Source organism: Amphiprion ocellaris, chromosome 22 (assembly GCF_022539595.1).
Source record: "Amphiprion ocellaris isolate individual 3 ecotype Okinawa chromosome 22, ASM2253959v1, whole genome shotgun sequence".
Taxonomy (NCBI): Eukaryota; Metazoa; Chordata; class Actinopteri; family Pomacentridae; genus Amphiprion; species Amphiprion ocellaris.
The window spans coordinates 17,929,943-18,036,680 of NC_072787.1; the positions used below are offsets into that span (position 1 = coordinate 17,929,943).

The 106,738-nt window shown below is 39.6% G+C and overlaps 4 protein-coding genes across 5 annotated transcripts; 2 read left to right on the forward strand and 2 right to left on the reverse strand.

The window, feature by feature from the left end:
* Positions 1-41,424: 41,424 nt before the first annotated feature.
* rnf32 (ring finger protein 32) lies at positions 41,425-66,866 on the forward strand. Of its 2 annotated transcripts, XM_023287545.3 has the most exons (8): positions 41,425-41,560; positions 42,180-42,414; positions 42,493-42,635; positions 43,988-44,145; positions 44,707-44,815; positions 48,863-49,030; positions 49,948-50,191; positions 66,624-66,866. In XM_023287545.3, the coding sequence occupies exons 1-7, from the start codon at positions 41,546-41,548 to the stop codon at positions 50,185-50,187; spliced, it is 1,068 nt and encodes a 355-aa protein (XP_023143313.2). In that variant the 5' UTR covers positions 41,425-41,545; the 3' UTR covers positions 50,188-50,191; positions 66,624-66,866. The 2 variants fall into 2 exon arrangements, with proteins under 2 accessions (XP_023143313.2, XP_054863085.1); XM_055007110.1 differs by lacking the exon at positions 66,624-66,866 and having other exon boundaries at positions 49,948-50,815.
* On the reverse strand, positions 51,030-89,522 carry lmbr1 (limb development membrane protein 1). Its single transcript, XM_023287542.3, has 17 exons — positions 89,307-89,522; positions 83,788-83,860; positions 82,395-82,434; positions 81,425-81,564; positions 79,890-79,993; positions 71,244-71,370; positions 70,788-70,856; positions 70,604-70,668; positions 70,210-70,282; positions 65,896-65,985; positions 64,739-64,815; positions 64,169-64,246; positions 58,663-58,736; positions 58,314-58,404; positions 57,596-57,662; positions 54,262-54,423; positions 51,030-53,718 (listed from the first exon to the last, which is right to left on the reverse strand). Exons 1-17 carry the CDS (start codon positions 89,367-89,369, stop codon positions 53,633-53,635), a joined length of 1,479 nt encoding a protein of 492 aa, XP_023143310.1. The 5' UTR covers positions 89,370-89,522; the 3' UTR covers positions 51,030-53,632.
* A 68-nt stretch (positions 89,523-89,590) lies between these two features.
* nom1 (nucleolar protein with MIF4G domain 1) lies at positions 89,591-98,210 on the forward strand. Its single transcript, XM_023287564.3, has 11 exons — positions 89,591-90,771; positions 90,856-90,968; positions 91,944-92,139; positions 93,369-93,692; positions 93,841-93,951; positions 94,263-94,433; positions 94,991-95,112; positions 95,268-95,400; positions 95,978-96,109; positions 96,229-96,338; positions 97,551-98,210. The coding sequence occupies exons 1-11, from the start codon at positions 89,821-89,823 to the stop codon at positions 97,726-97,728; spliced, it is 2,541 nt and encodes an 846-aa protein (XP_023143332.2). The 5' UTR covers positions 89,591-89,820; the 3' UTR covers positions 97,729-98,210.
* Positions 98,211-100,006: 1,796 nt separating this feature from the next.
* Positions 100,007-102,962, reverse strand: mnx1 (motor neuron and pancreas homeobox 1). Its single transcript, XM_023287572.3, has 3 exons — positions 102,356-102,962; positions 101,439-101,599; positions 100,007-100,856 (listed from the first exon to the last, which is right to left on the reverse strand). The coding sequence occupies exons 1-3, from the start codon at positions 102,849-102,851 to the stop codon at positions 100,569-100,571; spliced, it is 945 nt and encodes a 314-aa protein (XP_023143340.1). The 5' UTR covers positions 102,852-102,962; the 3' UTR covers positions 100,007-100,568.
* Positions 102,963-106,738: the final 3,776 nt, after the last annotated feature.

The window sequence follows — 106,738 nt, forward strand, 5'->3', positions numbered from 1 at the left end:
TGCGTAGTTCCCTGAAAACTGACAGGACAGTGTGCAAAAACTCACCCACTCGCTACATTGTCAAGTAAGCTGCCAACCAGACTGAGGCTCAGCACTCAAAAATGTGTTGAATTTACTACCCTGATAACTTTTTTTTTTTTTTTTTTAAAAAGTCACAGACGCAGAGAGAAGCATTATTGTCCAAACAGACAGGCAGGAAGACTCGGAGAGGTGTGAAAATATTTTAATCAAAGCTCAGTGATTGTTTGTTTATAGTCATAATCTTTACGTGGTTCTGCAGATGTATTGTTAGGTGTGTCTGCTGGTCTTGTCCCTGTCGGTGTGTCTGTCTGGCTGCATGTCTGGGTCAGGGTTGAAACAATGTGCAAGCAGCAATACTGCAGATGGACTGATCGGCGGCGTCTCATAGCCTCATAGTCACTAGCAGTTTCAAGTTGACGTCCTTTCATGGGGAACAAGAAGCACCATGACTTCCCCCTGAAGTTTATTCGCATTAAGACACAGCAGTTTTACTCAAAAATCTAAAGGTGGATTGGTACAAACACAGCAATTTCCTGTCTTATCTGTTTGTACTCTGACCCTTAAGCTTTGGCTGTAAAAACCATAAAACATAAATGTTGTTTTGCTCCGTCGGATAGAGAATCTGAAAGGAATGATAAAGAATAGTCACAGTCGCACAACAAATGACAAGCTTTGCATATATAATTTACTGTCTGGGCATTGCTTTTAACAGAAACAAACTTTTTTGGAGATTGAATAACTAAAAGCTCCTTTATATAATTGGTTATTCAAAAGTTACATAAATGCGCAGGGTCATCAAAGTAATGAAAGTCAGAAAGTAACAAAATTAAAACATGAATAATAGCAAAACTGGAGTTCCACAGCTTTTCACATGACAGCGCTGAATAATAATGATGAGAAGATCACCTCTGTTCTGATCCCGAAGCTACGTTAAGAGCCTTATTTTGCATTGAAAAGACATTTGAGGCACTAATATCAAAGTAGCAAGTGAATAAAAGTGGAGGTAATGGAGGTGGATCGATCTGCAGAGAAGTTTGCATAAAATCATCTTCTGATAGTCCTGCCATTGTTGAAAAGGTGATTGTTAACAGACTTTTACTGAGGTAACTGCCGCGACGCTTAAAGCACTTAAAGAGCAGTGAGTGCATCAAAGAAAAAATGAAAGAGTGAAAAAGGAGAAAATGAACAACTTTAATGTGGGTATGATCAGTGTGCAGCCGCCGTTCTCGTCGTATTAAGAGCGAGGAAGCTGGCAGGGCTGGAATATGGACTTCTCCCCTGCTGCTCGCCATAATTTCCTGCCATCAGAGCACCTTAGCTCACTTCTGCGCCTATAAATCACCACATCAGAGGAAGAAAAAAGTAGGAGTGAAGCAGAAGAGACACTAAAAAGAGAAGGTGTAGGAGAGAAAAGAAGGTTAGGACAATAGGAAGACTTTTACACTTTTATCCTATAGGGTAATTTAATCTTGGTGGACATAAATAATAATTTTTCTACAGGTGATTCACAGTTTCTCAGAATGAAGTCTTGTATTCTTCATGAATGTGGAAGAACAGTGTGTGAGTAGAATCAACAGATGATTTGGGGGCCAATAGGGGGCACTGGGGGCCTAATCCACAAGTTTGGGAGCAGTCAAATGCCTTTCCTTTTCCTTCCCCACTGACACACTGCACCTACTTTAAACCGAGACAGACACAAACTTCATGACTCTTATCTCATTTGCGGAGATTAATCTGGGTTAAAGCGGCCTCGTGCAATCAATCTTGTGTGCTCGGCGAGACCGCGGACACGGCTGCTGTCTGAACCCGTCATCAACGAGTCAGTGATGCCTAATCAGGGCTTGATTGGCACCCCGGGTCGAAACGGCCTGTAAATCAATCAGAAGTGAAGTGCAGTTTCAAGGGCTCAGTCAGCTCCCTGCCAGTACAGATGCCTCTGTCAGGATTCACATGCATTTCACACTGCTCATTTTTCCACATATGCAACATTTTTTTTAAAGAATAACTCCCTATTGTCAGACTGCATTCGCCCTATTCAACAACTTTGAGAAGCGCTCCCACTAATTATAACTCTTTCTGCTCCTGTGATTTATTTGCTGTAGTCAATTATGATAAAGCACATTGTTATCACCAATTATCCTGCATGGAGAGACTGACCTGCTCTCCTTTTTCTACCTCCTGAGCCACGGTTACCAATGGAAACAGTGCAAGGCTAACATTTACCCTCACTCTTTTGTGTGATGTATTGCAGTAAAAAAAAAAAAAAAAAAGATGAACAAAGCGCAGTGGCATACTGTGTGTGTGAGAAACAGGGAGACGAGGCTCTGCAGAGACTGAACTTTCCCAACTAATGTACCTTGTGAGTCTGGCGGTGACAAAGATAAATTAGCCAAAGAAAGAGCGGGGGACGCTTCAACAGCAACCGACCCTCCGACACCAATTAGCAGATTGATTATGCGCCTGAGAGAAGCGGACGCTTGTCAATCAGCGCCACACAAGGGGAGCGACAGGAAGGAGCTGGTGTGGATGTACCTGGAATGTTAAAGGAACAAGAGGCTGCTCCAGGGGATCCATACAGAGGCACTGATCCATAGGACTGTGTAGCGCTCAACATTGACACACTGAAACAGCAAAGGTGCAAATACCACTATGCCACATGGAAGCCCGAATACCTTCACAGGCGGCAAATACCTGTATGACTGCAGGCACACAGGCCTGTTGTGATGGCTGGTCACGCACCCAGCTTCCTGTACTGTAAGATCTGAGTGGATTACAGCAAAGTGCGCTTTTTGTCTGTGCATGTGCGTCTGCATGCATAGGTTTTTTTGGGTTTTTGCACACGTGTGTCCTCTTGTTTCTGTTCATGCACACACGCAGGCGTGCACATCCCCATGTTATCCATCAACTCCCGAGGGGCTGGGCAGTGCTGTCCTCTGGATGGTGACAGTCCTGTTCGCCTTCATTTAGCAAGGACACACCAGCAAGGACATAAGGTAAATAAACGCCAGCCGCTAAATTTAGTGCTGCCTGACAGATACAAAGGCCCAAAGAAGAGGAGCGAGTTCATCTTTATAACTCAGATGCTGCTGTTTGAGGAGGCTCAAACTGGGTTATCTGCATGTTGTCAATAGCAGAAACAACCGCAGCAGCTCAGTTTGATGCGTAACTTCACATATGCAAAACCACACACAGGCAAGTCAACAGTTAAAGTCCAGACAGCTCAATGGGGCAGTTAAACTTGGAGAAGATAAGAGCACAATTAGATTTGGCTGAAGGAGGAGAGACCATTAGGTCCTGATTCTCTGCCTCCCCCTCAGAATATATGGTCCACAGTCACTCTTAAAAGGATGAGATGATGACATCACCTCCATATTCAGAATACCTACTGAATGAAAGAATGAAAAAAAGAGAGGAAACAGAAACCAATTTGTTAGATTAAACATTTCTCATGCAGCGGCATGATTTAGAAGGTCTGCTGACCGCAGTCACACAAGGTTTTACCTCCCCTAAGACACAGCATTCTGTCAATCTGGCCCAGCCAGAATTTCTAATTATAGGCTACAGACGCAAGAAGGTCAAAAGCTTATTAAAAGTCAAGATTAAAATTCCCAATGCATATTATAAGCTACCTCCTCCCCTGACTAGCAATTATTTGCTAACTCATGCCAGTACAGTGAGAAATATTTCTCAGGAGGAGCAGGTTACGTGTGAGGTGACTGTGGGTGTCTGTGGGGGGATAATGGTGTTATAAATAATGTGCTGCAACTTATTTTACTTTGCTGACATCCGCATGCTGCTGTCTACTTTATGGTCATAAGTAATAATTCAGATCTCCTTAAAAGCCTCAAATTACTGAACAGCCAAAAGAGATTTGTGTTGTTTTGCAGTTTATCTTTTGATAGTTTGTTTTAATCTGTCCATGGATGAACTTTTCCTCATCGATCACCGCATCCTGATGTGGTGTTTCAATACTTAGCTCACTGAGTTGTTGTTTAAATGCTGTGTACAGATGGTGTTTGTGTATTAGCAGGTCATGAGTTTAAGATGGTTTGTTTAAAACCTTTATAATTGTCTACCTGCTTGGAGTTATTTTCAGTAATTTTGCCATGTTCAGTTCAATTAAAGGTGTCCTATTGATGTTTATTACTTGTATATGGATGATGTAATGTTTAAATTCAGCATTTCTCACCAAAAAACACTGTGTGTAACCTGAACCTTAGCAAATGCACATTTTAAAGATAGAATTTTCCCCTCTCTGGTCATTGACTAAACCACAAAAAGCTCATATCTCTGTATAAAAGTTACATATTTAGATTTTTTTTAAATGAAAATAATCTCATCCTGCTTTAAAATGGTTTAGATGTAAACCTACTCCTTAAGGATTTGTAGATCTATGAAGTTCCTGCCTCTGTCTTTACCCATGCTTTCCTACTTGCTGCAGCTCGAGCACACCAGCTCACCTGCATCTCTGCTCAAACACTTTTAAACTACTCTACACAACTGCAGATTCAAACATTATGCCGGTTTCAGCTATACATGTTTGAAAGGGAAGCCATTCCTGAATTGAGAATAATGATATGGAAAGCCCCTCCCTGTAAACTGACAAGATTGGTTACTTAGATTTGTTACGTACGAAACTCTGGATATCTGAATCTATGTTTCTGAGACGGTTGTAAGTAAACTGCAGTTTCTTAGTGGAAAAAGCATGCATTGCCTGCTTATTTCCCTCCTGATTTATTTTCCAGCATATATTATATATCAATTAATATAAACAAAATAAGGACTACTCTGCAGTACTAGTTAAAAAAAACAACAACTTTGAACTAGTTGGTCTAATGTCATGTAAAATACCCTTTAAAATGAAAATCAAGCATTTAATATTGTTAACATGTACATATGGTGTTTTATATGCTTTAGACACATTATGGGCAAAATAAGTAGTCTATTAGGTATTTTTACAGTGTTTGAGCAGACTTGTAGGTGATCTGGTGTGCTCGAGCTGCAGCAAGTGGTGGAGAAAGAGGCTAAATGGATCTGCACCTTCTAAACAGTTCTAATGGTGTAGAGTTGCATTTAGGACATTTTAAATGTTCTAATTAAATAAAGGAATTATTTTCATTGGAAAAAAAATCTGAATATGGCATTTTAATGTACAGAGATGGGATTTTAGGGGTTCAATTGATGACCAGAGATGGAGTTTAAGACTGATCGCTTTAAATATGAAAATAAGATTCAAGTTGTAGCATCCATCTTCTTGCAACACATTTTCAAGCTTACTAGGATCGATATTTTAATAAGACTGACTTTTAGTATGTGTAAACTTTAAAAAAATCATACAGAACCCAGAAAGGTGTATTTTTATTTTCAAAAGTGAAAAGTGGAAGCATATAAAACCAATTTCTATGAGTTCAAATGAAGATATATTTGGCTCCATTCTGTGTTTATACAGTCTTAGATTGTCTGAAAGTCTAGAACTGGAGTAGCATGTTTTTGTGCCAAGGAAACAGCCTCACAGTGTCAAGGTGGGTCATGACAATAAACATCTTTTTCTGCTTCTTTCTCGGAGAGACTTCTTCACTCCCCCCTCTTTAAAGAACCTCCCAAAAGATGTGCAGACAGACACTTCAGTGGAGCAGCTAAGCTGTTGCTAGCAGACATGCTCTGTTATGAACCAAGGCCATTTCAGTCAACAGGATCGATCTAAGTCAGGGGAAAAAAAAAAAAGCCTCTACTTGTTTTTTCTCTCTTCTCTGGATTGCTTCCAGCGGCGTCTAATCACCTTGCTGCTCTGCTATACATCTGAGTTCACCTTCCATTACGGCATTATAGCGCCTGAATCATAATTGAAAAATTGATTACGGAATAATGACATGACACTTGTTTAATCAACTCGCTCCGAAGGCGAGCAAATAAACGTGCGCATGCACACACACTGTCTGGTGTGTGGATAATGAAAGCTGCAAGGTGAAAAGCACTTTATCAAATGAATGGCTGAAACAGTGCCGACCATAGTTATTATCAGTCCAGGCTGGAGGCTGAGACTCCTGTGAAGACGGGGATGCAGCTGAGAGTAATCTCTAACTGGATTTAATTGCTAGGTAGAGAGCGGCTATAGGGCGGGTGGGGGGGGGATCGGGGGGGATTGCCATATTTATGAAAGTAAACACGATACCTCGCTTCCATGCTGCCTCCTCACATGTGGTTTCCCAATCTCAGGTCATCTTCTCTGCATCTGCGCCTCATGAAGGCAACTGCTGGGGAATAAAGTATTAATTATGGCTGTGTGGTTTAATGGTGTCTGGGGGTATCGGCATGGCACCACATTTTAAGTTTTGCCCTTCATAATTCCTGTATGTTTGAGCTCAGACACAGGACCGGGCACGTTTATGGTCTGCGCTGATGCATTCAGGGTCGAACGCAAACCATACATCTGTATTCATGTATTCACAATAAAACAATGACCCTCTCTGTGGCACCAAAAGGGGATAACATCAGTTATTTGACATCCACACGGTGATCAATTTACTCTGCCACACAGACATATTATTTGCTGACCCCCCCTTCCTTCTTCTCTCTGATCTTTTGGTTTTGGTGGCTCGTACAGCACAGCACACACACACCATCTCTGAATCCCGTATTGGTTGTGTTATCTACATTGTGATAATAGGGTCACTTGATATTTTGTGGTTGTCCACATTGCATCATTCATGGCACCTGCACATCTCTGGGAAAAACCGCCATGGTTTTTGTACATTTCCATTATGGTAATTTCAAGTGTCATCTTTTTTTTTTTTTTTGTTTCAAATTTCCGGCAACAGCTTTGTCATCTGCAGACTTAACCATACATTGGATCACCTTGTTTTTAGTTTTCATTTTAATCTGCCTTTGATGTGTTCTTCCATGCAGCAGAGGTAGCTTAATGCACAGGTATCACTAAGAATTACAGGCGGGTTCCTGCAAACTGTCAGCAACACTTTCTTGTGGCTTACTAAGTAGAGTTGGCTGTTGTCGAAGATGAAGGGCCACTGTGAAGTTTTTACATAAATGATCATGGATGATTTTTTTTATGTTCTCTGCTCCAACCTTTGAACACAGGATGTGTTTCCAATGCAAGTAATTAACTCAGGGCATGGCCATTTTCATCCACAGTCTGTCAAACGCTCCAACAGAAAGTTACCAAACCATGAAAATGAAAAATCAATACTTTGCAATCTTACATTCCCGGCTGCATTATTCTAAAAGTGTGCGTGATTCAGTTGCAGTGATTACTTAAATTGTGTTATGAGGTCATCAAAGCAAACTTAATTCGAGCCAAGTTCTGAGAGTGTTTCTGCTCAACTCATATTTCAGAAATGCCTCGGTTGAACCCGTTGCTCCGTGTTTCCAAAGAGGATATTCAAGATTATAAATTGCAGAAATTATAAATGACAAAGCAGTTTTTGCAGGGAAGCCAGTCCGAGACTGAGACCGTGTGTGTGTTTTTGTTTGTGTGTGTGTGTGTATTTTTTCTGCTGAGAGTCCACTTATTGTTGTCTTGTTGTCTGTAAAGCACTTTAGAAAAAAGCAATTTAGAATTAAGTCAGCATTCTTTCTCCTGTCCTCCTCTTACACAGCTCCAATGGAAAAGATGTGATTTTTCATTATTTTGAAATTGTTAAATTGTCTTTCAGTTCAGAGCCAGAAGAGAGAGAACTGAGCTCCTTAAACCACAGGTACTTCTATTACAGCTGCAGGTATGTTCAGAGATAAGAAATGTGCTATTCTACAACAGCAAAATACATTCAGTCACTCAAAACAAAACACACAATCACACTAATTAAAACAGTCACTGATATGATGAGAAATATACAACAGGAGACTCTTGATGTCTCTCCGATGGATACGCTTTTCTAACTTCACACTCAGCCTAGTGCTAAGATGCTCCGTATATGAAACTAGTATTCCCCAGTTTAGAGATGCAGAATGTTCCTGTGATCTGGTGTCACGGACTTTAGTTCAGAATTCAAGTAAGGTTTTTAAATATTGCAGCAGTTTAGATAGCAAACATTTGAACATAAATATGCAGATTTGATGTTTTTTTAGATGCCGCTTAGGAGTATGGGTAGCTGTCTGCAGTAATGAATCAAATTGCACTATATCCATATCTCTATCTAGAGCATGAATATAATTGGGAACAACTGACCATATATAAGACTGACAAACCATGCATAACTTTGAGTCTTGAGAGAATTTAAAGGGGAGGGTTACATGAAAAATCCATCCCCTATACAGCTGTCAGAAATGGTGAAGTTAGCTACGGAGACCAAAACTGAACATGATTTTTGCTCACTACAATAATAATAATAGCAATAACAGCAAGTTTTTCAGGTGAATAGAAGCAGATTTTCAGAATATCCTTTTGGTGTGTGGCTCTACAGGATCTGTTGCTGCTGTCACACGACTTGGTGGTTCTCCAACCATGGACTCCTATTTCTATAATGCTAAACAGTGCAAAAAAAAAATTTAGTGAGAATGTCTGACTCAACCCAGACATTAGGTTATTTTACTTCTTCTTGTCAACAGCGCAAAAATTGCTGTTAAATTTTTAGGGTGAATGTCTGTCAAGGTGTATTAAGACACAATGCAAAGTTAATTTTAGACGTGGTGCAATCACATGTGATTAAGAGTGAATGTAGACACGCTCACCTGAACTAGGGTGAACTAAGGTGAGGACACATGAAAGTGTTTCATCTACTTGGATGAGAAGGAAAAAGGAGAGGTGAGGACAATGACAGGGAGATCTGAAAGATTTAAGAGTACTCAAATGCTTGCCTACCACAATGGCACACTCCACACACACACAAGTTGCCAATTTTCAACTGTATTCATATATAATAGGATTTTTTGGATTTCTGATACCCCCCATCTGACTGATTCTTGGTCCCTCCATGCTGCGTTATTCAGAAAAAGCCTGGAATTGTCCACTGCATCCGTCCAGTTCAGATTGACTCTATCATAGAGGCAGGAAAACCTAATTTAAAATCCCATTCTGATATTTCTAACAAGGCAAATAACTGAAAATCCAGCCTCTCTCTCGACGTCTCTCTGAACAGCATGCCATGCGGTTCACTCCATATGTCTAGATAAGGATGCTATTTACTGTTCTCAGCTGCCTTTGACAAACACTATTTCCCATAAGCCCCAGACAGTTGCAGGTCAAACTCCACAGTTGCAGAGAAGAGGCAAGTTAGTGAGCAACGTCTGCATTGACATTTCTGTAATGTACAAGAAATTACAGATTAAAAAAGCTGGAAAAATTAATTTTGACAGGATTTGGTGGATTTTATCAACATGGAAGCCAAGTATGAAAACTACAAACAGTTTAGTGATCAAAATTTTAAGGAAAATTTTGCATTTTTACACCTTTAAAGCAAACCCTATGAAATCCTCTCCTAGGCATCCTGCGTTTCACTTCAGGAATTACTGCTGCAGCGTACAAGCAGCAGACTGATTGAATCTGTGGCTGCGTCGCTGCTTCAGCACCAGTGATGCCTCCAGTGTCGGTGAAGCCCGAGCAGCTCTGTCTCAGTGCCAGCCGGCGGTATCAGTGATGTAATGCTCATCCAGAGACAAATACAGACATATGATATTACATCATCGCTACTAAACCTGGCTAGGGAGCACACACACACGTGTATACTGTACACAACCGCACACCCACAAACACATTTAGGATAATTAAGCTTTTGCTGCTCAGCCTCCATTGTTGACATTCAGCAGCCTTTCAGAACTTTTGAATGTGGTGCTAATTTGGCAACGACGGTGCCTTTTATCATTTAGCAGATGCTTTTCAATCATGGGTAATGCTGTGGGGGAAAATGAGTATCTCAGGATAGTCTAGAGGAGTTTGGTAAGTTGGTGGATTTTGGGGGGAAATGAGGAAGCTTTCAATGTGTCTACACTCAGGGTGGGAATGACAAGACCAGGGTGCAGGAAGAAGCAATTACATCCCCTGAAGAGTTGTTTGACAGTTTTATAGTGCAACATCTATTTTCTCTATCCTCCATTTCGACATCTGTCTGGGGAAAAGAGTGCCATTAGTTTCTCTAAAAACACATCTCAATAATTAATGTTATGCTTGTGGAAAATCACTGAATGCGGTGGATAGAAATGTAGGGCCATTGTTTTCACGGTGACCTGGAGAAAATAGCAGCCTCCAGTTTCATAACATGTTTAAGGGTAATAAACGCTCTCGACGTGTGCCTGTAAATCATTTTAAATGGTTTCAGGGCTCAATTGTCAAAGTGTCTTTACAATAAGATATCTTAAAGTTTATAAAGTCCATAAAAACCTGACAATAATAGTAAGATTTCTCAAACTGCTTGATCATGGAGAATGAGATTTTACAGCTGGAGAAACGGGCAATCTGACCAACATATGACTGCAAAATCAGCTTTGTTTGCCCTATTTTATCATCACCTCATGATAAAATAAGAATTTGAGCTTCTCCTTACATGCAGGTCTAAGTTACCTTGGTGCTTATCTGTTCTGGTTAAGAGAAGGAGGAAATGAGGCACCTCGGCATGGCCATATGTTGTTTAGTTATAGTGATAAGTGATAAGGATGAATATCCAGATACTGGAGTCCCAGGACAGCAAATATTTACCTCTCCCTGCTAACATGCCTGCCAAAGTGCAATTACACTCTATAACGTCCAAGAAATTGCTTCTAAGGATATCTAATTACACTCCAAAGAAGATGGGATTAAAATCAAGACCAATTTTCTTACTTCATTTAAAAAATAAATAAATAGAAAACTGTGCATATGCTAAACACAATACTTGTAATTTAAAGAGATCTTTATATTTTTATATTTTATATCTTAGGAGTTTAGTAATATCTTCATATTTTCCTTACTGTTCAGCTTTTCTAAAATCCTGGAGGACTAAATGTTGCACCAGTGGTAATTTGTGGTCATTAAAATGAGATATTAAGTCAATTTAAACCTGCAATAAACTAATACAATTCTAACAGTAGACACAAGCAGTAAATTAAGTCATGATATCATCTGTCCCATTGAGCAGACAACATTTCCTTGCACGGTTTGAAATGCCTCGGGTCACACTCTCTCGGCCAAGTAGTTTCCTCTCCACTTGCCTACATAAATCACAATATATTGCATGAAGTGTCTTCAGTGTTAGCTGAGATGTCATTAATTAGCACATCAGGATTTGGGATCAGTGAAACATTCTTGTTAGATTTGTTAGAGCCTGCAATGTAAAGGGTTTTTTTGTTTGTTTTTTTATTCAAGCTCACTTAAAACCTGGAAGACAGAACGTGTCCATCAGGTTGAGGAAGAGGAGGAGCTTTGGAAGTTTGTTTCTGAGAGTCTTATTATGATTAAGGTCTGATTATATCTAATGCATTTATTAAAACTGCTTTCTTAGCAACTGTGTGGTTGAGTTAGACGCAGTTACTAAGATCTTGTGGCCACTTGAACACATTATATTTTTCTGCTGATGTGGACAGGTATAGACAGTTAGTTTGTGCTAAAACACCAGAAAACCACACGCATTTATTTGATGCTTGTTATATGACCAAGGAAAGCGAATTGTGTTCCCAAATGCAAAATATCCTGTTGCGCTCAGAGTCAATTACTTTTGCTGTCTGTTTTGCTGTTAAAAAGCAAATACGGGGGAAAAAATCCCTTCTTAAACATACTCATACTCACGGCTAGAGTTTAATTCCTCTGTTTACAGAAAAGTAGATTCCGCAGCTTTAGGGGTTTTGTGTTTTCCATTTCCTTAGTATCCTCTTGTTTAAAAAGTTAAATACATGAATTAGTGAATGCGTCTGTTTGGAGTGATGAAAACTCTTTGTCTTACAAAAATCGTTTCTGAAATCCTTTTACTGTATCTGTGTCTGGTTACTGCACCTACACGTGTATTCAATACAATAATGTTTTTATCAGTTCTTTAAAGTTACTTTAGTGTCACATAGACTTATCTACAAGTCACTATGTCAGCGCTGTAGAATGGTCTGACTGCACCACATCATCCATCTGCTACAGTGGAAAAAACACTTGGATTTGTTTGTATTTCTTTAAAATGATCACAATCACGTTGGCTGGTGCTCAGCCCAGGATGCAGTGATGGTGCCCCGGCAAAATACTGTTGAAAGGGAATCACTTTAATGCTGTATTGCATGATGTTATCTTTGCCAAAATTTTATATTTTCGCCAGTTAGGTTGTCGTTTCAAGGTTGTTGTTGCTGTTTCTCTTTGAAAATGGTGCCGCTCAGATTGAGTGAGTCAGACTACCGCTGCTGAGCAGCTGGTTTGGTGTAATTAATATTTACTGCAGCTGAAGTTTCTACAATCTTTTATTGTAATGCACTGAATAGCCATATTTTTAGATACACTAAGATGGGATCCACAGTGGTTTCATTTCTTTTCATCCTGGATTCAAGAAGTTGTTTATGTTGCCTGTTCCTCGATTATTCCACCTAATCCTTTGAGACACGGATACTGTGCAAGGCTGTAGAATAACAGTAAGGTTAGTGTTCTGTTTGTTGCTTTATCCATCTTAGGATAACTTTTGCTTAAACGAACATATGACGCTTTGTGTTGTTGTGATCAGGCATTTAAAGGACCCTCAGATTTGTGATGTATCTTAAATAAACCACCAGTGGCTGCTTTCACTGTTAAAACTCACTGTTTCCAAGTCAGGTTGTCAGTCTGTGAAATGTTTCTTAACTTGGGTTCGACGTGGCTTTCTTCACATCACCGCTCTTCTGAGCTGCTATTGTCTTCAGAGTTGTCATAAGTGAGCGTAATCCAGAGATCTGCCTCTAACTTGATGTTTATTGAACCAGAATTGGCCACGTTAAGTCACTGTGCTCACAAATCCCTCTGGCTGCTGAAGCTGACGCGCCTGCCTGCTATTAGCAATCATATCATGTTCAAAGTTGCCTAAATCACACGTTTTGCCCATTCGAACATTTAGTATAATATAAACTAAATGCTGACTCACTGTCTGCAGGATCAAGCTGTGAGCGTAAACAGGAAGACGTTCCTAGTATAGTGGCCACACTGTATATATGAAGGGAACTTTTTTTGACCCAACCAGTTCTTTCCAGTAGAGCAAATTTCATAACTACATTGTTATGACGCATACGATTCCTTATATAACATAGGCGTTAATGCGTTACAGCTTTTGTAAGCAGTGAGAGTTCTCGTTTTCTCTCACAATTACGTGCGAGTGTCATCACTATTTAGCTGAATACCCTGTAATATTAGTCCTTCTCACCGTGAATTAGGGACTACGAAAATTACAGGCTGGAGGTCTGGCTCACACTTTTATGAACTTTAAGTGCTGATATTGATGGTAGGGTAATGGTAGTCCTCGGCCCTGAGTGTAAATAGTATCTAAGGCGATTACTCTTTTATCACGTGTGGAAAAAGGTGGAGGGGGAGAGATAACATGTGAGACATAATGCACAGGGCCGCAGCCTGAGAAAACCAACACGGGTTTGGCTGTATTGTGATGCTTGCGTATTGTTTTAGTTGTTGGAGTTGGTCTATGATTGAAAAAAATATGTTAAACAAATGTGCAGATACAGGGGAATGCATGTGATTGGAATTTTAGACATGGAGTAATATTTTTTTTCTCTCTACAAGTATAATTCTGAAAATGTTTATCAGAAACACCCTCATATTATAATATGATTATCAAATACCTGCAGGTGAGCATTTACCTGCAAAATGAGTACTGCTACATTTGATATATGTTGCTGATTATCTTGAGTAAAATATAAAATACAGACTTTTACATGTGATAGAGTAGTTGTACAGTATTGTTGTATTGTTCCCTTCATAAGGTCTGAGTACTTCTTACCCTACAGCCCATATTTTAGATGATTGTAATGCTACATATTGCCATTATGTCTAAAGGAAAAAAGCTGAACACTATTAGATAGGCTTTTTTTTCTTTCTTGATATTATCAAAAAGGTGATACTTTATGTTTATTATTGAGGTCATTGTGGGTGATGGTGGTGTTCTGCACTGTATTATATACAAATTGGCTCTTAATTTTTTATATTTTGTCAGGTCAAAATATTAAGATACAGCAGAGATGTTGCATTAGGTAAATATAAAATAATAAATAAAGTGGTGAGTGAGTGTATATTTAAAGATATATTGCATTGTATTATGTTTTTAATGGTGGTAGGTTTCTAGCTTCGAGTTTGATGTGTGATTGTGTGATTTTTAAAATTTACTAACGTCAAGCCACACCTCCTATATGTATTTGCACATTTTTAAACAAAAGTAGCTTTCCATTTGAGATAAATCAAGATTACAAATTTACCAGGCTTATTTCAGTGTTTAAGTTCCTCTCTGATTGTTAATTAAAACCCTAAAACCTCATCTCTGTGTATCAAAGTTCCCAAGTTTTCCCAATAAAAGTAACCCCTTTAAACCTTAAAATGGCATAAATTAAATTACCTCATTCCTTCCTTGAGAATGCAAATATGCAAAGCACTTACCTGTCTCTCCACGCATCCACTTGAGCAGCTCTAGCACATCAGCTCACCCATGTCTTTGCTCAAACACTGTAAAACTACTCTACAACACACGGCAATAAGATTTAGTATTGGAATAATTGGCCCATAATGGTTTGAAACAAAAGGAGATTCCTATAATGTGAAACTTCAAGTTTTTTTTAAGGTCAAGACCTTACAGTCTTATAGAGAAGCAAAATGAGTCCCTATGAACAAGCATTTGACGACAGTGAAGACCAAGAACTTCCTTTTAACAGTAAGAAAGGCCCAGAAGAACCAGGTTCAGGAGGGGCAGCCCTGTGCTCTCACCTGTTGGGATGAAGGGAGGCACAGCAAGAGAAAACATGAGAAACAGGAAAAGCTCACAATAGATACTGTAGCTCTTATGTGTGCAGATCTAGAGCCTAAGATACCTGCAGAAAGGTACCGGTAGAGTAAGGCCAAAGGACGAAACTTTTGAATGGTTGTGTATATATAGATGGTGAGAATATGTAGATTATATATCTTTATAGTTACATTTTTTGACACAAGTTATTTTTTGCACACTATATATTTCTTTACATTACAGATTTTTTGCATATATTTTATTTGGCATATTTGTTTACATTATATTTTACAAATATTTTATAAGTTAATTCTAAGTTTTTGGTGAAATGTAGTACTTTGGTGAATTTTGTTCTAAACATGTTCGATGTTGGTTCTCAGCTGTGATTGCAGCTGCTGTAACAAAGCCATTTCCTGCAAAGGATTAATGAGTGCTGCAGTGTAATTTATCTAACGGTATTCTGCAAAACCCTTAATCCTTTCAGGTAATATTCTTACAAGTGCAAAACAAATTGTGGAAAATTCAACAAAGTCATTACAAGCAGAGTATCCCCACTGAATGCTGTCGGGCTGAATGTGTGATCTCAGTGTCTGGCAGTGGTCCACGATCGGTTCAGCATCGCTCCACAGCGTCACACAGGAGCAGAACGCCATCTTAAAGTTGCTCTCCTTTGCTACATCTCCAATCAATCTGCCTGGCAGCTCCTCTGTTCACAGTTAAGCAGCTGTTAAATTGTTTTGGTTAATTTATATCTGGAGGCTCTCGTTACGCAGAGCTCCCTAAAAAGCTCTCTTGACACCCATGTCGAAGGGTTAAGATTTTTGATTTCCATCAGTGAGTTGTGCTCCCTCCCTCCCTCCTGCTTCACCCACGCTCTTGCATTTGGCCTCCTCACTCTGCTCGACGTATAGCTGATATCTTTCAATCAAGAGCTCTGCTGTCCTTGCAATCACAGTGTCATTGTTCGTCTCATGTTGTGGAAAGCTCTTTTGACAGAGCGCTGTGATGAATCACCTGGCTAAGGCTTTTGGAAAAGAAGCCTTCAGATCCCATCGCCCTCTTTTTCATAGAGTTGGGAGAGAAAAAAAACAACATTCAATTCATTTCTCCTGCTCTTTCATGTCTCCTGCTGCTTTTTTCGTTTCGTACACAGTGTTTTAAAAGTTATTCACTGCAAACCCTCCTCTTTTCTTCTCGCTGGGCTTCGCAAAGCAAATATCTGGCGGGTTTAGTTCATAAAGGAAGCGCTTTTACTTGCTTAAGGTGCTGACGGCAAGGCACACTCTGTTATGTTGGAGGCTTAGAAAAACAAAACTTTGCAGGGTAAGTCTCAGCCGCCAAATTAAGTGGCAGAGGCTTCTAATTCTTCTGTGCTCACCCGGTGGAAAAACGAATCCCCTCACTCTTTTGTCCAGTAAGCTGTATAAATGTAGAGAAAAGTCTTTTTCAAGTTTGAAATGAATTTCTGCAGGTTTTTTTTCCTCTTCCTCTTATATCAACTCCTAAAAGTGAAAAGAGGGACAAATATAAACTTGCAGGAGGAGCATGTGAGCACATGATCGGGTCCAGGGCGAGTGTTTTTCAAAAGGCTGAACACATCATAGAAGAAACCGACTGTGGGAGAAGTGCAAATGACACTCCCTCAAACCAAGTAAAGAAAAAAAAAGTGATTGAGAGCACCTGTGATTTCACTACATGGGTCTTCTTTTCAAAGGCTGCAACAGGCTGATTATAAACACTGCTACACATGTGCAGCATATATGAGTATTTAAATCGTGACAAGATTAGCCGGAGCATCTGGGTAGCTGCTCTATCGCAGAGGGGTTGGGTAGAGGTGAAAGATGCCTTGCACGGCTGCCAAAGGGAATTTATAGACATCCAGACGCATTATTGTACCTGCCAGCTGTGCAGCCGTCACTCCGCCTAGTCCTCCAAATCCAGACACCCCTGAGTGATGGGATACAAACTCTTGGAGCGGCCTCCAAAAAAGTTGAACCTTAACCAAACACTGCAAACTTCAGTGACACACGGATCAAACCATATTAATACTGATATATTTATACATCAAGAAATTCCTGACCACACCAAATGCTGCAGTGATCTGCCAAACACCTCGGGGCGCAACTTTTTATACACTACCGAGCAATTAAAACACCTTATCGCAGCAGCGTACAATGCAGGGTAATTATAATCTGGTCTTGATTAATGTTCGGGAAAGAATGTAAATATGGTGCTTAAAAGTGTTGCATACATAACACAAAAACTGCTTATTAAACAAATGTCAATTTGTGAGACTTCAAAAGGTCGGATGTTTTTGTGGAACAGCATTTAAAAAGTGTTTTGAGGCAGCCTTTTTGCTGTTTTCTCGCAACCTGATATGTCCTGAATACAGGGCGTGTTTCGACATTTCAGCGTGGCGCACTGTTATTTTGTCACAATTATTTTTTAGAGCTTCTTTCATGGCTGCACTGAATGAAGCAGATCTGTACAATTAAGGCGCAGAAGCTTCAGCAATGTGAAGTTCGGAGACCTGGACAAACCCTCTGCTGTCTGCAGCGGGAGGCCCGACACCTGGGCAAACACTGCAGCCCAATGATCTGTCATCAGCTATGGAAACCAGCACCAACCTGGTCGCTTTTGTCAGCGCACAAAAGAAAATGCCTCAAATTAATTTAGCACTCGGCATTCATCTTCTGTTGAGGCTTAAGACCTCATCTAAGCTTGCGAAACAGCAAGTAGCTCATGGGGCTTCATGTAAGAATTTTGGCTCATAGGTGAAGCCAAACGCTGTTAAGACGTGACATGTTGACTGTCTAGTGAAGTATGTGCATCCTGTTAATTCAGACAGTTGGTAATACCAGGGATCTACAAAGCCCTCAGATGTACTTCTGTGCACCCTTCTTCTCTGATCTCTTTTACTCAGCCTTTCCTCCACAATGCCAGACCTCTTGAGGACATACAAGATAATTGTCCTCAGCCTGCACTCTCCCACAGACGACTTCAAACACAGAATTCCCAATTCAACATCATGGTGAGCGTCGCAGCGACGACTTCTCAAGGAGCTCAATGATGACATGTTGAGGTTTGTGGTGGCTGTTCTGGTGACACACTGCTCAGGCCTGAAGTAAGTGTTCACACGGCTGGGAATCCAAATGATCAATGATCAATCTCCTTTTCAAGTGTCAGTGGACAATTTGACAGACACAAGATGCTGCATATTTATGATGGATGAGTGAAAAGAGGCGTAATAGAGGGAGGAAACACTGGATAAAGGATTTTAAGTGGGAGCAAAGGCATCATTTTGTGATGAGAAGATGTGCAGATATAAGGACTTTAAAGAAAAAATTTGTTTTACAATGTCCAACATATAGGACCAATCTTCATGAGTGCATAATAACAGCAGGGAAATAGGCATAACCTAAACTACTTACCATGAAACTCAAACCAAGGTACCTCAATATGCATTACATCTACAGTGACGACATCATCAGTCAGACATTACAGATATCACATCAAGCAACAGTCCATTGTTGTCATTGATACGGTATCCCATATTACTGCTAGAAAATACGAGAAAACAGAAACAGCTGGTGGAAAAATGTTAACACTGACTAGAAAATAAATCAGTCTTATCTGTAGATGTTAGGTTACACTGTAAAAAATGTATTTGAGCTGTAACTGAAGTAAAGTACTGAGACGGCAGTTTATTCTTGAGGATTTTATCAATTTTAAATGACACTTTCTCCATTTAAATGGCTATTCTAATTCCATCAAAGGTGAGAAAATGAACTTTACTGTTCCTTTAACAATGTGTGTCTGACATCATGATCCACACGTTTCTTTACACTTTTTTTTTGCTGCGTCTCAAGCGCTGCTTTTACTTCAAGTAGGATTACAGAGAACAGAAAAGGAAAGAACGTCAAGTTTAATGATAGTCATGTTTTACATTTTTGTTTTTGGGTGAAGCAAATACCTCAGTTGAAAATTTAAGTTGCAGTAATGCTAACAGTTTGTTTGAGAGGAATCAAATGATACATATATATGTGTGTGTGTGTGTGTGTGTGTGTGTGTGTATATAACTTAATATATGTTATTATATTATAACTTGTTAACCCAATTTGTATAAACTTAATTCAATTGTCTGGTTTGAGTGTAAATTGCCTTGTAGCTTCATTCTTTCGTACATTTTCAAGAGACTATAGAGAAACAGAGTTGACGAGTTATTGGATTTATTGAGTTTAATCAGTTTAAGCATAAGATTTAAGGTGACATCCTTACCTTTTAAATTTTTTTGGCCTCTAACTGTAGTTGGGAGTGCTCTAGGGACATGCTGGTCTGTATTTGCATTGCAGTGCACGTTTTCATTTTGTGCAATTAAACCTAAATAAATTCTCAAAAGTAGTCTCACTTACAAAGCAATCACCTTAAAGAGACTGACTTTCTGTGAGACTTACAAATTGTGCAGGTACTGCAAAAAAAATCCTTGGACAAATTAGAGTGAAATACATTCTGTGGAAAAGAGCTAGTTTCCAATGAAGAAACTGTCTCTTGAGAAAATGTTTCCTGGATTATCCAGACTAATAGGGACACTTGCTGGCAAGAGATGCTGCTCAAGAATTTTTAAATTTAATTTTCACTGCATTCATCTTCATTGTTATGTCGGGTTCCTTAAAACCTGTGTAAAAAAAAAACAAAACTAAAACTATCTGCATGGCTACAACCAACCTGGAGTAAGTGAAAAAATACATCTATCCAAACACTGTCACATCCTGTGTGGTTGATTTAAGCTGCATTCTCTATTAAACCTGCAGCCATGAACACATACATTTATTGCAGGTATGAGTGCTATAGATTGCCACAAAGCATAGCACAAAAGGAGTAACCTGAGTGCCATTTCCATGGTAACACCGTGTGGCTTGGCTGCAATCAGCGCCGCGTAGCTACGGCTGTCACACAAAGCCATTCAGACAGTCAAATGACGAGAGACCTTGAGAGTAAAGACGGACAGAGAGCCAGTGTGACAGGGCCTTTTCTTCTTAGTGCTGCATTATAAGGCACACTGCTCAGACTTGATCGCACACCAGAGGAACTCCTCCTAAGCTCTTTAAACTAGCCAGTAATCCACCAATATGTGCAATGTGACATGAATCTTTTGGCTGGAAAGGAGGGCATGCTACTGCATCGCATTCAGGTCACCTAATTCCTTGTCAGTGTTATCCATCCCACATCCATGTTATTATTCTTAACAATACTTGCTTTCAGATCAAGCACTTAAAAGGGAGTTAGTGTATCATCTGGATTTACCTGAATGGCAGGAAGAATTTGGCACAACACATCAACACACAATGCCAGATACGACTTAAAAAAATATTTCCCCCGTGACATATTTGTTTTAATTTTGCATTTGTTGCATCATATATTCCTGCTGTTGAACCTAAAGATTACATGCTTTGACAGAAAGCCTGTTGAGAAGAATTAGATTCCTAATTTGTAGCTAAATGCCCCTAATTTAGAGAGTAAGTATGACTTCTTAATAGTGACCGGGCAATATGTTAACACTGTCTAAATGAGTTACGTAAGAATATCTCCATTTTCCTGAGACACCAATTCACATGTGTTCTCACTTACTGAATTTAAGGAACTTTAATTTAGGATTATATTTGGGATTAGGTGTAAGTAGTAACTAAAATAATTTAGCTGTAGCTTGATGGCGGCTTAACACTTGGGTTAAATGGGGAAAGAACATTGAAATTTGTGTTTAAATCCTCCAAAGTGTTCACGTCACACTTGTGTGGTCTTTTCACTTTAACTGAAACATGCAGTAGAGATTGGGGGATGCTGATTCTCAGTGGGATCTGCAATACTAGAACTATCAAAAACCATTTGAATAATGCATTTTACTTTACTTCAACCTCCTGTTTAGCATTCATGAACATTTAAAATAGTTTATAATACATTGTAATGCAATTCAACACAGTTTTAGTTCCTTCTGTGATCATTATTAATTGGATTCTGGTATATTAACAGACAATAAATGACACTATAGTAAATAACATAATGTCATTTGTATATGTTAATAAATGCTGCACATTATCAAACACATAAATGTCTTTGTATCTGCTTATCTGCTCACATGGGACATTATACTATGTTATTATAAACCATTTTTTGCTGTTTGTATATTGCTGATGAATGCAAGTTTCAAACAAGGTGCAGCTCTATATTTTTAATGTAAACTGCAGTAAATGGGTTTAAACAACACAATAAATAAGACTGGCAAAGGCATGTCGTGTTTGCACAAGTTTGTTAAGGACAAATCTAAAAAGAATACAGCTTCAGCTTCTATAGTGGCACCTTTCTGCTATAATTGTATATTTGGAAGTATGTACCTTTCACCATTCTGTGTCAGCATGACTGCCCTCGTGTAGGTATGTTTCTTTTGTGCAGAGCTTAATAAATTGATAAAAAGGTTTAAAACTATTAACGTGATTGATAAGACACAAATTGAGTTATTTATGATTTAGTCCCCGGTTAACAAATCCTTCACAGGTTTCCTTCAATGTCGCCAGAAGATGAACAATATACTTTGTCAGCAAATCCAGTCTCACGGCTGGCTTCCCTGCAGGTTTCCTTTCAGCGACAGGTTAGCCACAAGGGCAGATTAAGCCTTCTCCCCTCCCCAATCATCCAGTAATACCAGCAGGCTGTATAGAGCCCATGTTGGGTTTTGCCTGTTGAATGGTGGCTTATGGCAGCTAAAGACCTCTAGAGGGGGAATCCTGAGGGGATTACTCTCACGTTCTCCATGAAGTGGGAAATCAAAACAGTCTTGAGCGTCTGGGGATGATCTCAAACATCCAGCATTCCCCCACATGCAAACCCGTGACACACACACACACACACACACACACACACACACACACACACACACACACACACACACACACACACACATCGTCACTCATTTGCCAACATGCGCAATTACACAGCCTCACACACACACATAAACTTCAGGGATATTGAACACTCCCATCCCTTTTACCCATTGACACCCAGGGTTTTTGATACCCAAGTATAGACATCTAACAAGGGCCAACTCCACTCTGAGAGGATTAGTGTAAGTCGGACTGATAATGAAATCATGGACTGAGTAGCTCTTGGGAGGATTTTATACAAAAGGGACCCGAATTACTTTGTCTTTTCTTTTTTCACATCCTTTCTTCTCTATGGTGAGAACATTAAGAACAGTATGAATTCTGCGACGCATGTCACCCTGTGGCCCCCTGTCCCTCTGTGCAGGGAACCCCAACATTTCCACCGTCCATAAAGGAACTGCTTAGCCCACTCTCATCAGCAGCGGAACACATCGTCATGGCATTAATCTGCTGTAAGGCCTGCATCTTCTTTCACCGCAAGAATTCGAGCGGGATTACACAGACTATCAGCATTCTCCTGCATAAATAGATTATTGCACCGACGAGGTACAAGAACTCGGCTGTGCCATGGTGAATTGTCAAGTGTCATCACGAATTTCTAAATTATCATAGAAATGCAATGAATCATTTCTTCATTTCCTCTTCAGTTCTACTTGTAGTTGCATGTTAATGTTTATGTTGCGTATTATATAATAGGTGACATTTCAAAATAACCAAGAACACATTTGTTGGACAAGTTGCCTTAGAATGGTGTATTAAATTATGTCAGATTACGGAATCTCATTTTACTTTGTCATGTCATCACCCAGTCCTGTTATGTATTGTTATTTCACTGCACCATCTTTTGCAGTGTCAAATCACATAACATTTACGTAATGTTATTGTAAATAAACATTCGAATATACAAATGAATGTAATGCAGATTATGTCATGAAATATCATGACATTATTTATCCCTGCAGTGATCTGTCAAGTCATACATCATAATGTCACGTCACAGGATGTTAAGCGTAATATCTTTTGTCATAGAACCTCATGGAGTGTTATATTACAACATGTCATGATATAGAGTGCCGTGTCACGTAATGTCCCATCACATTTTCTCATATCATGACACATTATACCATTTATGTCAGACTGATCATATGTTATATTGCATATTGTCAAGTATGTTCACATTACATAATGTCACAGGACTTCATGACATGATGTCATGCTATGTCATGTCATATTATTGTAGGTTATTGTATGTATATTCCATTACGTCTTGCCATGTACTGCTTCATTCTGTGATTTGGGAAACACAGCATTAGATGGAACATTTTTACACAGACGCTCCATCAGAAGCCAAACACCATTCAAGGACCTGTCCACCCACATCATCACATCATTAAAAGAGGATTTTCAATCTTAGGAAGTTATCTTTTAGCATTTACAATTGGAGTGAGTCATGCACAAACGCCCTTTTAACTCGCTTTGAAGCAACACAACCATAAACAGCTGTTACGTGTGAAAAGAGGGCTTTATTTCTGTTTGGCAAACATTTGTAAATGACTTGTCCTTCTTTAGCGTTGGTCAGAATATAACAATTTCCTCGCAGACACTGTTCCGGTGAAACTGACCTGTAGCTTATGCACTAAAAGCTTGAGGAGAAATGTAGGTCAAAAGCTAATTATGTGGTCTGGCAAGTGGGGCTTATATCAAGAAATTTCTCAAGGACTACCAGAGATCTGCCTGCACATGCTCATTCAAAACACGCACCATGTGATCCATTAGGCTATTATTTGTTTGGGGATGGGATACAGTCACACCTTCACCTCGTGAACTTACTGGTCTTCAAAAACCAAAGTCCAAATGTCAGTGCGAGCTGTCATGATGCTTTTGTTGACTTAAATCAAAGGGAGAATACAACAAGGGCAATCGTATTTGTCAGACCCATCCCGCGTGGAGGGTCCCACAGAAGAGCAGTAATTTAGGGATCAGGCAGGGAGAGCCACCTGTTGAGAGACACAGGGTAAAAAGAATCCACAGGCCTTCCCAGCATGCCTCTCTCCATAGCCAGGAAGTACAGTTTCAGGGCTTAATGTTGCATTCCACAAGTTGCCTCGACTGTGATCTCACAGGAATGCTGCTCTCAAAGTGTGTGAGATTAATATTTAACACAACGTCGGTTGAAAAACGGAGTCGGCGGTTTGAATGGTTGTGTTTTCATAAGAGCTCTGCTGCCACCGTTATCAGCTTGTCGTTCATAACAAAGTATTTATGGGCTGTCTCAAGAGAGTGATGCACAGGTGGGTGTATTGTTGTTGTCTCCGTATGCATGACTACCTTTAACTGCATGGGCTTTATTTCACACAACTAATACTTTAAAATAACCAGTGTTGCTTAAATTAGAAACCAAGATTACTTGAAATTTGACAAAGAAAATAAGAAAAACCACATGCAGTCAGTTGTAGCCATGGAATTAGAAAGCTACCGATTCAAAACAGCGTCTTTACATTTTATGCAAATGAGAAAAATCCACAAATCTGTCTGATTTTAAATAGTTTATCAGCCGAGCTAACCGAGCAATTTCTATTACATTTCTTCCAATATAACACGTTGCAGAGACTGTTAACAACATCCATTACTATGTACTATTTACTCAAATCAGGAGCAACCTGGGCCCTTGTCAGATCCACATATTGCTATAGCAACAACAGCCCAGCCATTGAGATATGAACAATGTGGCAGGGCGAATGGAGCAGGCTGAGACACAGGAGAGATGGGAAACTTCAGCTGTAATGAAGATGTATTAGATGTCGCCTCCATTTCTGTTGTAGATGTTTCAAACTGTGATTCTGTTTGGCTTTGTCAATATGGTATGTGCCTCAAATCCAAAAGGATTTATGTGATTTGTGACCAGACATGTTGTCATTAAATCGCAAACTAATAAATATTATTATAGAGATTTATTTACTTCAGTTTAGATGCAACAGAGTAAGGCAACACTGTAATTTCATTTTCTCTAGGAGCCACACTAATGCTGTCACTATAGAGACATTTGTAAATATATAAAAACAGGCTATTGGAGAATTATTTCATGCATTTCTGAATCTGTATTTTAATGTGTTTATTATTAGCATTACATCCTCTGCTTGATTGCTGTTTAATATTAATGAGTAACAAAACCCTGCGCGCTAAAATCAGATCCTGCTGTTAATAGTTTGGTTCATTAAAATAAAATTGTTAAGCTACGTAAATATAATCAATGAAGACAGAAAGATAATTTTCAAAACCGTAAAGAATACCAAAAAAACATTTTGTAGGTAAAGAATGTGGAGAGTCTCAAGAAACTGAAAAAAAACTGTTGGTCAAACGTAACTCCCTCAGAGCGATCATTGCACTGATTGGGTGACAAAGATGAAAAAGGCCTTTCAATAACTCGGACTAATGTTGTGCCTTTGCTCAGACCGGCTGTTGCCCTGGGTGCGTGTGAAATGCTTGGCGTGGACAAAGTAAACCATGGCCGGTGCCCATGCTCCATTGTCCTCAAAGCCTCCTAAAGAGGTCTCTTCACAGGTCCAGCAAACACACTCTCCAGACTCTTGGCATATCTCTGAAGATCCTCCTTTTGTGCGAGGAAACACATTACTCTCTCAAGGAGAGGAACAGGGGAAACAAGGCAGCGCTAGTGAAAAGGCTTAAGTATCTCACCCCCCACCCCTGTCAGACCGCCTCTCTTCCTTGCCAGATGATAATTGGGACTGAAACACTTTTTTTGGTCGAAGCCTAATTCAGTGAGTAAATTGCAACATGGGAAAAACATGAATGGGGCCCAAGCTGTGTGGTGACTCAGCCACAGAGACGCTAAGAGTCGCTCTTTGTGGTCGTCTACAAAAGGGAAATGTTCTGTTAATCAGCATTGTTATATAAGTAAGTGTGCTTTCCTTCAAAACTATGCGACTGAATGCTTCCCCTGAGGCTCCCAATGAAAAATATTGATACCGAATGAGCATAAAATGTATGAACGCGATGCTCAGCAAGTAAATTCAAGTCAACCCATAGAAGTAACATCATTCACGTCATTCTGGTTTATCTTTTAGTTTCTCAACAAAATCCTGTCTGGTTCTTTCCTTCAATTTTTTTCGATTTAAAAGAAAGGAAACAGAAAGTGCAAAGTGTAACCGGATCAATTGGTCATTTCTCACAGCAGTTTAAGTCCTTGCAGTTGGCATGGAAAACAAACCACAATGCTGACCTGACCAGCTTATACTGATTTGTTTCCCTCCACTTGTATGAAAAAAAGAGGCAAAGCAGATTAAAATTGAACAAGGAATGCAAAAAATGCCTCTCTCCACGGATCAGCAACAGTCCAAACTATGCTACACGAATGTTTACTTCACAACACTGGCATACAGAGAAGGTAAACAGATGCACTTCAAAAAAAGGGGGACAGTTAATTTACAAAACACATAAACAAAAAGGTCATATTAAGAAGGATTCCAAGTGTCAGAGCTGGTAGCAGAGTTGATTTTAGCAAAACCATTTCTAAGATGGCAAGCTGGAGGTGTACAAATCATAGGAAAAACTAACAGTTTCTAACCAAAATCAAACCACAAAAAGACAAAACCGGATGTAAAACCCAGAAACCATCAACTCATGTGACGTATGATCAGTCATTATTTTCATTTTTTCCCTAAACTTCATTGAAAACAGATACAGTCAACCCAAAATGTCTGTTAGCTTCATTGAATATCAGTGCAGATATTGGAGTTTTTTGATGTATGAAAGTCAAACTATGATTCTCCTGTTGAGAAAATGATTTCCTCCCCGGCATGTTGGTTCACGAATTCAAGAGTTTTATGGAAACAAGGTTGGCACTGAGTGATTTTTGTGGTTTCATAAGTTAGAAGTAAACATCAGTCAACCTTTATGGAAAGTTTTGGTGTATGTCTCCTCCGTTCTCCATCACTCAAAGGATAGAATCTCTAAAAATGACAATATTACATTAACCTTTAACCCATAAGACATGAAAAAATGGGGGCTGCTTTGTGTAAATGACCAGAAAAATGCACTAATAAAAAGCAAAAAAACCCCTAAAACATTAAATGAACCGTACTATGCAGGATTTGCTCATTTATGGCCATGGGACTGCAAAACAAATGCTGAGCACAACTGTGTAAACAGCAGATCTGCAGTCATCTATGTGTACACACTCATGGAAATGGAAACTGTTTGATATAATTTGTTTTAAAAGTTAGGTATAGAATAGTTAGTGAAAAATATAGTGTGCACGTGTATGTGTGTGCAAGGTGCCACTTTAACATGAGGCCAAAATAATACTACGCAGAGGAAATTATGAATGAGTCTGGCTCCCTACACTCTACAGTAGCAACCAACCTCCTTTAAAACTTTGGGCAGGTTCTGCTTATACCGGGAAATAGGTTGAAAATAAGAACAAGAATATACAAAAGTATAGCTTCAGGCAATCTGAAGTAATAATTTTCCAAATTGCTAGTCTCTTCTTTCTTCTGTCTCACCATGCAAGTTCAAATCTCTTGCTCAGACAGACGACTCTCTCATTACCGCTCTCTCCATACATAAGATATGAACCTGTAAACAGTAGCTGTACAGCAGCGAGCTGAATTCGCATCAAAAACTCAGCTTCACCATGTAATAATATTACAAAAGCAGCTAGTTTGCAGCATAAAGCAAAGCTACGTTGCTTGTTTCGACATTCTGTTGTAAGATGGGGTGGTATCTGTGAAATAACATTCAAAGCAGCAACTCAGCTAAAACTGAAATGTGCTTTTTCATATTGGAGTCCTACCTGAAGCACATAACCATACATTAGGTTGCATCACTTTCTGTTTATGTTTGTAACTTTTATGTAACCGAGTACATTAGCAGAACACGCTGTTCTCGCTACTCCGGGATCCTGGGAATGTGCTTCCTTCTGCATTCTGTATATTCACCACCCGCAATGGGTAGCAAACCGACGGACATAAAGGATGATAATCTCCTTGGAATTCCGCTGCATTTTCTTATAGAGATGAGGGGAGTGCTGGACAGTGGGGTTGAAAGGTCAACGGGACCAGTTTGCTGAGGCCCATCTGTCGGCCCCTGCTCTGTTTACGCACCATCTCAGGAGTGAAAGGCAGGCGTCTCAAGAGCTATCCGGTTCTCATAACACCACAGCGCTTCATACTGGTGGAGGAGACACAGAGAGGAGCTTGTGGTGGTCTGCGCCCAACGACCGGCAGTGTTCCCCCTCCTATTCATCGTCTGCTCGTCCGATGAGACCTGCAGACAAAACCTAATAAGCGACAGAAAAGGCTTTTTACTCAAGAGGGCCTTGTGCTTTTAGCTTTGATGCCGACATTTTTTAGCAGATGAAGGCTTGAAACACATGAAAGCACCAAAGTTGTTCTCTGTAAAAGGTTATTTTGAGAAATTTCCTGTCACAGCAGGCGCATTTATAGACTTTAAGGAACAGATTTGACACAGTTATGTATAGAAACAACATGACGGAGATAAAAATAAAGATAAATCAGCAGACGGTAATCATAAACACAAATGCCAAGAAACGAGGCCTGTGTGCTGGCCTGCACACTTTCTGTTCCAACAGTGTGACATATAAATACAGTATCACCATCACAACTGTATTGACACTGGTTTTCCATTAGCTTCATATCAGCAGGTTTATCAGTGTGCTTCTGTTTTCTTTGCTCCATATCAAAGTAAATCCACTTGACCCAGAAAGAAACGATTTCATGCTTTTAAAATGACACATTTCCATCTGGGGGCCTGCCAAGTGTAAAATACTCTAAGTAAATGTTTCATACCTGCCATTTTCAGTCGTTTCATTCACAAAATCTATGATTATACATTTTAATAACACCATGCCACTCGGTGAGAGAAAGGATGGCTGACTGAATATCAAATGGTGATATATACAAAATGAGATGGTTATCCCAGTCATTTGAAACTATGATACTGTATTTAGAGTGCATTTTGCCTTAACTTGTAAAAATTACAGCTCTGGCTATGTATTTAAGAGGAGCTGACTACAGTCGGAAGGCAATATATGAAGCCCATGACCACATTAAACAGCACTTTAATATTTGACTTCAAAGTGTCAGAGTGAGAACACCAGGAGCAAGCAGCGACAGCAAAAACAGTAATTTCACACATCATTATAAATATTAGTTAAAATTCAAATCTACTTTTAGGTGGGATTTTTTTATGTTTACCCCATGTAATGAGAGCTTTGGATGATGAACGGTATCATGTGAGTGTCTCATTGTTAGCTAACATTCATTCTCTGTATTGAATGGGCAGAATATAGGTCACATTCATCTGCCAGACAATACAGGAAGGTTAAACATTGCAATTTCCACTTTCTTGTAAGCTTAGCTTAGTATAAATGTAGGAAACAGTAGGAAATAACTACTCTGGCCCTACCAAAGGCAAACAAAAATATCCACTTAACAACTCAAAGTTGTCTAATTAAAGTTTTATATCTTGTTTGTTTAATTGGTTGCAATTTTAAAAGGAGGTCATGTGCAGCTGCCAAATCAGTGCTTCCTGCCAAGAATAAAAAAAAAAACAACTTGTCATTTTTATACCTTGGTTTTCTTTGCAAATAAAGCTAAAACTAACCAGATATATTATGTTTAATAGTAAGCTGCATGTACTCGTAGGCAGATTTTGTTACGTTTCTATAGAGCCAAACTGTCTATTTCCAGTCTTTCTGCTAAGCTAAGCTAGTATATTGCTTGGTGTAGCTTCATGTTTACCAGACACTTGTGTGGTATCAAACTTCTCAGCTAAATCTCAGCAAAAACACGAATGAGCATATATCTCAAAATTTGCCATATTTCTTGCCTTATTTCGGAATTGGTGTTTTGTTATTTGTCTCATCTACAGATTTTTGCCAATTTCTCACAGATCAGATTGTGGTTTGTAAAAACTGGATCGGCATTTTGCATTGGGTGAACCCAGTGTTCACAATTTCAATATTTTGCCACACCACAAGGTTACAATATTACTTTTTAATTTGAAGGAGGATCTAATTACAAAACAGCCCTGTGAGCAATGTTCATTACATTAATCGCTGAAGATTAAGTCGGCTTAGTTAAAAGATTCTGAGGTAACATCAGTCAAACACTTAAGTGGCCTGAACCCTTCGAAAAGGAAACAATGAAGCTAAATCTTAAGAGATAACTTTGCTTTGTGTTAGAGTTGTGTAAACTGGGGAATTCCTATTGTTGGCAGATGTACCAGCAGGCCTTTAGGCATCTACTGTGCAAGTCTTGGCTTCATGAGACACAGCCTGAGGAGTTCACACAAAGTATTCCAACCCTTGATACAAAAATAAGAAGTTATCACACGAGTGAGAGCAGAAACAGAAATTGCTCATGAACTTCACGTTAAAAAAAAAAGCCCAATTATGTCACCTTAATATTATGCCATTCGGTAAGTAGGTAGTACGAAATAATAATGGAGATTGTGACAAATAGGAACATCAAAGTTCTTGTGAAACATTTAGACTTGCTTTGTGTAGACAGACAGGAGCGTGCCCGAACAGGCCTTCATGAACGTTTAATAAATCTAACACTGAAGGAGGAAAACCCTTAACAGATTGATTAACTGCTGACAGCTTTATGACAAAATTACTATTGTTGCACTCGGAGCACTCATCATTAGTTAAATCAATGGTAAGGCATGATCATTTATACTATACCGCACTCCTAGCGACTCTGTCAGCCCTTTCATTTGGTCCAAGTCTATCAGCAGGTCCCGGCAATACGACACACAGCCTCTGCTAATAGACAGTAGTTATGACAGTCGCTGTCACGTGACACCTAAAGGTGTTTAGTATGTACTTTATACTCTGAAAAGTTTAACGAAACTTGTAAAGGGCTTATACTGTGTATTTTTTAAAGCTGCAAATTGCTTACTGTAGATAAATAAAGTGGGTTTTATGGCTTATTGTGTTGTTTGGATAAAATATTTAACTAGTTTTAATACATACACTGCTTATTTGCTTAGATTTCAGCGCACTCTTGTACAATATCACATAATTATGTTTTAGCTTCCTGGTATTAAGCGTGCTGTGAAACCATTCTGTAACACAGTGAAACTTAAATTACAGTGATATACAGTATTAACCTTTCATTCAGTCTGGTTGCTGATACAGAAGTAGTGCAGTTGGACTTTATTTGCCTTTATTAAATTGTCAATTTAGTAATAGGATCCATAAAATACATTTTAAATCTAGTCAGTTTAAAAATTTTTTTGTCTTGTCATTTTGACATGTCTTTGGCCAGGGTTGGGAAAGTTGCTGTGAAAATATAATTACTCCTGTTGGAAAAATAATTCAAAGTAAACAGCACAATTAATCAGTTAGAATACTTACTACGTTACTTCAAGAGCTAGCTTAGCTATAGAAGCTGCTCGCAAATGTGGCTCGTAAGCTGCTAAAAGCTTCACTATGTTCACTTGTTAACTATGTTCTTTGGTGTTGGGCATATCCACAGAGACCATTATGTGCAACCGGAACAGCTTCAATGCACCTTGCTTGATTCTCTGAGAGATGTTCCCCCCATTTGGTGTTTTGATGATGATGGAGAGTGCTGACTGGTCCAAAATTTCCTGTTGGTGTTCAGTTGGGGTGGGATATGTTGACTTTGAAGGCCTTTAGCAGCTGGTTCCCAAGCATTCGGTGACCTCCTGTGCCCTGTATGGATGGCTTTGTCATACTGGAAGATACCTATCAGGATCGAACGGTTTCATTACAGGTTAAAGGTGGTCACTTAGCAAAAACTTTGTACTGACTGGCAGCAATCCTTCCATCTAACAGGATGCCTGCAGCGGTCAAGACTTAAGCTTTTTCCTTAAATGTGTCACTTGTCTTTAGTTGACAGCTGCCTGCAGTAGTTAGAAATGAGGTCGCAGAACATTACAACTAAAATAAAAAACATGATGCATATAAAGCCAAAACATTGAGCCGGAAGATGCTAAAATGATGTAAGTAATCAATACACATCACTACACAAAGTCATTTGATACATTGTTAATATAAACGTAGTGGTAATTACAGCTTTGAAATGTTGCAAAAATGTTTTCATAAATGGTCCGTGATTCTACTTTAAATATTTTTGTTTTTCTAAATGATCAAGATACCATATGATACTGTTTGCAGGTGAAATTTCACAGTGTATTTGGATGTTTGAAGACCTTAGCACAAGTCAGCCTTAAGAATGTGGATATCTACAGTCTTAGAAGCAGAGAAAAGCAAAATGGGCAATGGAAAAACACCCCAAACAATACCAACTTGTCTGAGTGAAATGATTAGGCTAAATCACATTTGTTTGGCTAAAGCAGCTTAAAGCGAGAAGCATGCCTCGCCAACAGCGTAATAACATGGTGACTGGAGAGGGGCTTTAGAAATACCACATCTGACAAAATAACAAACAGTTGGGTCCAGTGGCCTCATTCTGTCTGTGTTCAGGTTACTGATCATTTAAATCAATGTGAAGTTTTATGTTTAATTATTCAGCAGGAGCCACCATGTCCTGTCAGTGTTGATAATGTTATTGAAATCCAGCTATTTAATTGTTGTTTCTGTTCAAGATGTCTGCATGTACACACCTTTGAGCAGATTTTCCACCAGTGTGATGAAGCTGCAGGGTCCAGATGACTCAATCTAAAGCTAAATCAAGGTGATTTATGTTTAGTTTTGTCTTCTCTAATGAGTTTACTAAATGTTTGGCAGGAAAAAATTGTGCCACACTGCTATAGCTCCAACCTGCACTTGATGGAAGACTTTTTCCTGGTGTTTCCTGATCCGAGTAGCCTCCTCACTGTTGAATCTCACTCGACACGTATCCCTTTCAAGACGGGGCAATCTAATACGCCCTCAGCCTTCTTCCTTCAGTGACAGCAGCAGCGTCGGAGCTCCAGCAGTTAGTAACTCCATCTCGTTCACATCATCTTTCACAAAAGGTGTGTCTGTTTACAAAACCCCGGCAAATGTGACACTTACCACGTCGGCGGGTACAAAGCTCCAGTCGAGTGATCTGGGCCTGGCAATGAAAGATGAAAGCTCAGACTTGGTGCTCTTGAAGCACGTGTCTGGATGCGATGCTCTCATCGGCCTTCAGACAGACAGGTGGAGGGAAAAAGACAACCAGGAGAGGAGGACAGGGGAGGACGGGGGGTTAAGTCTTGGCCAAGGCTGGGTGAACTTCATTGCTGTTTGATACACTTTGATATGTGCACTCCACCTGAGCCCAGACTGTGAGCGTAAGGGGCGATGAGCAGGGACTTGTCAGACGCTTTATGGGATGCGCCGTTTGTTTATTAATCACTAGGTTCTGTGATGTGTCTCTCATCACCCCAACAGGTATAATTAAGCTTTAAAGGGCATGGGAGGCTTGATGTGTCTGCAATTCATTTTGTTTTATCTCCTTGTTCCTTTTGAAGTCGCTGCTGCATGGGATAAGATGTGAGTGTACACTGCAGGGTGTGTGTGTACAGTAGGTGAGTAAATCTCTACATGGCCAAAGAGCTTCTCGTTGAAGAATTTGTCTGTGGTTCCCATGTTGCACGTCTGCTTACACGCTAGCTTGTTTAGCCTGACACGTCTTGTTTAGCCTCGGTGGATCCAGTCATTCGAAGCACTGACAGTTCAAAGGTTGTCAGTTTGTGATGGCCAGGTATTGTGCTGCTTGTATGACATCTTGGGTTCCCAGCAAGGCAGCTGCAGCGGCCTGTTTTTCAGCACAAGTATGTGACAAATGTTGGGGGGAAAATAAACAAAAAGCCATCTCGCCGTGATTGACGCAGCGCCATTGACCGCATCGAAAGGTTAAGCGAATTGGAATATACATCAGAGAAATGTTTGAATTTCATGAGCTCTTCTCCACTTCATCTCTCCTAAAATTGATTTGTGGTGTCAAATGAGATATTTTGAGTGGGACATCATGGAGGAATGTAAACAAGTCAGCACTGCGCCTTACTAGCCTTGATCTTCCGGCTCTCTTTCAGCAAGATAGATTCTTACTTTCAGAGATAAAACCTAACAGTGGGAGCAAACTGCTGAACCCTCGGTGGCTCTTCCCCTTTTATTCCAAGCAAATATCTGAAATAGCTAGTTTGAGGCACAGCAGGCAATGAAAACACCTTTGCTACCTGTAAGTAGGCCACACTGTTGTCCGTATTGTCTGATGTGCTTCTTCTTGATTCTCTGTCAGAAGCAGGCAGAGGTGAGAAAAGATGAGAAGCTCACCTGTTTACTTTGGCAGTGAAGACTGAGCAGGCAAACAGCCAGTAGCTTGTCACTTCTGCCAGCGGATCCTGCAGTTGTGTCGCCTCACATGTGAGCGAATCGATGCAATCCATGCAGAAAACCTACCTGGCACTGCACTTAACATGACGAGCGCAGGGTCAGGGGAATGTTTCAGGATCCGTCCCGCCTGGAGGAGCTTTACGTAAATTACCGGCAGCGCTGCTTTGACATCAATCACATTCATGTGGAATAACTGATTGTGTCACTGAGAGAAGACTTTATTTGATGAATATCTCAAGGATTCTGTGTTGTTTTCCTTGTTTGTATTTGTTCCAGCTCACACCAGTTTAGAAGCTGTCTCTCAAAGTCTTCTGCACACACCTGAACGCACCACGGGAAATGCAATTAAGTAGTGACAGTCAAACATCACAGCAGCTACTTGAAGATTTACAAGTTACAAATTCATTCTACGCCCCAGGAAAAAGTTGTCTTCTTATTGGAAGGAAATTAGAAAAATAAGCAAATGCATGATTAGTTATTTTAGATATATGTTGTTACTGCTGGGTTGCATTAAAACAGAGATTCATAGATAAACAGTCAACACAGACAGACAGATAGTGGAAACATCTGTGGCTGCACCCACCTTTGGCACACTGAGCAGCATGTAAATAAGTGTTGCTACTTTACCTTTCATCACGCAGTAAAATTACAACATGAAACCAGGACACTGCACTTGTTTGGCAGAGTCTCAACTCACTTTGAAGTACGCGAGCGGTGGTAAATATGAACAGCAAAGCAACATGTGTCATTTTGACTGCAGAGGCCTGATGTTTTTTTAATGATCGGCTTTTGATTGCTTTTGACAATCAGATTGTTTGAGGTTGTTTTACTGGAGCAAATGACAGCTTAATACCGAATACCATGCCGGGAATGAGACATAACCCAAACCAAATGACATGCTGCATGCTGGTTGCTTTCTTTTTATATGGGCGTGTGCGTTTGGAAGGCAGAGAGTTAACAGGAAATGTGGGGAGAGAAAAATGTGAGGTGACAGTAAACAAAGGTACGTGGAGCTGGATTTTATGCAGTGTCATATGAGCACCCAGAACCTTCAACATGCCCCAGTGATCATCAGCACATTAAGACCCTGATGCACGTAGATCTCAATTGGTTCATTTTCCTTTAGTGTGATAAACTGGAGGTAAATGTTAACATACTGCAGAGATTAACTGAAAAAATGTTGCATTATCATCATTCATTTCTGGCTTTGGTCTTGAACACATCACACTGCTAGACCAATCAGGGTTCAGCATTGTGTTGGAGCTGTTTCTTCTAGGTTCATGCTATATTCCAGCCTTATGTACGATAAACTACAGTAATTTAACCCACTGGTTATATAGACCCTAAATGCAACACCTTGTTCATCTCAGTATGTCAGATATGCATGGAAGTGTATGTGTCTACATGTAAGAATATGTGCTGATACATGTATGGACATGAATGTTATGTATATGAATATTTTTATGATATACAGTACACCGCAAGACTGTAACTTGTTTGCTGCCAGAGATTTTCCCACACCGTTTATAGCATAGCATCTATCCATTTACATCTCCGGGTTTGCTAAACCAGTATCTACAATGTTGCAAATCAATAAGCAGCACTGCTTTATGGGCTTTTATATGACAATTTTATCATCTAAGGAGGATTTTTTTTTTTTTATGTGATGACAAACTTTTGGTAGATTTAATTAACTGGATTCATCAACTTTAATCTATAAAAAAACTACATATACTATGAGTGTACACTCAGTGTGTATGTGTATGTTTGTTCATGTGAGACATGTACATGTGTGGGCTGTGACAACATATTTACCCATGTGGAAATGAAGGTTATCGACAGTATATAGCTATTCATAGAACACTGGTTTCGCAGTCTCACATCCAAGATATCAATGTACTCTACTATGTTATGCAAGCTGTGTCGAGTGAAAGAAGAAAATTAAACTTGACATGCTGGTATTCTGAAACAACCATGGATCTTTTACCACATTGTCTACAGCATGTGTATATTCCCCTTGTGAGCAGTGCTTCATTTCATTTGTGTATTGTGAAATAATAGGGACTGTTGCACCAAAAACCAAGAAGAATTTAGTAATGCATATTGATATCTTTCATTTTTCTGTTTTCCATGTGAGTGAAGTAAATACTCAGAACCCTGCTACCATAAAATCCTTGGTTTTCAGGATATAAAGTGTCATTTGGGAAACAAGAGCCTATGTAAAAACAAGCCAAAAAAAATGATATGATAAATAATACAGAGTCTTTAGAAATTGTCACTGAATGGTTTGTTTTAGCTGTTTTGTTGCAGTTTTTTTTAAAAGAAGACTTAAATTGTATATGTTGACAGGCTAAATATGGCTCTTCCCACTGTGTTCCTTCCCCTCATCACCTAAATATGGATTCATCTGTGGCAGTGCATGCAGGGCAGGGGGAGGAGACTGCAGGGTCCTGTGCAGACGGGGAAAGTCCCCAATTATGTGGTAAATCTAGAGAGTGGTTGTGATATTTATTCTTATTGCCCAAAGAACTTGGCATTTATGAGACTTACCACAAGCACATTCCCCACAGCACAGGCAAACTTCAGGCTCTTTGCACCGGCTCAATCAGATGAAATAGCTGCTGCTGGTGATTTATAGTTGAGTTTGGAAGAAAGTCTCTAGTGGCCCTGCTTATTTAATTCAGGTGCTCCTTCAAAAAAAAAAAAAAGAAAGAAAGAAGTTAATTATGTTTATGGTAGCTCATTTTTGAAAAGGTTGTTGAATATGTCAAATTTTCCACAGCTGTGAAAAACACTGCAGTGTGTTTCCAAGTGGAGGAGGATACGTTTGATGTGTTGATGTTAGGAAGATAATCAAAACAAATTTATCTAGGGATCTAGATATTACAGAAGATAGATTTTATGTCAAGTTTCCAGTCAAGAGTGTTTCCTTTTAAAATCAGAAATCTTGAATACGCTCTGCCTCCAGCACTCCACAAAGGTCAATTGACTGCACTCTGTGCTTAAAAGGTGTGATTTGGCTCGACTGGACGTGCATTGTATGTAATCAGCATGGAGTCGAAATGTAAGGGCAAAAAAAGAGAATGCACACAAGTTGCAATGCCTCTCACACGCAGCAGGGGTGACTGGATTTTCAGTGCCTTCACAGGGCACAATTTATGGCCATTATGGTGGTCTATTTCTAGCTATAGTGATGGATTCTGCTCAATTATTGTCCATTATGGAGAAAGATGGCTGCACAAGCAGGCCAGAAATCACTGGTTCCTGCTGCAGTTACATTGAAATCATCTCTGTATGTTCAGCTCAGCCAAAAGTAACCTAAACTGGAATTCAGTTGTTTTGTGATTAATTAATGTAGTCATTTCTAACCATTTTTGCCTGTGATGCCTGAATAAACAGCCATACTTGTGGCCCTTTACAACAGATTTCCTTCTTTCCGTTTTTTTTACATTTTAATATTTTCAGAGGCCAAAAAGATACAGGATTCCACTTTTGAAAAACAACACAGATTACAAGAAATAAATATATGAATAATTAGAGGATCATTGTCATTTTCTTCACAAGTAAGCAAGTATAAAACGTTCCCACAATGTTACATGATAACAAAGGACTGCTTTTAGGAACATTTCCAATACGAAAAATATCTGGGGACTAAAATATAACTTAACGCTGAAAACATTATTATAACTTTGTCAGAATGTTTGTAGAACCACATTTTTTTTAGCTGAAATGCGACAGGATTTTCCTAAATGTACTTAAATACTAAGCTTCACTGACTCTACACTCTAATACAAGAACAATGTTGTTTCTCAGCTTCTGTTTTCTGCCTGCATCTTCAACTGATGAAGATACTCACTGATTTTTCATCATATTATTTTATGCGTCACCATGAAGTGCATATCCTGAAAAACCTACTGTTTAGTTTTCAACTAACTCATGGTACTAATGTTAGCTCGATCAGCTAGGTACAGCTGATCAGATTCTCCAGCAGCAGATGTCATTGCAGCCTTTAAAATCAATGGTTGCCAACTTGGAATGGGAAGTTTGCTCTGGTCTACAACTATCTGCAACAATGGATCCATCCATCCATTAGATATATCTGCTTTATCCTGCACAAGGTCAGACTCACAGTCAGACCTAAGGCCAGTTTAGAATCACCTGCATGTCTATGTACTATAGTAGAGTGCTGGATGGCCTGGAAAAAGCCCACATAGTGACAGAAAGAACATGCAACAACCCAGAACTTCTTGTTGTGAGGCTGCAGTGCAAACCACTGCAGCACCATGCAACCAGTTACCATGACTCTATTAATTTAAACATTTAATGATTCTTTTTATTGTAATCCTGCCAATATTATCACTGTGAACCGATAGTTGTCCAACAATCTTCCTGCACTCTGGTCCTGACCCATACAGTAAACTTTATTCAATAAGTAAACCCTCTTTAGCCATCATCCTGCTTTCAATATATTTATGTCTAAATAATGGAGAAGAATCGGGAAATAGAGGGCGAGTTCCTATTATTCCTGGCATCGGGGCGCTGCAGTGGCTGTCGTCTTGCCAGAGCTCAGGCTGGCAGTCAGCACAAACTGGAGGTAATTGAGAGAAGTCCCAGCCAGTTGCACAGGGGGGCCTCCACAGGCCTCTGAATGCCACCACAGCCCCCAGCGGACATTAATCAAAATCCCCGATCAATAACTTCTCAAGTGCTAATAAGCACTGGCACATTTCGTGATATGTGAGCCCCTTCATCATTTCAACTACCCAGAGATTTATAGGAAATCCATTGTTAGGTCCAAAGTATGAGGTAATGTAGCACTTAGTAAATGAAGTAAAACCAAAAGCCTAGGGTGATTTGTATTTCATTTACAAAGGACATGTCTAATCATTAGGAGCTCCATCTCTCTGAAAAGCAACCAAACGGCTGTAATGATGGCTGTGTTCTTTTATAGCTTACTTACTCAGCAATGACGCAGGAGATAACAGCAAATAGTAAAGCCTCGCTGTCCTCCACTCCTGACTGGTTCACTCCCAGAGAGCCATGGGGGAGTCCTATGCACCGCAGAGTGATTAAAGTCATGTTAGGGAAGCATTATGGGTCAAGTCATAAAATAATTTGATTTCTGTCCTCCTCCACTGTCTCCTATCAAAGTGATTGGTCTCCTGGTCATCTCACTGGCTGACATAATTGTTAATTAACCATTATGGGCTGCCCTCTCTCATCTATATCTCACAGCAATTACTCATTTGCCAACAATGCAGTATATCAGACTGCATGATGTATGGATGCAGACTGGTTTTATGAGTACAAAACTGACTCAATATTGTGAAAATGTTGTGCGTTTACTCACATGTAAAGAGGCTTATTTAGTCAAGTGTCAATTAGCATCATGTCAACTTCATGTGATTTTCTTTACAGGTGCTTTAGTTTGAAATCTTGCCAGCTGTACTTCACTGAGCACCAAGACATATGCATGAGCACTGAAGAGCTGACAGACTGTTTTTCTTTTCAACCTGTTGTCAGTGCAAATTTGCAAAGTAGTTCCCCGCACTGCTTTTTTTTTTTTTAGGTTTTTTTTTTCAACCTTTCGCTTAAGTCATCAACTCTTTGCACGTCAAGGTGAGTTGTCTTTTCAAAAATACCACAGATCAGGTAAAGAGGTCCAGGGGGAAGAAAGTTAAATAAAAAGCTCTTTAAAATGGTATTCATAAAGAAAAAGACAAACAGTGTCCCTGTTGAAAATAAAAGCGCGCACTAAAATCCATTCTGATGACAGTTGGAAGAATGCAGGCTTTATGGGGGACTTGAGCCCCATCTTTGCCGTATCTTTTAAGCATGATTATTTACTTAAAACAACAAACCAAAGCTCCAAGTCTGGCATTGTGGACGGCAGGCCTTTGATTGAGCTCTGAGCTTGAATTCTTAACTAATAAATTGTTCCATGCCTTTGTCTGAGGCATTAACAGCAGTGGTCTACGTTTTTCTTGCCCTAATCTCAAGAATGTGGCAGCCTCTTGAGAAGCTCAGGGGTTTCCTCCTCTCCCAGAGCCAGGTCTTCACTTTGTTTTCTTAGAGGACTCCCTGGATTGACGGGCCTCACCGTTAGCCCTCTCCTCGGCCATCTGTTTTCACCGATTCTGACTGAGCACATCAAAGTCAATCAAGGCTGCAAAGCATTTTAAAAGTCGTACACCCCCGCCCTGCATGTGAGAAATAAAGCAAACTTTTCATCAGGCTCACAAAAAGAGACGGTTTGTACTGCGTGTTTGTGTGTATGGTTTTCCATGTAAGGGTGACCTGGGAGGGATCCCTGAGCTCACAGCACAGGTATGAGCAGCTTAGCTTTGTTCAGCGCCTGCTCTGACGACAGCTCGGTGACTCACCTAGACGCTAACCTCCTTTGGTCAGGTTCCAACTAATCACCAACAACTCCCTGACAATAAAATAATCATTAGTGAGAATGACACACGTAGTTTTCAAAGAGCAGAATTGTGTTTGCGTGGTGATAGAAGGGGATCGACGTAGAAAACTTTGTGAAGTAGTGGTAGACAAAGTGATCAGATCTTTTTCTGAAATAAACAAAACAGATTTTTACAGTTGTGCAGACCTATTTCACTAAAATCCATGCATTTCATGTAAAGTAAATCAGTAAAACATAATTAGAAATAAATGTGCTTGTTATTCAAGAATATTATTTGATTATTTTTATTGCAGCATAAATCTGTAAGCGGTATCTTAAGTTGGCAAAACATTTTTTACATTTTATTTTGTTGGGCAGTTTAATCTGCAAGAATCCATAATGCCTTGCCTGGAAAGTATATCTGACTGGTCAGTGCACAGTGGTGGAATAAAAAAGGGAATATTTTTCTCACAAATATAGTGAGGCAGAGGTAAATACAAAAATTAAAGTAAAGACCCCAAAGTTCTCCATATTTTATGTGATTTTATGATTTATAGGAAAGTTAGATGGGGAAAGGGAGCAATGATGATTTTATTTTGGTTAATAAATGAGTAGATTTCTTTTCTCTGTGACTTCACAAACTTGTTAACTCAATATTATTTAAGTTTTTAAATTCTACATAAAAATCATTAAAAGTAATGCAGCACGAGTAAAAGGACTTAGAGTCCACATAGTAGTTTAACATAGAGAAAATATATGATATTACATAAGTCACAGTTTCTGCGGGCATTTAAAGTAGTACTTAATTGTGTAATTATTACATAAAGACATCAAATATATCACAGTTGAATTTTTTGGTGTTTTTCAGCGGAGGAGAGACTAATTTCTCAGCTCAGCCAATCAGAGGCAGTGATGAAGCGCCGTGGCGCTGACGTGTGAAGGAGGCGGGGACTGGTAACCTGGTAACCGCTCTAACAGTGCTGATAGGATGGCGATGCGGAAGGTTTGGATTTCAGCTCTCTTTCTGCCCAGTTTGTCAGTTTCTTCGTACAAAACTATGTACTGTTTTGAAAAAAAAACGGACAGATAAGTTGTCCTCTCGTCTGTGTATTTAGTTTTTAGAGTTTATTTGACTTAATTAACTGTAGAGTTGACGCTAGTATTGTTAGAAAGTAAAGTTCGTCTGTGTTACACCTGCTAACTCGGCTTAATTAATTAGTACCTGTGTCATTTCTGCTCCACGCCGCTCTACTAACGGTAAAATAATGACCAACAAACAATTCATTTTAGTGTAAAATAAGGCTAGAATTGACTTATCTTATGGAAGCCAGCAAACAGACGAGGCTTTTTGTGACGGTTTTATAAGTTTCTTAACACTAATGGCTACATTAGTGAATTATCTTTAGCATTAAAACATTTCTCAGTCGACCATAGATAAAGTTAAGTTATGCCTGCGTTTGACTATTGTTTGAGGCAGACAGTATGGTTCAGAAGGCATTTATTTCTGTGTATTGCTTTTTAATCATTCCAACTGAGATAAACGAGTCTACATTTGCTGCTTTGCCCAAGTTATAACTTCAGCCTCATTTAATATAACTACAGCAGTGAATGTATTTTTACAGAAAGTGAAGTCTAAAGAGAGCAACAAATTGGTGATCGCATCAGTTGCCTTTCAAGACCACATAACACGGAGCCTGCTGCATCCAGATTTGTCGCTTTCTGACCCTTTCCCGAGACATATCAGAAAAACATCCAGAGATGCCCACGCAAGAGAAAGAGTGAAGGGTCCGCAAAGACGAGATGGACAAGGAGAGAGAGAATATGTGCTTGATCCTGATCCACCTTCTTTAATGTTAGGTATAGAGCCAACACTCAGGGTTTTGCTTTCATATGTGGTTTATAGATGTAGAATCAGTATTTTTCTGTTTTTTTAAGCTCAGAGGTTGGGTTTGGTGGCCTCCCCTGGAGAGAGACTGACAGAGGATGAATGGGCTCAGGTCAAGGCGAGGTCTGTTCAGCAGGAGGAATCAGCTCAGCCCTGTGCAATATGCAGGGAGGAGTTTCGCCTTCAGCCTCAGGTATTCCCCAACACAGTTGCTACTGTTAAATCTCTGTGAGAGAGTTCTTTTTTTCCTTCTTTTTTAAAGCATGTTTTTAGTGTTCTGTGTCTGTCCTCAAAGAAACCTGTGTTTCCGAATACACACATGGGCACAGACACACACACACAAAGCATCCCCGCCCCCCTCTTTCCCTGCAGTTCCTGTATGTTCTAATCTGTGTAGACAACTGTACAAATTTACCCATACTGCCTTGGAACTCAACTGTGACGTGATGATGTAGCAATCAGTGTGTTACTGTGAGGGTCATTCAGTCTTTTACACCTTTCCGATCCCCTTTTAAGATGCCAATCTCCTCAAGAATGCGGGACTAGAATAGGCGGCCTCACAAAGCACAGTTGCCATAGATGCACGTGTAAATATTAGTTTGACTCAGGCGAGAGAAAAAAAAGTTAATTAGAGCCTGCTAACAAGGGAAAGTGACAAGAGGGAATCTTTGTTGATTTGGCATTTTCCTGCAAGCCTTCATATTGTAACAATGCAATTGTGCCACAATCTTGTGTTGCTTTGAAGCATTAATATGACAGTTAAAATGCTTACAGCAGCAGTTGTTCTGAATCAGTTGTGTAGACTGTATTATTGCTTCTCTATCTAGCTCATATTATTTTAATTCTAACCAGAGGTTGTTTGTAATAGGCTACGATTGAAATAGAAAAATCTCCTCTGCTTTCTTTCGTTTTTTTATTTCACTTCTGAATTGAACATCTGACTATAAACTGTAGCTTGTAGCCTTAAAGCACAGAGAGATGGGAAATTTCTCTTCAGTTGAATGGCTTGTGGAGTTCCTGGAAATTGTACACTGCAGGGGGCCCTTTCACTGGTGATGGAGTGTGTTGGTCAGGCCAAAAACAATGGGAAATCAATATGCCTCCCCCTTGCCCTCTAGAGGTCTGAGTAAACTGGTTTGTGTGCCAAGCCCCATAGCTTCAGTTGTCTCCTTTCAGACGATAAAAGAGTCCCTCTCACAGGTAGAAGGAGGCTATAGTCCGGGTCCCAGTTGGCCCACTGGGGGTCATGCTGACTCCCTCTATCCTCTTGGCAAATAACACTGAAAGGCACATACAGACATTCACATATGTGCATGGATACACACAGATTTAGCTGAAGCCTCACATACTATATGTACACATGCTGTGTACTGTATTTAAGCTTTCCTAACCACAAAACAATGCTAAAACCAATACATGTTTAGCATCCTCATGGCAGTAGACATGGCAACCCACGCATTCAAAGTTTGGAATCTAAACTGGAAGATTTGTTTAGATGCTGCTGCTTCTTAATTTATTGCATATGTCCTCACTGTCCTTTTTCAGGTGTTGCTGTCTTGCTCTCACGTTTTCCACAGAGCATGTCTGCAGGCTTTTGAGAGGTTTTCTGGGAGGAAGTGCTGCCCGATGTGCAGAAGAGATCAATATGAAACACGGGTGATCCACGATGCAGCTCACCTTTTCAGACATCAGTGCGCCACCAGGTACAGACACGAAACCAGAAATTATATGTATGTATATGTTATATGTATATGTATGTATATATATATATATATATATATATATATATATATATATATATATATATATATATATATATATATATATATATATATATATATATAATGCATTATATCAGCAACATTTCAGCACATAGAAGACCATCAAATTACATAATCGCTGAAACAAATATGGGTTAAATGTACTGTAAAAATGGATGATAGAAGAAGGGGAATATCTTTTTATTTATTTTGCATATTTTATTACAAGCTATCCATTATAAATTAGAGGCATGATCAAATTGTACATACTATAGTTTATAGTAATCCTCATGTCCTGTCCTACATAGGACAATTAGATAATCTCATTTGTACTACTAAGAAGCTAATGGCTTCACAGACATTGCAAGTAGTTTGCACAAATCTTGCAAATTATGCAATTTATACAGCTTTTAGTAACGCTGTTAAACACACATCTCTCAGTAGATTATCTGATTGTTTTGTCGTTCTTTTTTTAATATATTTTTTTTGTCTTCATGTGTGTAGGATTCAAGCATACTGGCGAGGCTATATCGCTCGGAAATGGTACAGACATATTAATAGAACCACCTGCCCAAAAGACAAAAACCTGAGACGCAAGTTCTTTGAAGCAAGGGTGAGTTTTGAAGTCTGTAATGATCACATCAGAAGTCTTTGGGTCACACCAAACGTATATAAGATCACATTACAACGCATCTGTATTTCTAAAATTCCCTTATTGTTCCTTACATTTTATCTCTACATTCTTTGACTTTTTAGTTGGTCAAAAAACGGCTGTGACGAACATCACATCTTGAAGGTTAAATTGTGGGTCTCAGGGACTCACTGACCTCAGTGCTAAAATACACACCAACACACACACAGCTTCACCTGCTATCACCCTCTCAAGCACCTTTGATGTCTTGTGAATAATACACTGTTTGTCCACTAATGTGGAGAGAGTTTTGTGCTTTAGTCAAACAGTCTGGACATTCCAGTGTCAACACGACAGCACCATGTCTCCCGTGCATGTTTGAGTCTGGTTATCCTTCATCCATCTATATTTGTCTGGTGTGTGTATATAGTTGTGTTACTGATTGGAGTAGAAGAGGGTGAAGAAGTTAACTGGGGTGTAAAGATGCTTGTCGCTCATTGTCATTTTAGCATTTTGTTCTCTCTTAAAGCTATAAATCATGCAACGAATGGACCTGTTGGGGAAAATATTCAGAAATGTCTGACCACTGGTTGTTTGACTCTGAGGCTGTGTTGCCTTCTTGGTGGTTCTCAGGAAAAGGGAACATTGCCACCTAGTGAACCTCCCCCATCTGAGGCCTTGAATGACCAAAGAGAACACTGGTCACCATTTCTGTTTGCCAAACATCATTTTTTTAAAGGTGCAGAGTAATTTGTTATGCAGAATCCCTCGTGATCTTCTAACAGACATAGCTACAACACACGTGTCCGGTGTCTTGTGAACAACAGGCGCTGCTTATTTCTGTGAGGACTCTGGTAATCATACAAAGTGCTCCTGTGCTTCAAAGAGGCTGATTAAGCAAAAGTGACAAATGCATGAGGGCCACACTTGCAATGTGTTGCGAGGGTCAGAGTGTCCTACCCATCCCCCTGTCAGTCTCCATCATCTCGCCTATAAACTGTGCCTTAATATGTCATGTAAACAAAGACACCACATTTACTGAACCAATTAACTCTGTTGTAACACATTAGCCTGTGTCCGGGTTCGCATTCTCAGGATGGAGTCATAGACAGTGTCAGCCGCTTTACATTGAAGTTGTGTGATTCAGTGATGGTGGGTGGTCATGAGATTGTCTCATATCTTTTGTCACACTGAGGATGATCTTCAAGAGCTGCACAACACAGCGTTGACAGGTCTGATTGACTTGATTTTCAAGGGGAAGACTTATTTGCTTAGCTGACTGTAATGCAAACAGGCGTGTTGGTGCTGAGCTGGGGCCTGTATGAGATGGAGAAACCTATTCTTTCAGTTTTTCCTCATGATAGCAGAGGGCAATAAAGCATCTTTGTACCATGAAGCCACAGGTGTTACCTGGAAAGAAAACACCACAATGTCAGGTCAGTTTCTGAACTCTTATCAGCTTATCCTGATGCCCAGCTTTCAATTTTTGCTTTGCTTCGGAGGTCCGACCCTGAGTCAACACATTAAGGGAGACAGTACCGACATCTAGATGGATTACCGTGAGATAACGCCTCTGCATCCACCTCCACTTCCCCCTTAGTGTCCTCTCTCTTCTGCATCTACTGTGGAGGGAGGCAAAGTTCACCAGAGCTTGTACTGTTTGCCTTGATTGTCGAAAAGTCAGCCACGCACATAAAACCCTCCATCCAAATGGTTAACAGTTGTTTAATTAGTGATAAAAGCCTAGCTGTAAAGCAATTCTGATGGTGCTGTGACAGGCTCAGGGATAGGGTTTATTGTTGTGTGTGTGTTTCATAGACAGAAAAAACAAGTACATGTGTGCAAACAGGTGCTGAGGCTAATGCTACAATGACTAACATATTGATATAAATACTAATAATTAATAGTGCAGCTCAGCTTGAATCAGCAGTTGATTGACAGTCTAACTGACTTACGTGATAGACTCAATGTTTTTAGATTTTGGAGTATTGATCAAGCAAAACAAGAGATTTTAAAGTAGGCTTGAGGAAACTGATGGATGACTGTCACCATTTTTGACAGTTAATAGACCAAATGGTTAAATTAACTGATAAAATAATCAGCAGATTAATCAATCGTTTGCAGCTCCATCTGAATATATTTATTTTTAGCTATTGAATTTATCTATTGAAATTGTTTAACAAAACATTCTTGCCACAAGGCTTCAGAACTTTCAGCCACATCACATGGTCCTACACACATTTTTTAATGAGATTGTTTGTTATAATTTGCAAGGATGTCGTTGCTTTTGTTACAGACTCAAATCTGTGTTGATTGGTCAGTGGCATTGTGTCTTTGAAATATACAGCATATACAGCCGTCTTGTTGTTTTTGATTTTAATTGTTGCCTAGCAACAGCTGCTGTAAATGGGTGAAGACGGAGGAGATCTGGATGTAGAGACAGAAGAAAGACGTCACTTAAAATGGTCAAATTGAGAATGCAGTAGTTGACTGGGTGCTCCATAACATGAAGATGCTTTATTTAAAATTCACATCTCAGAATCTGAGCTATAGAAAGACTGAGGCCAAGAGTCCAAGTCCCTAAATAGCATCACTCCTCTGCAAAATCTGCACATACATCAAAAATAAAGGCTTAAAATATCTAGAGTATTATATTTTATTTATTCAATTAAGTGTCCAAATGCTGTTTATAATATTTTATTATTCAATTAACTGTTCAAATAGTGTTTGAAAGCCATCTTCTCACAACCAGGGATTCTCATGTGGAAATACTGAATCATTTTTTGTATTTTTCTGAAAGTACTTGAAGTTCCTCTTTGGTCATTGACGAAACCCCTCATCTCTGTGTATCACATTTACATATTGTGAAGCTTTTGCCCCGTGCCCTCAAATGTGTTAGATGTAGCTACACACAACTGCTGCCTGACGTCCTTGCCCCTCTCCACCCACCTCTACCCAGTCGCTGCAGCTTGAGCACACCCGCTCACCTATGAATTTAAGACTTTAAGTGATTTAACCATACTTGTTAGAACTGGAAACCAATTCTGAAGAGGAATCACGACACAGAAAGCCCCACCCTTCAAGTAGACAGGATTGTATCAGAGATCAAGGCATGCAAATCTAAGTACACATGGCTTTTACTTTGAAACTATAGGTCGCTCAATATTTCACTGAAGGTCCCTTAAGTTTATCAAGTAAGAAACCCAAAAAGTCTGATTCTGTTTTTTTGTACTGTTATTGGTACACTGCATTTTGATGGAGGAATTGCTCAGCCATGGCATTAACCCCATATTTCACACATTATGTCTTCCAGCATTTAAAAATACCAAACAGACTTGCTGAGAAGGTAAAAAAAAATCTCGATTTTCATCGGAAGGTGTCTTGAAACCAAACACATTGGGTCTATAACACTGGACTCAGTCTATAAAATGCACACAAGAGACATTTTTTAGCTCTCACTGGGTTGCTAAAATGCCCATATTCCCAGAGGAAATGACTTCAATGGTAGCTATACTGGTAAGATAGAAATACCATAATGAGATGTAAGTTATGTCTTGGTGAGAAACACCTGGCCACTGTCCAAGTATATCTCTACCGGCTAGTTTGGATAAGAAATATGGCTGTAAATCATATATAAAGTAAGCACATGTCATTTTAGGGGAGAGGAATTAGTAATTCAATGACACTTCATCTTGAACAGTTAGAAGGTAATTGACTTTGCTGACTATCTATCCAAACAGTGTGTGCAAGACAGAAGCAGTGTGTATGAAGCAGAAAAAGTGTCATTGATGTATGTGTTTCCATGTTTTCCAGCACTATCTTCCTTTTTTTACTGGTTTCCATTAATTCTCCATGTTAGTGGGAGACGTGATTGTATTGATCTGGCTGTTTAACAACTGCACCCTGTCAGCCTGCCTCAGCCATTACAATACACACACACAATTAGCCTTCGCCGAAAACACGACTCTATTGTGTATCTGAATGAAACATTCACATCCTTTGTGCCACTAAAATGGTTTTTCTAATTAGTTGCAGGAGTTGAATGACAGCTTTGTCCGATACTGTCACACCGACACGGAGGCTTTTCTGAGTGATATCGACCGCTCACTGTCATCAAGCAGACGAGTGTTCCAGCAGCTGGAGAGAAAGAGCATCTCCGAACCTCAGGAGAACGACTGGGACCGAATAAAGAGCCAGGTCAGGAAGAAGACACACTCTGTTGAACCAGAAGCCACTTGTATCATTAAACAAGGCCCCATAAAAATATCTAATCCTAGTCTGATTCTTCTTCCAGCCTTGCCTTTCCTCTGACATGTTAATGCTTGCATGGGGATCGCAGCATCACAGCTGCTATATAGAAAGTACATATCTCTGCAGAGGTGATCATTCTCTTTGCCAAATGAATGCGGCTAATAATCCTGTGTGTTTACAAAAAACACGAGCAAGACTGATAATGCACGGCAGGCTTTTCATCGCCTGGACTGCTGCGGAGGAACTGAAAAGACATTAAGATTTGCTGTTCCATAAGGCTTCATTGTTGGCTTTCATTGCAGTCAGTACCATTTTCCATAGAGGGGGTGGGGTGTGTGCAAAGAAGATGTCTTTTTTTTTTTCCCTTCTTTATCTGGTGTGAAAAGGTTGAGCACAAGGCAGGAGTGGCTCAGCCTTGACATGAAGCATCAAACAGTGAATGTGCTTTCAACGCATACCTTGCACCTTTTTCACGGGTGCAAACTTTATAAAGCGGAGTGCAGCTCGTTATGAAACATTTAACAGCGGGGCACGTTGGCCCCTAAATACAGGAAGCTGTCTCTGGTTAATCATTGGTGGAGCTGTGCATGTGTTGCTTTGTTTTTATAAGGATCACTGATAAGCATGCTGTCACTTCGTGTCTGATCAAACCTGTCAGGTAGTGCTAACAGATTTGTTTCTGAGTTCTTTATAATGAAGCTGCCCTCACTTGAGCGTTGGGAAGTCACTATTATTCATCATCAGGACAGTCAGATTCATGCAGAAATTTCCTCTCCTAATGCACATGTCTATTCACGTTCCGCAACTGACGCATTTAACAGAAGCTCAGAATACTCTAGCTAATATAGTTTTGCTTCCAACAGATTATCCAGAGAGGCGTCTGGGACTGCCCCATCTGCCTGACTGCACTGTGCAACCCCAGCATCCCAACGCAACCTGATGAATCCAACCCTCAACAACGCAGGCGCACCGTGCTGCTGTCCTGTTCCCACCTTTTCCACCAGCTCTGTTTGGAGGCCTTTGAGACCTTCGCTGCCTTCACTGAGGATAGGAGACCTACATGTCCGTTGTGCAGATCAGCCTACCATAAAAAACTAATCTAACCAGGTAACTATCCTGTAAGCCTAAATACTCTTTACTGCATCATCGTTTAGTGGCAGAAATCGCCGACACAGTTACGCATGTTGCAAACTGTCCTTCAGTGTCTAGCAGAGTTACATGACAAGCTCAGCATCTCATGTCTAAGGCAATTAGCTAAACTCAGGTTAAAAATGAGCAGGAGGAGAAAACGGCTAGTGTCTCTCTACAAGTTAAATAAGACATGAATCAAACCACAACCTGTAACATGAACCTACCACCTCTCAGGGTTACTGAACACATCGCACCCCTCATGTTTAATCTGCACATAAACAAGAAATGTAAAAATGACAGTTACATTGTGCATTATTTGCCAAACAGCAGCCAGGCAGACTGTAACAGGCAACCGAACGTTGTTTGACAAGACATAATTACACCCCATTAAACCACAAGCTGTCATCTTTACATTGTTTATTTGTGGATTAAACAAGTGAGATGTTGTGTGTTAGTGAGCTTTAGGGGTGCTGATAAGTTGTTTGTTTGTTACCTTTGGACAGAACCAGGCTAGTTAATTCCCCTGTTTATAGTCTGTATGCTAAGCAAAGCTAATCACATCTAGATCCAAATGTTAAGGCATAAACATAAGCTCTTCTAGTCTCCTTTTAAAGACTGGTTCTTGCATTTTTACCTGTATTTGATGGCGGTAGAATACACATTTGATCAGAAATATGCAAAGAAAGTGTGGGATTGAACTACTATAACCCCAACCTTTTGCAAGAAAGTGAATTTCCTAAAATTCAACGGTATTATGCTAGTCATTTGTCAGTTACCATGGTTGTCCCGAATGCCACAATGATAAATCAAGACATTGAAGCATTTTCTTTTATTTGCAAACACACGAACATCAAAAATAACGGAACATACATTTAGCAAACTGAGAAATCGTAAAAAATACATTCACAAAACATGTACCAAAAATTACATGCAGATCGACTGACATACGGACAGAAATAAAAGCTGCTTTACTTACAGTACAGGTCAACTCTCAGCTTTTCAACCCCCCCACACAATGCAGAGATGTACTGTAAAGGCAACCAGAAAAAGCCTACTTGAATAGAAAATGGCTGTCAGTTCTCATCTCAGAAGCGACTGTGAGGAGTATGATTGTGATGTTTTTAGGGGGGAAACACTTCCCTGCGATGTATTGTCCAGTTTAACTGCAGTCTGTAGCTGAGTGGATGTAAGCTCAACTATGATTTAGCTTAAAACACTCCACTCTGAGCCAGATTTAACTGTAGTTTATCCAGATTTAGAAATGAAATCCAGCTGATAATATTCTCTTTCACCAAGTTACAGTATCATCCTGATTGCTTTAGATTTTTTCACAGTACCCAAAGATCAGGTTGGTCTTACTGTCAATAAAACAGCTGTAGACACACATAAAATTAAACAAAAATCTACAAAATGTCTCTGCCAGTATAGCATTTGAGTAAACCTGCTCTTCTTAAATCTTTCAAAATCAGAAACTTTGCCCTGCTTTGGTTTTAGGATGGTAAGAGCCATTTAATATATAGATCACCCTTTACGAAACATCCTTAGGTCCAATCTGAGTTCAGTGATTGACAGTTGTACATTTTTTTTAATCCAGTCTTTGTATTATAGCAACATCCAATTAAAGACAGTTTCAATGTAAAACATCCTTTGTCCCGAGAAACAAACATTTCAAATGCATATATAAATTCAGTTTTCCTTTCATCCCCATGTCATTTTTAGTTACCATGAAAACAAACGACGTCTATAACACCATAAAAATAACATCATCAGATCACTCAACTCTATCCTAGCAAGTGCTCAAGTTTTATGAGTATCATGAGTCTCAAAATGGAGCCGCTGTGACAACATTCATGGCGAAAAGAAATGTGTGTTACATCCAGCTGGCTTTAGACATACAGGGGATCACAGTGGAACTGTCTAGAGACTCACAATGCACATGTACACGTACGTACATGTGCATAAACAAACTCCACAGAACAAGAAACAACCTTAACATTAAGCCTGCGAGATGCTTGTCGTATAAGGCATTTAAGGTGGTTCTGGAGACAAAGAACATCACAGTTTGGAAGAATATGCAGCAATACAACAACATGTAAAAGGGGCCTGAGTCACCAAGTCTTTCTCCTGGCTCCAAAGCTGGATGTTTTCCACTCATGCATTCTGTGTGTGAAGACTGTTACAGGTTTTCATTAGATCTAGGTGTTTATAAAAAAAATATATATGTACAAAAAAAAATACAGAATGCCTAGTTAGTCAGACCCTCATTGGACTCACTGAGAGCCCAATATCTGCATCCAAACAATGCAAAAAGAGATATGAAACACAATACAATATGTACATTTGAATACAACATTTACAAATAAAGGTGACAATTTTCTGTGCCCTGTAATTTTTTGGGGGATAAGCAAAAAATGTGATGACACTTTCTTACCATGTGCATAATAAAATTTTAGGAAACACAACCTCAGGATTAGCTTGAAATGCTCTAAAGCATCTTGCTCATTGGAACTGAAGTGGATAAAGCTCCCATATAGTTTCCCATTTGTAGAGTAGCTCGAGTCAAATCTAGAGCACCTAAAAAAAGTTCTTACCCTACTTCATACAAACTAGTGACATCATCAATAAAGTTAAAGCGCACTTGAGTAAAGCCAGATAGAAAGACGAATGACAGCGAGAGTGCTAAAATCAGACGCCTATCATTAAGAATGACAGTGCCAATGCATATAATGTGAACTGTATCGATGCCGTGTGGTTTTATGTACTGGCCGTGAAGAGTGTGAGTAAATGAATTATTGTCATGCTTCACAAAGCACATTTTGTTATTTTCACATTTTGAGCTTAAATCAAAAATGACAAATTGACACCTTATCATGCCTGTATCAGTTCACGTATTGATCAAAATCCAACGATTGAGGACCATTAACTGCAAGTGCGCCGTGTATCACTGACATACTAATTACACATACGGACATTTTTTAACAGAAATGTGTGGGTGCTGAGTACAGAGCCGGATTTGTAAGACTTTACCCTCCTTCTTTTGACTAGTGCAGCGGTGTAAAGGTTGTCGAATAATACCAGGTAGCAGTGCTGGGGGGGAAGACTGCTCCTGAAGCAAGAGATGGGTGGTTTGAAGTCACAGTCGTGGTTGAGGTCAACATCAAGGTCACTGCAGTGATGCCAGTCTGTTTCACTCCTCAGTCTCAGCTCTGGCTCTGTCCCAGCTTCCATCCGAGACACAGAGGATGGAATGTCACGAAGCTAAATTGCTCTCAGCCTCCATTTGCAGCATCCGTCAGACACTGCCTGGGTTTATTAAGTTCCTTCCAATCCTTTTCACCTTTCAGCAGTCAGGCAGTACTGTCGAAATCTCCCTTTGGCTGTGCTAACGTTTGTGTGTGTGTTGATCTATCGTCCCTTTCACAGAGTTTTCTGATGCCCGTTGGCCGAGAGCTTCCCAGATTCAGGGTCTGTGGGGCTGTTTGACAGTTGCAATTTATCCAGACCTGGGCAGTGGGAGATAAGGCAGAGAAATCTCATTAAAAAGCCTCAGACTTTCACTTAGACAGAGGTATTGATGTCCCTTTTCCCCTTCAGTGCCTCTGTCTGACATTTTCTAACCCTATCCCACCCTGTGTATCAAACATCCAGGGCCTGTCACCACAAGCCTTTGAGACTAGCCTCATCCTCTGTCACATGTCAGTTCCACAGCGCATCGGATCTTACTGCAATTTTTTCATTTTGTCACCCCGGGTCGTGCTATCGGAGATAAATACACACTATCTCTCTACAAAGCCACAGAGCAGTTTGGGAGTGTCAGTGCTTCAGACCAAACCTTTGTGGATACAAAATTCGGAGGAAATTGAGTAGTCAATAGTTACTACCAGATAGATTGCTTTATATTCTACACCAAATCCAACATATCCAAAGCAACACCGTTTATATCACACAATGCAGTGCCATGAAAGAATATGAGAAGCAATAAATGACTAGTATGTTGTAGTATATTGAAAGGTGCAGGTTACAAACATCTAGGACATGTGAATTACCTAAGGCTTTTAGGAGCTCTTCCCGAACTGCTGAGGTGAATTTTCTCACAAGACAAAGTGTTGTCACGACCGCAAACAGCAGGTTGTATGAAAGGACGATGTAAAAGTTTCCCAGCCAATTAAATCTCCCAAAGTCTCCCAAAAGATCAAACCTAGTGATACCTGTGTAGGACAAAGAGACAACAAAACAACTGGGTTAGAAATCAAGCAGATATTCATTAACAAATAATTTCCTATCTGAAACTTTGTCCATCGGACTTTTAATAACACCTCATAAAAAGGTGAGTAACTAGTCTAAATAATTTCCCCTGATGTCCAAATTGCTGTAAATTTCACAAAATAAACAAGACAAAAAAACCTCAAGGTCCCTTTTGACAACATAAGTATTGTGTTCATAAGCAGAATTCTTCCCAGCAAAAGCATGAGGCTGCAGCAAACAGGAAAATTTAGGAATGCATTTTCTGTCTGCAGTTAAGTCAAAGTGTCTTTTCCAGTGGTCTGTCTCTTTCAACAAGTAAAAAAGCCCAATGTGAAAGAAGGGCTTACAAACAAAAACTATTTCATGTGTGTTACAGGTATAATCTTAACATGAAAAAGTTTTAAAACAAATATTAAACTAAGTGACCCATGATAACTAATTGTAATAGCTCGAGTATATTTTGGGTCCAAGACCAGCCCTTATGTCTGTTTATGTCATATAAAAGGTTCTGTTTAGGGTCTCGTTTGACCAAAATCAAATGGTTCAAAGAGGAGAACCACTCCCAAGTCTTTCACAGATTCACAGTCACCTGTCCACACATCCACTTGAGTCAGCCACTGAGTTAACCAATTCAAACAATAAACAAGCACAATCTTGTACATTTCTGTGTCGAAGAGGAGTTGCACAATTCCTTGCAGATTTCAACCCAAATACAAAGAGACTAATCTTAAAAGCAACCGGGACTGTATATTTCCTTTGTCTTTATTATATATGTTCTTACTTTAAAGTCTTAATCTATTGTGTTTGACATTATTGAAACAACTTTGTGTCTTTTTAATAGAGACAGCCACTTAGGCTTACACAAACATCCACTGATACTCTGCACAGCAAAGTTTATGCTCATTTTCCTCACTCGACTGTGTCTTGGTTAGCAGTACTGTAAGGAGCATTCCTCGTGGAATAGAAAAGGATGGGGGGGATAAGTATAGCAGCAAAGGTGGTTTGCAGGTGGACGTCATCTCTCCTTCAGACAAAGATAAAGGAGCGGTTACTCCTGCAGGTCCCTCTTAGCTCCACACTGCTACACCAATTTCTAACCATCTGTCACAGCTGATCACATGCTGCTTGGAAAGCCATCAACACTCTTGTTTTACTGCTCATGCATTCTGGCCTGCTGATCCACATGTTCCTGCGCTCTACGATCGGCTAGCTGTACCATCCAATAACAAAGTAACGTAGGGAGATAATTAAGCTTTCGATAACCCGATGTGTGCCGTTCTGCATAATGTTATTACTTATTTGTTTTTTGTCATGTTCATTTTGCGTGCAAAGTTGACCACAGAAATTACTGCTTCAATACATTAAGTCAAAGTATAACAGTTGTCTGTCTCATCATCTTTATGCAGAAGTAATATTGAGATGTGTCAGACTGAAGAAGCCCTCGTCTTTGTACATTCTACTTCTCCTGTAACATCTTCACAGCCTCTGTCGTCAATTACATTGAGCAATCGATTCAGTGTCTGGAGAGATGTATTTACAGCCGCAGTAAGCAGTTTGGCAAGCATCAAGGACCTTTAACAAAATTGCCTGTGAAGAGACAGGGGGAGAGCTGATGGAGACCCCAGTCAATACAGCCAGCCACTGTGGTCTGGCTAAATTCATTTCTAATGCCAAAGGTTTTGATCTCGGTTTGGTAATTTGAGAAAATCCAATTGGAGCAAAAAAAAAAAAAAAAGATGCTCAGCCACTGGAAGTAGGTGTACACATTAGCATGGTGATCACGCATCCAAAACGCTTATTTCTGAATTGTCGGGGTCATTTTAAGGTGTATGAGCGGCTCTAAATATATGGTGCTACCTGTGTCTGTTTACAGATTTAAAATAATGCCATAAAAAAACATATATCCATAAACAATTGCTCAGCACGATGATTTTTTTCTTTTGTTTTGCATCTCTCTTAAGTAAAACAATGTTCTGGAGCCCTTTTCTGCACTTGATACACACGGCAACACAGTGAGTTTCTGTATACAAGCTTAAATTTGTATATTAAAGCTATAGATAAAGTTCAGCCTCTCAGCAGCATGAAAGCAGCCTTTCCGTTGGGAGTCCCCAAACAACCATTACCTGTGTGGGAAATGGTTATAATATGCATTTTATGTAACACACTATTTGTCACCACACTATCAAACACACATACATTATGCATACTTTTGTTTTGTTGTACAGTTCCCCATTCTCTTATACAGTGCATGCTTCCCCCAATGGCATACACACAAAACAGCTCACTTCAACACACAAAACCCTTTCTTGTCTCTTAACATCTCACTTCGTCACACTCGACTCTTTTTTTTTTCTATCTTTTGCTGGGAGGCCGTTCCTCTTTAACTTTGTCTCATGCATTTATTTCTTTTCATCTATTCAGTGTCACAAAGCAGAACCTGTTGATATTTTGTAAAGCTCCCAGTGAGTCACTGTATACTCGCTCCGTCCCATTCTCCCACTCTGTTGGTCTCACACACATACTCACATACACACATAGAGTAGTGCTATTTAAACAGCTGTGCTCTGCACTCTGCATGTTTATTAGTGCCATTGTGCTGGTGTTACTCCTGTCATTTTTACCCTTTCTCCTTGCACTCCTTTCTAACGTCACTATGGGAAACTATAGGAGAATTCAACTTCTGTGGCCCGGTGTTGGTGGTGCCACTGAAAATGGTTGTGGGGGAGGGAGGTTCACGCTTTCTGGTAGTTAGTCGTTAGGACATCTCTGAAAATTCTGTTTAACCTACATTTCAGTCTATCTGAGGGTAACAAAATCCCCATACCAGCTGCTGTAAAGCACACTAATGAACGTGTTATATCTTGTTTCTCACGTTCATACAAAAATTGTGGTTTTTTGCAGGGGGATGCATGCAGGGCTTTTCTTGGCATAGGGTGTTTGCGGAGATGAAGGAAAAAAAAAATATATGATGTATCCACTGTTGAAAAAGGGTCTTGCCTCAGCAGTGTTAAATGGAAATATTGATCGTAAATGGTGCTTGTTGGTGGATTTCGTTACCTTCAGACAGAGTACAGCCAGCTGTTTTGTCCTATTTCCATTCTACACACCAACATTGACACAGAACAACATACTCACCTAGAGTTCTGGACATCACTGGTAGGGCTGAACTTAGAACCAAGATGGACACACAGCAACCAATGATCTACAAAAAAGACCAAATAGTTTAGCTTAAGATATCTGATATTTCCAGCACATAACATACAGTTTTTAGGGGCAAAAACTATGTAAAATGCAAGAAAAAAATCTCCTATTGCACCAACAGTTTCAGCTGTGATGCGCCCACACATATGCACACACCACTTGATGTTAAATTGGTTCCACGTATTATACAATTAGTACCTCTGAAGTTGCTCATTACCAGGTTCCCTCTATTGTACTTTCAAGTCCTTTCACTGAAACGTCATGGCTAGTTAACAAGCCTCACCACTCCCAAACTCATTACCAAGTGAATAGGTTCCACTATGGGCTGAACAGAGCACACATCCTCCACCCCCCCAGACACCCCACTCTCCCTCTGATGTACAAGAAAGGAGCTTGCACTTTGCCAGTGTTTACGCAACCCACAAACAAATATTGGACAGATCAACTAAAGCCATTGAGGGGGCCCCTGACGAAAACATTAGTGAGCAGCAGGAGTTCAGAGAAGAGAGGAAGGCGGGAGCGATGTGGCGAAAAAAAAGAAGAGGAAATAGATGGAACATAGGGGGGCCCAAACACATCAGCACCTTAGGAGCAATTTCACCACCCTTGCCCCCACTTCACCCCACTCCCTGTCCTCCCATGCTATCTTTACCGTTGTCATGGTTGTGTCATCCTTCCTGGGAGTGAGTCCCTCAAAGACACGCAGGCTATAGAAGCCGACGACAGAAGACACCATCAAGTAGCTGTTGGGCGAGTCAATCAAGGACCAAAAACACTTTGCTGCAAGTAGCAAAGCAGCTGCATTGAGTCATCTTTTTATCTGTCCCAAGGATGCACCTTTTCAGCTATAATAAAAGGTGACGAAACTGCACAACATGTTTTCCGGAAGGTGTCCAGCTGAACTATATACTGAGTAAACAAAGCTGCCTTGACAATGTTGCTCTTGGCCGTGGAGCATGTTACTCCGGCCACAGACAAAAGGGAGGTCACTGAAAGGATACAACATGAGGATGATCTCCAGCGCTGCCTGAGCCACGCCAAATGTGGACAAAGAGGTGTTCCCAATGCCTCGGTCCTGATGGATGGAGATACAAACAAAAAAAAAAGGGATTATTCCACATCATCACACACCAATCTTATATAAACACATGACAAATAATAAAAGTAAATGGGAAATGACACTAGGTGCTGTGTGCAGTTGCGCAGACATGCAGTTACAGAAATTCTGCAAAGTAAGTACGCTGTGCAGGAAGAATTTCCCCACTTGAGAAAAACAGAATCAAATTGGCTAAGTAATGAATGGAACAAGATGAAAGAGGCTCTTTGCAAATCACTGTCGATCATACAATATGTGAACAGGTGTTCAAACACAAAACGGCACATTTCTTACGGTAAGAAGAGTGTACAGGCTGAAAGCATGCCAAAAACATAAAAACAACAAAACAAATACTTAAGCAAATACACTAGGTGTGCACCCCGCACCCGTCCTAAACCCCCAACCCCTAAGGCCTTTTGACACTGGAGTGGTAAAAAGACATACATCTACATACGCTGCACATACCAAGCGTCTGTGTTGTCAAATGATAAATATTTGCTTTTGTCGGACTTGGCACCAGGGCTGATCCTCCAGAGGATCAGCGTATTGTACGGGGCACCTACTGTACTTTACAGATCTGAGTTGTTTGAAACTCCCAAAAAGTGTATGCTGCAAATTTGGATCTTGTATTTAATCATATGTTGGTACATTAAGTGTATCATAGTTACAGCAGAGAGCATACTACAGTATTCTATATCTCTATACTATGTGCACCCAGCTACTACATGTACGGTTTTAGTATAAATACAACTCAAATACTGCACCTTGCCATAAGTCAACACATAATGCTGTTACTATTCCTGCAACTCTTCATGGTTTTAGTTTATTATTTATGTTTGTTGTTGTATTTTATTTCTTCTTACCCAGCTTGAGTGTCCTTATCTTGATTTGTTCTGTAAAAGAGCCTGCAGAAAAAAGGAAAGCCTGGCAGGTCGTTTCATGCCTTTTTATGCAACTGTCATCTTTGGGAGCTTACTGCAGAGCCATGGTGCAGTGCTCTTTCTCTCTTATACAGAGAATTAGCAGACAGCATCTGATGTCATTTATTAATGGAGGGAGGGCGGGCGTGCATTAAGACTGTGCGTGCACGTGTCTGCACTCGCAGTACGTGTGTATGTGCGTGCTCAGGACACCTAGCTTTTACTGTACGCCTCCTTTCAACTCTTACTTCTTTTCATTCCAGTAGCAGGAACGGTGATGGAGTGTGTATTTGTGTATGTCAAAGCGAGGGTGGGTGTCCATGGAGGAGGGAGAACCGGTAGATTTGTCTGTGCTGCCTGTAGCAGGTCAGTCAAGACATGCTGCAGTTGTTGCTTGCAATATTAACACATCTGCAATACACTTGTAATTTATGCCGCATAATATCACCATTTGACCTCAAGTAGGCCCTGTCAGTCAGGGTACCATTTTTAAGGACAACATAATTTCAGAAACATGGTATGTATATTTTAAGACTGAAATAAAAAATGTACTTTTTTTCTCCACGTAGTCATTTCCCACTTCCTCTCATACCTAACTCTTATCAAGGTTCATACCAGATAATTTTCCCAGCTACGGCATACTGTAACAACTAGGTGAACAAACGGTCATAAAAATCATCATAAAAACACAGAATAATATTTCGAAGCGCTAATAACTTTAGGTACACATTTCTGGAGGTGCTTGTGTGAGAGTCACAACCTTAGAGCAAATGTTTTAGTTCCAAAGTTAAGTCCTGCATTATCACCCCTTAAAGTAATTGGCTCTACTGTTGTCTTCCACTTTGATCTACAAGAAACTGTCATCATCTAACATCACCGAATCATTGCTACAGGTTTTAACATTTATTCACATTGTGAGTTCCAGGATGATACATAAATATTGTCTATACCAGGGGAGCCAACACAGTGCCCGCGGGCGCCTGGTTGCCCGCAGAGACCATGTGAGTTGCTGGCAACACATGTTCTGAAAATAACACTTGTCACCATGAAATTCCTTATAAAAAATTATAGTTGCTGTTCATTTTATATAAAAATACTTACATTAATGCAGATTTGAAATTACAATATTTATTATAATTTCTAAAAAACAAAAATGTCTTCGGTGTAAATGAACTTTGACCGTGTCCGAGTCAGAGTTCACTGCGCATGTCCAACCACCACGTCATTCTGCTGCAGCGTCCGGACGCAGACACTTTGGGAAGCTAGATGTGGTTTTTACCCCCAAAACATGACAGAAAAGCGAAAGAGAAAACACTATTTTCACGATGACTGGGAGGAAGAGTTCTTTTTCACGACAGTGAAAGATAAATGTATGTGTCCTATTTGCGGGGGGCGACTATTGCGTCGGCAAAGCGGCACAATGTGGAGAGACGCTACTGTAGCCGCTACAAAGCTTCCATGCTAACTAGCCACCTGGTAGCACAGAGACTGTATGCGCACTACGGACAGAAAAAACCCGGAACTTTAAGGCAGCTTTGGCATCTACTACGCGGCGAAAAGTTTCTTCATGGAGAAAAATGAACCATTAGAAAAGCTTGTTTCAGTGGCGACGGATGGGGCTCCTCCATGACGGATCGGCCTGCAGGCTTCATTGTACGATGCAGAGGTGATCCAGACTTCCCAACATTCCTACATTACCACTGCATCATTCACCAGCAGGACATACGTATGTACAAAAGTGACCGGATTTGATCATGTGATGACTCGTGTCGTGAAGATCATAAATGGCTCCAAAGCCAAACAACCAGGACATCGAAGGTGCTGCTGGAGGAGCTGTCAGCTGAACATGGTGACCTGTTACTACACACAGAAACCCCATGGATCAGCAGGGGACCAGTTTTGCAGCGTTTTTTGTCACTGTTGGCCGAAATCAGAGAGTTGATGCAATCCAAAGGGGAAGACACCTTGCTGCTTGAGGACACTGAGTGGATTCTTGACCTTGCATTTTTAACGGACATCACTGGGAAACTGAACCATCTGAACTGTGAGCTGCAAAGTAAAGGTAAGACATGATAAGCTCTGCAATGCCAGTCTTCCCACTAACACACATTTACAGACAGAGGTAACTTATGTTGTCATTCAAAACACCGTGCCATTACATAAAAATGTGAAAAATAATTAGTTGAAAACATTTAATGATTTGTTGTTATGATCTGTTAAAAGTGTTGCAATGTTGGTGAAAAATGCTGGTGATTAGTACTAATGTGATAGGATTCATTTCAAAATGTGAAAGAGTTGATTTTTTTCTTACATAACTGATAATTTGTACAAACATGGGACAGAGTTCATGAATTGTTCAAAAATGTTACAAAGGTAGTGGTTTGCACAAATGAAGCATGATTTGATGACAGTTAATGATTTCCTAAAAATGTTAGAAGTGACAGTTTGCACAGAAATGTAACTGGTGTGATTTTGAACAAAATGCTGCAAATATGCTGATTCATACAAAACTGCCAAGAAATATATTTACCAAAGTTTCAGAGATGGGATACCTCTGGCTTTTAAATATTGAAACAGATTTCCATATATGTGTGTGGGTGTGTGTGTGTGTGTGTGTGTGTGTGTGTGTGTGTGTGTGTGTGTGTGTGTGTTTCCTACCCTCATTGTTGTGGAAATCATTGTTAATAATTATTGTAAGGAATAATTAACATAAATGTGATCAGACAGTCCTTTTACATATTATTTTCATTATTATTATTATTGTTTAAAGATGATGGTGCAAGTTTGCTATTGAGGAAGTTTGTATCAAACAAGGTGCCCTTCATACTACTCAGTACCCTTGAAGTTGCTCTCAGGTTCAAAAAGGTTGGTGACCCCTGGTCTATACAAAAAAACAGGAAATACATGTGCAATACAATCCTTAGATATGATGGAAATAGCAATGCTCGCACTTATTTTTATTTTCAAATGAGTACTTTACAATTTCCTTGGGAAAACAGGCTGGTGCTAGAGCCACTATATGTAGGTATATATAGGTTTGTATGTGTTTCAAGAAGGGCAACTTTAGTGGGGTGAAAATTGCCGTCCAGTCACAGCTAATTCTCCATTTTACAAAATACAGTGTCAAGTGTGGTGGTACCAAAGAGAAAGGTCTGCAGTAAGAGTTTTATTGGCCCCTCTTAGTGCTTGTTCATAAAGCTGTAAAACACGGTGTCCTTTGACAGAGGCAACACCAACTCCTCATCTCTTCATCCACCTGCCTCTCCTTCCTGCTCTTCCTTCTCGCTCATCATCCCTCTCTACACCCATCCTCTGCTCTGTAAAGCTGACACTGCTCAGTATGCTAAGGACTATAGCAGGATGCTTAGGAGGAGAGGAAGACAAACATTGACAGGGCACTTCCATTGTGCTCTCCTCCCATAACAATCAGCGTATCAGCGCCTCATTTGACTTTCCCACAGTCTGACTCTCTCTGGTCTGGCAGTACCTAGTCCAGACGCCAAACCAGACGCTCTCTCTACGTCTTTATATCACTTTTTCTCTTCTGTTCTTATCTTCTTCCAGACAGTGGGCAGAGGGAATTTCTGCGCCAGAGGGGCAGAGAGTCTGAGAGTTGGAAGGTAGGGTTAAATAAAGGGATATATGAATATCATATCTGTATTGATTGTTTTAGAGGATGAGAACACCCCCCCTCCTCCTCTCGTTTTTTCTGCGAGATCAGAGGTGTGGCATCTATCCAGCTCAACAAACGCGTAAACCATTTAGTGGGGCCATACTGTCAGGGAGGACAGCTTCAAGCTACATGACATGTGTAATTTGGGGGATTTTCTGTGACGCGCCATGCCAAGGAAAACATCTCTTCTCAATAAAATAATTGGAATGTCGAGGGCAGCTCTGTCAGTTGCCCGTAAGACGCAAAATGAAATGAGGGAGAAATAGGATACATTAAGTTGCCCCTTTTCAGACAAGAATGCAACCACAAACGCACACACACACACACACACACATATACAAGCACACACATGCACACACCTCTGTCACTGCAGATGAGATGAGATACAGAGAGCTTAAAACACATTGCATGTTAGGCGGAGATGAAAATCTCTGAGAGCCATTCCACACTCGGTTAGTCTGCTTCACAGTAAGAGCCCTTCACCTGGCCCTGTCTGCCTTTGCAGAACGGAGGAAAAGAAGCTTATTCACTCACTGTGGACATGAGACACATAGCAAGCTCATTGAATCTGCACACTGCTGTGAAATGACTTTGAATGAGCTTCCAAAACAAAACCAGCGGCACAAGGCTGGAGCCTGATTAACATCTGGTCGAGCCTTTTCTTCCAACAAGCACCTGAGCATATCCGGAATTTGATTTATGTCTCCGCCAAGGACATGGCAGGTCTGATAGGCAAGCTCTTCTGCAGTTTACATTCTGGGTGTGTGTTGATGTGTGTGTGAAAACTAAAGTGTGCTTCAGCGAGACAGAGGGCTTACTGTTGATCCTTTGGGCATGGCCGTCTCATCCACTAGAAGGTAGAGGATATTCAGTGCCACCATAAGAACTGAGATTGTCTGCAGACACAGGAAGATAAAGATTTGTTTACACATAGTATAATTATAAAAAGATTGACCAAATCCTCCAAAATATCCGGCATCATGATATAATTGAATTGCAGGGGCCTTGCTTACCTGTAAGTATAGTAATGCATAATAACTATCTTGTGATTGTTAAGTGTTTCAGCACTAAGCTTCTCAAAACCTGAACAATTTGGGGGTTGTTAGGTGCACGTGCCATGCCACGCACATGGCCCTTCTAACTTATCTAACGGTATCATATGACAAAAACGGTATTCCCACACTATAATTTATTGAAAATCACAGTTGTTGCAGGTGGCTATTCAGCATTGTCTTAAACAGCTATTAAACAAAAGTAGTTTCCCCACCCAGATGCTGTGGGAAAAGATGAGTTTTGAGGTACAGCGTTAGTCCTGATGGCCACCAGCCAGGCTGTACATGTCTGAGTAAACAGTTTGGGCTTAATGATAGGTCAGTCTCAGCACTCACCGTTCCTGTGAGCAAGATCAGCATCACTATGGGATACAACAAGTTCTTCTCCCATCCTGATGCTTTCTTTCTTCTCTCTAAAGAGTAAACAAGAGTGCAACAAAGGTGTGAGGTTATTTACCTAAAGAAATATACGTATAATCACCTCCTTAGTAACAGGAGTCAACGATGAACTAAAGTTCTCCATTACAAGCCACTTTCCACCACTGGTTAATTAATATGCTCATCAAAGACAACTACTGAAACCTCAAGCCCCTCTGGCTTTATTTACAGGGTATGTTCTGCTTGGTTTGGTAAAACATATCGTGAGTGTGTGTACCAAACACAATCTCACCTCTCATCGAAACCACCCAACCTCCAGGTAATATACATTTCATAACCTTCAAAAATTTTGCTCTTCCTCTTTAATTAGCCACACTCATCATTGCCTTAATTAGTGGAAACAATAATAAATCCTGGATAAAAAGAAATGCAACAAAATTAATTCTGTGATTTATATTTTGGTTAGTGTGTGTGTGTGTGTGTGGTGAGCCACTATTGTGTCTCATTCTTTCAAGCCAGATGCAACATTTCAATTTTATATCGTCCTCGTATTTCAGCAGCTCATCAGTCATGTTTGTAGACGCTGCTGATAGCGTACATCACATGCACTACGACTTCTAGACATCCACTGTCCTCTTACAATGTGTATGTGACTGCCCTCAACTCTTTGCCATATTGACTTTCTTTCTCTATTTCCAACCTTGTTAGTCCTCCTTATTCTCAAAGTGCATCCACCCTGCCTGCCTGAGAAGTTTGCCAAGTGCACTTTATATGCACCATCCTTCTAAATTAATGACATCACTAAAAGGCTTGCTACAATATAAAGTTTGCATCTTGTCCAATATCCTAAGTGCCTTTGTGCTCTCCTCCCCCCACCCCCCACTCCCACCCTGCTCCCCAAAAGGCTCAGGCCTCATTTATAATATCCTAAAATGGATGGAAAATTATCAGGCAGTTCTGGTCCAAGTCCAAATTAAGAAATTAAGGCAGATGAAGAGAAAGCGACTGCCTGTCAGCAGTATGTAAAAAGCTAAAGTCTTTGGCATATATTTCCATGGCAATTCAAGGTCTAAAGACAAAATACATCAGCCCTGTCGCATTGTATAAATACTTACCCAGTTTATTCCTCTGATTTCTAATATTGTCCAATTCTTTGTTGAGCTGGTGAGTAAAGCTTCCTCGGGTGTAAGTGTGTGTGGATGATCCTGTGGAAACAGAAGCAGCTGGAATGACATTTGCTTCGTGAAAACTCTGAGTTACTGATTTACCTGCCAGCGTTTTTTGAATAATCAATTATTAGTTCAGGCTCTTGTTTGGTCAAACAGTCCAAAACCAAAAAAACTTTCAATTAAAAAGAAGAGGAAACACAGGAACGAAGAACTATGTCTTTGCTGAAACGCTTCAACCGGAAAATATTTTTAATTATTATTTTTTTTTTTGCATAACCGAAACGATGAATTATAAAAATGTTGTTTAGACAGATAGTATACACAGATTTCACTTCTGCCAGTTAAGAAGCTCTTCATTATTATGGAAAGCAGCATTTTTAATGTATGTCCTGCATACATTAAGAAGATATGAACCTCTCACTGTATTTGTCTTACCGCTGCATACATTATTTAACTCATCTTTATGAAGCAATCCCATCAAAACAAGTATTCCTGCACTGAACATAATGATGTGATCTCAAACAAGTAAAAATAATCTCTTGTGTCAGGAGCTGTCTAGCACATGCCACAACTGGTTGAGTGGGCTGGATAAGACAGCGAGGGATTCTCCAGGAAAACCACAGGGCCAGCTCATTTAAGGCTAATTTATCTATTTTACTCTGTTTTCCTTCCAGCTTGACGCACTAGCACAGAGGCCCCTCGAAGCCAAAGTAGAAGAGTATCCATTTGCATCCCCTGGGGTGATTGGCAGATCAAGACCAATTAGTTCAGTGTTACACCGTTACTAGCATGCAATAAAAATACCATCTTTCATCTTTGTTACAGGAGTGAAGGACCAATCACTTTGATCAGACCTTTTTCTTCCCTCTGTTATTATGACACGCCCTGTCTGGTTGGGTTTAAGTAGGCAAAAGAGGTGAGAGAAAGAGTTAACAGCCAGTGTCTATGCCCTCACAGATACCTGTCCCAGGATCTGAGCAGGGGAAAGTTTGAACCCTTCAAGCAAATGCAGTCACAACACAACAGGAAATGTCACGGATAGTTCAACAGCTCTTTTTCTCTAAAGATGAACTGAACACTTTGCCTCAGGGGACTTAAATCTGCTCAGCCGCAAGTGAACTAATCTATCACCTATGTGCATAGCATATCCAAACATGGCCTCATGCATCACCTCGACAGATAAATCATTGCTGATATGAAAAATAGATTTAAACAGCCATAAAAAATAATGCATCAAACTAGAAACAAAGGACAATATCTTCACTTGTTCAAAGCAGTAAAGGCAAATGGTGAGAATTTCAACTGCAGTATCTTCAATGACATCATTCCAAACTGAAGTTAAATATATCCTTCTTCTCCTTCTGCTGGCAGCATCAAGTAAAAGACTGAGTTACAGCGAGGCAGAGATGCTGAGTGAGGCTTCTGGCAGCCAGGAAAGCCTAGAGTAATTCAACATATCCTCTCCAACCTTTTCCACAGTCAAAAAATTACGTCATCCACAAATATGCTAAACACCATGCTGAGACAACAGAGGCACTGGCAAGGTCACTGTGCCGCATAGCATCTGGACAAGCGCTCTATTGCTCGGTTTTCAGCAAATCAGGGTCTTGAGGGGGCAGTCTGTACAAGTGTGCGCATCACATTGCCTGTACTGCAGTATATTCAAGTACTGCTACTAGATTGTACATTCAAAATGTTAGCTAAGACATCATAAGTAAGATGGCCATCTTACCCCTACAGCCAAAACTCTTTGACATATTAAGTTTATTCCAACAAGGAACATTTATCTTAAATATACATGATCATTACTATCTGTCATACAGCTACAACCATCTTAAAATTAAGACTGCACTGATCCCATATTTTCTTTCCATCTATCCTGATACCTCTATCTGCCATACAGATTGGGATGCATTTATATGTAGCATAACAGGAGTCCAGGGATTTCAGTGCAACAGTGTAAGTGATGTTGAAACAGGGAAATTTGTAAACCGTATTTAATGTAGCACAATCACATCATGATAGATTTGGTTTTCTTAATAAGGTCAGGATCGGCACCAATAACGAGCCGCTGTAACAGATCAGTGCATTGACATTGAAAATGAGGGCATGCCCTCAATGATTTCTCAAGATTTAAATAAAGGTTGAATGAATGAATGAATGAATGAATGGTACACGAGTATTCATTGAAAAATGGGTTTAATGCAGCAATAAAGAAATATATCTGGTTGGAAATTGGTGCAAATCAGACGTGTGTCTGATGTGAACAAGTATCACCAGGATTTGTTTTTGAAGACGGCAGAATGCATTTATAGTTTTGCACTGTATGTCTTCAGTGTGTAACAAGAGCCACATTGAAAATTCAGATATAAAGTGCAGTTTGTGTCAGACAGAATGAACTGCAAGGTTCAGCAGAATATGGGATCTTGCTTTCTAATAAACAGGACTATAAATTAACACTTTAGTTGCAATTTATCTAGCTCATTTATTTATCAGTAAATTTGTTGGTCTATAAACTATCAAAGTATAATCAAAATACCCCTCCCAAAATCCATCAAATGTTCATCAAAAATAGCTTTTAAAATAGTATTCAGTTAACAGTATTTTGTTTTTTTATCAACTTACTAACTAAATTATTGACTGTTGGTTGCAGCTCTAACAATGAATAAGCTCTTCTGTCTGGTACATTAACAACTTTAATTTCTCTAATTTTATAAGCCTTAAAGCGTTGTGTAAATACATTTTTAAAATAGTTTCTTGTAAGCTAAGTGTTGGCAGCTTACCCGGACATATTTCATTTATTAGGTTGACCATGCTCTTGACAAAGAAAGCAGACACACATGACTAAGCCAGTTTACACCACAGTGTACTGACCTGCAACATATAAACTACCAGCATGTCATTACAAATGGCCAATTGCACGTACAGGGACGACAACAAAGGGCCAAATGTGTAAATAAACAAATGCATCAACTGATGAGGCTAAACAGTCCATATCTACAAACACAAACTGGGTAGTCTATTAGAGAAGCTTGATGCAGAGCGGACACAGGTGAAGCAAGGAGACCACATTGCTCGTCTCAGCAGTGTGTCCTGTGAACTGTTCCTGAACTGCTTTCTATTTAATGCTTTCCGCAGATCAAAGGAACACCAGTCTAGCCTTCAGTTTCACCTACGTATGAGAGTGAATGATGAGTATTTGTACATGCAGTATGTGCAGAAAAACACTCACATCTGATAAGCTGAGGTTTAACCCCCGTTGAACAAAATCCTCCCTCACCTCTAATTCCCACCTCTTTAACAGGAAAAATGAACTGCAGCTTGGCCTCAGTACACACATGGAGATGTTGACCACTGGCATTTTTTGCCTCACAGTGACTTGTAAAGATCAAACAGCCCTTGAGATGATAAGGAACAGATTACAATTATTCTATCAGTTAGTTCAAAGCAGGGCAGTGTGGAATGAGCCCTAAGAACCGTACGCATTGGTGACAGTCTATGGAGGTGGCCGGCGTAGCATTTGAAAACATGCGTTATCAGGGAGTGATCTTTCTTACCTCCCTGGTTTGAAAGGACGCTCATCCTCTTCATTTACTTACATCTGCACACTTGGTTGCGTGCTTGAGTTAATATTAAAGTAGGTTTTGGAACCTGGCCCAAATACTTCCTGCGTTTTGAGATTATTTAACGTCAAACAAGGAATTTGGGAACACAGAGAGCTGGACATGAATAGGAAATGCAGGCTAAAAAAATAACAATGTCACTATCCTTAAACTCTTTAAACTTTCTCTTTGTGCCCCGGTCTAAAGGCTCCTGGTCTGCTTTCAGAAGCCAGTGAAAAGTTGCCGCTCTTTAATGTCCACAGCACCAAGCCAGAAGTTCTCGTGAAAGATATCATCTCCATCCTATTAACCAGGCTACCATTCTAGGCCTGACATTAAATGAGGCAATCATTTCGCCAGCAGTGACAGTGGCACTGGAGTGTCTGAAATGGATCCTTAGGAAAAACTTCCTAAACATAAAATATGGTCCCTGCCATGGTGGCTACTGCCCTTCAGCTGAAAATTATGAGAGTAAGACAGTGTCAGAGAAAAAGCCAGTGTCAAGTGTGTGAATTTTGTGAATGTCTGCGTGTGTCTGTGTGCCTTGCTGAATTTTCAATGCTAATTGATTCCAGTGTGGCCTGCTCCATCACACCCAATAGGGCAGTCAACCCCCTCCCTCCCCTATAATGTGCCAACACGTCTCCCACAGACATACCGTTTAATCTCCTCTGAAGGGCTTCCTCCTGCAAATGGATGCAGTAAATCTGCTCATCCAGGTCCTCCAGGATCTGAAGGGGAGGGAGCAGAGTAGGAAGAGATGAAATAGGTTATAATTAGGCCCAAAGTGGGACTGGAGCGATGGCAGATGGGAGGATGAGTTGGTGATGTATTTGTAGTCCTCTGTTGTGCATTTAAATGGCCGACTGAGACATCTTTCAGAACTGAGGAGCAAAGTGGCCTCCAGACTGACTCTGATCTCTTAAAGTTCAAGCCTGTGGTCTTTCACAAACTTTTAAAAACCAGAATTTAAACTATTCCAAAAACTTTTTCCATTTGCTAAACATTTTACAAACCAACCATCTAAACACTTTACCCAAATCATTACTTACCGTTGGCTTCACTAGTAACTGGCCCATGACAGTGAACATCCTGGACAATCCCACAGGAGTGCACACTACATAGCAGGTGGAAAACAGTGTTATTAGCTAGTGTCTTCAACCGCAAACTAATACAGAACAGTTTAACACCGTCACGGCTATGATATTCTGTTCAGTGTGGAATAGAATGGCTTACTTAGCAAAAGCAATCCTCCCATCAGAGATATACAGGAATAGAGGTATGGCAGGTAGAATTCCCAAAGATCTGCAGAAAGAAATGCATTTATTTATTTTAAAATAGCCTTAGAAAAAGTTTAACATTTTAGTGAATACTACAAACAGTTCTCATATGCATCTCTAAATTAAAACATCACATTTTATGACTTTTATATGTGTGAAGCAATTAAATAAGTTGAAATATGTTAATTTGTGAGCTCAAGCATATTTTAGCACTTCATTTGTGACCCAAGCTAGCTGTTTTCCCACTCGATTCTTTTCCAGCTTCCATGCTAAGGTAATCAACTTACAGCTTAAGTTTTATAGTTAATATATGATAAACAAACAGGTGTATCTCTCACATTGTAAAACCATTACTTTGAAAATGCCACAAGAGATTAACAATCACAAATAAAAAAGTCTATTCAAAACATACCATAAAGTGACTCCATACTGGCTGCATCATTGTCAATGAGGGCTGATGCCACCCACACAATTCCCAGAATGAGCAAAGCCAACAGGAAAAGCATCACAAAGGTCTCCAAAATACGTGCCTTAATGCCCTGTCAGAAAAAAAGACACATATCAGAAAGACAAATATACAAGTGATACATCTGAAATCATTATCACAATAAACATAAGGATGTTAGTGCAACTTTAATTTGACTAGGCTTACTTCAGGATTATAAAAGCTGTGCAGGATATGTAAATCAAGATTTATTTTGCCCAATCCAATCAGAGAAATTATGATTTTGTATCCGCTGATACTAAGTGCTAATCCAAAACCATTTTCCTGGATAACACAAACTTCAAGTAAAGTTATTAAAATCAACTCTATATATATGCTTGACAACAAAATAACTGGTAAACTCTAATGAATTAGGGCAAAAATTGGATTTCTGTATCCACGCTGTTCCTTCATGCTAGATTGGTGGTTTATAATCTTGTTGTAAAGCTCTCACACCTGCATTGCAGACTTCTAAGGGATTTACAATTTTAAATATTTATGCTCTCGCTTTACAAACCCGTGTGACAGTGGATATAACCAAAGGATGAAGCTTAGGTTTGTTCTCAATTAAGATGCCTTGATTGACCCCAATCCCAACCTTTGGGATCGCTAGTGATTAGGCAAGTGAAGAAGATAAACATCTATTAAAGACACATCAAAATAAGTTGCTACTAAATTATGTAAAGTGAAAGTTTGAAGAAAAAAGTAACAGTTGATGACCAGAATCCCCAAAGCACACCACCTCATCTGTCAAACATGATCGTGGTTCTGTTTTGGCTTGGGCTCTTACGGGTGCCAATAGAACTGGCACACTGGCATTTAAAGATGATTTATCTGCCAATGGAAGCATCTCAATGAATGCAGAGGTGTGCAAGAACATTCTGTGTACTCAGATTAAGACAAATGTATCAAAACTCATTTGATGGCATTTCAGCTGGATAGTGACTCAAACTATGAAGGGAAATCAACTAAAGAGCTTTGAAAAGTAAAGATGAAGTGGAATGCCATTAACTGGTAGAGACAATCACTACATTGAACTTGCTTCCTCCAGCAATGAGAGCTGGCAGCAGTGAAGGGAGAGTATCACTTGGGATGATACATGTGTGTGTGTGTGTGTGTGTGTGTGTGTGTGTGTGTGTGTGTGTGTGTGTGTATATATATATATATAAATAAAACGATGATGTCTGTGGGTCCAGGGCCTGAAGCAGTCACTGACTGAAAAAGATTTTTACATAATAATACTGGTTTGTTTGATTTGAAGTGCATGTGTCCACTTACTTTGAACTCCTAAATTTTGGGCACTTTTTATTAAAAGTACTGTATCTCCCACAGATTTATATACAGACGTAAACCTACTCAAAATAATACAATTTGGCTCTTTAATGTCGTATTCATTGTTTTATTTAAAATTGAATGCAAGAACAGAACTTTGAAAAACAACAAAGAAAAAAGTGTAACTGTCCAAATAACTGGTCTGGTCTTGATGGTACATTAAAAAAGGAGCTAAAAGGTGTAATTTCTGACATTTTATATCTAATTTCTAAACTCCAAACAAGATTTCTTTCACAAGAAATCGCCTGCTTCCCTCATCGAGCCTCACTCATGCCAAACAGCACCATTTCCATTCACAAGACACACAAACATTACATAAACGCTCCAATGGATTCCTGTGTAAAACAGCTCTTTTATACACACATATTGTGGTCTATAAAATGTGTCCAACGGGGACTGGTTGTGGCAGAGGTGAAATTAAAAAGAGGAGCGGTGGGGGGGTTGCTGTAAGGAGCATGAAGCCTGGCTAGGTCAGCTACTGTCTGCGATCAAGAGCAGACCTCCCATCTGGAGCCGATTAGGAGCTCCCTTAGCGCCACGGTCATGTCCCAGGCCGCGCAGACGAGAGGGTTTTGGGGTAATTTGGGTTTTCCGGGTCACAAACTGCTGAGTGGTTAATAAAGTCCTCCTCTACCTGTTCACACAGTTTCCATAACCTTCCTCCCCCGCTGGAGAGCCGAACTGCCGAGCGCTGTAAGATGGATCGACACTCTCATGCACATGTCAGGTAGGCTACCAGGCATGGGATAACAAGCGCTCTCTGCTTTTTTGAGCGCTGTTTAAATTGGGTACATATGAGCAATTTGTTACCAGCTAACATAATGGCTGTGTGGTTGCTGTTCAGTATTTGCCAACAGGTACGTGAAGGGGGGGTTCTCTTTGAAAGTTTCCCCTGTTAATCATGAAGCCCCTTTATAGAGTGGAAATGGTTATAATTCTGGAGATTGAATCAAACAAGCTTTAGTTCTTAGTTCCTCAACACTGTTCCAAACCACCTGTCCTTCAGCATCTGCATTTCAAGTTCACTATTAAACAGCTTCAGTGCTATTGTACTAATCACTAATAACTCACTCTCAAGCTTTTTGTATGAGTCACAGATATATTTGATCAATTTACTGTCTGTATATGTTTATGATCTACTCAATCTATGCTTACAATAGTATTATATGAGTTTGGTTTAATCTAAGATTTCATTCATTGTCAGTGGCAAAAATCCCCTGTAGCATCCTTTTTCTATTACTGAGCAACCACAAGCGTCTTGCCTCCTCTTACAGTATTATTCTGGAAAAGCCTCAGTGTGCAAATGTAGAATTTTCTAGCACATCAGAGAGGGAAGTGGGCAGGGTCTGGAGTGCCCCAGTGTGGCCATGGTGGACACTGCAGTCATTTGACAGGTAATGATAGACCAGGTAGAACCTTTAGTCAGCATGAAATTAACCTAAAAAATCTTAGTGCCAGATTATAGTTTTGTACACAGCATTACCAGTGACATCACAGTGGTGTCATATGATAAGGGAACCATGCATGCATTTTTGCTGTTATGCCATAAACCAGCAATAAACTCACTACTCAATGCAGATCAACACACCACTATATATCCACTAATCTGACAAAGATATGAATTTTGCTTACTGTCTCGCGCTCTTTTGTACACTCACATATTTGAGTACATCAGATGGATGCTGCAATCAAGCATTTCATAGCCCAGTTCAACTAGGCAGTGGGGAAAACGCTAAACACCGCTGAATAAAAAAAGAAACAGAAGGGATGAGATTGGGGAGAGAGAAATAAAAGAGAGGGAACAACAGAGAGAGACTGGTGGAGGAGAGGAGTCAACGTCTGAGCGCATCTCATTCCCCAGAGGTAGGAGAGGTGAGAGAGGAATGCTTTCAGGGACTTCAGCCACGTCCCACACGTGCTCTCTTAAGGATGCATCAGAACAAGCAGAACCCGCAGGCAGGACAGGCGTCCGTTCAAGCGCACCAGTCCACCTTAACAAGCTGCCCATGCCATGCTGAAGGTGTATTCCCTTTAGATAGGTCTCTCAATCATTTATAAGACTCAAATCATTACCCATTCAGATCATTTAGGGCAAAGGCAATGCTTGTCACCTCCCTTACTATCATCCCTGGCTCTTGCCTCGCTGGAAGAACAATCCACTGGGTCAGACATGATCTGACTGAACAGAAAGAGGAAACTGAACTAAGGGGCCTGATTGGTTTCATTGATCCATTTACATGCATGACATTGCAGACTCAAAGTTCTGTCTATGCTCACTTATTCCTGCAAAGGAGGCAAAAAAATGTGCACTTTGTTCCTTGTAACAAAGAGGTAAAAGAAAAAAATGGTTTAAAAATAGGAAAATCTAACTAAGTCATCATCAATGATCAAAGATAAAACTGTCAACTGGTGAAGGAAGAGAGGAAAAAAGAAAAAGACCTGTGCCTTGGCATCAAGAGTGCCCGCTGAAAGTTTCTATTCTTGCCATTCTAAATGTGTAACTACCTCTAAATATAGCAGCTCTGAAATATTCAGCATCCCCTGATCCTCACACCGACATCGAGTGAGGGGCTGGTTAACTGCAGCTTTGTTCATACAGGAGTGGAGAGATTTCCAAGAAATGCTTGTAGTGGCCAGAGAGAAAAGCAACCGCTTCATATGCAGCAGCAAACAAACATGCATGAATTCATGTACACACAAACACACGCACGAGGACAGACACGCACACACACACACATGCGATCAGACGAGTAAATCAACCTCCAAATCCACCCAATTACACAAAGCCGCAGAGGGCCTGGAAACAGTTCACAAGCTTTTCACCTAGCTTGTGCTGCAGACAAACTAAAGCACAATCTGCCACTGTCTTTGATGTAGTGTTTCCACTGATGAATCCAGCAAAGAGTTCATCTCTGGAAGCTGAATGTATCAGTGGGGAAATGTGAGAGCTTGAGGGATGATATTTGCCAAGGCACAGGGCTATATTGAAGAAAAGAGACCAAAATCAGACACGGGATAAGAGTTAGGAGGTGCAGGAGCTTCCTAGTTGCTGCCATCAATCCTTAGCAGGTCAGCAGGTGGTGGCAGAGATCATCTCACGGACCATCCTTCTGCTCACTGTCAGGGACGTGTGCAACAAGGGCCAAGAGTGTAATAAGTGAGGAAGGGGGCAGGGTCCTTTTCACTCCCGAGCAAAACGACTGCCCTCTCTGCTAAAAACATGCCAGATGCTCAGGGACCTTATTAGCGTATCCTTCAACCAGTCGGCCACAGTGACCGTGTCAAAGACAGAAAGCAGAGGAGAGGGACACTCCCCTGTAAAGCTGCACAATGAACTTCTAAAGACTCTTAAGACTTCTTAATAAAGCACCAGCGACACAGGAGCATGGGTTGGCATCAAGTCGTATCATTTAAACTTCAGTGGAGTGAGACAACGCTTTGAAAGTGACCATTCTGTGACATTACTGATGAGTCAGAAAACAGAATAACGTGACTGAGGGAAATACCGCCAGCATTTTCTCACGTTAATGTCTCATGTTTTGTTTTGATTTAAAGAAAGTTGCCGCACTGATATAACTTCAAATAAGTGACTGCATCCTGGGTTTTCTCGAGCAAAAGATAGGAAATAAGAACACTTACCAGCGTATCAACATAACATTATACTCCACTTAAAGTCATGTGATTGAAATGGTGTAGCCGAGTCTACATGAATTGCTTTATAATATGCAAAAATGGCTAAAAACCGAGCACAGAATCAGTCAGGCTTCACAACTTTGTAACTTAGTTAAGAAAAAACTGAGTCATGAGAGGAGGGGAAAATCTTGCTTGTTCTTTTTAAAATTCCCAGCTCAAACTAATATGTCACCATGGCAATGAACATTGTAACAGGCAGCTTTAGGGAGACATTGTGACCTTAAAGGAAGGTATGTAAACACCACTTTATATTCTCCGGCTGGCCCTGCCCGAAAGAAGGCCTGGGAAAAATGTCTGCATGTGCAGGAGATTTGAAATAAATATCCAGGCCCCTATTGTGGAGCTCCAACAAAGAGGAGTATCTTAGTAACACCACACGGGTTTGCTTGGCGAGACGTTTTCTCTCCCCTCCTCCTCCTCCACAATAAACACACTTCTCATCATCGGCGGGTTAGAGTTAGGATGAGATTGATGAGGAGTTTCTTTAACTACCAGATGAAACCTGTTGGCCCTTCGCTGGGTCAGTCAGGGGGTCAGACTCGTTCCAACTCGTTTCAGGATCAAACACATTTCTATACTGTGGGTAAGGCCGAAAGACTATTCACTGCAAAGCATACTCAATTTATATACTTCTTCACACAAAACCCCATTAGAAAACACACAGTTCTAAAACTTACTGAAGATTTTGCATACTTTAAAAATGCTAAACACACTATAACTGTTACTAACTCAGGCTGTGGCACTGAATACACATTTCACAGATTTAAGAAAACAAACATCTAAAGGATGCCTACAATACACTACACTAGAAATAGGCCAGGAAGTTGTCACTGTCAAAACTTTTTTTTTTTAACCTTGATCTAACTGTTTCTGTGTAAATATAGCTGCAAGTTATCATACTCATCACATATGATTATTAAGACAGTTATAGTCTCTTGATATAAATAGAAGCCTGAACAAAGGCTGGTGCTGATGTCTTCACAGTCTCTGCTAGAACATGCTGATCATCTTAGTGAGGATGACATGGATGGCTCTCATCATTACAATGCCATCTACTGGTGGTGTGGAGACAACTATAACACAGACAGTGTCATTAACACTAGACTTACTTTATTAGGTACACCTGTAAAATCAAATGCAATCCAGTACAATAGTTGAGCCATAAATTCTACTTTTACAAAACATCTACATGTTCAGTTTTCGTTGACATCAAAAAGATAAAGATTGTGCTTTATGTTTATTTTAAGGTCATATTTAAAAGTATTCCTGTTATTTGATCCACCCTATTAACATGCATGGGGAGGGCAAAATATTGGGCACACCTTTGTATGTACACTACCACCGCCCACTACAACCTCAGCAATAAGCATAAAGTAAAACCATCACGTTTTTGACAGCATCAACAAAAACTGAAAACGTAAAAGATTTGTATAAATACAATGTATGGCAGAGCTGTTGTATTGAATAGCAGTAGATTTCTCATCAGAGAGTGTATATTGGGCTTTATAAAGACTCAAAGTAGACATTTTATGTATCCCAATGTCCTAAAAACTCAAACAATATAAAGTACAGTTTAGAAGAGAACTACAGTGATATATTGATCAGTTGTAGACTGCTGAACTAATTTCCTGAAACAATGCTGATAATCGGTTAATCAGTTTGAGTAATTTTTTCAGAAAAGAAAAGCCAAAATCCTCTGATTCCAGCTGCTTAGATTTACGTATTATCTAGTTTCCTAACTCCTCAGTGACAGTAAATTGAATATCTTTAGATTGTGGGAAAAAATTAATTAATTTAGAATATAGATTTATATGCATGACCCAACGGCATAAACACACCACAGTATAGGGTCTCTAAATATGATCGGAACCTAAAAACCAACTACACAATGACCTTTAGCGGCCTCGGTGATGCGGCTCTTCAGCAAAGATTTGAGAACACAGCAGTAAAATGGGAGACATTTTACAGCAGCAAATAAAGCTACATCATAACATCTGACATCAAGACCCTAAGTCACTCTGATTCATCCACAATTTGGACAATTTGTTAAACTATTAATCACTCAGGTGACAGAGCCTCTAAAGAGTTGAACATTAAAAAAAAACATTTAAAAAAAACATCCACATTTCCATCTTTATTCTGTTGGCGTCTTTTAGTACATCGTCAAAAATAAACACAGCCACATGAAAAGGCTGACTTACAACGTTAGTAGTGAAATTCATCATTCACTTCATTTCCGCAGTCAAAGGGACCTCGCAGTGCCATAACATTAGCCCAGGAGGTTAAAATGCCACATAAAACCTTATGGCATTGTGGTCTGATGCTGTTATTGGATAAAGGGATAACATCACATTATAAAAACTCGGATCTGTGCTTTACATTCTTCTTGCTGTCAGCCCTATAATTCACTCCGCAGGCAGCTCAGTGTTTTTGGGTAAAACAGGAGTGTCGCCTCTACACACCCACACAATATATACCTGGAAGTGCAGCTCAACACTGAACAGTGCTTCCTCTAAGCAAATTTATGGAAGCTACATAGCAAGAAACAGTCTTGCTGAAATGAAAAAGAACAAAAAGGAGAAATGTGAAAGAGGCCCTCATCCTGCTTCCTACACATCAGGGCCTGCCCTCTGCTGAAGAAGTCCAACCGAAACAAATTAGTGGGCTGAGGAAGAAAAGAACTGGCTATACACTACAGTACAGACTAATTTTTATGTGCTTTTGCCAGGAGGGACATAAACCAGAGAGGTTTCAAACTGTGACACAGGATAGAGGTGTATTAAAAGTAAATCTTTCCCCCTCCATTTTGCAAGGCTCTATTGTGCTGTCATGTTGCTGCGACTTTATGGACTTTTGGAACACGAGCCCCCAGCCTCTTTTTTGGGGGGTAATCAATTAAACGAGGAAGTTCGCTGAGCCTTACAACTCGATTATTAGCCTGTCCTTTTGAAGTTTTATTTTAGGGGGCTGGGGAGGGGGTGACAAGGAATCAGGCTTTAAATCAGTGGGGCCGATGCAGCAGTGTTGAAGCGTTTGCAGCCTATGGCCTTATTGAAAGGGTTTGTCAGGATGTGGCACTGGGCGAAGACCAGATTCAGACTTTCATGGTTAATGAGCTTTCTGCGGTGGCAGTTACGGTCAGTGGCGTGAGTCAGGCAGAGGGCAAGGACTAGGCACCTGCTGCTGCTTTAGCTATTAAGAGGAAACCTCTTGCATGCTTATCAAAACATTCAAATATGTGAACACCAACGACAGGAAACGGTTTTTTAAGGTTATATATTTTTAAACGCATAATTTCTTGACATTACAATTTGCGTTGCAACCTCAGACTAGCACATAGCAACTATATGATAGTGACTTTCTAGATTTTAATAAGCTTTCTGGAGACTTTTAAGTTTGTTTCACACTTTGAAGTTGTCATAATAAATTTGAGCAGAATTTTGTTACATTCATTGATAATCCTACCTCAACAAAGAAATAAAAAACAATCATACATATAAATATTCCAAACAAACACTTGGACAGTTAGACAGTCTTGATGATTTGTACCTTTTTCGATCCTGCAAATCCCTCAGACTCCAAAAAGAAATAGGCAAAGGGCATCAGGACAAAGAGGCAAAGGTTGGAGAACAGTGACACCAGGTTCCACAGACCTGAAAAAACAAACACGAGTACATAGGCATATAAACAATACAGTATAAATCAGTAGCTGTCTTTATAAACTGACCATTTCTTTAGCTTCTTGGTCAACAATCAGGTGTTCCCAGATTAGAAATAAAGTGGTTGGGAGGTGAGGTACTAACACAGGGTTATCTGTCAAGTTAGCCTATTTTCTAAGACATGGACTCTACTGCCATCTGGTGTATGTTGGAACAAACAGCAGCCTTATTACCAGAGCTGGTATTGAACACTGACTGTGCAGTGTCTGCATGAACGACAGTGACACAAAGAATACAGATGATCTTCTGCAAATAAAACAAACTCACTTCTGAATCTAATGTGGTTTGAAAATGTTATCAGAGAAACAAACTGACTCCTTTCATCTAATAAGCAGCTGCGGTCAGTGATCTATCCGTTATGAAAGACTAAATCAAATTTACAGCCAAATAATATTTCAACACATACAGAGTGCTTTATGACAGTATTTGAAGAAAGGAGTAAAACTTCTTAATATTTATCATATGCAACATTTGGGTTAATGTCAGCTGCATTCATTCTACAAAACTCAAAATTACAAAACCTTAATTTACCATCCTGAGTGAATGTAAAATCAGTCACAATATGTTCCATCTTTGTTTTTATGTTCCTAAAAATGCTATAAAATAAAAACACTCAAAGTCAGCATGTCTTGTTTTACTTCTTAAACTTGGATCAGATGCAGATTTAATGTTTATGTGCTGCTAGAAAATTAATTTTCATTCTCTTCTACAAAAAATTTGCCAGTGTGGAAGAAGAGCATAGATAGTTGTGCAGTTACGATTTCTGCATCATCATGATACAGTTTCATTTGTCAAGTTCAACATTCACTGGATTAAACAAAACAGACATTGCTATAGTGTTATCATATTTATTAAACAATTTAACTTATCAGGTATGTATCTTTATGTCAACCCACACTAATACTACATACATACAGTATGATGAACAATATTATTCATAGATGGATTGAGGTCAATTTTATTAATATTTGAGAAATAATTAAATGAAGCAGTTATATATTCTAAGTTGTTTTAATCCGTTCTGAACCACTGCACTATATAATGCAATTTGGGCATCTAATTCAAATGAATCTCTGGCCCAAGTCTGACTCGCAGGACTTCAAGAAAAATACAATAAAAATACATTCATATTAGCTATTATGTGGATACTCCTCTGTAATTTGCATAGATTATTAATAGACACATCTACTGATTCTGGCATTAATATAGCAAATAAACTGTAATGCTAGTGTTACTGTAAATATGCTATAGGATGTCTAATTTCTTAAGTGCATAAGTATTTTTTAATCAAAGAACAAAAGGTGAGAAATTGAGAGAAAATTAGTTTTTGAACTAAACAGACCATGAACTGTGTGAATTACTGACCGTGAATGAGGGAGCCATTGAGCCACTGAATGTAATAGTTTTTGGGGAAGGAGAGAAGGATCTCATTACTAATGATTGAGAAAGGCAGTAGGAAGACGGCACCACCCGACACTGCCAGGGTGAAGGTGCACAAGTACAATCTGCAAATGGAATCAAACAGACAGACAAGAACATATACACAGACAAGTGTTAGGACAAGTAGAAACTAATACCTGCACAATCCCAGAAAGGCAAAACATGTTTCCTTTCAAATGAGATTATATGCTTCAAGCAATTACTTACTTATTAAAAGGAATGAATCTGAACTGCATTTTATATTTCCAAAGAGGGATTTACTTTACAGTGTGAAAAGAATTAATAGGAAACAGCAAGTGAGAAATTAACTTATTTAATGACAGCGACAACTTCAGGAGCAGTGAACTGTCAGCGGGCTCATTGCCAATCAATATTTTTAATTATGCTTCTAGTCCTTGCTTTATTCATTTCTGCCCCAGTCTGAGAACAAAAGACACAGACTGGCAGTGTTTCTGCAGACTGCAATTTGTAGAGATTCAGAGACAGTAGCTATCCAGACTGGGCCCGAGGGACTGACCATCTGCTCAGTGGGCCGGCACAAAGTCACCACTTCACCATATCACTAAAGAAGCTTGTTAGTCTGAAGTGCTTTCTATTATTGTACATTGTGCACCATTTGTCCCAGCTGGAACTATGTAGGTGGGATGAACGGGGCTACAACATTTAGCCTTGGATTCTAGATGAAGTGATCACTTTCTCATTAGTCAAACAGCTGACAAACATTCATTATATTTGCTTCTATTGTTGATTTTAATACACACAAGCTTAGTTAGTAGGTTTCTATTGAGCAATCCTTAAGAAATCCCTAGCACCTTTCTCCCAAAAAGTGCTTGCTCAAATTTCAAAAAGGATATTGTTCTATAAAGAGGGATGTACTGAAATCCGCATTACTCACGATATCCTGTTGACAACAGCATCTTCATCCTCATGGTCATCTAAAAAGGAAACCAAACCACTTCAGACACAAGGTGGGACGCTGAGTCAGCAAATGAGTCATGAAAAGGCCACAGTTTTATACGTCAAATCGCACTGAGGACTGATAAAACACCGCATTGGATTTTATTTAAATTCAAAGCACAGTGAGTCCCTAAAATATCAGACATTCTCTACCCATATCATTTAATACTCATTATTAACTGTAAGTGAAAAAACATAAGGGGTAAATTCGATTCAAATTTCAGATGTGGTAACCTTAAGTTTCCCACATGCAAATTACAGATGAGACCTTTATTGCACTGTTTATTACAGTTAAACAACAGGCCAAGTATTAAACATACAATTAATTTTAGTCCTGGACTAATGATGCTTTTTATAACCAATATATCTGCACGTTTCTAATCTCTAATTCCATTATCAAAACAAAAACATACACATTTGTTAGTAGCAGAGAAAGCCTTTAATTAGAGATTTTCTAAAAGAATCTAAATATAACGCAGTAAATATTACCTTTGAATAAAATACACTGAATAGTGCATGTAATGCCATGTTATATTTCACAATTACTTTGCACTGTAAGCGAGAAGATTTGCCTACCAACGACTGGGTGTGAGGAGAAACAGCCTAGTTTTCTACTGTCCAAATCTCAAGAGGGGATCTCTGGTGCAAAGTGGTCTACTTTGAAAATGAGACAAGGGAAGCCTTGGTGACCTGGACAGACTATATTTGTCCTGGGAAAATGGGGTACAGTTCATAATGTCTGCTCAGGTCTCCTTGTTTTCCTGTCTTTTTTCCATTTTTAACTCAGGTTAGAGTTTTAATTTGCATCAATTTCGCCTGTTCTAGCCAAGATGTTGTGTCAGCGATGTTACAGAAGAACATAACCATTTAAGATCTCATTAAAATTCAGACTTCACTTGACGCACCATGGTTCAGTTACCATTCCACAAGACAGGCTATGTCATTATTAGCCTGATAGTTTTACTGTGACCAATTGTATTCATGTTGCCACAGCCCTAAAAGCAATTTTGGGTGGATAAAGTTCACAATGATACAGAGCTGGCTGGAGCAGATTACGGGCATGGGTGTGGCTTCTCAAGCATACACTGAAAGGCTTCTTAGCTATGACTTCCTTTCAGTCTGCATACAATGAAGACTCCATCTCTGAACAAACACAGCAAAAACAGACAGATAACCAAACCTACATGCTGCTAGCTGTGAAATGGTTCTACCACAGACATGTTTCTGCTGTGTAAGTGTTGCAGATTCTTCAGGACAAGTCACGGTTTCACCGAGGCACGGTCTTATTTCTGTTCCCACAGAGGGAGAGATCATATTTACAGAGCACTCACCACTCTTCCTCTTGTATCTGGTTATGATGCAGTAGGAGACGATGTAGAGGACGGCAAACAGGAGGAAGCAAATCTGGAACAACATAAATCATACAGTATTTATTATAACCGGAGATAAATCAGTTCTTCCCTTATATCCCACATCAGCCTTTGAGATTGTTGTGCAAAAAAGACATTTTTATACTCTTCAAAATGTTTATTCCTCACAAGATATTTGCCATGTATGTGAATGCGTTCAAAATATACTGTATATTGTCCAAAGCTGCAACACTTCTGTGTAGTTCAAACTCAGTAAAACATTACTGTGTGTACACAGCAGACCTTACATCATTATTTGATGCGAAGAACTGACTGGACACACAGTGAAGACCTTGATTATGTCTGAATATTGACTCAGTATTAACCTATGAGTAATAGCAGGATATGCAAGTGGTCATGCAGGACATTTGTATTTTTTAAAAGTAAATGTAATAGGTTTTCTACTTCACTACAAACAGCCTCCTCTAGATGCAGTACAGGTTTTTTTAAGCCACATTCAAAGATTAATTTCATTTTCAATTTTCTGTTAATCATTTTTTCAATTAGATGACTGATATTTTGATCCATAGAGCAATTATCTTAAAATGCCCAATTTTGTCTTAAAATTTCCAACAATCCAAAACTAAAAATACTAAACATAGTTAAGAAAAACAGACAACAGCTATATTTGAGAACCTGAAACCAGTAATTCCTAAACATATTTACTTAAAAAAACACTTATACAAGTCAACAGTTTGAGCTATTGATTAATTGATAAATGATTGAGTGTTCTAGTTCGGGAGGACAGCCCAGAATACAGGGGTTAATACAGGCTTTCCTACTTGTATATGTCAATATGGAATAGTAATAGTAATGTAATGGCTGATACACTCTGAACAACATGTACTCACAAATGATTGCAGCCCCATCTGTGTGTAAGGTTTGTGTCAGTTGTAAATTTTGTTCAGAATATAGAAAATCAAATTATTTCTACCCCAATATTACACAAATCAGTGCATACTTAGCAGTTCAATATGAGCCATTTCTGTGATTATAATGAAGAAAACTGTGCAATGCATCACTGCTTTCCTCTGTCTGATGACATTAATTAGGCCAACACCACACGCAAAGCAGTCCAGAAATTAGGTAACCACAGCCTCAAGACAAGCTGGATAGTTTACAGAAAGATCACATTCCACATTCCCTCCTTCTACTGTGGCAGTGACGAGGATGTAACTAATGTTAGAAGCTCCCACTTCAGCACTTTGCTGTCTGTCAACACTGCACAACTCAACGGGATCGAGCTAGGATTTTGAAATGACTCAGCCAGACATCAGGCAGACAGGACACATTTCAGACAGACAAATTGACATAAAAAGAAATGCCAAACCTCCTCTGTAAATCTGGGAGTAATACAGTGTTATATGACAGCTGCAGCAAAACTGTTTTTCATATCTTATGCCGTCCCCTTCCAAATTAAAGACAGTGGATATATCTGAAGCTATAAACCCTGTGGTGACACTGGCTCAAGCCAAGCGATGTCCACAAAGGAGAAACCCCAGAATAACACAGAATCAGGTGCACACAGCTGATAAACTGACACAGACACAAAGATATAACAGTGTGGGGGGAGATAACTGCAAGTTTCAAGCAAACCAGCCAATACCACTGCAACCAGCCTTGATATCAAACTGTATTCCCTCAAACACCAAGCAAAGGAAACCAGCGGGTAATAGCGAGTCAGACTTGTCACATGCAGTTTGTAAGCATCTCCAACCAACTTAGCAACAGTATTTCACACCTTTATATGAACTCAAGCTGGAGCTGAGGGACGGTAATTAAATTTTTTCAAAGAGGGCTCTCTTCAAATCTATGTGCAGGAATAGTCCAAAAGCTTTCTGAGTTTTCCTGCAGATAGGTAATCGTTTTGTTTTAATGTTTTGCAGTGACTAAAACACACTCAGCAGGAAAATTCTGATTTCAAAAAGTAAAAACCTGAAATATTAGTTCCCATTGCAGGCTAAGGCATTAAGAGTAGGCTTTTAATGGAGCAAATTTTTTATCTAATAAAGCAAATACCTGGTCATGGACCATATATTGTTTCAAATGGGAAGGTCTGTAATGTTGTACTAAGTGTTGTCTTCTAATAGCAATAATGATAATATTTCCCCAAAAAATAGTTTGGAAAAGACTAAACAATTTGCTCTAGACGGTGCATATTTGTTGATGAAAGCATGTGAAAGTCTGATAATAATGTTAGAGCCTTGTTCTAAAGTGGTAAAGGCAAATGTGATGACTGACCACCTGTGAATTAGTGACACGTTATGCTGCATTAAGCTGATTTCTCACAGTAACTAGATTTTCTGCATTCTTTCTAAACACGACCCTGGAATTTCTCAACAATTATAATAGAGTTAGGTCCACTTTGGAAGAAATGTTTTCCCACACTTATGGTCTAATAAGAACACACCATCTTGTCACTGCATCGTCAATAATAACACTTAACCCAGAGTAACCTTGACTGCAATATAAGTACACTCTGTAACAAATATCAGCCCCCTAGCACGTAGAAGTTCAGCCATAACCTGACTCACCATAGACATTAAGGGTAAATGATACAGTGATGTTACAGCATCATGCAAAGGGATCTTAAGTAAAGAATTTTGATATGGGATACTGACAGCCAACAGAGCGATACTCAGGACAAAATGTTCAAGCTAAAGCTGAGATGTTGATCTCGCCTGCTGGTGAGACATTTGATAGTTTCTATACTTCAAAAGTGCCTGTCAGGAATGATTAAGTAGGCTCACTCTTCCTTTAAACTGTTTCACTTAACTTACTTAGTTTTTTTTCTCCCCTGAGGCTATACAGACATGCAGACACTGCAAACAATGTGATTTATGTCAAAGAAAGATCACCAGCCACAGCTGTTTTCAAGGCACGAACAACTGTTAATTAGTAATGTAATTTATTGTGTTGTGAACTTAAACACCAGCCCAAGGCAACTTTCAAGACACCAAAGTACAGTTCCAGTGGGAAAACATTTGCCAAACAACAATAAAACTCCTTACACATAACATTTCACAATTCCAAATGAATTTATAGGGCTGTAACTAATGGCTGTTTCAATTGTCCACTAATCTGTTGATTATTTCCCCAATTGATTGTTTAACCTGTAAAATGTCAGAAAATAGTTAAAAATGTCAATCAGTGTCTCCATAAATCCAAGATGACATCCTCAAATGTCTTGTTTTGTCCAAAACCCAAGACCCCGATAAAAATGACTTAAACCAATGAATCACTTTGCACATTAGCTGCTGATTCATTTACTAATTGACATCTAATTGAATAACTGATTGATCAGTGCAACTCTTTTATGAATAGCATGTCACAGAAAGGCCCTCTGTGTACATCAAATTAAAAAGGTTTAAGAATTATCCAATAATAAATGAGGGACATTTTTCTAAAAAGTGTAGCCCTTAGATCATTGTATATGTATCAAGCATATAATGGACTGAAAATGCATAAAATCGCACAATAAATATAACTTTGTGTAGCATTATGTGGCCAGTGTATTCTGAAATTAGGTCTGAACCAATTTTCAACCAACCAAATTACCATCACACAATTTTAACTGAGCAGCATCAATATGACACCATAATTTGAAAAATATAGGATATTACAGAATTTTTCCAGAAAATGTGTACTGCATGGTATGTTAAAATTTGAGACAGACCAGCAAAAGCCTACAGTATACCCAGCAGACATTAAAACCTCAATGCTTCCCTTACATCCCACATTGCAGTACAGTATTACTGTACAATAATGAAACTTTTAGGCTCAGTTAACTGTTTATTCTTCACATGATATTTGCTATGTTAGTGAATTATATTCAGGATATGCTGTATGTCCAGTGTTGCAAGACTTCTGTGTAGCTCAAGCTCAGTAATGCACCGATGTATGTACAGTGTAGACTTTACATGATTATTTGATGTGATGGACTGATAAAAAATCCAGCTGGGGATCTGGATTATGTCTGAAAATTGACTCTTCAGCATCAGCCCACGATCATCAGTAGGATATGTTACTGATCATACAAGGCATTTGCATATTATAGATAGTACATATAATGCCTTTGCTACTTCACTACAAGCAGAGCAGCCTAACAAGTCAATTTTCTGCTGATTGTTTTCACAATTAATTGATGTGTCATTTAGTCTATACTGTAAGCAATTAACTAAAAATGTCTCTCACAAATGGCAAACAGTCCAAAGCCGCAAAGGCTAAGAAAAAGATCATTTCAACAATACTCAAATTGTGTCACGGCCTGACACAATATTCATTAAGCAGCATCAATATTACACTCCAATTTGAAAAACAAAAGATATGATAGATTTTTTTTTTTAACAGATCCTCTGTTCACTTGTCTGCTGTTTATTTTCTTAACTGATTCATCATAAATAAAAATGCCCTTAACAAATGTACAACAGTTCCAAACCACAAATACTAAGACCAGTTCAGAAAAATAGAACACATTTGTATTTGAAGCTAAAACCTGTAAATTTTTTCCATTTTCAAAAAATCACAACAATAGCTTAATTGTGTCACAACATGACACAATATTCACTGAGCAGCATTAATAATACACTCTAATTTGAGAAACATAAGATATCACAGATGTTTTTATAGATCATCTGCTGACTTATCCACTGATTAATTGCTCAAATATCTGACTCATCGTTGGATCTATGATGTCAGGAATTAACTAAAACAGTCCAAAACCACATATACTAAGAGCAGTTAAAGAACAAAAAACACTGGAATTTGAGAAGCTGAAACCAATCATTTCTTTACATTTTTAAGTAAAAAAAATACAACAGCTAAAGTGTGTCATAGCATGACACAATATTCATTGAGCAGCATCAATATGCTAAACGGTCCAGAATCACAAATATTAAGTGTAGTTATTTAAACTGAAGAGGCTGCAATAAGATATTTCTTTCGATTTTTACTTTAAAAATCACCTAAACAATATCCAAATTGTGGCATAGCATGACCCAATATTCACTGAGCAGCATCAATATTACACTGTAATTAATATATTACAAAATATGGATGTCACCACCCTGAATTAGTGAGCACTGGGACATTTTGTTCATGTCCTCCTCAGGTATGTTTACAAGTCTTCTCAAGTATCCATAAACATCGTGTTAGCTGAGTTCCACTACTGTGATCAACTAAGTAACGTTAATTAACGGTAGCTAATATTAACGTAAGCCCAGACTAATTAGCTCGATCACTCGTTTTTTTTTTAATACATAAAACTTGGTCGATAGCTTGAATTGTATTAATTACCATAATATTTGATGCATTATAAAATGCCGTATCATGCTTAATAAATTCTGCCGAGTCAAACTGACAGACGAAGCTAACGCTAGCTACCGTTAACGTTAGAGGACGTTGTTAGCCAGCTAGCCTTCATTAGCCGCTCCGTTACTTACGATGTACTCTCGAACTTGGCTGTGAAAATTCTGCTCTCTGATAGTAACATCGTCTTCTTCCATTCTTCATATTGCAAAACACAGAAAACATAAAAAGCTACAGACTCACTACATTCTAGCTCGTACAACAGGCGGCAGCAACAACAACTCAAGCACCTTCCTGCCTCTGCAATAACTGCACTGACTGGTTAAAAGACAGTTTACATCGAAGCAAACCCGCTCCGAGCCAAAAAAAAAAAAAAAGAAAAACGCCCCAAAATAAAATACGTCATCACTCTGCGCCGTGCCCCCGGAAGAGAACGGTCACGTGTTTGTGGGTCATATCAACAATATTATCTTCACGGAGATACACGTGTAGTCTGAGGTACTTATATGATTAAAATAGGGAATATCTTTAATCCTGTACGATTTACTTGTGCCGGTTTATGTTGTTGTACAGTGAAAAGAAGGCTAGCCTGCTAAAGCTAACGCTGTCTTAGCTTACAAACAGATACCCGACGTTTAACTTGTAGAAATGAAAGGCAAGTGGAAGCAGAATAGCAAAAAGAAGAAGGGCAATGTGGTGTTGCAGAAGTACATGGTGGCAGTGGATGATTTTGTTAAAAGCAAAAGTGGCCCAGAGGAAACAGAGAGCGACCATGGGTTGAGATTTGTTAAGAAGAAAAGCAGAAAGGAGCTACGCAAAGAAAAGCGCAAAATGAAAAAAGCCAAAATGAAGAGTCATTATGAGGGCAAAAAGACTGTCACCATACCACCTGGTGACGGGGAAAACTCTGAAAAACAACCAGAGGTGCAGAAGAAGACGCAGAAGAAGCAGAAGATGGATAAGTCAAAGAACGAGGTGTCAAAAACACAGTCAGCCAATTCTGCTAATGCTTCTACAGAGAACATTAAAAAACCTCAGACTTCCAAGAAAGTTAACAAGCTTAAAGAATCAAGAAAAATGGCACTTTTGGAAGCAAATGAACAAGAGGACAGAGAAATAAAGAAGCTGGAGCGATGCCTCGGATTGAACAAGAGGAAAAACAAGAAAACTCTCCCACAGTCTTTTGTGGCTGACGGACTTGATTACATCCTGGGCATGCTTGACTCTGGATCATCAGCTGTGGGGATGTATGATGATGATGACGACATGGACATCGCCAAAGACAACTTTGAGAAACTTGACGAGAACGACTCTGAGCTGTCAGGTGAGGACAAAGAAGATGAGGATGAGATGATGAGTGAAGGCAGCGAGGATGACAATGAAAATGAGGTTGATGATGACGAAGAGGATGATAGGAGTGTTGATGAAGATGAAATGGATGAAGAGGAGGAAGGAGAGGAGGAGGAACTGGATGATGAGGAGGAAGTGGACGATGAAGAGGATAAGCTGAATGAGGGTGATGCAGCTGACTCAGAGGACGAAAATGAAGAGGAAGCAGATGATCCTGACATAAAAACATCAGGCTCAAAGTCAGAAGCTGTGAGTTCAAATACGTGAAATAACTGTTTATGATTTGATATCTTGCATCCAGTGTAATTATAAACAAATTTTTCAAATGTTTAGGTCACCTCTACAACTGGCAAGTATGTTCCGCCTCATCTGCGAAACATTGGAGATGACAAGCGCAAAGCTGAGCTGGAAAAGCTGAAAAGGAATGTGAAAGGCCTGTTGAACAGGTAACAGTCCTAGCACAACACAACACAAGTTATTACAACTTTGATAGTCTTTTTTCTGTTATTACCATGGCTTCTTGGGAATATCGTCCTGTGAATGCAAAATAAAATTGCCTGTATAATCTCAAAATCCTTTAAAATTGCGTTTTGAAACAATGCGATTAACAAATCACAAAAGCTGCAACTTATAAGGTGTCATGCAAGCATTTCTTACACAGGGTTTAAACTGCCGTGTAAATGGTTTCACATATTTGTGCCATCCTGCTTGTGTAACAGTCAAGCTCCTGAAGTTATCTCACATGGCAATGCTTAAATCAGGTTACACAGTGAACATTGAACTGAAGCTTAGCTTTAGAAAAATTGCAGTTAGTTTCCCCAAATTGTTTAGCTGTAATTCACGCTATTCAGCAGATTTATCATTTTCAGACACCCTCACAATAAATGATGATTGCAGGTTTGTGATGGCCAGTTAGTGCTGCTGACCATATTAGACCTGCATGTAAATTAGTTTCAGTATGCATTATTAGTTACAATGCCACACCAGTTTTGTAACATAAAAAATACATTGAAATATCCTCAAACTGTTTCCAATGAATCCCACACGAATAAAGAAGCTGCACAAAAACATAAAAATGTGTATTGGTTTTATAAATGGGGCATTTGCATTTTTTTTGCCAAGTCTTAGGTTCAACCGAAAGATTTTTGAGGAAAAAAAATATGATTTTAAGGTGACTGTCCTGCAACCAATCAGAAAATGCAGGTCCATGTTCTCAAAGCAGACGCTGAATTCCAATCATAAAATCTGAGGACAGTGTCCTCTTCAAATGTCCTATGTTCACACAGTATACACTCTTGACATTTGAGGTCGAAATCAGTTTAAACAACTTTTTTCTATCTGCATCCAAAGTTTGTCTGTTAAATTCCTGAAATTGAAAGTGCCAAAGTGTCTGAAACTGATAATTAATGCGACATCTTCAGGTTAAGTGAGCCCAACATGGCGTCCATCTGTGGTCAGCTGGAGGAGCTGTACATGGGCTGCAGCAGGAAGGACATGAACGACACCTTGACAGAGGTGCTGCTAGCAGCCTGCGTCACCCCGACTCTGATGCCGGACAGACTACTGATGGAGCACGTCCTGCTGGTCAGCGTCCTCCATCATGCTGTGGGGCTGGAGGTAAGAACGTCTTCTTTAATCCTAAATTTACAGGGGTTGACTTTCAAAGAACATACAATCGACAAGAAAGGCAATCATGTGTGATCACATATGGTGCTGGTCAGCAGAATACGCTTTTCCCTCTGGGTATTAAAACAGTAAATGCCTATAAATTGAACTTTTAGAAAGGTTTTCATTTGTGTAGGTAAGTCTCTTCCAAAGAGAGGCATTCAGCTCACTATCTGCTACACTGATAAGAGATCAGCAGCGTTTTATTTTACCTACCTGTGTGAGAGATGGTAACTACTGACCTGAAAACTGACATCAGCCTTTGGATTATTCATTGGAGGCTTTTTCCTTGTTCACACGTCTCAACTGTAAGCTAATACCCTTTAGATTAATTGGAAAGGTAACACTCTGATTTCCTTTGCCTTGGGGTGTAATTGGATTGTTATCTCTCCATTGTTTTGACTTGTAATTCTGCAATAGACCTGAAAAAGGGTAGTTAGTAAAATAAGCCTCAGTAACACTTGAGAAGTCACAGTCTGAGGGATTTTTGGAGCAAAATTTAGTATTTTTGCAACTTTGATAGTATTTTTGTAGGTTTTCCATCATGATGATAACATTTTACTTTCCGAAAAGTCAAGAAAATTACCTCTGATGTCTTTTTCTGATGAATTCTCCTTCACATCGTTCTCGCACCTCATGACATTTCCATTGAGGTCAAGGAAAGATGTGAAGAAGAATTCATATGGGTGTAGGAGAAAACAGCTGTGGTGTTAAGAGAATTCAGCTACACTTAAACTGGGCAACGTAGAAATGCTTTTAGCTTTGCTGCTGCAAGGAATTGTAGAATGACATTATCTCCTCTTTTTTGATTAAGAATGTGTCCTGTGCTAGGAGCAATAAGAAAGCAAGTAGTGAAGCACTTTTCCTCAGCATTTAGAGAATACAGCCTGCTCTTATCTTTGCTGCCATTGGATGCTTCTGGGTCATTAAAGGTAGTTAGGAATCTTCCCAAAACAAAAAAGATAGTTAGACTACAACCATTAATTTTACTGCAGAGTCAATTAAGTGTAACTGTGATGTATTTTTGCAGCGCATTAGGAGGATATTTTAAGGCAAATGCATGGTGTGTGTTCATGCAAAGTGTGGAGCTATAGTGTGTTTGTGCAGATCTAACATTGCTGATATTTTATCAAACACAGATATTAATAACAGCAGCTGTGTTCACGCTTTACCTCTTCCAGGTCGGAGCCCATTTTCTGGAGACGGTCGTGCGAAAGTTTGACGACTTGTACAAGAAGCCAAGTGAAAGCAAAGAGAGCGACAACCTGATCGCCATTGTTGCTCACCTCTACAACTTCCAAGTGGTACATTGCGCCCTCATTTTTGACATCCTAAAACTGCTGGTGAGAACATTCACCGAGAAGGACATTGAACTAGTTCTGTTTGTACTGAGGAATGTCGGCTTCGCCCTGAGGAAGGATGACGCTCTGGCTCTCAAGGAGCTCATCTCTGAAGCCCAACGCAAGGCCAGCGACATGGGCTCCAAGTTTAAGGATCAGACCAGGGTAGGACAAAGAGAATAACTTTTTTCTTTGCTATTCATTTAGCTGACATTCTTAACTATGTATCATTGACTCCAGAGCTGTGTAATTGATTTTTTTGATTTTGGATCATGTTTGGAAGCTTATCTAACAAATAAAAACTTGTCTCTAGGTACGTTTCATGCTAGAAACTATGCTGGCTTTAAAAAACAATGATATGAGGAAGATCCCCGGCTATGATCCTGAGCCTGTGGAGAGACTGAGGAAGTTGCAGAGGACTCTGGTAGGGGCACTATCCTTATTTCCCTACACTGGTGAAAATAGATTGAGATATTTTAAATGTGTACTTAATAGGCCCTCATTTTATTAATCAACCTGAACATGAGTGTCATGTGTATTTTCAAGATGTTATCTTTGTAGTAGCCTCCACTTTGACCACCAGGGGGCCCCACAGTATCATCTTTAAAGGAGTGAGACTCCACTGTGATGCAGTGTCAACTTGCTAATGTGGTGTTTTTTTTTTTAAATATTTTATAACTAGTGTTAGCCCAGGAGATGTACTTGTGACTAATAACCATTGTGTGTCATATTCAGATCCACCGGAGTGCAGGGGGCAGCGACATGAAACTGAGGGTCTCTCTGGATAATCTCCTGGCAGCAGAGCAGGTGGGCCGCTGGTGGATCGTCGGCTCATCATGGAGCGGAGCGCCAATGATCAGCAAGCAAGACGACACAACCACAAAACACAGTACTGCTGAAGGACAGGTAGAGTACTGGAACCACAGAAAAACAGGATATTGTAGCAGAGCAAATGTTTTAAGTAGGAATCCTCATACAGATGTGTATCCAGCAGCTGCTTCTGATGTAAAAGGCTCAAACGAAACCATGCTATGATGGGACAGCAGATACTAAATTACATTTAGTAGTACAATATCATCAGGCTACATCTCTATATAGTGCTGTTACTGGTCAGTATTAAGGATGGATATTGAACCTTGAAAAATGAATCAATAGCACAGAGTCTCAAAAGTTTTCTTAGTAAGATGCATCATTTTTGTTCAACTGTTATTCATATCTTGACTCATATTAAGATGATATTTAACATTTAGTAGATTTGTCTTATCTTTTGTCAAAAATAAATGAGATTCATAGAAACGCATGTTCAGATTTCTCAAAGTAAGCTGTTAGAGAAAAGTGTGTGTGTGTGTGTTTTTTTTTTTTTTTTTAAGAATTAGTAACAAAAAATGACACAGTGTAAAAATGTGTATTTGATAATAGCAGCATTTCTAACTTACCTTTGGTCGTTGTTTTATTTCTTACAGTTTAGTGCTAAAGTTTTAGACCTGGCGAGGAAACAGAGGATGAACACTGATGTCAGAAGAAACATCTTCTGTGTGATAATGACCAGTGAAGATTACCTGGACGCATTTGAAAAACTGTTGAGGTTTGTTTTGGCTCACATCTGTGTCCTTTTTCGAGAAATTAGTCCAGCGAAAATGGAATGAAAAAAATTCAATGTGCTATTTATAGACGAGTCCAGCCCACTTGGAAGGTTGATTTTTTTTTTCTCAAATCTTTTTTATTTGCTCTGTGTAAAAGGATGGGTCTGAAGGACAAGCAGGAGAGAGAGATTGTTCACGTTCTGATGGACTGCTGTCTGCAAGAGAAAACCTTCAACGCCTTCTATGCTGTTCTGGGAGAGAAATTCTGCTCCCATGATCGCCGCTTTCAGGTACTCTTACGAACAAAAACTGAACAAAACTGGTAACATCAATGCTGCATGTCAAAAAAATGATTATCATACAATTTAAAACAGTCTCTGCATCATCCATGTGATAATTTAAAACAGCTTCAAGTTGTTAGAGGAAGATTAAATAGCGTAAACACTGAGAAAGGGTACATTTAATTACCTGGTATATGTGTGTGACCACCCAGTCTCCTAAACTGTGTGCGACCTGTAGTTCACCTCAGCAGTGTGGGAGCTTCTAACACCTCTCATGTCTGATTTGACTCAAACTGTGACTACAAACAATGGGGGTGAGACCACACTTCCTTCTCTGCTACCATGTAGGCCAAGCAGCTCATATCAGAAACTGATGACTATTGTCCTCATCAAAGAGCTTGAAACGGAGCTGGTGGGAATGTTTGCGGTTCACATGTAAACTGGACCCAGAATGGAGGGTTACCTGTGTAGGGAAGTTGGTAATAGGATGTCTGCCACTGATGTGTTCAGAGACGTCATTCTACTTAGATTCCCTGTATCTCCTATGTGTTTGTGGATTTAAATATTCTGTCAAACCTTCTCCTAGGTGACTTTCCAGTTCAGCCTATGGGACAAGTTCAGGGAGCTGTCCAACCTTTCCAGCAGCACCTTTAACAATCTGGTCCAGCTTGTCTCCCGCTTCGTTCAGACAAAGTGCCTCTCACTCTCCATTCTCAAAGTAAGTCATAAGTTATGTGTAACATGTAGATTTCAGTATATTACATTTTATATATTATGAAGTTAAATATAGGTCCTTAAACGTATTCTTTGAAGTCATTTCTGTGTTTGTCTCTATAGGTAATAGAGTTTGGGGAGCTAGATAAACCCACAGTGCGCTTCTTGCGTCAGCTGCTAACCAAACTGCTTAAAGAAACTGAACCCGAGGAGCTAGCCGTCATATTTGGAAGGTAAGCATCTTTGTCCATGTACAATATCATAAAAATTACAGACTCACAGTCGCCTCTAGCCCCACGGTGGTTGAAGCAGCCACACACACATACTAATAAGCCCAATTAGGCATAACAGTGGCTCAGAAGAATACAAAAGTCTAACAACCACAATATTATTTTATAGCAATTTGGTTGAAACTCATAGAAGAATACATCTGTCAATGTGATCTTAATGTACAAAGTGCTGTGCTGACTATAAACATATGGTATCTTTCATAATAATTATTGTTAAAATGCACTTTTTTTGATTTGTTTTGATTTTTGAAAAAACAGCCTCTACTTTGGAAACACTGGTCCAGATCAGCGTTTCAGAAATAACCTCCGTCTGTACTAACCAGCCTGAACCCACCCATCACATGACAATTCACATACACTAGAGATAAACAGGGAGCTAGGAGTTGATTGCTTTGTTGTGAAAAATACTACAGGACAGTAAGGCCAGAGAAGTCTTTCCTAACTGTTAATTAGGTGGGAATGCTGATCAAGTCTGATATCTTTGTTTTCTTCTGGAAAACAGTCACATGGTGAAGCTGTGATAAATCAAGGAATGAAACATTGCTGTATAGTGATGTTCAAAGTGAGAGGAAAGACCAGAGTCATCAAGATTCATCCTCTGAGGACCACGAATGTCTGTGACATTGTACTGAATTTTGTGGCAAACCAACCAGCAGATGTTGGAATTTTTTGTCCAGATCAAATTGATGGAGAGACTAAAAATTAGCATCAATAGATCTTTACTACTAGCATGGCTTCAGGGTCTATAGAGGTTAGCATAGTTAAGCAATGCTAACCTCTGTTAGCCCACATCTTGAAAAACCAAGTAAGTCACAGTTATTTAGCATGTTTTAAACAACTTGTTAACCCAAAATGCTAGTAGATTTACCTGATTACTTTAAATGTTAATGTTATGACTTTACTTTTTACTTTGGATTTAGAGAAATCCAACACATCCAAAAATTTCATTTGAACAAGAAAGAACTCCCTGTTACCAGAAGGAGAACCAGCCTCAGGGAGGAAGACCATCTGCCTCAATCAGTCGGGGTGACGGGAGAGCCGAGAGAAAAATATGAGCAGCGAGAAACAGACAGACAACAAACAAGAGCACAAAATGTCCTTCGCACTATGTAGAAGCCTGAAAATCAATGTCCCTCATTGTTTCCCATCCACCAGGATTTCAGGAATTCCCAAGCTAGGAATGCTGCGGGAGGGCTTGAAGCTTTTCATCAGCCACTTCCTCCTGAAGAATGCCCAGTCGCAGGGACCAGCTGAGCAAGCAGCAGTGCTGTCAGAGCGCGCTCAGGTCGCCACCAAAGCCATGGAGGCCAAAGAGGCCAAGCTCAAACTGTAAAACGCACACACACACGCACGCACGCACACACACACACACACACAGTATAACACCTACTGTGGAACAAGAAAGTGGAACAGAAGGAGGCTTGTTTGTGCAAAATGCTCCTAGTACAAAAACACAAACATACAGTTTACTTAAAGAAGAAATGAATATGTTTTTAATATTAAATTGACAACTTTGACTTGGGATAGCCTCTTGAATTTTTAAATTCTGGGTGAAACTGTCTTAGCACTATGTACAGTATTTTAATGCAGTGCATACTGGTTCAACTTTACTATTTTGCAATTAATAATAACACATTTTACTTCTGTTTCATGATTGTTTGATAGCAATGTTACAATAGTTGTACTTTTTCAAGCACTAGACTACACTGTCCTTCCTGGTGCTTGTATATTTGTTAAAAACACGGTTGAACAAGTATTGTAACTTGCCAGACTAACATCAGCGTTCATGTCAATAAAACTGCAATAAATTACAAACCTTCTGCTTAAAGCTTTGACTCATTTCAAGGAAGAAAGAAACCATTTTATCATCTTCGTCTGTGCCTTAACATTTTCATCTGAGCCTTAGTATAGAGTTAATATTGCACCATTCAGACACCTGGAGCCATTCTTCTGGGCTTTACTGAGTCTATTTACACCTTACAGAGAATAAAGCATATTTTAATAAAGTCCTTTTCACTCCTAAACACAGTTGATCAGCGAATATCCTTTTGTTGATATTTCCACTTGGCTGCTGTGAGTGTGACTTAAACAGTGAGAACACAGGGACGCTGGTTCATTCAGTGTTTACACGCCCTGATGACATGACCCGGGGGACTGAATCGAGCCTATTCTGTTTGCTCACTGACACTAGTGTCCTCCCGCATGGTTAACATAGCAGAGTCATTCTGTTACATTTGATACTTGTGCCTATTAATTAGCTCCATTGGTGCGGCCTGTATCAATCTAAGGCTGGAGCGTGGCCTGAGGTCAGGAATCGGCCACCGAGGTCAGCCAGGGGAAATGTTCCTCAGTGACTGTAGTGAGCTCATGGTGAAGCGAGGTAAGAGCTATTTTAATTCCATGTAACTTTAAAGATTCACTGGTGGTTAAAGGACTTGAGGAGCACATCACTTCACCAACATAAGGATGCAAACGCACTGGTGTATTCACTGAAAAAATGAGAAAAACGGGAGAATTTGCCTGTTAAAAGTGGAGATAATGACATCAATAGACTCACTGTGCGGTCCTTTGTCTGCAGCCAGGAGCCTGAGAGTTTCCTTCAGCTTCACCTGGTGTACTCTGGTTGGGTTTGACCCTCAGCTGAACTTTGATTTCGTCTGCTAAAGCAAACAGCTGAAGATAACCAGCAGATCCTTCGGTAATCCTGTTACAAATGGCACATAATCAGTCAAACCCTGCTATAGATTAAGGCTGGTGACTGCGGGGGAAATGATAACACGGAAATCAATTTGTTTTCTGGAAAGTAGCTGATGCACAGTAACAGCACATGTACAGGTGAGTTTTTCAGTTGTCCTAAAAGCTCAGTCAGACTAGTTGGCATCACGTAATTTCAAAATTATATATTCAAATAAAGACCAAATCTGAAAAAAAGATCATGTTAGATATGAACACATTAGACAGCAACACAGGAGAAATAAATAAATGTTTTATGTAGATAGGAAAACGAGGCTTCATTTGCATTAGAGGAGGGTTTTTCTTGAAAATGCAGAACCCAAATGATGAGGCCAGTTTATGTTAATTTTTTATCTGCTGCTACTCTTTGGTTATAAACAAAGAGGCATTTATATCATAGACAGACATTCTTGCATATTTGATCCCACCTGACCTATCCAAGAGAGAAATAGTTTCTGCTCTAGTTCAACAAAAAATAAACTTATGTATGGGGTTCATTCTGTAAAACAACTTTTATTTTATGTAATAATGTTATTATTCTTAATTTTTTGGCTGAATTTTTAATGATTTCAGGGCTGGAAATAGTTGCCTGAGCAGCCAAGCTGTCGCTTAACACTCCTTGTAAATGGTTTATTAATACGAGCCCATTGCTAGTGTGGTGTGAAATGTTTCCTCCGTCTGACTGCCTACTTGCTGTTTGCTCTCGCTGCACGTTTGCACAGATCCGACAGCGCTATTAACAGTAATTCCCATGACCCGACCTGTCAGAGCAAGGAGAAAAACACAAGCCTCTGTCCGCCTGCAGCCTCAAACACCGCAACTAAACCATAAATCACGGAACTGCGTGAAATAAAGCGAGAAGGAGATGCGCCAAAATATATAATTTTCTATCAAACATTTTTATTTCACATTGTTTGCAGCAAGAGAGACGCTAAACAATAATTTAGCATGCACTTGAATGACTATTTTTTATAAATACAGTATAGAAAAATAAACATAACATTTTGTAGCTTGATATGACACACTGTACTGAAGTGTAATCACAAAGAACAAAACAAGACAACAAACCGTTTAGTGTGTGGGCTATAGGATATCATTGAAATGTTATTGCTGACAAACTAACCATCACAACAGGGGCAGATTGCAAAAATCCTGAGCCAGTTTACAGCGTTTGCATATAACCATGCAAGAAGTCACAGTTTACCTATAGCCGAATGATGCTCCTATATGTGAGGATAAAGTCTCCTGCTTTTATTGCTTGTTTATGACACGACGGTCTACTTTTGACCTAATGCTTTATTCTTTTCATAACAAAACAAAAATCTCAATAATTCCACGTGGAGGTTGGATTACATGCAACTGCATTTAACAGCGAAAATCCCCCAGAGTCATTAGAAACGGAGATCTTCCACTTTCGCCCCCTTTTATTTTGCGTCAGCTTCAAGGCTGTGGACTTATGTCACTGTTGTGATTCCTCTCGTCGTCTGAAGAGCAGTCTGACGAGTTGTAGAGGAAATTGTCGCCCTCGTCGTCGTCACTGTCCCTGAAGTCTCTTATTCTGCCGTTTTTTGAGTCTGTCTTGCTGTGATAATCCGACTGTTCGAGTCCGTCTGATTTCTCCTGGCCGCCCTTGGATCCTTTCTGTTTCTCGGCCTCCTGGGCGGCCTGCTCTTTAGCCTTCTTACTTCTCTTCCACTTCATGCGTCTGTTCTGGAACCAGATTTTAACCTGGAGAAAGGACAAATAATTATGTCTAATTGATTTGCGCATATATATCCAGAGCACATCTAATTTCCTGGTGGCTAAGACGCACAGAAAAGCTACTGTGGCTGCAGTGCCCATGGATCTTTTCAATCCAAATCGTCTACTCTTTTGTCTCTTTTGATTTCCTATCATCTATTTAGAATACATTGCCCTATAATTTCATAAAGTACCCTTGAAATGCTTTAAAATAACTTGTAAAGAAAAAAGGGAACGGTGCGTAACCGTGCGTAAAGGTCACCAGTCCACCTGACATTGACCTCTTAGGTGTTGGAATTATCCCACGCTGAAAACTCGTCAAAATTCTCATTTAATCGAAAAACTGAGTTTACATCCAATCAATTTGAACATGTAAAACCAATTGGTATTTTTCAGTGTTTATTTAGAATGGAAAAATGAGGGTGGAAAAAAATCTGGATAATTTTGCGTTTATTTTTTTAATATTAAAAACCAAGCATTTCTTAGGTATTTTGTGGTGCAAACCTTTAAATAAAACGTGCTACATGTGCAGAAAATAATATTTAATAATACCGTAATAATAATATTTACCTGAGTTTCTGTCAGCATGAGGGACGTGGCCACTTCGAATCGCTTCGGTCGTGAGAGATACTTATTAAGTTTGAACTGATGCTCCAGTTCCAGCAGCTGCTGACTTGTGAATGCAGTTCTTGGTCTCCTGCACTTTCCAAGCAAGTTAGACTGCGCCTGAGCTGCAAGAATAAAACAAATCAATAAGAATAAATCAATTTTATACATATGAGAGTGTTTCACAGCAACGTCTGCCATATATTTTAATACAAACTGTATCCAATAGTTGATTTATTTATATTAAAAAATATATATTACAAATTACTCATAATATTCGAAAACATTTCTGTTTTGAGGGGTATTTCAGAATTAATATTGCAAGCATTTGCAAAATGACTATGCCAGCCCTCTTGTGGCTCAATATAATAGACTACATTTCCCCGGGTGTCCGTGTTTTCTGCTCCACATATGAATATGCCCATAGACAAGCTATTTGCCACTTCATTTTGAACAAATCTGTTAAAACGAGCAAGGACAAAAAGGCAGTATCTGGTGAGCAAATAGCATGTCGACTGTGGGTTTCACACTCCTCTGCCACTTTCCCACTGTCCATTATCTGTCCATTTTAGTTCCTTTCAGAAAAACCATCACTTATGACAGCCTCCTTCATTCAGACGATAATTTACGAATAGAAATTTGCACCAGAAATTAAAAAGTAAAATCCAGTAAGAATTTAGTATTCGGCTTGTCTTAAAACATCGGGCAGGCCTCCATTATTTTTAAGGCTGTTCAATACATTTTGGTTAAATAACACAAAGTGGACTTCTTTGGGAATCTACTACACATAACCAACAGCTTACATAATATTTTTTTCTATTTATTTTGACTGAAAAGCAAAGAAAATTGCCTGATTATTCTGTAATGAAACTGTTACTCACAGTTGAAGTCAGACATTTTGGGAAGCATCATCCCGGCTGTGGAGACCCGGAGCCAGTGGTCCAGCTGGAAGGTGCTGGCTGTCAGTTTAATGGGATCACTGGTGTGGTGGTGATGGGAGCCGTGTGGATAGGAGTAGGACAGGGCAGGGTGTTGGCCTGTGAGGGCAGCAGCGGAGTAGGTGTACATGGGATGACCGTAGAGAGCCTGCGCCGGGATCCCTGCAGTGCTCTGCGGATGTAATCCAACCATGCTGTGCGGGCTGTTGAGGAAACCCGGTTTGGGAATCAGCCCGCAGGTGGAAATCCTCGGAGGGGACGGCGTCTCGGTGCGTAAAGACTCGGCACTGGTGGTCAGCTCCGGAGCCGCCACGCTCCCAGACGACGAGATGGAGGACGAGGAGGACAGGGAAGTCACAAGAGCCAGCGGCGAGGTCTGCACCTTGGGTGTATCGACTGCTAAAAGCGCGTCAATGCGAAAGTTTTTGGATTTCTCCATTGGTCACCCGGTGCACGTCCTTGTCGCCTCTGCTGCAGTTAAAACTGAAGGAGAAGTCGGTGCCGTTTTCCCACCTCTCAAAAGTTATGATGTGATCCGGAGTGTGAGAGAGGAGCTCCGTGTCACGCTTAATCCCCGTCAGATGGAGGCGATTGGTGCATTGGTCGAGCAGGGGGCTGTCCCAAGCGCAACAACAGACCCAACAACGCCTCTCTGCTCTAATCACTGTGCCGCAAACTGCCGGCTGCGTTGTTGCTTCCATAAAATATTGCTATTACAGGAAAATGACGCAAACGTTCGAAATAAAACTTGGGTTTGTTTCGGTCAGGTATAATTGGATGCTATTTTTGCCTTTATTTAATTCACTAACACGTTAATGGCACGTTTACAGCGTCATAAAAGAGGATTCGTTTCATTATTACAGGAATAAACTGCACATGTTGGTGGGACTGTTTTACTGTGTACCTCACCAATTTGCGCAAGGTCACAGGAGTAGGTGTTGTCACATTTTGACAACTTTGACAGACACTAAAGCGATTAACAACGTAATATTATTTAAGATTTAACTATGTATTTAAATTTTCATTTTTTAAAGAAAAAATTATACTGCAACTATTATTAGAATAAATGCAATTATTTCGACTGCAAGTGCATTTTTTCGTTTTTTTCTTATTATTTTTAATTAAGACATTTTTTTGATACTACCAGAGCAGTCTCATCCCAGCTTCATGGTTCATCTCAGGACAGAAGATGGCTTAGCAAAATTATACCAGACCATGCGCTCGAAAATGGAAAAACATTCACGTGGTAGTCATTGAAATTTCTAAGGAAATTTAAGTGACATACAGGGCATGTTGGAGGAGTGCTTATTTCTAAAGCAAAACTCAGCAGTCAGACCTGACGTGAGATGATGTGTATTTAAGATTGTCACGAACCATCTTCACTTATTGAAGTGGAAAGAACAAAAACACAACGTGCGTAAAAGCGAACATTGTGGGCCAAGGCACCACGTGAGGCCAACAGGGAAATTTAAGTAAAAGCCCTCCTTCTGTCGCACCCCAAAACCTGAAGGTGACAGACGCGCACTGACAAGTTATAATGGAGCTGTAGAACCAATTTAATTAACCTCACTACTCCTGGTATGATATTATCAGCAAACCAAGTTTTGTTTTATTTCGCTCGGATTTAAAACCATTCCTTGTAATTTGAGAAAAAATAATTGGCAGTTTTCTTTTACACAAATAAAAAATCACCACATTTTTCCTGGAAAGCTATAAGCAGCTGTCAAAATAAGTCAAATTTCAGCACAAGCCGTGCGCAACGCGCAGCAAAAATTTTGTAATTGAAAGCCCTAAAGTGTAATGAGGAGAGAGATGTAATAGGCCCGTGGCTCCGGGTGACTTCGGTCTAATAAGCCACTTAAAGTTAATGGAAGAGGAGGTCAAAATGAGAATTATTGACACCCTGTTGCCCTTAACCTGTCTACCAATAAAGCTGATTAGTTTTTGTCAATTCATCAGCTAACCGCGCTCCTGGGACGTTTATTTGCTCGGGGGAAATCAACAAGTCACCGGGTAGTTTTCAAGTAAAGGATCGCCATTTAATTGTGGACCTTGATGATCATGACCAATTACAGAATGATAACGGGGAGATTGATGTGGGTGGGACGTGGGCCTGCGTGGAAACGTGGAGAAAAAAAAATAGAAGAGGGAGAGAGTCAGTTCACTATGATGTGCGCCGAACATCAACTCTTATCATGGAGCAAATGATGATGGGAAGATTTACAGTCGTCGAATTGAGGATCAATAGTGTGGCCTTTTCTGAGTTAGTCCTAAATGTTCTTAATATCTGGGTGTGTTTTGTTTAATTTTAAATTGTTCTTATTTCTAATAGCAAAAATCCAAATATCCAGTTTGGACGCACTTTGGAGAGGCATGAAAGTAACAGTCTGGGAGATCGTGGCCACTATTTAAAAATTATTATGATATTGTGAAGGGCTAAATAAACATCTTCACCTCTGGACATTCAGCAGAAAGGAGCCGCCAAAACACCAGTGTTCTTTTCCCTCATCAATTAGACGCATTTTATCAGCCTGCTGCATGATTATTGTAACAGGCGGACTCCTGGTCGCCACACCCGAGCTGCGCCTTGTCCCCACCGCGGCTTTAATTTCATTAAGGGGCCCACATGAATATTTCTATTAAAGCTGCGGTGAAATATGGAGCCATTTAGTATTGGCCTTCGCCGATCACCCAGATTTATCGCTCCTTTTCATCACATCTAGGAGAGAGAAAATTAATAAGGCGCCCAAGATGGAACCGGACCCTAAAACCCCTTTCTTTCCTGAAAGCTGTTAATTTGCTCCGTAATTACTTTCACAATTAACTAAAATACAAATCAAAGTGACAAATCAGGATAGTTTATATATTAATTACCTCCGGAAAATGCGTTCATGATGAAAAGGCAGTTTAAAGGGACCTGCACTGTCTCTTTTAATGCCGTAAATAGGCTGCATTCGCTTAAACGGGCACAAATGAAATATATAAAACTGCTTTTAGCTCGTGATCATTTTTTCTCGTAGATTGTGCAGCACTGCATCTCCTGGGCTGCCTAATTTCTGCCAGAAGAAACCCTTTAATATCAGTGTCAATATCTGATCATTGCAAGTGGAAGAAAAGACTGAAATAACATCAAGATCTCAAAATCTTTATGAAATTCGATATCTCTGGTTAATTTCTGTCGTTATCAGCTCACATTCAATGGAGACAGAAGCCCATATTTATCGTATATAGGCCCAGTCAGATGTTATTGAAGAAACCATCTACCTGAGCTTCATGTTTAAGCTTTTAAAGCCTCCATCCCTTCAACCAATAAGCTTGTTGACATGTGCTCAGAAGACAATACTTTTACTAATAATAACATAATTAATAGCCACTATATATATAGGAATATTTTAGAATACTGATAATAGTCAGTATTGCTACTCAGTTTAACTTCTTGTGGGAATATTTTTAAATAAATAAATAAAAAATATAAAGAAAATACAGGGATGTTTATATTAAAGCACAAATAACAGCGATTCAATGTTATTTGGTGTTACATAATCATGTAAACATATTTGAAATATTTAATGGTAAAGATGTGAACTCACTTATATTTCTATTATATTCACCTTTCCCATCACTGGATTTGATTTCTGCAGGTTACGCTTTTTTAAAAAATCCAAAATCTCACATTTTTGAGCCACTGCCATGCAACTTTGCATTTGCATTTTTAGAAATCAGTAATCCACAGCAGAAACACTTGGTAATGTATCTATTTACAGACTAACCTGGACAATCAGTACATGAAACTGACTGGGGTGGTTTTTGATTTTTGCTAATCACAATAGAATTCATGTTACCTACAATTTTGTGTTACATTGATGGTCAGAAAAGCTGAAATGTATTTATGAGTTTCACTTTCTGTAGACTAGAAAGGTATTCATTTATAGTAGTATAATACAGGGCTGGAGTGTACATTTCAAAAACATTTACATGAGAAGACTTTCTGAAGGCTAAAGCTATTGTACTTGATCACATTAGGCTATACATGTCACAATAGCTTGTATACATTGTAAAAAAAAAAAAAAAAACAAAACAGATAAACTACCACAATCTGGCTGCAAAATGCTAGGTAAAAAGTTTCAAAAACTGAAAATAACTGCAAATATCTGTAAAATAAAGATATTTTTAGCTGAATTAAATGCAATAAAGTAGTGTAATTTTACAATCACTTGTAGAAGGACAAATTGTTTCTATGTAAAACATTTGTCAGGATGTTTTTAAAACAAAAAAGATAGATCAATATTATATGATGTTTTTCCTATTATAATTGCCATATGCACA

What these genes read in the sequence shown, in the direction of transcription:
- mnx1 (XM_023287572.3), bottom strand. Translation starts at nt 102,851, where the DNA reads ATGGAGAAATCCAAAAACTTTCGCATTGACGCGCTTTTAGCAGTCGAT. An exon ending in CAAAATGTCTGACTTCAACT is followed by an intron (nt 101,600 to 102,355) that starts GTGAGTAACAGT and finishes TTATTCTTGCAG; the next exon opens with CTCAGGCGCAGTCTAACTTG. An exon ending in TCATGCTGACAGAAACTCAG is followed by an intron (nt 100,857 to 101,438) that starts GTAAATATTATT and finishes TCCTTTCTCCAG; the next exon opens with GTTAAAATCTGGTTCCAGAA.
- rnf32 (XM_023287545.3), top strand. An exon ending in AGTTTCGCCTTCAGCCTCAG is followed by an intron (nt 42,636 to 43,987) that starts GTATTCCCCAAC and finishes GTCCTTTTTCAG; the next exon opens with GTGTTGCTGTCTTGCTCTCA. An exon ending in GCAAGTTCTTTGAAGCAAGG is followed by an intron (nt 44,816 to 48,862) that starts GTGAGTTTTGAA and finishes TTTTCTAATTAG; the next exon opens with TTGCAGGAGTTGAATGACAG.
- lmbr1 (XM_023287542.3), bottom strand. Translation starts at nt 89,369, where the DNA reads ATGGAAGAAGACGATGTTACTATCAGAGAGCAGAATTTTCACAGCCAA. An exon ending in CAGATACAAGAGGAAGAGTG is followed by an intron (nt 82,435 to 83,787) that starts GTGAGTGCTCTG and finishes TTTCCTTTTTAG; the next exon opens with ATGACCATGAGGATGAAGAT. An exon ending in TGATCTTGCTCACAGGAACG is followed by an intron (nt 64,247 to 64,738) that starts GTGAGTGCTGAG and finishes CTGTGTCTGCAG; the next exon opens with ACAATCTCAGTTCTTATGGT.
- nom1 (XM_023287564.3), top strand. Translation starts at nt 89,821, where the DNA reads ATGAAAGGCAAGTGGAAGCAGAATAGCAAAAAGAAGAAGGGCAATGTG. An exon ending in CAGGCTCAAAGTCAGAAGCT is followed by an intron (nt 90,772 to 90,855) that starts GTGAGTTCAAAT and finishes TCAAATGTTTAG; the next exon opens with GTCACCTCTACAACTGGCAA. An exon ending in GTGAAAGGCCTGTTGAACAG is followed by an intron (nt 90,969 to 91,943) that starts GTAACAGTCCTA and finishes CGACATCTTCAG; the next exon opens with GTTAAGTGAGCCCAACATGG.